Raw genomic sequence first — 144,179 nt, 5'->3', positions numbered from 1 at the left:
TGAATGCTGCCAAATTATATTTGTGGCTTGGCTTATGTTTTAGGCATTTCTGTGTCACAAGAAGTGGAAGATATTTTATAAAATAAAGACCAGGGAAATTCAGCAGCTCAACTTGTAATTGAGGCTAAGCATATACCACAATTCAAAACTAATTTCTCTGTGAGTTTGTAAGGGTGTTACTTTAAGATCACGCAGATCTCTATTTGAGATTCGGATGAGATATCACATGGAAGCCAATTCCTACAGCTGTTTGCTGTAGAATTGCTTCACCTGCTTTTAAGGCACAAAAGACAGCACACAGGAATGTAAATCTATATTTACATTTATATATCTGCGCTCTCCTATATTATTATGATCCTTGGAAACTCATTAATGGTTTCCATAAATGCATTGGATTATCATGTTGTAAACTAGTATTCAAACACACACATGCTAAACTACAAATACTGTCATCTTCTGTTCTTGGTTGCTGGGAATCACAAGTCATATATAAAGAATATATACCAAAGAAACTCATTGCAGCTCCTGCTCCTCCTGAAACACCATGTGACTTTAGGGAACTCATTTAGTCCATCCCAGCTATCGTGGCCTTTTGTGAGACTCAACAGAACATCCCACCCAGATGCCTGGAGACTACACTCACTCACATGCTGTGTATATTATGAGTATAATCAAGAAACGGGGAATGGATAGATTTCAGTATAACAACTTGTCAAAATTTCAACATGGCACTTAGCCATTGCAGACACACTCCTGAGGTCTGCTGATCATAAACAGGCAGGTAGAAAACAGGCAGATAGAACAAGTGTACCTGAACAGGCAGATAAACACATACACTTGTAAGAGCCACAAACACCTTAAAACAACAACCCTTTCAAAAAACTTTGAAAACTATCACAAACATCTTTGTTGAAAAAGGCCAAACTCCCTGCACTCCGTGTCACCATGTCCCCCATCACCACCTCATGGAAGATGAAATTACATATCAGCCTAGCACTTGATGTGTCTCAAACATGGTGAACTCTGCAGCTGCTCAGCCAGAAGTCACAGCAGGCAGAGGAGGAGACTGAAAATGTGAAACAGGATGAAAATACAACATGAGCAAAAATTGTGCCAAGAGCTCTGCCTCTGAAAAGTTCCTTGTCCCTGCATCTGAGCTAACAATGGTGAATTTCAAAGGGAAAAGCATGGCTACTATGAAATGACATCAGAGTAAACCCCAGAGAAAAGAAATATTAGACAAATGCTGATACATCCTAGATATATCTATTTTATTTCTCTGATGGAAGGCTGTATTCCCCGCATCTATGAAGTATTTTCTAACTCTCTTGCAGACAACTGATTTGAATTATACAGGGGTCTCAGGGGTATATATATTGTTTCTCTTCTGTATTTTTGATGCATATCATCTGTGATATAGGAACTATTGCTCCAAGAAGGCAGATTTGCCACTAAGTCTCTACATATTTACTAGCCATATCCTAAGAAACTAGCATATATTCTCCCAGTTGCATATTTAAGAGAGATTGAGTATGCATTGTTATTCACTGGTCCATTTTAGCTTTTTTCTTTTGCCTATTTTTATGACATTTCATTGTTAAAAGAAAAAAAACTACCACCAGTAAATCATCTGTTACCATTTACATATACATAGCATAGCTTCAGATAAGCCTTACTTTTCCTTCTGGATTTCAGATTTTATCTTCTTATAATATCTGTACATCCTGAATTCAAAATATAACATGACCTTTATTTTCTTAATCTGCTGTAACTTCTGGGATAAAACCAATAGCCTTTTTTTTTTCATAGAAGCCAATTCAGATGTTAATTGAGCTGGATACAGCAATTGGCTGATTCATATGAGTGAAGTGAACATACAAAGCTCTCAGTCAGACTCGTTTTATGAGTTTACAATAGAAAAAAATACTGAAAAAAATTATACACATTTATTACTGAAACCAGAACTGCACTCGTGAAAATGAGTACAATTAACAGATTGGATTCTAGGTTTAAGAAGAGTCCAGATCTAGATCCACCAGACATGACAATCAGTCTGGAAGCTCTCACCACTGCCCCACAAAAAAATCTGACAGATGCTTGTCAGAATCATGACAAAATTTTCTGGCTAATTTCTAACAATTTCAAAAGAGACTTTAACTCAAGCTGAATTCAACAACTGAGGACATAATAAAACTGGATCAGGTGGTTATTAAAAAGTATAAATCATAAACTGGTGTGTCAAAGTGCTGTTTTCCCAGTGATAAGAGAGTAGGAAAACATAATAGTGGATAAATGGTCTGTGAGGAAAGAAGATGCAATACATTGTAGCCAGCTTCCTACTGATGTTAAAAATGAAGGGCATTGAATTTAGAGGCATGAGAAAATACATCTTACAGGATTTAAATGGCACAGTCCAGAGACCGTTTCATTAGTGGTTTTGAATAATATGGCACTCATTTTGCCAAAGTTTATGACTAAAAAAAAAATCAAAATAATTTATGAAACCATTATTAAAACATTTCAGCTTCTGAAAACTTCTTTTACAGGGTATCTTTTTTTCTTTTATTAGACCATAAATACACCAATGCAATTTCATTAAAGCTGTAATGAAAGACATTACTAGCAATGGTTGGAAATGGGTTCATTTGACAATTTGCAAAACAAGAACTGTCAGTATTCCTCTTGCTTTTCCTAATGACACTTCAGGCTTTTGGACTACTTTCCCATGGAGAAAAGCAGAAAAAACAAATAAATGTCTTCCTCCTAGTAATGTGAGAGTGTGTTGAACATCTTTCTGACTGTGTGCTTTCTAGGAACAGGTGTTTGGCACAGTGGAAGGCAACAACCTCTTCTGAAATAAAACAGGCCAAAAAAAGGGGCTTAATACCTTCCTCCTCCCCATGTGGCTCCTCTTCAAGGGGGAAGCACAGCAGCTCCTTTCCGACGGCACAAGGAGTTCCTGGGAAGAGGAGCTCCACATGGCCAGAGGAAAGAGGGGTTGGTGCATGACAGAGGATCCAAAAGGCCAGCACACACCACCAGATCAGCTCCCCAGGGAGGAGAGGTGTTCCCCACCACAGAGGCAGAGCACCAGGAGCTGGCCAAACAGCGCTGGGTGCTGTCAAGGCTCCCTAGGGATTTACCCAGTTTCTCTTGCTCTCTCCCTGAGGTCCCACTGACAGCCATCAGCAGGGACAGGCTATTTGGCACTCCTCATTTCTCACAAGGCTGTGGCTTGGTAAGGCAAACTGTAATTTTTCCATCTCTGAATCCAGAAACCATAGGGCATGGCTAAAACAGCACAGAATTGTTAGAAAACAGTTTTTTAATAATCTCTATTGAATCCAGTGCATTTTAGGGGTCTTGTTTTGACCAAAATGCCCTTAAAATCTTGTCAAACTATCTCCTTTTCTAAATATACTTCTTCCCACTTCCCCTACATCCCAAGGGGGAACCAATCTACGATATTAAATGACAGGGACTGAAGCTACATAATGGATATAATTTTTTTCCTCTAATTTCTTTCAGCTGGTAGGAAGAGAGGAATATATATTAATTCACAATTCTCTTAGGAGAAATAGCTCCAGCCTCAGCCTCCCCCATATATACAATTACTCCAAGGGTTGCCTTCATTACAGAATATTCCAAGTGTAAACAAGTAAGTCTGTATTTCCTCAATATTGAAAAAACACATCTTAGCTCTGACTTATCTGAATTCTTCCTTTTCTAACCTAGGGAAAATCAAGCAAGAAAGCAAACAAACACATCATACTTCTACCTTTACACTGTGCATTTTAATCTTACAATCACTAAATACTTGAAACCTGTCACATCATGAAAAAAGCCAAGCAGAATGAAAATACCGTGTCACTGGAGATACACAGCTCAGACACATAAAGGAAAATATTTGTATAGCTTTTCCTGAAAAATTACACATAATTGGATAGCCCCTGTGGTGGAGCTGCCTCTTTCTCTGCTGGGTCTGAACAAACCACTTGCTGCAAGGAATGACTTAGTGTCTGGCAATGGGATTATCAATACTCTCTGTGTGTCATGACTGAGATTGGACACAGCCTTCGTGTTAACACATCTTGTGTTTGAGCTCCTGCAGACCACGTGCAGGCAGTTTTTGTGATGGAATTCATTCACAGGAAAGCACAGTTTGGAATGGTTTAAGGGTTTTTTGCTTTATGGAAGTTCTCTATTACCACTTACTATGAAATACATAGAAATTGCCTCAGTGCCAGTCAGATAGTTTAAGAATTGACTGTTCTTTTTTCATGAATTTAAAAGTAGAACCATTTTTGGAAGCTTTTCTGGTCACATTCAAGCAAGATATTAAATGAAATTGGAGAATACTCCAAAGTGCCAGCAAGGAGGTAACGTGAACACTTAGATTGTAGGAAATCTTCAGAATTGTTTGTACACACTGTCAAAATACATATTAGTCAAAAAATACCACCTTCTGCAGCCCAAAATGTGCCAGACAATGCACTTCAAGTTTTTGCTTAATCCAAGACAGTCCTCTGAGATCAATCATCCTGACTACTGGCACACCTGCCCCAGAATGGAGATGCTGGAACCTGTGCAGTCCCTCAGCTGGAGTCAGTCTGCTGGTGGATTCCCCCAGAGTCCCTTTTGGTGGCAGATGCCAGCAGCTGCTCAGGGAAATTGGCATTGCTGCCCATTTGTGCTGGAGGTGGCAGTAAAAGTGACAAGAGCTTCAGTCTCAGTGAGCTGAAATGCCCTGTCCTGGGAGCTTGTCATTTGGCACAAGTTTCAAAATCAGAAAATTGCTTCTACCCCAAATAACAGCCAGATTAAACCCAGAAAGGGGGGGAAGGGGAGGTTATTTCATTTTATGGAAGCTTCTCTTTTAGGTTAGCACTTCTCAGGGGTCACAAATATCTCCACAGTACCTGTAGTTTGCAAACACGCCCTTTGCTTGGCTCCAAAACTGCCATGCCAAATTTCAGTGCCACCCTGCTTCCCTCCTCCAATGAACTAATAGCTTTCCAACTTATCTGAATTAATTTGGACATGATGAATTTCAATCAAACAGAGCTTCCAAAAATGTATTTTTAACATCTCTGATTGAACAAAGCAATGAGTAGAAATGGTCGGGAGGACTGACAGAGACCTACTTGGGGAATTTCTCCTGCAAAGGAAATAAATAGAAGGTTGTTAGGTACTTTTGCACTGCATAATCAGTTTGCACTGCTAGCTTCCCCAGACATTGATATGTGCACAGAGGGTGCTGCAGTTGGGATCATTACTCCTCACTGGCAAAAGCTGCAGCAGCATCTTTCTGACACCAGTTTCCTGCAAGAGACCCAGAGGACGGAACAGCAGTAGATTATAAAATTGCTGTGAGCATAAAGTTATTGTCCTCTCTCCAGAGTCTGACCTCCACAAACAAAAGTTCCTGAAGGTGTAGTTAATAAACTCATATCTCTATCCTGCCAATGAGAATGCTGTCCTGGAAGTGGAGAGTTGGATCCTACTCCAACTCCAAGAGCCATCCTCAGATTTTATATGAAATAGTCATTGGGTAAAACATGGAAATAGCCAAGAAGCAGAATGACAATGTGCTGCCATTCAGGAATCCCAGAAGTCCTGTCTCTTCCCTGTGCATCTCCCTCCTGCCCTGCAGAGTCCCCACTGTTCTCTCCTTATTTTAGTACCAGATTGTAGCCTCCTCCACTCTAGAAAGGTCTCTCCTGCTATTGCAGCCCGTTGTGCTGGGCTCCTGCAGAAGCAGAATGAGGTACTCACTGTCAACATCCTGAGTCCATAGGAAAAGAATTCTTTTGCTGCAGCACAGCCTGAGATTTCAAAACAGAACCTCTTTCTGCAGCAGAGTCAAACCAAAGCTTTGGAGGCTTTTTGTGGTGCAAGTTCCTCTATTAAGTGGAAAGTGCAGAATGGGTAGGAGCTGGGTCAAAGATTCACCAACATGCAGGAAAACAAAATCTCCACAAAAATATCCCTGATCTATGATGTCATTCTCCTACACTTGCAAGCTGATCCCACTTTTGTAATATTTGAAACACATCTGTCTTCAAAATAGAGACTTCCAATCTTCCACATCAATGCATTTAATTGTATCATGTTCTGGTGTCAGCAAGGACATTGTTTAGAACTGTTACAAAACACGTCAGTAAAACATATGCCCATTACATAAATTTCTATGAATGCAGTGGAACTAAAACTGTGCCATCATGCTAATACTACTTAAAGCCTCTACCTATATGAATAGATATATGTGTGTGAGTAGCTATATTGATACAGTAAGTGTACGTGTGAAATCCAGCCTAGTGCTTCCAGTAGCAAAATTCCCTACGGATCCAAATTACATGGAGCTTCATCTTACTTATATAAATACATTTACAGGTATCCTAGCTGAGATTTTGAGGACCACTAAGAGGAACTGGCATCCAAATTCCATAAGGAACTTCAAGTCTTTGCTTCGCTTTAAAAATTTGTGTCTGTGTAGTCTATTGCACTAATAGGTTGTTATATTCAACTCCGGGTTGCAATCAAATTATTGTTCAGTAGTTAGAAAGAATTTCATGTGCACATTTTTAGGAACTTTACTTATGAACATGTTTTCCCAAGAAGCACAGCAGTGAGTGCAAATGTGCACATCCTGTCCTGACAATTCAGTCCTTATCTTGGACCTGCAATTTAGCTCCTAAAAAAAATCCCATAGCAAACAAACAAAAAAGAATTAAAAAGCCTTTCCTCAGAGTTCCCCTGAAGCAATATCTAAAATATATTTCTGGGTTTATCCCTGATGAAATTTCTAAACAAAACAAGAAAATCCCTTAGATTAACTCCCTGGGCCAGAGCAGATTTAGTTTAATTTGCCACAGTCCTTTGTGGAGCTGCTGTTCCCAGGAAAGCAGCAGGTCTTGATCTTGGCCTCTAACAGATGGCCCCAGCAATATGACAGTAATAGCATCTGACATGTGTTGTTCCAATGATCTCCCTAACTCTTGGAGAAGTATGCAAGCGTTACATACTGTGTGCTGCTTCAGATTGCTATTTTTGGCATGCTTCTGCTGGCATATGTTATGATGAACCATTCACAACATCTTACATTTCCATCATAAAATAAAGGGGAAATAAGAGACTAGGTCCATAAGGCTATCATTTAACCTTGTTCCCAAGGTAACCTTTCCTTCGCATGAGAATCAGCTCCACAGAAAGCAAAACCCAAACTACATTTTGAGGGATTAGCTGTATTGCAAGACGTGAAATCCTGGGGGTGGGAGACACAGGTTGATGGAAATATTTATGGCCCAGCTCTTTAGGCATTTCACAGTGAAATATAATCAGAGTTTTCTACAACACGTATTACATAGTGGCAATCTACAATCTGCATGGCACCTAGTGATTAAGGAGCTGTGAGGAGGGCAACTAGAGGGGACTGAGTGCCCTGTCAAGATAAAGTTTTCTTGCTAATTATAAGGGTAATGAACACAGACCCCTTTTCAAACCCAGAGGATTTTCTTAAAGAACTTGTGATTTTACTCATTGCCAGGTTTAACAAAACAGGATTTAAGACAGGGAAATGCTTTCAACTCTGAACAGCAAAACCTAGCTAAAGGAGAAACATCAAGGATTTTCACTGAGTGTAAGTCACTGAAATGTCTTAGCATCATAAACTACTCTTGGCTGCTTTTTTTCACAAATGAGCTGCTGCCAAATAGAGGACAGACGGCAACAGGGAAACCTATCTCATCTGCTTTCCTCCTCAATTTGCAGTTACACCCCCTACCATTTTTTCCCTTAAAAGCTTATCTAGCTCCTCATAAAATTATTTATTGTTATTGCCATGTGGGTTATTTATTGAACCAATGAAGGACAGGCTCTGACAGCCCTCCCTCCCCTATTCTTCCAGGCCCTTACCTCTCCTTGACTTCAGCTGGTGCTGCCTTTTCCTCTGCCTTGACTCAGCCTTGCTCAGCTCCATAGCCCTGTCTCCTCCTCATAGTCCTGTGCCTTTTTAACCACCTCTTATCCAAAGTAGGGACTGCTTTTAGCGCCTCTGAAGGAGTTCTTCAGTGGAGAGGTGTGAAAGAGCTACAGCACACAGACAGAGAGGAGGAAAAAATCATGAGGTTTGGTTGTTAGCCTTAAAAGAAGAAAGACAAGCATTTTGCAGCATAGCCTTGAGTGTTTCTCTGTCATGCATCCAGAACAAAGGTACCAAAGCTGGAGCACACAAAGTTACAATATTCACACCTGAAACATTAGAGAAGTGATGTTGAAGGAGTCCTAGCGCCTATAAGTGGCGACTTTTATAATTCTGAGTATAGACCAAGTGAACAGCTTAGAAAAAAAGTAGAAATGAAAAGCAAAGAGTCCCATTCAAGTGACATAGAGAAGACTGTCTGACTGCATTGAAAACCCTCAGGAAATAGGTGAAGGAAAACCCAGAGAGGAGTGGGAAAGTGGAGGTTTTCTGTAGAAGAACCTGGGCAGGGAAGGAGCCACTGCAGTGGAGACATGGGCAAACATTAAGTGCTCTTTAGATACAGGGAAAACAGAAGATTTGACCCTCTGGGAGCTACCAACACCAACAACTCTGGTGAGCAGCACTCAGGGTATTCACAATATTCACCCACACAGGTCTCCATAATGATTTGAATTACAGCAGCAGAAAGAGTGGAACTAGGCAGAAAGAAAGAGGCAACCAGCCCAGACTGCAGGAAGGACAGTCTCAGCTGGTGCTGGGGAAAGATTTCAACCTTTAACAGAAGTTGAATATGTGAAGGGACTGCTTCCAGGGGAGGTTGTGATGGATGAGCTGGTCAGAGCTCCAGCCCCTGTTTGTTCTGCTGTCACCAGAGGGGCTTAATCCATCAATCACATGCAGAGGATGGCTGCATGGGTGGCCTTCTTCCTTTCCGAGGCATTGCTCTTCTTTCCTGTGCTTTCCTACCCTGCATGCCCCTTCAGACCTTCAGATAAAACACCCAGCAATACAAGTGGCACTGACATTGAGTGAAACCAGTTGAGTGAAAGGTTGGTACTTCACTGAGATGGGTGGTCAGGAAAGGTTCACCCTTTTCTGATAAGGCTGTCTGCTGACTCAAACAGACATTATGTTAGTTAGAGTGTGGGAAGATTATCTTGGCAAACGAAATGGTTATAAATTCACTTGTTTTAACAGAAGCCTAGGTTTGGTGCTCTGTGACGTAGTCATGTCAGTCTTGTTAATGCATCAAATGGCTGATGGACACATTGCAGTCAGAACATCTAGAAGTTATTTTCTCTTTTTTTTTAATCAGGGGAAGATAGTGTCCATGCTAATTCATATTCCCACTGTACCTCTGGGAGGAATATTCACTCTAAACAGTGATAGTTAAAGTAAAGGAGAAGTGAAATTCGAGTAACTGTCTCCTAACAACAGACTCCACCTTGCTCCTTCCAGTTCTGAATCCACAGAGCCCAGGTTCCAGGCAGAGATGGACTATGTATTGATGACTGGGATCTCCAGCTCAGATATGCAGAGCTAGGTTCTCTTCCTTTAGGCAGAGAACCTCTTATTATTGCTAGTTCTTGTTATTTCTACTTCCAGACTTCTACTGTATTTGGGAGAAGGAGGGAGATTTTTCATGCCTGAGTTTTAAAAAGGAAGGCTCACACATTCCTAATTTTGTGTAATTAGTACTCCTGGTTCCAATCAAGTTGTTGTAAATAGGAAAGGAGGTGGCATTTTCCATGCATTTTGACTAAGGTGTCTACCTAAACTACATTTTTACACCCTGTTTTGACATTGATACCTAAATTCAGGAAAAGTCCTGTTGAAGAAACAGCTGTTCTCCTACCAATGGGCTGCCACTTTAAATCCTACATGAACAGAGAACTGACAGCCTGATGTCAATGCTGTTGATATCAAGGTTGACAGTATGTGCTTCTCTGTTCCATAATGAGATTTGAACTTCACTGCCTCATGAAAGCAATGAGCAGGTAAGATTAGGCTGGTGGAAGATGAAAATTTATTAGTAGAAGCATTCAGGAAACATTATTCACAATCTTTGAGTAGAAGGAACATTATTTTGGTTTGCAACTGAAAGGCCTGGTTAGCTGCTCAGTCTGCACCTGACAATCATGTAGCTGCATTAGCTAGCATGGCATCCAGCTGGTCAGGAGCTTGCAAAACTACTGTCCATTGCACTTATTATCTCCTGATTATTATATTTACAAGATGCTCTCTCCAGGGGCCTCCTGGACAAGCTGCTGCAGAACCACTGAATGCAGCAGTTGTACTGGGAAGGCTGCTACTGTAAGAACATGCCTTGGGCACTCAAGAATCTGCACTGGCAAGCTGTTAGTTTTCACCTATAATTACTAAAATGGCTTGGGATCTGCCTGTCTGTAAGACACTACCCTCCCCAGGTGATCAGACTGTCACAGTGGCACTCAGAGGACGAGCTCAAGATGTTGCCTTACCAATTTAAGAAAGGGCAGGACCTGCCTGCAATGATTTTCCTGAAAGGGGCTGCAAGCTTTGATATATTTTACCTTAGCTTGAACAGAAAGGTAAAATTCTCTGGAATCTCTTGACTTTCACAAATATCCCATAAAATCTTACAAAGCGGTAAAGAGGAGGCATGCAAAGAGTATCTGTAAATTGGGCAGATTATTGTTTATCTACATTTCTCTAGTCAATACCTAGTCTGTAAATATAAAGTATCCCACCAAATTATGCACCCACACTGAATCTTTCTGTAGAGTTTGAAGGGGAATAGGTAAGGAAGGAAAAACAGTGCATTGACAGAAATAAATCTAATTAATGATAAGACTTGCTCTGGCAAAGAGATTTTACATTTAAGAGTGAGACACGAGAGCCCTCCACATTTTCATTAACAAAAGGACTCATCACCTACTATTTCCAAACAATCTGCCCACAGCATACAGATCAAACACTCAAACTATCAACACAATGAAAAAAAAAATTATCTTGAGCTTAATTTGTTTCAATTTTTTCCTTTGTAAATCACCGCACATCTTAGCCTGATATTCATTTTGCCTACAGCCCTCTACCTAATTTATATTCACATGCCAATATACCTGCTATCAAATTTGCTCACACCATTTCCTTGTAGATCCCAAGAGCTGAGCACAGAAAGTTAATGTTGGCAGTTTAATACCTTGAGAAAGGGAATTAAAAGCTGTTCTCCTGGCATCAAATTAACCCCAGGTTGTTTGAATATAAAGTATATAGCAAGGGGTGTGTCCCTTGATCCTTATCAGATGGGTGAAATATGCCCACATGTATAGAGATTGAGATTAGCATGAATTTACATAAAGCAGTATGGCCCTGTGTGGAAGCGTGGGCTGTATGAGGGAATATGAGCACACACACTCACTGCCCACGGGCAATTGCTATTCAGTAGGAACAGTCACATTCCTGCCGTGTGATCCATGAACAGCAGAGGAACTGGCTGTGTTTTGGAACAGACTGACTTTGGAACAGACTTTTGAAATCAGCTGAAGTCTAGATAACGGGGTCAAAGAGATTGAAGATATGGATTTACTGACTTCAAATAATATTTTTTTCATCAATAAAGCCATATCTTGCTCTATGTCCTGCTTCACCACCTCCAGAAGTTCAGTAGAATAGGTTCCATCTGTGGCTTTCTGGAAGTTCTGCTAATCCAAGAGATTTGAACAGTCTCAGAGCAGGACAAAGTGACCTGGCCTTTGGACTTAGGGCTTTGACACACAAAGCACTAAGAAAATTCTTCTGAACTTTTTCCACAGTGGGAGAATCTTCACAGGATTTCCTTGCTGAGCTGAAGGGGCTGTTAGACACTTAACTCAAAGCTGCAGCTCACTCTCGGGAATAAACCAGCATCAGCCCTATAAACTTAATGAGCTGTAACTTGCTATTTTCTTCTGAAAAATTTTATTGCTCCACACAAAACTTTGTTTCAAAAAAAAAAATGTACGTTTTCCTGCATCCTCCTGAGAAGGAGGAGAGAAGAGTGATGTCCTGGTGCCACCTTGAGCTATGGCCTCTCCTCCCGACTCCTGCCCGAGCCGACAAGACAGGGAGCAGGAAGTAAAAGGCCACCCACCCTTTGTGCAGGTATGGCTGTATTTGATGGTTTCACAGTAACAAAATACAGCCTCCTCACACCTCCACACATGCATCAGCCCTGTTCAGTCAAATATTTTCTTCTGAAGATTCCCATGGGGAGAGCTCCCTGCACACAACCCAAGGACAGGAACCACTCCCTTTCATCAGTGGTTCCCTCAGGTTAATTACCTCCTTTAACATAGCAGCTCTAAGATTTTCAGGATTATATAAACAATGCCTCTCTCTTTATCTACTCAAGTAGACCTAGCCTGTCATCACCAAGATGAGTCCTACTTTCTGGGCTGTAATTGTAACACTATTAATGGTTATCACTCCTCTGTGAAGTAAAGTAATCTTGACTGCACAGTTAATCAATATTTGGACCAATGAACTGAGCCTTTTCTCTGGCCTAGGATAGCAATTGTAATTATGACGTGATCAGCTGGCAAAGTATGGGTATTACCAACACTTGCATCTGACAGAGAAGTGTCGTTTTCAGTATCAGTCTGAAGACTGGTTTCACAGAGACAGTACTTCTTTAAGTCTAGTTAACCACTTGTCAGAAAGTATTATCTTTAGCTGATCAGTTACCATCCTTCTGAGGAATGACAAGTGAGAGTCTAGTGGGCTGGCTTTTGAGATTCCTTGTTGGCACCACCGTCCATCTGTCCAAAAGCACTGAACAGAAGGCATTGCATTTGCAGTGAGGTCACAGGGCATCAAAGGGAAAAGCATCAGAAGGCAGAGTGGAGACAGACCAAAGAAAACAGTCGTTTACTACAAGTCCTGAACACTTTGAGGCATCTGGTAGTCAATATGGGTTAGTTACATTATGTTTGCTCTGTTTTCTGCATGAGAACCACACGTGCAACTTCTTAGAACCCTGCACAGCAATTCAGACATAGACCAGAAAAATCTTCACAGAAAATAATCTGGCTTCTTTTTATTTTACACATACATACATACATACATACATACATACATACATATACTGAAAAAATATATTGCCTAGCTAAGATTAATTAGGGCAAATGGCAATCTAAACACTGAAGGGAAAGAGGACAGTGAAATATCAGCTTGCTTGTTTGCTTTGATCTTCTAAAAAAGACCAAAATAGATTAGTTTTTGTTTAGGGTTTTGCATGTCCCAGAACTGTAAAATGTCCAACAATGAAGCACTTAGCCAAATGTGTGAAAGTAGATGTATTGATATCTTACCAAACAACATTTTCACAAATCTGTAAGAAGGAACAGCCCTTTCTGCAGTACCAGAGATGAAGCCATCTTTTGAAAAGGAAGCAGAAGTCACCTTGCACCATGCTCCAGGCAGCTGAAAATAAGGTTGCTACAGGCAATCACAGGAAACAAGTGCTGTCTACACCAGCTTCTGAGGTGAGAGTGCCAGGGAGGCTGGAAGTGGAGCAGTCACTCTCTTGAACTTGCTGATGCTGAAAAGGGAAGTTTTCTGTTTGCACCAGTTGCTTACCAAGAGAGGGGAAACATCTTTTTCCCAGTTTTGTGATTTCTGTCCTTCATACCAGGCCCAGTAGAAAGCCAAAACTCAGGAATTAAGGGAATCAGAAATCTGCTGTAGCTCTTAAGTCAGGGGAATGGTTTTGTACAAATTCTGCCCAGACAGCTTCAGAGCCACCATAATATATGCTTCTTAGCTCAAAGAGTTACTGCCAAGAACTACCACAGATTTCTTCGGGCAGATTTCTCCTGCTCCTCCAGATACGTGATTTATTTCAGAGCTAACAAAACAGCGGATTTCACTTAAATTCAGACAACTGCCAAGGTTTGCTTGGAACTTGATAAAGTCGGAAAGATACAAAGTGAGAGCCAACTAGCTGAATGGAGGCACAAAATAATTTCAAATTTGCAGGAACAGGACTAACTTTACAGAGAAAAGCACTCACAGGTTACATTCCTTTTCACCCTGTAGTAAACGCCTAAATTAAATTTGTCCCTGTTGCCCCATATTCACTCCTATAATTCAAGGAGAGTGCTGCATTTCTTTGTTTTACAGGGAGCAGATTAATTGTACCATTGCAAATCTCATCCATGAAGCCAGCACTGCTGGCTTGCCCAGCAAACCCAAGTCCAGAACAGTGCTTCCAGAAAGAGTAGCAGAGAACTCACACTGAGACTCAGTAGACATTTAACCCGTCACCTCTCTCCCCTCTCCCCCAGGGTCACTGAGGGAGCCCTGGAACAGAGGATACTGGTCTTGTGCATAGATGCTGGCACCAACAGCTTAGGACTTGCAAGGAATTTTTAAGGATTTATAAGTAATTTTTAAATAGGGATTTCTTTTTCCTTAAATAGGCTAGGGTTAGGGAACCCTTTTGTTATCCATAATCTTAAATTCCTCTCCCCCACCAAAGTAATACAGGACTGTCTGTCCCTTTTCTGTTGTACCCAAAAAGCAGATATTTTCTCCCTGCTATGCAGAGTTCCCTCCTGAGTCTCCAGGTATGACATTCCTGCTCTTTAGGGCCTCTGAAGCCACTGGTGGAAGCCATTCCCAACAAAGGCAGCTGCCCATTGCTACCCACCCTGCCTCCTCAGCCAGATCCCAGACTTCAGCACCCACGTTGACTGCTGCTGCTGTCATCAATTTAAGGGGTTCGCAGACTAGCAGCATTTTTACCAACAACTTGTGGCTCATATTTTATGCTAAGCAAAAGCCACAGACTCAGGTTCTTCCGTGAAGTGACCATCTCATCATCATCAGGCAGAAGGAGATGCAACAGCTAGTTGCTGCTACTGACTTCTGATTTTTTTCTATTTTACCTATGCGATTTGAAATAAGACTCCTAAATCCACAAATGTTCATCTTGTAATCCATATTAATAGCTTTCATATCCATTTTAATAGCCATTATCTTTTTTCACCAACCCATTGACACTCACTGGATTTTAAAAGCTCTACTGAATTTGTACTTTGGGACTTCTAAAATATATTTCTCCATAAATTCCTTCCCAAGGGCCTTAATAAACACTGATATATCAGAAATAATCAAACTTAACAAGTAACTAATTATGCTCTTCTGGGAGGCTGTTCCATTCAAACACATTGATCCCATAAGCAAGAGATGTGTGCAATCAGGGCTGGTTCACAAACATTTTGAGATTGAAAACTGAAACTCCTCACAGTCCAAGTGATTTCTATTCTCAATAAAACTGGGGTTAAAGGCAGAAAAATGTCATCCTGTCTTGTAAAGCAGCTTAGCACATTTACCAAATGCCTCTGGGAGAAGCATCCCTTTTTCACCAGAGTTTTATGTGACCAATTCAGCTGTAACAGTTCTGGCTACTTTACTATCAACAATTTGACAATTGGACTCAAACGAGAAATGTTTTGTGATTTCCTTTCACAAACTTAGATGGGGGAAACATTAAATATAAATTGAAAACCAAGTTCCATTGGCATTTTTCTTTTTGGACCTATTTTCTCTGGGAATTTAACTTTATTTTTAGAGGAATGTTCCAATAGACCGCAGGAAAGATAACATTTGCTTCATTTCCCTTCCCTCCAGCCTTAAACATTCAGGATTTATACAGTTATTTTTATTCTTTTCAGATCCTGCAGCCTTGCCTGCTTATAAAATATAAGAGGTAGACAGATAATTGTACTATTTCACTAGTAAACACAGGGAACTGAACATGAAACTGAGCTCAGAATTGGAAGCCCTGTCAAAGTGTTGGTGAATCATTGTATGAAATAAATTGTTCACTTTCTGTTCAGTCCATTAGCTGCAAGGATGGAAAGAATTGCTCTCACAACGCATAATGCTGCAATTTCCTATATTCACTTAGCACTTCCTCTTTCCCTTCTGCAAATCAGAGGCATTACATTTGAGGTTTAATTCACTGCCTCTAACCATGTTTTCATTCCTGACTTTGACAGACCAAGCTATCGCTCAGTGAAAATGCACCAGCTTTTACATAGCACTCATGAGTACAGTGCTCTTCCCACCCCCTCACCACACCCTCCCCCCCCCCCCCCCCCCCCACTGGAAATAAGGTAATGGCAAGAAAAGAGAAAATTAAATAGAGACCCCTATGTCTGTCCGGCTGCAAACAGACCATCTTTTGTTTCTCCTGAACTTCTTGAGAGGTGGTGCAGCAAAACTGAACCCACATGAACCCTACATCATCTCCATGCCAGATTTTGTGCTGCCATTGTTATGAGAAAATCAATATTGCCTATAGGTGCCACACAGTTGCCTATGGCCTTTCCTTATAAGTCTGTGGGCACCACTGACTTTTTAACAGACCCAAGTGTTAGGCTTCCTAAGCAATTCCTTATTTAAAGCAATTCTGCCTCTGAAATGGGGCAAAGAAGATTGTAATGGCACCACTGACCACCCTGAAAGTCCTGGAGGGCTTCACTCCCGTGGTGGACCTGGGCTTACCATCTCAGACCTGTGCACTTCCACACTGCACTCACCTGAAGAGCTGCACGAGGCTGCCCACCTCTGTACAGCAATATGCCACCATCCCAGGTGGCACAGCAGGGACAGATCCACTGTGAGCTACTACTGGCATGGAGAGGAGAGGAGAGGAGAGGAGAGGAGAGGAGAGGAGAGGAGAGGAGAGGAGAGGAGAGGAGAGGAGAGGAGAGGAGAGGAGAGGAGAGGAGAGGAGAGGAGAGGAGAGGAGAGGAGAGGAGAGGAGAGGAGAGGAGAGGAGAGGAGAGGAGAGGAGAGGAGAGGAGAGGAGAGGAGAGGAGAGGAGAGGAGAGGAGAGGAGAGGAGAGGAGAGGAGAGGAGAGGATGATGCCCTGCATAACACCTGCCAGAGGACTGCAGTGGGAGGGAGGCATGGATGGATGGTGCTGATGGGCCTCTATTTTGCTTTTTTTTTTTTTTTCTTTAAGCACCAGACAGGTATGAGATGATTTGAAAATGAGAGCTATGGAATAAAATTCTTGGCACTTCCCAACGTCTCTCTACTACCTTCCCTGTACATATGACAGCATGTGTTAAGTGATTCTGCTACAGAAACACCCACAGACAAAGCCTGCGGAATTACTCTGTATAGACAAGTCACAGGAGACAAACAGTGGCCTTCTGAGGCCTCAGAAGCAGCTCGGAGCAGGAACTCTTCTATACGATTCAGACAGCTTCACAACTTCTGCCCCTCTCAATTATCACAGGCCAAGTCTCCCCCTGGATGCATGAACTGTGCTGACCAGCACTGCAAAGGAGCAGTGAACGAGATCTCAGAAAACAGCAGACCATGCTGCTTCGTCACCTTCTGCATACTGCATTTTTATTCTGGAGATGACATGTTCTTTTTTAAAACATCTGCAAATGAAGTAAGGAACAGGCTTTGAATGCTTGTCTAACTACTCTAGCTCCTGCTCCAGCAGACATGAATCTGTCTCTGAAAATAGTGGCTGGATTGAGACCTGCAGGTAAAATGGAGCCCTTCAGTCCAGCAACTACAAAATCTATTTTGAGCTAATTCCAATTGAACTGACTGGCACTGGCACTAAAACATCTTTTGGAACATGCACTGGCTTTGCAGCAGTTGAGATTTTGGCTCCCTGGTTCCCATCTGATGAGAGACCCTTGCTTTTTCTTAACTCCACCTTCAAGTGATCTAGCAGGAGTAATCATTAAAAGGGAACTCAACCAAATAGATCTTCCTGAGAAATTCTGCTAGAGTAGCAAATCCACTGTGCATAACATAACTTTAAATTAATTTACCATTAACTGACCTTATTCACATCTCTGAGGTTTGCAATTCACTGCAAGGAGGGTGGGTGAGGGAGGGTAGCACTAGACGAATCCATCAATTGTAAAGCCCTGGTAAATTGCAGCATCACATCTTTAGCATTACTCTAATGTATAGTAGCTAGGGACTGACTGGGTAGGGAGTTTGGTGACAACTAGAAAAGCTCAAGGCAGAAAATACTAAGAGCATCAACCATTGCATAATTAACATATCTCTTTATAATTCTTATCAAAAATAAAATATTGCCATATTATTAAAGGTTTTATAGGAAATAAAAGTGATTTTATTTGTGTATGCTGGTCTCAAATCACCCACATTTTCTCCTGTGGGAAAACAGGGCTGTTTGGCTCTAGAGTGCTTTATTGCTGCTCTGTTATCAGGACTGTATTCACACAAGAGCTCACACAGAAGCCAGTGATGTGGGCATATTTGGATTGTGTTTCAGGTCATATGCCAGTTTAACATGGACTGAAATCTACCTCCTTAACAAACTCAACTCTTTACCTCCAAAAATGGAGTAGGGCAACAGCAGCTTCTTCTCCATTATTTGTTCTGGACATTTGATATTTCTGACTACATTAAAAAAAATGTCCACCAGAATATCCGTCACCCACTTGTATGTTAAAGTATGGGACTGTATAACCCATTTCACACATATTTCACCTGAATATTCCCCTCTGGGCCAAATTCCAAGTAGATGCCAGCACTTATTTTCAGTCTTACCTTAACATCTCAGCTGTTGGCAAAGAAGTATGAATTCTTACTCTAAGGTCTTGGAGGGCCTTTTTAAACTAAATATAGTTGTTTTGAATAGACATTACTAAATGCTGATTATTTTGTGTCTAGTTACCTTTTCTCAAGGACCACATACAAAATATAACACCAAAGGTTTCAAAGAGCATTTCAACTGAGGAGAACATTGTTTAGCTTCAAGATAATTTAAATGACAGGAAATTACTAATAAGAGTGCCAATCTCTACAGCCTTTGGTATGACAACTGGAGGTACTCATTCCCAATAACTTACTTCCTGAGACATACATTTTTAATAGCTAATAATTTCTAGTACAACCAGAACTTTTCTCTTAGAGTCCTGTCTCAAATACACTTTGCAGCTCATAAGAGGACCTGTCATTGTTGTCCAACTCTTCACTGAGAAAGCAAGAATTTGTCTGTGAAACACCTCCAGAGCTATAGCAACTGATACCACTAGTATCCATAGATATCCATACGTAGATACCACATCTATGGCTAGATCATAGCCATTACATAAATATAGCAGAATTATTCCCTTCACAAATTATTTAGTAATATGATCATTGGTCCTACTGAGATAAAAGGGAAGCTGTTGTATTTCTAGAAAGACTGTTCCAATAAAACAAGAAGAAAAGATTTCACATTGGGAAAGTTGATTTCCTGAGTAGAACAACAATGCACTGATCCTTACCTAGCTCTTGATGTGACACTAGGCTGGACAACAAGTGCAGTCCCCAAGTTCCCTGGGAAGCTACAGCAGGGGCCTAAACCAAAGTTCCCTTCTGTACTACACTAGTTTGTTTCTTTCCCTTGGAAATCAGGGCATTTCCAGGGAGAACAGGATGCTCTCGCTCAGATTTCACCAAGACACAAAGCGGGTGTCTGGCTGTAGCACTCAAATTCAGCAGCTTGGAAGAGTTCCAAGTACTCTAGAGTGTTCAGGGGAACAAGTCTTCCTGACAACTAAAATGCAGGCACAAACAGAATAAAATATAAATTTCTATTTTGCTTATGAAGTTGAGCAGCTTTAAACCTTGTTTGTAAAAACTACACATGCTGGCTGCTCACTCTTGGTTTTCTGCCTCTGGTCACCTGTAACTATCAGGTCACACACAGAGCTCTCCCAAACAGCTGATGAAGTTGAAATAGAGCACCACAGTCAGCACATAGGGCTACACTCTTACCATGGATCCTATTCATTCCCTAAAGAAAGACAGAGAGATGAAGAACCACTCTTTAGGGTTGGTCAAAGGCTGAAGGAGGAGGCAGAAGTGTGGGTGACATGTAAGTGCTCCACAATGGTGGCTGTTGACCATTACTGCTCTTACGAGCTGTCTGAAGCCTTTTGTAGGCTGGGACTTCAAGATGTTGTATGGTCTCTCCTCTGGTCTCAAGATGGGACTGACTGTGCCAGTCTCTCTCCTGAGAGACAGCAACCTAAACTCTTCTCTTGAAAAATTATGGAGTCTGCAGTCTCCCCAGGCAATCTGTCCCCCACGTATCACTGTTACATAACTTAATGCTCCTCCTCTCCTGCAATTTAAGTCCATTAGTTCTTGAAGCTGGAGAACAGCTTGTCCCTTCCATTTTCCAGCTATTTCTGTGTGTTTGAAAAAGGTTATCACGTCTCCCCTCAGTCTCCTTTACTCCAAACCATGCAATCACAGCCTCCCAGTTCATCACACAGAAGCCAAGCTGCTGCTGACTGGTGATAGCTTTCAGTAACTGCTGACTGGACTGGATTTGTACCAGCAGCCTGTAGGTGAAAGCCTTCAGCATGTTAGCTCTCTGAGCCAGGCTGTCCTTTCAAGGACATGAAACTTTTTTCCTTAATCCATTACAGCACATCAGTAAATACATATTACAGTACAGTACATTTCTAGAATTTTCTTCATCACATTAGGATAGCCTCACAAGAGGAAAGCAAAAGACACCTTAATTCATGAAAGTGCATTTTAAGACCAAACTTAAAACAGGATTCCCAACAGGTCTTGAAGTGTGGAGAGGGAAAATGCAATATATTATGTTTACACTTTCCTCATTCCACCCCCTCTACCAAGCAAATTAAATGAAATGCATGAACCATATCTTGGTTTGCAAATGAAACTTGGTATTTGTATTTGCTGCCATGTCTCAGAGTGTTGTTTTTCATTTTAGGCTTTGCATGGTAGTAAACACTGCAATGCTTTACATTCATTAAGCTCGGGCCCATTTACTCTGTGCAGGCAAAGCAAGTGCATATATCACAGACCCATAAAGCATCAGTTCAGAATTACACAGGAAATAAATGAGACTAGGCCAGAAGTCCAATTTCCAGAGTCCAGCTCACCAAAGCTAAACAAGTACCATATATAAATATGGCCTATTCCAAATAAAATGTTAGTGTAATTTGATAACTGTCAATAATTCCCTCATTATGCCTAAATGAGCTTGTCATCCAAGGAGATTGCTGAATGGCTGATCTTAATTTGCTAGTAAAAACCACAGAGAAAAATTTAAGCTAAGATGAAACTATGTGATTCATAAAAGTGTAACAGTGCACTTTTTAAAGCATTCCTTCCCAGTCCTGGCTCCTGACTGGCTGAAGCCCAAAACCAGTTTGCACTGTGTCCTGTAAGACAGCAGTTTTGCTATGTAAGAACATTGAGTGATTGTCTCTCTAAATCACTATTATTCCTTAGCCCATTACAGTTAATTTATTTTTAATCATGTTGTATAATAGAAATCAAATCATTGGATTAAGCATATATCTAGCAGCAGGAGCCCATTATCCTTTGACAATGTTCTGTGTCATTGACATTATATCTCCACTGTAGACAGTTTCCTTGCCATCATTAGTCCTAGAATGAATATTGGATTTCAAGGGTTTCTCCCTAATCCATAATGAGATTTACTTGCTAAACAAGTACAAACAAAACAAAGATATGCTTCTATTGTTTTACTGCTATGGAATTCTTATTTTAAGTTACTAAGAAAAGTCAAGCATAAATCCAGATGTTATAATTATTTAAAGTCTTCCTGCATAATCCTGATTCAAGGGAAAGCCTTGGTAACTTAGTAAGCTTTGATTCTTTGTTGCTTATTGTGGCTTTATTAAGCAAGCAACAATGCCTTGCCAATTCTTGAACCAAGTAATATCTACTATTTCTTGCACAATGATTTTTTCAGACTGGTTAAAGAAAATCTCAGTACAGTCCATTTTCTCCAGAAAGGGCAACAAGGGGTTCATCAGATTCCATGGAAAGAAAGAGGGAGAAACTTTCCTGCTAAGGTTGCCAGTGATTCCTCTGTGGTAAGTGCTAGCTAACAGTCAGCATTAAAGTTGGGAGGTTAAAAATTCCTCTGGCATGCTGATCCCCATGGGATAACTCAAGAGCTCTTCATTTGTACCAATGGCAGTCACAGTTAAATCTAAAACAAGATTTTTGCACACCTTATTAACAGCAGCATTAAAATGCAGCAGGGATTATCTACAGAAAAGAAGCCTTTTCTGTTATCTCACAGTTATCTCTGAAGAGGTGGCAGATATCCCTGTGAAAATTATCCTTATAGACTGCCTCTTATTTAAGGATACGCTGGTACTATCAAGTGGTGCCTTTTTTATGCTGAAATTGCCAGCAATAATTAAGAGTCTCTGCACGACTCTCTCAGCTGGGAGAACAGCTTCAATAGATACCTATTTTCCATATATGTAGACAAGCTGTGACACTTTCACCCTATTGACATGATCTGCATAAGCCATGTGGTTTCCATTAAGAAGGGTCTGCACAATATAGTCAACTCTCCATTATCTTGGTTAATAGGAGAATAGAATAAGCCAGATAAAGCAAAGACATGCATAATTATTACTTCCAGATAAGAGCCAGCTCAAATATTTCTGCAGTGTGCTCCCCAGACAGAGCTTCTACTTCTGTCAGAGCTTGCCATCTTAGAGTTTAAGTCAGGTATTACCTGCATTCATCTGATACAAGCAAGGCAGATTGGGTGTTTCTATGATTTAATCACTCCACAAATATTCTAGCAACTGAAAATCATCTCAGCTATAATTAAGTAACAACTTCCATATTCATGCTTTTACATGTTCTTATACTGGCACAGTGTAGACCCAGTCAAGCATGGCCAAGTCAAGGTTGAATGTGGAATAATAAGGAAAGGCAAACTATGCCTGAAACGCAAGAGGAGTAAGTTCGAGACACAGGGGAATGCAGAAGACATAAAAGGATGTTGAAAGACTTTGGATTGACATGCAACAATGAAATTAAAACAAGTGCTTCCTCTCTTATTTCTGGATAGCACTCTCAGAGGAAGCACTCTCAGAACTGTCGCAGGTAACACATGTGACAGTTTCCACATACCTTTCTACATGAACTGTCAGAGGTTTCTTTTTTTTACTGCATCGCAATTGCTCAGCTACACTGGACATTTGTCAGCTGTGGGTTCTCATAATACATAATCTTCACAGACCTTTTAGTACCAATACATATCCTTCCTGACCTCTGATACCTACTGATATATAAATTGTATTGTTCAGTCACAAGAGACACTAAGTTCTGAAACAAATACATGGACAAAAACTGTCGTTACCACTAGAGAAAGAAATGTTTTCTTAGAAAGAAAATGCTAGTGTTGCAAACATTTTTTTTTCTGTATTCTAGTGGAAGGGAAGGGATAATGAAGAAATAAACTCAGACCTAATGAAATCAGCAACATAATTTCTTAAACATTGAAGTGAATCATTTTATGGAAACCAAACTGTTGACAGCAAAGTTTTTAATGGCATACTTGTACATGACATTGTGCTGAAGAATTGATGGTTATATTCTGCCACATTCCATGTTTCATTTACAAATTAACATTGCCTTGGTTTGTCTGCACATTACAGTTAGACAGAGCTACACAATGATGCAAGCCACAGGCCAAGCTGTAAAGGGGAAAGTGATGGCTCTGATAAATTAGCCATCTCGTGTGATATAACTGGCTACAGAAAAAGCAACTGACAGAAAATCACAGAGCCAAACATATCAAATCCCTAAATATCTGTTCATTTTACTTAAAGCATCACATACAGTGTTTAGGTCGCTGCGGAGGTCCTGGACAACATTTTCTATACTCCTGGTATCCTTCAGAATCTCAATGCTTTGTGTGTATGGATTGAAATACACAGAGAAGGGACGATTGATTGATTTGGCAAAGTCCCTGAAAGGAAAAAAAGAAAATTAACTTCCTTTTATTTTTTTCCTAGCCATTAAAGAAGAGAAAATTAGATCTTTGAGTCAGGGAAAATAATTTACCTCATCTTTTCTTTGGCTTCTTCAAAACTCTCTGAAACAAAGTAAACTTCCTGGAAAGTAGTGATAAGGCATTCTTGCAAACAGGTTGTCTTTGGATCAAATGTTTTCACATTGGCCTTATCAGAGAGAGCATGCTGCAAAATACACCACATGATCTGTTAAACTGGATTTTGATATTGCTGTGCACCTACATCATATATACAGCTTTTACATCACTGTCCTGCATTTTTCTCACTAATTGGTAGCCCATCTTGTTTTACAAAGTGTTTTTACAGTTAGAACAGTGAATAGAATTTGTTATTTAAAAAGCTCTTACTTTGGGAAATGTTTTTTCCCCATAATAAAAAAATAATAAGAGGATTTTAGAAATGCACCTGACGTGAACACCTGCAGATTTAAAGGTTCAGATGGAAAAAAGAAAATCATCAAATAACCATTCTTGAAAAATTATATATACAATTACAAATATGTAGGTCCCCAAAATCTCATTTAGCTAGCAGAATTCATCTTCGTCTTTGTGGGTAAATTGGGTCTGACTAAACCATTCATGTAATCTGTACTTTACATTTTCAGGTCAAAATCATATACTATTTTCATGACAGTTAAAGTGAAACTACATATCTGAAAACCCATTAAATAATGGCAATGTATTGCAAGACAATGAAATGCATTACTCTTCTGCCACACAACCTGAGCAATAATTCTTCACATAGCACAGCAAAGAAAAAATAACTAAACAGATATAGATAAGTACAGACGAGATATTGGGCAGATAAGGCAAATGCTGCTACGCAGAGTAGAGATTTCTGATTAGCCTTTCTCTTTATATTATTTGCACGAGTCACGAGAAAAGAGAGGTTCAGAACTGAAAATCAGGTACTGAGACATTCTCCAGGACAATGTTTTCTAGCTCCCCTTTCAACTTGAATACTTGTGTTGGCTTTTGGATCCACCTTAGCTTCTAGAGCACACATATTCATTCTCAGTGCTCTATTACAGAAGTATAAGGTAAGGAAGGAGAGCATATTTAGGTCATATTTCAACCTTCTTTAGTCCCCTGATACCTATATAGAGTGAAGATGTGAATGAAAAGCATAAAGAAATGACTGGGAGGAAGCAGATCCCTGAGGTCCGAAGGTGTCTCTGATTTCTTTACTTTCTATATGCGTGGACATTCCTCATAGTGCAGTAAAGTATTAGCCTTAACGTATTCACCACAACTTTTATCCTTGCTCTTGCTTATGCTTATTCCTAAATCCCTGTGAAAGGCTCTGAAAATATCATACTGGCTCTCAACCTGAAGTCTCCAAATAGTAGGATGGAAAACTGGAGCAAGAGCCTCTTCCTCCCACCTCCTCTCTCTCCAAAAATAAATACATGAAAAATTAATGCATGGAGTCTTAAAATGTCAGGGAATCAACTTTCTTTAGTACATGTATCTTTTTCTTCTCAGAAGATTTCCTGTTCCTAGTCAGCTATCAGTTAAACAGGTTTGAAAATAAATATAAAAAATGATCTTTCAACCATCACCCTCTTCTAAATGGACTGCAGGAACAGGCTCACCCTGCCTATATCCCTGTTGTCACTTTCTCTTTGCAGAACCACAGTGTGCTTGAATACTTATAAATTAAGGCGTTTACCTCCTTCTATCAAAATGAATTTGCCTTTTTTCACTTTATTACAATAGATTCCCTGTGAGGGTAACTATAGATAAAAAGCTGCTCTTAAGGTGTCTTTGTACTTCCAGGTGAGACTTGATACCTCAAATGTTTAAAGCACCAAGTTTCAAAACTCTAAGTATACTGAGTGAGGCTGATTCCTTGCAGGGAATCAAGATTATGATACAGGCCATGATTTTGTAGGAACTGGCTACTTCTGACTCATGGATTCTTTCCTGTACTGTGAAAGGTTCAACAGAAAGGCGGATGCTATTAACTTCTCTACTTACTAATGGCCTTTGGTGGGCCAGGCCTGATCCTTGAGACTGAAGTTATCAGTGTTGAGAAGGGATCCAGCCTGTGGCTCCTACATCATGAACAACTGCTCTATTCCCTGAGCCCTAATTTTATAAAAGGAGAGAGTTTAAAGAGAAGGAAAGGCTGACTCTGTCACAGGGGATGTCCTCTGAGAAAGCCTTTCTAGTTATTCTCCTCAGATTATCATATGAAATAACTTGTTCTTTCTGGATCCCAGTTTAGTTACACATGAACAGAGCTGCTGATTCACAAAGCAATTCTACAGAGAGTGGAACATGAAGACAGCAGCACACATGCACCCTACAAACCAAGGGTAAAGTATTCAGGCATGCCTTCAAAATTAGATGACAACAGATCAGTTTTTCTTAGTATTGCAGTTGGGAAACAAAAGGTGTATATTCTAGTGAATTCTCACCTGAGGTACCTGTCTCCCCTCCAGTGTAGGTTCTTCTGGCTCTTAGATCAAGTAGAAATTGTCATGGCTACCAAAGCAATGTTTTCATCATTGCAAATCTGGGTGGTGTTTTCAAATTCCACAGCCTGGCATCTGTAACATCTGCTATTGAGTTGATACGCTGACACCAGCAATGCCAGAGATCAGCAACGAAACTGAGCCTACAGACAAACCTTCAGAGAGACCATAAACTATCTAGAGTGAACTAGAATGATCAAGACACTGATTCAACGCTGACCAGAGCATTTATCAGAAAGTTTACAGTACTGTAAAATGCTGGTCCTTGGCACTCTCAACATCATGAAATACATCATCTCAACCAAAAACAGTGGTCTGGTGAGTCCAAAAGCTTTCAGCTTCAGGCCTTTATTTTTTTAAATACATGTAAATAATATATTTAATATTACTTATTAATTGGTTTTGTTGGACATTCAGTTCTTTAGTGAACTCAAATGAGTAAGTACCCAATGCATATTTCTCCATGAGGAATCTCTATTTTATTCACCTCCAATGAGATGTTAGGGCTAACACTCATATATGAAAATATAGGAAAAATATCTTTTGGTAAAACAGGGCATCTCACCATCTTGTGGATGTGTGATAACTGTCTCTAATGGCCCATTCATACCGACTGCATTGGTAATGCTAATAAAACTATCAGTGAGCCTTCAATTCAAGAAATAAGAATTTGGAGTGAAACTTCGATATGAATCATCACTGATTCTCAGGAAAAGCAGCAGTATCAGATTGCTTAAGAATTAAGACAATCATTTGTACTGAAAATAAGTATAATAAAGAAATGTCTCTACTTCCTGCCAGATGAAAGGTAAAAGGAGTGATTGAGGTACCTAACCACAGGTCTCTAAGGCTTAAGCTGTCTGATGCATAGTACAGAGAATGGAAGATACAGCACAGGATCTAAAGAAGACTTTTACACATTTCTGCAGTGGCAGCTGGTCAGAAATACTAGTGCATGTCAGATGGCACCAGGCATTTACACTGCACGACTGTGAATCACTTCCTAAGTGACCACTATCACTGACACATGAAAAAAGAGCTTGGTCTTGTAATTCCTCCTTTGAGTATAAAAATGGATTGCAATAATACAACTCAGAGCTTTTCAGTTTTCAGAAAGAAAATAAGCGAAACAAAACCCAAAAAGTAAAATCTTCAGCTAGCAAAGGGGAAAGCTGAGATGAGTTATAAATACTGCACTGAGAAGTACAGGAGGGCAGAACAAGAACTCAGGTGAGAAGTTGTGTGTGTGTCAGTACTGATTTTATTGCCTAGTTTTCGCAGGGGGAGTACATAGAGTGTTGAAAAACCTGTTCTTAAATGTTTTCCTGCTTATCTACACATTAAGTTGTGAATCTGACAGTGTCCAGATATTACCAGAAAGTTTTGTTCAACAGCGTAATTTTATATGTTGTCTAGAAAAATAAAGAAAATCTCTCTATTTAAAGTTTCTTAAAATGAGCATCTGGGATCCAGGAGCTGTTTTTTTCATCCTCTTCAGAAAACAGAATGAAAATTTGCATGTGAATCGTTTTGGTTATAAAGTCTAATGCTGGCACTTCTTAAATTATCATTAAAACAAAATCATACAATTGGATACTCTGTTTGACATTAAAAATTTATAGAGAGAGATTTTAAGTCTATCTCTCTGTTCAATATAGAAGCATACAACAGGGATGTATAACTTGATCTACAGCCAACTGAAGTTAATAGGAGACTCCTTAATGAAAGAGTTCAAGAGAGCATCATACAGATTAAATGGATTAAAGTGTCCAAAGACATTTGAACTGCTTTTAGAAACAGTTTTAATAAATGAAATGTACATTATTTCCACCTTATCTCTAAGTCCCAAATACATACTGTGTAATAATGTTAGCTAGAGTTAACCAGAGTATATTAGGCAGAACACTTTATAAATACTTACTGTATTATTCGATTGCCCCCAGGCTTCATTTATAATCTTTTCTTTCTCCTTATTTTGTTGTGCTTTTAAATTTTTTTCACTTGATGCTTTCATAGCATGTACATAAGGAGATGCATTTTTAATTATCTGAAAATTTAGGTCTAAATACTGAGTGGGGAAAAAGATTTCAAAGAAATCCTATATTGATAGGCTCATGCACACATTTCTCTAGCTTTTGCCGTTATTTGTTACTAGAGCTGTTGACCAGATTTGTGGAACAGTGTAATACAGAAACAGGAATGACTGAAAAAGCCATTCATTCTTCCAAACACCCCAAATATTGCTTGCCATTTTTACCCTGCAAATAGACTCATGCATTTCTAGAAATTTATACAAATTATACATAAAATTTGCCACCATTTTATTTCCTGTGCATTCCACTGCTTTGAAAAGAGGGCTGATAGGGACAGAAGCTGGAGAAAGGCTTTTCTTCTCACTCACAAAAGCTTATTAATAAAAAATGCCTGTGCAGTCTCAAGGGCACCCTCAGTAAATTTGCAGAGAACACCAATTTGGGCAGGAACATTGTTCTGATGGAGAACAGGAAGGCTCTGCAGAGGGATCTGGACAGGACGGATCAGTGGGCTGAGGCCAGCTGAGGTTGAACGAGGCCAAGTGGCAGGCACTTGGGTGCCATCAACCCCAAGCAGCACTACAGACTAGGGGAAGAGTGGCTGGAGGATGGCACATCAGAAAAGGACCTGAGGGGACTGGTCAACAGCAGCTGACCATGAGCCAGCAGTGTGCCCAAGTGGCCAAGAAGGACAATGGCATCCTGGTCTGTATCAGCAATAGTGTGGCCAGCAGGATCAGGACAGTGACTGTCCCTCAGCACTGGTGAGGCCATACCTCAAGTCCTTGTCCAGTTTTGGGCCTCTCACTAAAAGAAAGATATTGAGGCTCTGAAGAGTATCCAGAGGAGGGCAGTGGAGCTGGGGAAGGGTCACACATGCACACGCACAACAATGAGGAGCAGCTGAGGGAACTGGGTTTGTTTAACCTGGAGAAAAGGGAACTCAGGGGAGACCTTTTAACTCTTTACAGTCACCTACAAGCAGATTGCAGCCAGGTTGCAGTTGCTCTCATCTCCCAAGAGACAGGTGACAGGAGAAGTGGAATTGGCTTCAAGTTGTACCAGGGGAGGTTTAGATTGGATATTAGGAAAAAATTCTTCACTGAAATGGTTGCCAAACATTGGAGTAGGCTGCCCAGGAAAGTGGTTAAGTTGCCACTCCCGGAGGTATTTAAATTATGTGTGGATATGGCACTTGAGGACGTGGCCTAATGGCATATTTAACAGTGCTGGGTTAACAATTGGACTTGACCATCTTAGAGAACTTTTACAACCTAAACTATTCTATGACTCTAAAGTGAAGGTAGCAAAACTTAACATTTCAAGATCTGCCTTCCTAGTGGCAGGGATACATAAGTATTTTAATTTCCATGGGCCACAACCATCTCTGTGCAAAGTATGGCAGGAGTTATTTCTGAAAGGATGTTTTCACTCTGACACGTATGAGAAGTACAAGTGCTGCACACCTGGGTGCAACATGTCATGGCCTTGCAATCTGAGTCTCCTATTCATCCCCACTCACCACTGAAATAGCCAGCATTGTTCTCATGATTTTCCGAGCAATTGCTGCCATCAATAAGGATTTCAGTTACCATCAGGATCTCAACAACAGTCCATTAGCATGACCTTCCTTCAGGTCAAGGAAGAAATTTGCCCACCCAGTGGATGCTAGGAGGGAGATGGCTTTCCCAAGAAGCCGTAGAGAGTGACAATGGCTTGATGCAAGGCTGTGCACCAAAGTCATGGGTGCGCAGACATTCTCCTTCCTACGAACCTCCCTGATAATATCTTGCTGACAAGAAGCATGGTCATGCCAGGATTGTGGTCTGGAAATGGCTTCTCCCATGGTAATTTTATTAGAAAACTTGGTCATTTTTTGCATTTTTTCCTTAACATTTACCTTCTTTTCTACTCTGGAGCACACTTCCAAAGATGTTTTGAATATTTTTCACCTTATCAGTCCCTTCATGGAGACTATGTCTACTTATGGTATGGTGCTGTTCTGTTCTCACAGCACACAAGTGCTTAGTTTCTCAGTAACTGAAATTTCTAACTTAAGTTCAGTATATGCAAGATCTGGTGAAATTTAGTATCTTATGATACACAAGAGATCAAATCAGATGATCTAGTAGTCCCTTCAGGCATCATATCTACAAAACATACATGTAATGCAATAGAAAAGTATATAATATTATTGACTTATGGCAAAATTATTATGATATATATCTTGCCATAATGCTGTAGAAGATTAATATAGTCATTAATGTGCAGATTATTTAGCTTTTAGTGCTGCTTTTCAAAAGGATTATTCTTTGTGTTTATACTTGGAGTTTTACTGCTGAGCAAGAGCACAGATCTGGGGTGAAAAATGTGTGGTACCAAATATGCAGACTTGACAAGAATAATGCATTTGTTTATGACATTGATGGTAGAAGATTTATTATGTTCTTGACTATTCATTTCCACTTTTTTATGCCCTTAGATTTTGTAAATTATGTGGTAACTATTTTCAGGGCCATCACCTAACGACCTTAACTGTTAGTTTCAATAAAAGACCGGATTCATTATAGAATCCTGCAGAGTTTGGGGCTTACCACTGAATGTTGCTGGACCAAAGGAAAACAAGAGATATCTTCATCTCTATTCATTCAGCCATCTTTGCACTGTGAGCATAAAATATTGCCAGACAGATACAGAATGCTTCTGCAACTGAGGTATGCACAGAACTGAGAGCAACTCTAATACAATCAAAATTAAAACCCTGGAGAAGGCAATTTTCTTCAATGTTTTTTACTACTGGAAGTATAGCAGTTTTACTAATGATCTTCACCACAAGTATTCACAGTTAGTGGTGAAACAAACAGCAAAAAGGGACTGAGATACTTCTATTAAACTGCCAGGTAGCTCACTGAAAGCCAGCCCAGGAGTGTGGGAAGATGTTTAAACTCAAATAACAACAAAACAAACTTCCGTATATGCTCTCTAAATCCAAACGTTTACCAGCAAAGCCACCAAGAGTTCATTTGGGTCTCTGAAGATAGTACTCCTCCCTCTCTTTACCCTTCACTTCCCTCTTGCTAACAGAGGGGTGTATTATGTCCCAAAATACTACAGCTGTGACAAAATACCTTTTGCCTGTTCTAGCCATTAAAAGAGGCAATAAATTATCCACTTCAACTACTCACACCGTGCAAAGTTGAACACTTTCACCCTTAAAAGGATAGGGCTCTATATATTGGCACACAGGCAAGTTCAATGTGAGTTTATATGCATTCCTTAATTTTAATTATGATTAATCTATTGAATCAGGACGTTAATGAATGTTGTTCTTTTCATATCAATAATGAATCTACTCAAGTACACTGGGTTACTTAGAGCAGAATCATGTCTGTTTTCTAACACTTTTTTGTGGGTATTAAAAATATGTGCTCCTCATCCAAACAAAGCTTTTAGAGCCCAAAGCACTCTTACCTGTTAGAACCCTTGAGCCTCCTTTGACAAGGAATGAAAATTCAAACAGAAATCAGTTTTTTAGTTTATAGTTGCTTTGGTACTTTGGGCCTTACAAGTCCATTTCATGCTTCAAGTGCCAGCTGATATTGCAAACAAAGCTTTTAGGTCAATACCGTATTTTAAATACAAGCTTTTTATCTTGAGAACTTTAACTGTTATTTGAAAGTCAATATATTTATATCCAACTATATTTTTGCTAAGATTAAAAGTTTACTATGCTTTAAAGGTACATACCTTTAATTCTCCAATAGAAGACAGAAGTCCTGCCCCATAAGCACGCAGCTGTCCTTCTTGCTTGCAAAGGCCAAATTCAATTGTAAAGAAATAACACTGTAAAATAGACAGATATTCAGATACAAATAGCATAGTTGCAAACAGGCACTTCAGCAATAACAATCACTACCATATACACTTGCCTGTCTCACTTCTTTAGAATTACCTACTTTGAATATAATCTCGGATAAAGATTATTGCTGCTAAGTAATTTAAATGTCATGTTCAGCAGTAAGGAAGCTTTACACAAAAATTTGTGATTTTGTTCCTTGTCTGGGTACCCAAGCAATTCACAGGAATGGCCAGTTAGGAACAGACAGGCAAGATCATTTTTAGGTATCAAAGGTGCTGATAGTAACCTAGAGAGATTTTTGAAACCTTCAGAAATAAATGAGATGCCTTAAAATAAAATCCTGCAAGGTAGTTAGTCTGGCTGTCTAGGAATATCTGAAGATATCTAAGATGTAATTCAGAGCACTCAGTTTTAAGATCAAGCTGATATCACTTTTAAGTCTGCGGCATACTTAAGAGCTGTCTTGATTTACAATGAATTTACTTATATGTATGTGTTCAAGAGCCTTCTTGAGTTGAGGCCTTAGTCTTCACTAGATTTTACTCTGTCATAAATAAAGAACAAATATGGCATTTGGCTTCTTATATTACAGAAAAAATATTATATTCAGTCAAATGAATTCACTTGACCAGTGAATTCACTTGAACAATAACAATTGTTATTTAGGTCTACATTTGATCAGATAACATATCTGACCTGTAAAACTGATTACAAGCTGTGAAAAGAGACATGTTTAAATCAACATAACAGTATTGTGTCTAACTTTGCTGTACCCACCTAACATAGTTACATGTTAGGAAGATTATAAGCACTGACAGCCCACTGTCCACTAAATGCAGAAGACCCCAGTTACTTCTGCTCCTATGGTACTGACTTTTACTTTGGTTTTGTTATGACACACCACATACTTTTTGATATTAGATCAAACAGTTGAGATTAATATATTAATATGAAGGTTTTAGGAAGTTGAGTTCTAAGTTATACAAAAATATTGCACACATATATACACATATCCCTACACGTTTGTATCTATTACATTACCTGATATTTTCAGGTTTTGTGCAAAGAGGCATAACTCCACTGAACCTAGAAGATTTGTATGTCTTTGCAAGAGATATGAATTTAGGATAAGAAATTACCCAATATTTTGTATTACATTTTAATTTTTTTTAAGTAACTTCAGAACACATCTTAATATAATTTGGGGTTTTTTCCATTCACTTCCTCCTTAACTCCCAACTCTTCCAGACTGGGTATCGTATTAAATGTGGAAGACCAGAAATTAACAGCTCTTTTAAGTTCAACAAATTTTTAGAAATTCAGAAATTATTAATTGCTTAGCCTCATAAAAGTTTCTGTAGAGCTAGTGATTCATACAGCATAGCACTATGAAGAAGGGTATAATAAAAGAATAATAAAAACGTGAGCCCTGTGTCTGATCCAAACCTGCTCAGTCAGCTGAGAAGGAACAGTGGCAGAGACTTTAAATGTCTCAAGTTTGATTCCATCATAGCAGTCAAATGCACAGACATCCATAAAGTGAGGTGAAAGTACAACATCATCAAACAAAACAAAACAAAGAAACAAACCCCCAAAAAAATCAAATTTCCAAATTGCTTTGCAATTGACTCAGGTAAATCAAGCTGACATAAAATTTTTCAGTACAACCAGTGAGCTGATGTCACCACTTAGGAGGCAGGCAAGACAACTGGTTTCCAAAAATGTTGTCTCAGGGACAAACAGCCAGGTACACAAAATGACAAAGGCATCACAGAAGTAATGAGTGAAGCTGAGAGACCTATCACAAAGAGTACAAACTTCACTTCCCTGCCTAAATATTTGCCAGAAGAGCTATCAGTAGGCCACAGACCCAATTGTACACATGCTGACACTGTCAGAAACTACTCAGCTTTACACTTAAATCCTACTAACATCTTTGAATTTGTCCCCCTCTTCCTCAAGGTTCCTCAAAGGAATCTATGAGGTAGTAGCTATTATGCTGTGAACATTAACATTCTGACAGACATACAGCAGTATTTGACTCCTGATAAAGCACAGTGATCATGCTGATTTTCATTCTTAAAACCAACAGCAGCTAAAAAGGAGTCTGGTGTTTATATGGTTTAGATCTGTAAGAACAGCACTTTGTCCCTATATGTGGGACACCTGTACTGTCGACCTTTCTTAGGCTGAAGAAGACCAAACCAATGTCATACTGCTGCCAGGAGAAAGTCAGATACCCACTTAGCAACCTACAGGGCCAGCAGAGGGAAGGAGGAGAAACGTCCTCCACTCCTCTGAGGATGTGCACTCCAAGGGTTGGAAAGTGCAGAAAGCAGAGAGCTAACACAGGCACTGGAGAGAGCAATCCCTGCTGTCCTGGGTGAGCAGTACCCTGTCCATGAGACAAGTAGGACTTGATTCCACTTCCTCCTTGATGGATAAAGAGTACATAAAGAGGGAGCTTCTTTTACATGAGTTCAAAAATTATTATAATTGTTACTGTTATAAAAGGGAGTCATATTCATGAGCTAATGCTTGCTGGTGAGAACCAATCTTTAGTATTTGTAAGACTTACACTCTCAGCATAACTATCTAAAATAAAACATATAAATGGCAATATGTCTGCTTACTACTAACTTGTGATATCAAACTACAGCATTAAGAAAAGCCTTTCAAATTAAAAGCTGATTTATAAATTTGCCATATGCAACAACTACAATTTTGTATTTAAGAGAGCCCTGCTTAGCCAAGAAAGTGCAAAGCTCACCCAATGCTGCCATCTTCAGATCCTCAGTCAGCAATACACAATTCCCCCCACCCATCTGCTCCGACACACAAAGGTGGCTAAGTGCACTAGAGTTTGCAGGATTTGGTAAATTGTGTTCTCAAGCCTACAAGGCATACTGATAAGGAATTTAAATATTAACTATATAGCAACATTTTTTATAGACCAGACACAGAGATACCCCAGTAAATGCATCTCTTTGTATGGTAAACTACAGTTGTGATGCTCTATATTACACACAGGATGAGTACACTGGAGTGAGAATGACCAAACAAAGCAGTGGCTGTTGAGATGAATAAATTTTTTGAAGCCTCATCTGAAGACAAAGTTGATTATTATACTGCTTTTACATTTAGGCTGGTGAATGCAGGCACAAACAGGGGCATCCAGGCTCTCCTGCTCTGATTTGAAATCTTGGACAGGTCTCTGGCATACTCCCTAGACTCTGGCCCCAGATATTTGGTTCCTCTACAAACTACAGTAATATCTGGTTATCTGCCTTTACTTTCAGTTCCACCTCATCTTTGGGGTGAAGTGTGCATTTGCTACAACCTATAGATAGGGTCTTGAAGTAGGAAAGGTGGCTTTCCATGTCATATAAATTCTGAAGCTCTCAAAGAGACTTGCAGTAAAACACTGCTCTGTTAGTCAAATCAGCAAAATGAGATGAAGGATCAAAATGCCAAATGAGAGATTAGAAATAGTTTTTATACCAAGTGGCATCAATCAAGATTGTGCCAGAAGCACAAGTCTGTCCTCAGTAACATTTTATTCTATTTCTCTTATTTATTCAAAAATATATGAAATATGTTTTACAGTCATGCTCATGAAACATTATCTAATGGGTTCAAAAATTACTCAACAGATGCATGGAAGAAAATCCAATAAAGGACTATAAAATAGTAATATAGCAGATTTCTTCCTTCAGAGCCCTTGAATCAAAAGTCATTGGCAAGTAAAGCAGTACATCAGGAAAATACCACCGTATGGCTCTCAACATAGACTGTCCTGCAGATGTCTGAAATTGCCTGTATCAGAGACTAGACACTGGCATAGCTTGTCTGGCCAAGTGTATATGTGATTTTCGGAGTCAGATCAGTTGTCCTGCTATTGATAGGAAAGATATAGAGAACATCAAGCCCTGGCAAACTCCAAACCTGGTCTCCAGGGTAAATACAGTGTCTCTTTGTATTCAGATATTGCCCTGCATTATAAACTGGACTACCATAAGAAAAAGAAAAAAGCAGTGACAGCTGTGACAGCTAACAGGAAAAATCGTTATTCGAGGGTGCTGAGATATTTTCAAAGGCAGAAAAAAAAGGTCTGATAGGCTCAATTCTCCTCACCTGTCTAGTTTCTTAAGCCTTTGAAAATCCCTTCTCACACATCATTTTGCATTTGAGAATCTCCCTCCTGGGACCTGTGCAAAGAGCTTGTGCATGGTGTTGAGTCCTAGTGTCATACAATCAGTAGTAAAAAATCTGACTTGTTCATAAAAAGGCCTTTCAAGCCATTCCACTTTGTTTAATTTTCTTGTAGTATAGCTTGAATATATTGGTACAGAGACCAATACTTGTGTTCACTTGGCAATACAACATGAGATTCTATGTGTTCTCTGAAAGTACCTTATGAAATCATTGTCAGGATGAATCCTGAGAACACCAAGCATGCCAAGAGCTGATTCACTTGTGCTCCCTGTCACAAGAGGGGAAGAATGAGAGACACTGTAATTGCATGACTGCAATCCTTGTGCATGGGCAGAAGGCTCACCACTACATGAACTGGCAATGTCATGGGCCTACAAACCCAAGCTGATGTGTAATAGCATAAACAATCACTTCATATGTATATAAAATTAGTTGCCATGAAGAAAATACAACTATTAATATATGTAAGTATTTGAAAGACCAGTGCCAAAAATATCCTTAAGAAAATATATTTACCTTGTTTCTAATGGATTTCAGATTTCAAAGGATATCTGAGTGGAGCATTTAATTCAAAAACACGTGATATGTTCACAATATGCAAAGATTGATTCCTTTTTCTTTAGGAGTCCTTTGGTATTTTAGCTCTAAAAATATCCACCTAGAGATTAAATCTCTCATATAGTTGTAATTATCTCATAAATAAATAAATAATTATATACCACTGAAAGACTTTTAAAAATCCCATTGTTAGAAATTAACCATAGGAATTAATGAAATAAAAGTGTTTCCATTGCCCCTGAAACAGGTGCTCAAATTGCAAGTAACTCTCAACTCAGAAATATATGTGACTCTCATTTGTGCTTTCTTTCTTCATTCAGAGCTGGTGCAAATAAATTTTTGAATAGTTGCTTATTTTTCAATCTCAAAAACATCAACAGTCACAAAAAAAACCATCAAAACCCAGCTGGCATTTCACATTTGATTGAATTATTCAAAATTCACAGTCTGTTGAGTAGTATCAGGAATGCTCTACTACAAGAAACAGATAGATGTAACAAAGGTAACCCAGGCAACTAGCCAATACAGCCCAGTGTTGGAGTCCAGATCTCAAGCAATACCAGCTATATTACAACTATTCATGCAGGAACATTTTTGAGTAGAAATGCAGGGAGATTTTTGAACAACAAATAAATCCCATGATGAGCTTGTGAATAAAAAAGCAGAGAAGTGCAATTCAATAGCCAAGTCACATTACAGATGGTTGACCTACCTCCAACAAAGGCAGTGACCCTACTCACAACCAATAGCACTTCTAAATAAAAAAAACCAACAAAGTTTAATTCTTCAGATTTACCTTCTTGAAGAATTTTATTTAGTCTGCCACTTTGAAAAGCATTTAGGCTCAGTGAAATGAGGTTTCATACAGGAATTTCAAAATGAATATATTTAACAATAGCCTCCTTTTTTGCCTCATCTCACTTGTTTGCATTCAGACCTTTCACTAAGGGTGAATGTTTTCAACAATCTCTCTATAAACAATAGTTCGAGTAGATGTGATGCTGCTCATTAGAGCACTCTGGGATAGACACACACCAGCCTTCACATTTCTGCTGACAGTCACAGCACACAGTCCCGCTACATACAAATTCCTCTAATGCAAGGTTTGACATGCTCAGAGAAAGCATGGCCTATAGTGAGCTCAGGGGGGCTTAATCCCTCATGAATATTTTGAAATTATGCTTGTTTTTTCAGGAGTTTCTGCAGAAAAACTCATAATGGTAACTAAAATAAAATTATCATTGTGAATTTGTTAGGGAGCAGAAAATGTATCTCAGGCAGCCCAAGTAAGGAGGCAACATTATACTTCCAATATTGGGGAGCCCAGCCAAGACAAAACAATTTGTGTGGCAGCTGCCAACCTTGTAGGTTCAACATGACTTCCAGAGTAAGACCTGGAGAACACTCCTACTAACAATTTTGTGTCTCTTGTGAGAATATTTCTGTCATCCATTCTCACATGAAGGAGGCCCTCTTGCTGCTCTAAAGAGGAAGCAGAGAGAGCAGAGGATGAAAAATTTCAGGGATTTTTCTGCTGCTGCAAAAGAAGTTAGTTCCCACATAGCTGAAGTCACGTAATACCCCACTCCATGTTTGAATTACTTCAAAGTAATCTGAACTTAGGTTTGCTCTGTGCAAAGATGATGTCTGTTCAGCCCACTCACTTTATCTCAGTTGAAAACCCTGAAGTGCTTTGGAGATGAAGAATCAGGAACCTCAACACTTATGCAGAAAGTCTGGTGTTCCCTGGCAAGGCAGCAATTCCCTTCCGTCAAAGCTAGTGGTCACAGAGATGGAGTAAAAAATCAATGCCCCAAAAAGCATACTTGCTGAACACTGCCAGAAAAAGAACTCCTATCTTTTTCAACATAATTAGCTAACAGTGCTAAAGCTTAATATGCAGCTAAGAAGATGAGATCACTGAAACTAGAAACTGCTGTTTAGATATTGTTAAACCTAAGTCATTGAAGCCCTAATGCTTTGCCCTTCCTATTTCCCCTTCCCTGTCATTTGACTCTTATCTAGAACAACTTCTAAAACCTGGGGGTTTAAGCTTTATTAATTTCATGTGGAGTTATTAAGGAAAAATGATGTGCCATAATGAGCCATTTCCTTTCCACTTTATTTTACAACATATAACACGAATTCATGTTCAATGCTCCCTATTTTAGCTGAAGTGAGTATTCACTCATTTCTTTTTCAAGCTGTTGGTTCAAATTTCAGTCATCCAGAGATTTCACATAGGTAACACAACAGGGACAGTGACGTTTGTTTGACATGTTAGCTGGGGATACAGAGACAGTGTCCACCAAAAGTCAAATTTTAAAGAAAAATGGTGAGCAAGCATATCACCACTGTCCAACCACACTCTTCAGTCTATGCTGCCTCATATGACACACTTAGTTCAGTAAGATTCTTCAAAATTCACAGACTACAAGCAGTCTTTATGGCTTTTCCATTCCTATTTTATGCCTCTTTGTCCTGCTACTCTTACATATGTGGACTTGGCATTAACACAATCTGTCAAAGTAAGAACAGTCCTGATTTGCTAAGCTACAAGGTCAAGGGCTAGTACCCCACAGTTCTTCTCAGCATTGTGGCTTATGCTACAACTTAGAGAGTATGATTTCTCCAGCGAAGAGCCAGGGACTTGAACAATGACAGGAGGCATCACACAAGTGAGAGAAAATTTGAAACAAATACACATACAAAGAGACCATTTATCTGTCCTTTGCCTGACAGCATACTCATTTTATGGGCCATTGACCCTAGGACTGTTACCCCAAACTGTGAACTGCCTTAATTAGAAGAATATCTAGAGAATAGACAAGAACCATCTTAGACACTTTTCTTCCCCCAGCATCCAGAGCCAGAATCTCTCCAGAAGCCTAACTCAGTCCTCAGGACACATTTTCCACAGTTACCTGTAGACCTCAGCACCAGCCCAACATTTTTTGTCCTTCTCTAAAAAGGCTATCTTCCACTCCACGGCAAGAATTCTAAGCAGGCGACTCAGAAGAGAAAGCATAAACTTGCAGCACTCCATGAAACACTCTGCAGGCTGGGGAGACAGAATTCATCCTTTTGAAAAAGCTGCAATGCTCCAAGGAAACTGTAAAAGGAGAAAACTGGCACAGGACTCTCTTCCACTTATCCGGGGAGAAACTTTTGACAGACTGGCTGACTAAATCCACAGATTATCAAGTCACAAAGGTGAACTACTCACAGTGCACAACTCACAAAGGTGAACAACTAATCACAGTGCAGGCAACCCTCACTTTTATAAGCAGGGAGTTTACTGAACCACTGCCCTGTGCCAGTCCACTGTCAGAATTAATTACTGTGAGCTGTGAGGCTTCTTTAGAAACTATCCTCAGCCAGCCCAGAAACAGACCCCTGGTGTCCTCCCTAACAGGCTTTCCCCTGGGGAGGGCACCAGGCCCATGTGGTGCTCATGTGGTGCTTCTCGTGATGCCATTCCCCGAAGCAGGCTGTGTCCCCACCAACAGCCAGTTACTGCCTATGACAGTTGTACTGCAGGGAGTGATGCAGGAGAGCCTCTGAGCCTCCCATGTCATTTTAGCCAAGGATGGGTATGAGCTCCTTGCGTACACGATCAGCTACAAAACTCCTAACGTATCTCCTAGTGACTGGAGGCTACACCTTCAGAAAGGGGAGCAGCCTCCTGGGGCTGAAAGGATATCAAAACTTTTTCAAGTTCCGTAACTGTGGGGGCAAAAACACATTGAGAGAAGAAACAGGGACAACTGGCCAGTGAAGTTTCAAGAGTCTAATTTCAAGGAAAAAATGCACTATTTCTTAATAGTCATGTTCATTTCAAATTTATTTCTGAACAAATTCTTCGTTCCAAAATTACCAACATCCACACTTTCTTTCTGAACATTTTAAAAAGAAAATTTAGATATATCTATTTACTGAAAACTGATTTAATAGCTACTACTTGTTTTCAAACATCACTGTTTCTAACAACAACACTGCATTTAAACTCAATGTTCTTTTAATCACATAAATGCCAAGGGACTCCCAAAAGCCATTGTGACTCTTAATGCATTAACTCAACCTGCTTTGCAAAAAAGAAGCAAAAAAGATAGTAGGCATAAGCACAAAAGTGTAAGTTCTATTCATGTCAAGCTGACAGACAGATCAAAGAAGAAAAGTAGCTCGGGGAATTTTAAATATCTATTAATTTTGCTACTAAAAATATATCCAAATTGAAGATGTCTTTCACAGCCCCAAACAAAATCTTTTTCAAGTATAGTTGAGCACCTTCTTTCAGCACCCTGATTTTCAGCAGTGAGGGTATCTAAAATTAATCTATCATAACCACAGAGTGGTCAGCTGAGTCACCACTGACTTACTTGCCAGCAGTGTGTAAGCACAAAGCAAATCACATGAACATGTATTCAGCAAGGTGGAAAAAATATACTGGGTAAATACCTGTGAGCAGAGAGATCATGGCTATTCACTGTACCAAGGTCAAAGGAATTTACAGTGCCTGTGGTCTGGGGAGGTGACTTACCAAATGTGAAGATAACTCCAAAATTGTCACTAGTGATCAGATTCCCATGGATATGCAGGAATTCTGCACCTGTACAGGTCCTAAATTCATTGCAGATATATAGCATAGATCTGTAGGTAAGCTAATATGCTTATTCAAAGATGAAAAAAATATTCCTATAAAGGTGTTTACATTTGAGAGATGTAAAATGTTTTGTTAAACTATAATTTTAGCTACTTTTATGTAGTCAAACTATATAATTATTACAATTACATCCTACTGATTCAAGGTAGGGAACAAAAATCTGTAGGGAAAAAGAAAGAATAAAGTGCTTTACAGGGAAAAAAATATTAATTGGTGAGTACCCACTCTTTCCAGCATGTCTTGAAATAGCTCTGAGCTCAAACTGCTTTATCTAGCATTATTAGTAGACACCATCTTCATGAACGTCCATAGAAAGTTCTCTATAAGGTACAAAATATATAAAACAGCTGACAATTGAAACAAGATTCTTCAGTCTAAACTAATGCAGTGTTTGATGCAAAAGCAAACTAACAGAATAAGAGAGTGGAGGAGTTTTTCAAAGTGTGCCTGAAAGGACACCACCAATTTGAAGTCCTGTTGACCTTGCCCTGCAACTATTTCAGCCACAGCTGGAATCAAACCAAAACAGCCAAAATTAACAGCCACAAGGCCCTTCGCTGTAACCTTGTCTTTGATTTCAACAATGCTTTCAGGTTTAGAGTACTTGTTTTAACTTTCCAAAATCATCAACAAATAAAACAAAAACCTTTATGCAATAACTTCAGAAGTCCTGCTAGCTCTACCAAGTAGCTAACAGAATTTGTTGCATGTTGTACCACACAAGTTTGGACAAAGAAAGAGACACAACTGTAAAATCAAGTCCTCCAGAATCAATTCAATCCCTGCAGAAACCCTTATTTCTAAATAAGATGTTTTGGAAAGTAAACGATAAAGATTAATTTTACAGCAACAAATTATACTTTCATTTGTATGTGTACAACTCTACATCTTTTAGGAGACAGTACACATGGAAATGAGGTTAGTATCTAGCCCACAGACCTAGCTTATTGAAAACAATGGCAAACTACCCCTTGGCCCTCTGTAGCATCAGCATTGAACTTATAAATATATAATTAAGCTATAATTGTAAAATTATTATGGTAGATCACCCAAAAATATCACAATTAAAATTTATGGGACCATATTCCATCCAGCACTTTGATGCCATTTGACAGAAAGGTGACTACAGGCCACGGGAAGAACCACTTCCAAAGTTGCAGCACTAAGGAATTAAGCCCTCAGCATAGTTATGGATGCCAGAAGTATTTTGTCTTACTTCCACACTTTAATTCGTGCATACAAAGAAAGCACTCAAACATGCTGGGTAAGATGATTAAACTGAACTCATGAGGTATGTCCAGCCCTATGATTGTGAACTTTAAATTGGGATCTGTTCAGCTCCGTAAAGGTATGTATTTTAAGACTCTTTCCATACCATACTCTTTGGGTTATGCACCATAGCTACATTGACAACCTTTTGGAAGCAAAATTATTTACTGAACTACCCCAGACAAGAAAAAGAATAATGAAGAGTTTGAGGACATCAATGAGACTGCATCTGGAGTGCTGTGCTCAGTTTTGGGCTCCCCAGTATAAGAGAGAGATGGAGTTCCTGGAGCAAGTTCAGCAAAAGGCTATGAAGATGACTCAGGGACTCAAGAGCACCTCTCTTTTGAGGAGAGACTGAGGGAGCTGGGCCTGCTCAGCCTTGAAAGAGATGGCTGAGAGGGGACCTCTCAGTATCAATGGCTATCAGTATCTGAAGGGGGAGGGTGACAAGAGAAGGTTTCCAGGCTCTTCTCAGCAGTGCCCAGCAACAGGACAAGAGGCAAGGGGCAGAAACTGATGCACAGCAGTTCCACTTCAGTATGGGGAAGAACTTTACTGTGGGGGTAACCATGCACTGAAACACACTGCCCAGAGAGGTCATGGAGTCTCCATCAGTGGAGACATTCAAAAACTATCTGGAACACAATTCTGCGCAATGTGATCCAGGATGACCCTTCTTGAGCAGGGAGGTTGGACCAGATGATCCATTGTGGTCCCTCCCAAATTTATCTGTGATACTTTGACTCTGTGATTACACGTAACTGTTTTGGTTTCTGCCTGAGTGCAGAATCTCCTGGCTTCCTTCTCCTGATGGGGTCACGAACCTCTGAAATGAGAGTTGGGTATGCAGGGCAGCAGGCAACAATGCAGCAGGATGCACAAATCCCTGAGGAAAGGGAGACTGGAGCTGGGCCATCTCCACACCACTGTGGGTCCCAGCCAGGTAACCAGGCAGCTGCATTCAGGGAGCTGCTCCAAAGACAACCTCCCTGCAGTGACCAAAGCTATTTTTGCACTGTACTCCTCAGCTCTGGCTCCATGGAAAGCATGGGTAAAGCCAACTCCTCCACCTGTGCACTCACAGCACAGACATTCCCTCAGTCCTAAGCAAGACCTAGACATGACTGAAATGAGCTGCCACACGCTAAACCCCTTCACTTCCCCGCATACCTGTGTGCTGCTGCTGGAGGAAGTCCATGTCTTGTACAAAACACTTAAATAATGTGTTACAGTGTCAACAATACCTACACAGAGCCCAGGATTCTTGCTTTCCTTCTACATACTGTTGAAAGCATAGGGGTAGTCAGGAACAGCAGAAGCAATATATTCCTAACCTTTCCTTTATTGCTGTTTCACCCCCAATATTTAAACCTTTATTCCTGTAATTTATGAGTGATTTGTTAGTAGCTCCTACCCAAAATGTTTGTCTTATTGTTGCTCAGTGGAAGTTTATGATGCTGGGTACTTTCTTTTTTCGTGGTTACATATGTTCTATAAAAGACACTTTATGCCTTTTTGTTAATACATTAGCAACTCTAGGTCAAAAGAGAGAAAAAAAATATGCGAAAAATCCTATCAAAATTCACAGACTCCTTTCACCCATTCCTCAACCTTTGTCAACTGGATGCAACACTGAACTGGAAGATGCTTCCAATTGCCACTTGCATGCACTCCTAAGTTACACAATTTTTTTCTAAGCTATTTTTCAGGCTCACTTCTATTACTACTGTAGCAGAGCAAATGTTCAGGGTGTGAGCTATTGAACTACTGGCAAAGATTACTATTGCAGAATCTGCAATTTCTTAATGAAAATGAAGTTGCTTCTGAAAATAAACAAACGTAATTAGCAAGCCAGTGCTGTGTGAAATTTGCACCATTCTCTTGTTAACCTCTATGTCAAAACGTATTACTTGTGTGCATGAAAATTTGCATTTGCAGTTCAGTAACCTCAGAGATTATGATCTAACCACTTTTGGAAACAAAATGCTACAAGAAATAAAAGCAAACCCAGTCTCTGGCTGCAATTTGTTATTTTAATAGAATCTTTTTCTTTAGCATTTCTAACTGCTTAGGGCTTGATCTTCATAAATCACATCCTGTCTAAAACAAACTATATTATTTCTACAGAAAAGTTTCTAATTTCTTCCCTGTTCCTAATGAAGTCAAATTAGCTCTATCTTGCATCTAGCTTACTCATTACAGGGCTGGGCCCAAGGATGCGTATTTATAAGTACTTTATAGAACAACACTGTTTCTAGTTACTTGTGAGTGCAAATTTTTGTCTGAAATGGTAGCATGGGACCCTTTCAGGAAGCAGGTTACTGACTTGAACAACTGGGCACCCTCATGGCAACAGGTGAGCCCTCTTTCACCTTCTTAGCTTTGAGGGACCCAGTATAAAGTACAAGATGTTTCTTTTTGAGATTAACACATTCTATGTTGACCTACCCTTTTCTGATCACAAACTGGAGGGACTCACATCCGTGTATGGCGATGCAAGATGGATCCACTGAATCCTACTTTCTTTCTGCATCCAGCCTATTTCTTTCATCCCTAAGCAACAACTTGTGTCAGCTCTACAACACCAGGTCCAGTCTTCCTATCATACAAAAGGTTCCCACTTCTATAGCAAGTACATCCAAAACTGACTTGACTCCACAGTGCTAAACTTAATCAAAAACTCAGGTTAGCTTTCAAGCTGTTCATTTACTGCATTCCACAGCCTGGTGACTGATAAATCCTCTCTCTTTTCCAGTTCTAGCTGGAAAGGATTCAGGGGAGAAGTAACATCCTCAGTAGCATGATGAGAGACTAAACAAACTATTGGTTTCCTACCCAGGAAAAGAGAAAACTAAGCAAGAAAATGTGTTCTGTAGTCATGGTGGCATACAGAAAGCCTCCAGGGATTATTTGATCATTCTCTCTTCATATACAAAAATACTAGTTGAAATCAGGTTAAAAGCAACAAAATGAGACAGTTTACCAGACAGTGGATAGTTGAGCCATAGAGCTCATTGACAAAGTTACTGCAGGTACTAAAAATTTATGTGTCTTCGAACATAAACAGCTGTCTCTGGACAGAAATCCTTTCAAGATAATTAGATACATAGAAACCACATTTGTGAGAACAAGAGCTCCCCAAATTCCCGATTGGTGAGAAGCTTGGAAAACCTTTGAAAATAATCATTTATGTTCATCTTGTTCTTTCATCTCCCCTAAGCAGCTGTTTATGATGGGCGCAAGTCACCAACCATGACCCTGACTAGCAGAGCTGTTCTTACAGATCCAAACCTCGAAACAGGCTCTCCCTACCCAGAAAAAATGCCTTAGCAGACTGCCACAAATCCTGCAGAAAATATTGAGCATTAGCTCCCAATTCCAGTAATGGAACTCTTCAATCTGGAGTGCTAGTTTAAAGCTAGTTAAACATCTCTGCTGATATTTTTCTTCTTGGGCCACAAATGTCTGACAGAATGACTGCAAATAATGCACTTCAGGAGACCACTGCAGTATTCTAAAATATTAAATATTGATCCCTGGAATCTACAGTTGATTTTTCTCCCCTTAGTCCTGTTTTGTGACATATGTACTATCTTTTCTGCCCACCTTTTTGATTATGCATAATGTAGGAAGGACTTCACATCAGTGCTTCAGCTAGGTTATTGAAAAATATTGCTGAAACAAACATTTAAAAATGGACACCATAACTTTTTATTAATTCCTTTAGAACAGTTTTCAGAGCAAGCTCATAAATTATGGAATGGTTTTAGAGCAGTGGTCAGTGAGCCCAGCTACACCTTAACAAACAAAGTAATCCATTGCTAAGTTATCCTTTACTCCTGATTCAAACACACCTGTGTGACTTTGTAATGGTCAAGAAGTCCACAAAATTTCATCTGCTTCTGCTCCTTGCTAAAGTTTCAGGTTTCACACTTGGGCAATTTCCAAATGCATCTTCATATAGGTGGTTTTGCCTGGTTAAAGTCAGGAACAGAAACATTGCCCAGGCCATCTACTGATGAACAGTACAGGTCACAGTATTACAGGACAATGTCTGTCTATAGTGATCCATCATACCTGATTTCAGCTTTATTGTCCTAGCTTTTACCCTGGGAATTGATTTGTCTCCCTTAGGAGACATACAGCCCAAATCAGAGTAATTTCATATGTCTCCTGTAAGCACGTCAAAATTTACTCAAGCAGTTTTAAGTCATACTCAATCCCAGCCATGCTTCTGCTCCTTTATTCACTAACTACTAGTGTAGCTGGAAGTAACACTTTTGCAGAAAACTCCATTATGTCACCACTGGATTTAAGGTGCTCACTGTGCTCATTCTTGGCATCTGTCACACATACATGGCATGCAACTGGGATACAGAAAAAAGACTAAGATATTTGAATGTCAAATTTCAATATGTTTAGTGTCTACCATAGCTCTTGGGCTATTATACCGGGTTTCAGTTGGCCAATACATAATTATTTTTATATGTCAGAATAGCTTCAGCAGGGGAACTGGTCACAGACTTATAGTGATGGTTAGTTCTCTATGAATCCTTTCACAACTATAAACGAGAAACACACAGGTCTTTATTTTTTAGATGTACAGTAGGATTGTTCAAAATCTCAAATTTTCTTCTCAGCTTCATTTGCTCATCCATGGAGGAAGACAGTAAGCCAGTTCACAAACCATACTTACAGCCTAGAAGTACTAGATAGCCCCAATGGGAAATCCAATCTGTTATTTGTGAAAATGAGAGGCTATTCTATCTAGTGAGACCAGGAATGCTGAGTCTTCCCTAAGTTACCAAATGCTACTTAGTCTTTACCTGAAACATCCCATTTCTTCCATTCTGGTTATCTCCTCAGCAAGCATAATGGAGAATTGTTCTAAATTATGTGACAGATCTTCAGTGTGGGAAAATGACTAGAATGATGTCAATAAGACCAGAAAATTCTGAGGGAAGACAGGCAGGTAAAGTCACAAGAGCTACCACAACCCAGACAGGTGGTTCTGAATGTTGTTTTTAAGCCAGTATATAATTTTAAAACATTTTGTTTGTGATACATACATTGATAAATTAAAGCTAGTTTTAGAAATGAACTGTTGGCCTCAGTCACCCTCCAGACTAGGTAAAACTTTAAGATTCATAACAAGCCTGAAATACATTTACAAGATCTCATCACACAAAATTCCTTCAAATTTAGAAGCAATTTTTGTGATTTACAATGTAAAGGACAGCCAGAACCAAAGAAATTTATTTCTACTGTCCCATGCTGTTAAAACACAATAACAAATATTATCAAGAAAGATGAAAGTTTTACAGCTCTAAAGAACTGAATTTTTAAACGTAACTTCCAGTGAGAAATTAATGGGAAAAAACTTAGTGCAACTAATTAGGCCCTAATGACCAAATTCTTGGGTGGAAAGATTTGGAGATGAACTGCATGAAAAAGACACTCTGCTAACCTCTTTTCTGAACTGCCACACACTGAATTTCACCTACACAAATACATCCTATACATACTGCATCTTGAATGGCAACCTGAGCTGCACTGGAACAACTTAGCAGGAGCCAGGAGTCATTTCTGCCATTAGCAAGATAGGCAGCTTCCTGCTTTGCAACTTGCAGCTTTACAAAGACAGCTCCCAAGTCCACAAATTACAAGTTAACACTGAAATGTAAATCAAGATGCATTTTTTGGTACAATTTTCCTGACAAAACCTTACGCTATGTGCTGTTAAACATTGTAAATGATATACTATATAAATTAGTTGAAACACCTCATGTCAAGTCCTCTTTACAGTTTATGGTTTGATAGGTAAGCAGAAAAGACAGCCTTTTTTATTTCTGTACTATGTGAAAATAGAAAGACCAGACATGCTGAAAAATCAGCTCAAAAGCAGTTTTAGAAAATCAGTCAGAACAGGACAAGACCTGAGTAATGATGATGATAACAATTACAGCCCAGACATGCATGTCCAATATTGTATTTCCTCAACCACTAACTGCATTATACTGCACTCCACATAAAGGAGTGTACTGTGCAAATATTTTGCTCTGTTTCAGTAACATAATCTCTGTCACCTTTTCCTGTGTATCTTCCCTCTTTCTTACTCTCCTAAAAGATTGTAAATGAAAATGGAATCTCTCAACAAACCACTACAAAGACAGAATTTTGGTTCTTTCAGTATTCCTCTCTCACAACAAAGCAGAAGCAATTCCTTTCTTCTTTCCCCCACCTGACTACAAGACCCCAAGAGGATGAAGGGAACTTGCATACTGTCTTTTCAGCTCTCTTTCCCTGCCGCCATTCTTCTCCCTCCAGCTGGCCAGCACCAGGGCCCCTGCAATGCTCTCCCATTTAATTCCTGCCCTGATGGGGTTGCACAGACATGACTAATTGCAATTTACAAAACACTTCTAGTCTGCCCAGGCACCAGGCTCCAGCTTGTTCTACATCCAGTGTGTCAGCCCTGCAGGGACAAAAACATCAGACGTTTCCTTTGCAGCTCAGGCTAGGGCACAAAGAGCAGATCTATCAAAGCTGATACACACACTGTGTCTTTTTGAGAGCAGAACAGAGAAAAAGATTATGAAATCACCTGCAATAACTCTTCTCTTTCTGGTCTGAATTCCTAAGAGGTGTTTTCCTCTCTTCCTAATGCCATTGTCCTCCCTGTAATGCCTCAGCACTTAATGTCACTATCTTTTGAAACAGGTCAGGCTAATGGCGAGCTTGCTTTGGGCATATTGATTCAAGCTCATTAATATGCATACTCTCTCTCTCTCGGTTCGTTTCTCTATTTACTTTGAAGTTGCCTCGCTGGAACCTGCAATGCTTTTCTGTGTTAAGACTCTTGGCTGGCATTCTCAGCTTGCTGTGTCTGTTTTTTATCTAGGATGGAAATGGGATTGAACACTGGAAAAGTTAGTCAATGGTACCTCAGGTGACATTTGGTGCCCAGCTGAATGAATTTCCTGGCCTCCTCACCCTCACCACTGAGAGGTATTCTTTCTACTTGCTCTCAAGTTGGCTGTTTACATTGCACATTTTAGGGCGAGTAACATCTCTGTATTTGTCAAGCATCTGCCCCAGGGGAGCACAGCCCCTCATTGTGCTCCTACAAAAAATAACACTGCCAGACTCTTCCTAAGTGTGTCTTCCACCTGAAAGAGCTATTTCCAGCACGGGAGGACAAATCAACTTTGACTCAGATATCAGATTCTCAGTGTGATAAGGAAAAGTGATTCAGCTGTCTTCTTCTATTTTTTGCTTTATGATTCAGAAGCAGCTCATTGTTCAGATGACACAGTCAGTCATAAATGGGAATTTTTGTGAGGGGGAGGAGTACAAGCATTTATATAACATCCAGAGGTCATTTTATATTAATATCTCTACCCAAACAACCCAGTACCAACTTTGTCCTCTGCACCAGGCACGTGTCATCCAAGGTTATTTGGGAGTGAAATATTTGAGCATGCCATTTTCCTCAAACTACTTACAGGGACAGCCAGTTAGCTAGTTTCTCCTAAGACTGCATGTTATGGTAAGGTAGGTCTGTTTCCTACTAAATCACTCCCAAGCAAATGTGGAAATGCCTACTCAAGTTTCATGATTCCTCCATACAAACAACAGTTTCTTCTCCAGACACATCCAATTGAAAAACAAGGAACACACCTGGAATCATGTAAGAGGAGTTGGCCTTGATCAAGACATCAAGCCTGTCTAACTGAGGAGTGAAGATTAAATTCAGTGGCTTCTTCTGGAAAGAGCCAGAAGATTCAAATCAAACAGGATTCAAATCAAACAAAGGACTACAAATACCTTTTATAGCAGACGGGACTCTGAGCCTCTGCTAAGCCAGCACATCAAAACTTCTACAGTTTAATTGAACCTAATTTGACTCTACATCCAACAATTATTTCCAAGCCTTTAAATCCCCACTGCACTTCTTGTATAGAAGAGCAGCAGTATGCTGCAAAAGTTTTAAAGTAATAAATTCCCCTGCTCAATCCCACAGAATTTTTCAGAAGACAAGATGTTTAAATGTAGAGCTTTATAAATATGGAGGTTTTTAATTCAATATAGTTATTTTAATTATTTGCCATATTTGTTTTAGCAGGATCCACCAAAGGAGATATACAGTAAGTTAAAACAACTGGACAAAGCAAGTGGTAAAGACCAGTGGTCACTAATTTATGTCATGATGCAAGGGGTTGCATCCCAATCACTGGAATATGACAATAGAGCAAGGCTGATAAGTGGTCAGGAGTGGAGTCATGACCCCTTGACAGGGTCCCTCACATGAAGGCCGTGAAGGCTCCATCTCAGCAGCATCTAACAGCTTTAAAACACACACAGCTCACACTGTCTCCTGGCTTGTGACTCAGTTGATGCAACATAGAATCCATCTCCTAGATGTTGGCTGAGGCACTTGGTCTAGATCTAAATCAAAGCTGCACATCCTTGGCTTAGTAACTACATATTCTCCACAGGGAGCAGCAGGCAAGGATGCAATGTCATCTTAAAATCCATCACACACTGGAATACAATTAAGAGCTGAAAAACTGAACAGTGAGTACAGAAATACCTGTGCTAAGAGCCAAAGTGGCCACCTGTGGAGGAGCTAACAGTCTAGAGATCAGAGCACACTTCAAAATGTTTTATGTGTTTTTTTTTTTTTTCCAAGTTTACCCTTCTTACTTTTTTCTAGCACCTTAAGGCAGACAAAATTCATCTTAGCTAGCCCTGAAAATGGGTGATTATGTAAAATGAAAATTGAAACTGATTACTTAGTGTGATCAGCTTTGGTCTTCTTAAAAACAATGGAAAAATACCTAAAACTCTTATGATTGTCACATCATAGTCACCTAGAGCCTGAAAATGTAGTCAGCTGTAATAAGACAATGCACATCAGTTCATCAGCAACAAAGGAGGAGAGATGAGAGAGCATGCCACAAAAAGATTTTGACTCACAGTGGCTAATTTCTGAACATCTTCATCAGATGCTCCCAGTGAAGCAAGTCCTATCTCTTGTGAAAATTGTGCAAATTTGGGATCAGCAAGTAGAGGCACATGTCCCAAAAGTTCATGGCATGTATCCCTAAGGGAATGGAAATGAAAAGAGAGTCACTGCAGAAATTAATACCATAATACTTCCATAATCAATTTAACATAAGCCATTTTACACAGGTCTGACCCCTACCTTAGAAGTCTTACAATGAAACATGGTTTTTGCAGTGCAGTAGTGTCTTCCCTGTGTATGTGGTTTCTACGTGCAGGTAGTAACACACACATTTGCTTCTGTTAAATAGGTTATATATTATTTAACCCAGCAGTTCTGTGATTTGCTCATCATTGCCAGATTGAGTGGAAGAGCCTGATCATTACAATTTTTCAGACTTGGTGACATGAAGACTGAACTGCTCAGAGGAAAGACAGATGTCCCACAAGTACAGTTTTCAGCTTTTCTCTCCACATAAATCAAAATCCAATACATTCCCTCTTCCTCTTGTCCATTCCTCTTTCTGTACCTGGGGAGCACTCCACATCAAATTTTTTGCCACTCACCCCCAGAAATATGGGACAATATTTACAGCAGTTTCTTTGTGCCTAATTTCTCCTTTAGTCATGAGATCCTACTGCAATTACTCGGTACTTTTGTTATGCAGTCTACTTTTCAGCAAACGGATTTCAGAAAAAGCAGAGAATCCAAATAATTTCAAAAAGAACAGTTGTTCACATCTGTAAGTGCATTGTTAGTCATGACAAAGTGCAGACATAAGTGTACAAAAAACTGCTAACTGAAGTGTACATGCATCATCTACAAAAGCTTTCAAACAATTCTGAAAGTTTTGCTGCATTTGTTCACAGGAAATAATGGACTTGGTAGTAAAGTTCACTTTAAAAATCCAATCTGACATTTCCTTTGCTTTTGTCTCTTCAAAGACATTTCTCTCCTTTTTTTTTTTTTATAATCTTAAGCGGTAAACAAATGTTTTAAAGGCAGGGAGAAAACATCAAATTTTCTGCCTTCTACCCAAAATCATCCAATTTGTCTTTTACAAATTATTTTTGTTTGAAAAGTCACAGAACATGACTTTTCAGATAAACCATGAACAGAAAAACAACCTTCTACATAATTTAAAGTCTTCTTACTCAGTATCCTCACCAAGAAGTCTAAACCAATAATGTAATAGGTAGATAGCAGCAAATAGAAGTTGCTGAATATACAAACTAAGATTAAAGTTTTTGGTGTTCCTAGTTTGCCTCACCAAAAGTGTATCAAATACAGTTCCAATACTGGAGGGACACGTATAAGTCTTCCTTCTCAGTCCACATGGTCTCACTGACAGATGCAGAGCAACTTTTGCGCATGTTAGAGTCACATTTTTTGGTGAGACAAGTAGCACTCTGAGGCTGTGTGCAACAAGTGTGAGCCAATTTCATATGTGAACAATTCATTCAATGAGACCCATAGTCTAGATAGTAATCCCTTTCTCACTGGAACTCAGACTGGAAAAATTTGTTAGCCCTGCATGCCTCCATTTCTTTGTTCAGGAGGTGGTTTGCATCACTTGACTGGATAATCATCAAAGCTAAAGGCCCTTCTTTAATTAATTCAGTTCCAATCACAGCAATTTCTTCTGTCATATCCTGCAAGACTTAGCTCACTAACAAGGCAAAGGACAGCTGGGAAATGTAATTTGCAGTCTGACAGACACACCATTTCCCAGCACGAAGCAATTCACTGGAGGAACCTGATTTTTCCAACCATCAACTTCCAACATAAAAATGAGCCACAAAGCCCATTCTCTGGAAGTCCAGCACACCAATTTTTACCTCCACCAGGCAAACTACGACTAATTGCTGAGCATCTGTGCTACACTCCATCAGTCCAGACATATTTAGCTTTGTATTAATAATTCAAGCAGAAGCCAACAGTGAAACTGGCTCCAAGTTCCTGGCTCCAGGTAAGCACACTCGTCTGCAGGCAGGCTTCTACAGCAGCATCACTACTACTGATACCCGACTGAGTGCCTACATCTCTGATTTCCTGTGCTAAAGCCACAACCCCTAGAAACAACGACGATTTATCCAAATTCTGCACTGGGACACATGGCCTTTGTTATGTCCTCTCTTGCAGACAAAATGAGAACAGACAAAGCCTAATCCCATTAACTTGTCTCTTTTGGCAAAGGGAAAAGAATGAGGTTCTCTCATGCCTTTAGCTTGTATATTCTTCCATTAAAGCTATGCAAAGTAGTATTTTGAATGTGCAGTTACAAAGAGGGGAGCTTAAAGCAAAAAGCATATGAACAAAAAAAATCCCAAACCCACAAAATGTTTCAGGCAGAAACATGAACCGGCATTTGGGATTGTCATTGGAGTCTTTTAGACTTCCCTGCCAGTCTGGCCCTTTATAGATAGTCTAAACATTGTAATTCTTTGCTTAACTACCAAAGCTGGATTCTTTTGTTTTGTCTTATTCTGAAAAATAATTAAGTTCCTTTAATTTATTCACGCACATTGCTCAGAGAAAATAAGATTTTTGTAATGCACTTTTCACAGCAAAAGATTTTTCTTGGAGTAAATTGGTTATTAATGCAGATGAAATCTACACAGCTCTGTGAATGTAGTAGAAACATAATTAAGATCAGGAAGAAATATGTTTTAAAATACGTATGGTAGTGATACAGATCAAACCAAATGAACTCTTTAATTTGTATCTAGCTCTGTAGCCCGGGTGTTCTGACAGAAAGCCCGCTGAAGTCAAAGGGAGCTTTTTTACCAGGTTTATATCATTGAAATGAAGCATTCACCAGCCAGAGACCTGCAGCAAACCTCATTATGGCCCCAGGAGATCTCAGGGCATTGAAGCTACTGCAGAAGATGAAGAGCTGTCCTCACTCAAGTCAATTTCGTTTTGCCACTGATTTTAAAAAGCACCAGGCTTTCACTCTGCACCTCTGGCAACAATTACTGTGTGTTCTATGTTATAGAATAAAACCTAAACACATTTTTAAGGGGATTTTCAAAATTTTCCTATGGAGTTCCCAGAAGTGAGCACACATTACTTAACTAATGTGAATCAGTAGGTCTGCAAGAAGTGGGTATAACATCATTGGAAAATGACAACTTAAATCCTCTGATAGTCATCTAAACGTGACTCTATTAGTCACTCATATTTAGAGGTGTTAAGACCATAACCTGTATTTTTAAATTCAGCCCAAGTAAGGGGAAAAAACCTTCATTCTAACTCAACTGTTATTATGACTCAGCAGCTTTCCAGACAGCATGACCAGAAAGGTAACCAAAAAATCAGTTGCCATTACTGCTAAAGATCAGCTATGATCCACTGTATAATTCTGAATGTAATCAGCATCCTGAAAACTGCAGGGCTCTCAAATACCCAAATCAATGAACCAGAGAATATCAGGAAAATCACAAACACACTTAATTGCTTCCTGGAAGATACTATTGCCTTTATCCTGTTGGAATTATGTACTTAAATCTCTTATCAGTAGATGTAAATGTTCTTTTAGTTTGTACTAAGTTAATAAACATCATCATTCTTTTGCTGAGCACTGGTACATGGTGCAGCCTGAATTACAGGCTTTGCACAGGACAGGAAATCATTGATGCAAACCCTGTCACTTCCCTTGTATCATTTATTTTTTTTTAAATATCTACAGATACTTTTAAATAGACCAGAAGAGGTTCAGTCCTTCCTTCCATCCAAGCCCTTCTTTCAAGATTTCCCATTCTATCCATTTGCCTACAAATCTAAGTTTTAAATTCTAATTACAGAGGTTATAGAAGTGACTGAATTCCTTCAGGGATCACCACTTCCTTTCCAAAAGAAACGCGCACACAAAGCTAGCCTCAGAGCATTTCAGCAAGTACTTCGCCCAGTTCAGATGCTGAGGAAAAAGGTAGCTAAGTGTCTAACAGCACCACCTGGTGACTCCTGCCAGAACAAAGCTACCGCATACAGCTTACTAGGACGTGCCATTAAACCTTTTATATTCAAAAATACTACTCTATGGTTTTGGCAGTCAGTTAATGAAATCAAACTTAGGCATGAGTCCAAATGTTTACAGGACTGGAACTGAATATATGTGTATGAATCCTTTGTGCAAATTTGGAAAAGTCAAACACACTCAAATAGTTCAAGCTGATTAAACAGCTACAATTTCATGCTAACTGCCTGATGACTGATTCACTGAGAAAATGTCATTTCGGTGGTTACAAGATCAACAGATACCTTTGCTAGAACTACCTCCATATTATCTAAATGGCATGTACTGTTCTATTGCATTGTGTATCTACTGCACTATTACTGCACAGAATACTACATATATAACTCGAGATAAGAACTACAATCTCCTTGATCTTCATTTTCCCCACTTTTTATCAAAAGACCATATGCCAAAATACTTCATACTAGCTCGCAATATTCTGTTTTGGAAAAGCTTCAATGCTGTCCCATAAAAGTCATAATTAAAGTGTTTATTATTTCTGTCATAATTTCCCTGTAACAGGCTTTATATCTAATATTCTCTGTTGGTAAGAGAATAGTGCCCCATGTCTGGCTTGTGTTGTCTTATAGGAGTGAAATGAAGTTCAGGTGTGCAACCTGATCCAAAAGAAAAAACGGGAACACAGAAGACCAAATTAAAAATCTGGAAGTGGGTTTTTTTTCAAGATATTCAGGGGGCTTCTTTCCCACAAAAAAAAAGTGGGTTTTTTCCCACTACCTCCTAATTGTCCAGCACAAATTAAAAATATAGATTCTTTTTCAAAAATTTTAGGTGAAAACTCCATTTGCCACTGAAATACAACTGAAATAGTACTTCTGACCCACTATAAAAATAACGAAGTTATTTAAGACCCTTGTAAAAAGTCAACGAAGAAGTCTTTGAATTAAAGTGTGGCTCACCAGTGTGAAGGATTTTCTCATCAACAGCATAAGAAGACATTCACATTTTGTAGGAAGGTTCCTCTTTTCAATCTTGGCAAATTCAATTGGTTCTTTTAAGAAAGTGGTGACCATATGTATTCAGTACAAAAGCAAAGGCAGCAACTCACGGTTCTGGTGTGTAGAGGGGGTCTGAGCCGTGCCGTATGTACTGAGTGCAGTGAAAGACTCTGTATGCCAAGCCAGCTAAAAAGTCACGGGGAGACAGGTATCCAGCAACTGGTCTCACTGTGAAGCCAGACCTTTCTGAAATGAAAGAGATAATAAAAGACCACATTACGTAGATCACTGTATCACTTTCTGGTGATAGAGCTGTTATTAATTATTCTACCAGAAGCATGACACAAAGAATCTTGATGATCACCACACATTATTTTCAATTATTACATTCAAGAAGTATTTTGCATTGCTAGCATATGTATAATGAGGTATTTCAAAGCTGGTCTGAATATCTTTGTCTTGAAAAAATTTCTAAGATACTGTAGGTGATGTTCATAAAATTTTTATGTCTGATACCAAATGGGAGAGAAGTTTCCATATTGGAGAATATGCAAAATATGTTTAAAAACTAAGAGAACAGAGCAGGATTAAAACAAATCCGTCCTTACTTTTACAGATAGAATATTGTTTGTGTCAACAAAATACTGTTTTTTATAATTGAGGTCCTCATTAAAATATTTAACAATGTTCTTTTTTCAGATTAGTCCCAGAGTGAAACAGTTTCAGACTCAGTGACTTCAAAAAGTATGTTTCTCTCAAAAATGAATTCTTTATTCCTTCAAAGTTTTTACAGGACAATGTTGCAAGTTTTTCTGCAGGGGTATTACTCCCTGCTCTATGTAGTCTTAAAATATATTTCTGAAAGAAGTGTGAGATTTTGGACTTCTAGCTAGGTACAAAAAATCTAGCTAGGGAGAAAAAATCTGTACCATTTGGAATCATTTCTTAGAGGCTGTAACACAGTACATGAGAGACCCAGAAGGACACAGTCAAACTAAAAGAATGATGAGTCATTAGTAAATGCAGGTTTTCACAAACAAGAATTATGGATGAAGCACAGACTGAGGAAAGTAAGCTTGTCATTACAAATTATGTATTAACTTTAACTTGACTATATATATATATATTTGCTAATTATTCTCTTTATTCTCTTACCAGCACATAAGTTAGGTTTTTTCAAACACCCAACTCCATAACATTTTAGTCCCTGAGTAAGAAGTTTAAGAAACAAATATGTATCTCTGAAGGTATACCTTTGAGGATAAATTAAACTCTTAAATTAACTCTTGAGTGGCTTTTCCTTTAGAGCTGAAAACCACAGCTCCATGTCTGCTACCTTGTCCATATGGGATACATTTCCATTACAAATGAAAAATAAGAATTTATTTTCAAACTTAAATATGTAATACACTGATCTTTAAAAAAATAAAATTAAAGAGAAGCACCACCTCACCTACAGTGTCCAACACACTTTTTTCAACATACAAATATAAAGACTAGGTCATGAGGTCTCGAGCAATCAGGAAAGCCTCAATTCATCAGGCTACACAACAGTGTGTCAAATCTGCTTTCCTCTTTAGATTTCGTTATCTTGGCATTTGACTCCCTCTTTTTCCTGCCTGGATATCTGGGAGATTCTCAGTGCAGTTATCAGAAGTTCCCACCTGCAGCAGTGAGAGAGCAGCACTAACTCAGCTTTTCCTTTTCACTGTACCAAAGGATTTTCTCCCTGTACATGACAATATTGTGCTGTACATGTTCAGCTGATTCATTTCTCTCCATTTCATATTTGCAAATATCTACATAAAACTCTCTTGGCTCAAAAAACTCTCTGCCACAGAAAACACCAAAACCAGGATGATACTTCAGGCTAAACCAAAGGCCACTGACAGTGCTGTGAGTCTTTTCTCTCAATGTGCTTTGTACTCCATACAACCAAAAAGAGTATTTTCATGAAACCATATCTATTGATACACCAAATATGAATCTTACCTTTAAGAAAAATAGAAACATCTTCCAACTGAGGCACATTATCTTCTCTGTATCCACAGTACTTGCTCAGCAGAGGGAAGTTTTTTAAATATTCACGACAAGCATGGGTGGGATAGAGTTTACTGAGTTCCCTAAATACCACCCCCCAAGTTTTAACTTCTTCAGCTGTGTACTCCACTCTGGGAATGGGTTGACCACTATTGGAAAAAAACACAAAACACGACTGACTACAGTCCGACTGTAGACAGATTGTAGATAGCAATATTTCCACAAAAAGTAATATTTAAATAAAGGCAAATGAAACTATTAAAACTATTTGAACTATTTTTAATTGATAGTTTGATGCTTTTTCCTTAGAATTATTTCTTGATACTATAAGGTACATATTATATTATTTCCTTAAGAACTGTGTTTCTTACTAAGCAATCTCATTACTTCTTATTCTTTTCACATATCATAGTGGAAAGATGGATTTCTTATATACCATGCTCCTACACCAGACTGATATTTCTCCACTTACTGCCACTGGTACCTTTGCAAGTGGATGGCTGAAGATCCTGATTCAGTCTAACATATAGATTGAGTCAGACCTTCAGCAGACTGCATTCTCTATCATTCTTTAAAATACATAGTATTCACACAGCATCAAATACTAGGTGAAGATTAGGCAATTACATAGATGCTTAGAAATGTATGGATCCAATTTAAAAATGTGCATTTATTGCTTAGACAGTTGCTTGCATGTGCAGATATGTTTGGAACCCTGAACTTGTGAAGGAATACATTATGAGAAGGCTCATCGCAGAGCCAGACCCCAGCTGAGAGGAAACTAAGCCTTTAAATACATCTCCTCTTTAGTTTTAATTCTGCCCTGTTCCTCTTCCCCCTCCCACTTGCACAGACATACAGACATTGGAGAACAGGAGTCTTCCAGAATATCTGCAAATCTGTTTCTGACATCCAAGATTTGCCTTGAGTAGTTACAGTTAATTCAAAACTGACTGACAGTGTGAACATTACGAAGTTCTCCTTCCAACTTGCATTGCCTTATATTTAGCTGTAAGGAATTTCCCATGGCATGGTCACAGGCCATTATCTCATCTCATTAAGTCCCTCTAGAAATGTTATAATGTTCCTCTGGATATAATATTCACAATCTAGACTATGTAATCTCTGCAATCTGCCTTCTCCTCAGTCATCTTTTTCTGCCACACTGTAACAATGTGCAGATCATCAAAGGGATTCACAGCATCCTCCTCCTCTCCATCAGTCCTTATCCCTCACTCTCCTGCCACAGGGCTGACAACGTGGGCACTCCCAGCCCAGTGCTGCAGCTTTCCCAGTACCACAGACACAGCTGAATAGGCATGTCAGGCATGGGCAACTCTGCTGCAGTGGGAGAACCACTGGCTAAAGTGCTGGGCTTTTGCTCAATTCATAATCCTGCCTCCACTCTACAAGGTAACAAGGAATAAGCCCTCATGTCACATTTGATTGCTGCTATGCAGTCCCTACATGAACAAGAGAGGATCATCTGCCCTACATTCATTGTGGTTGTCCCCTCATCTTTATTGAAAACTTACCATTTAATCCCCTTGCCTTTCATGATCTCAAAGGATTTTGATCCATGGCAGTTATCTGTCAGTCAAAGGGAACTTTGTATGAGGTGCTCATACCTGATAGGGACTGCTGAATATCCAATACGTGCACTAGTTCCCTGACAGCCACTTTTGCAGACATGACAAGAATTACAACACATTTAGTGAAGTATTTCTCATCTGCAGAAGCTCCACTGGGTCTGTGCCCATCCTGCAGTGGGACACAGTCCTTCAGGCTAGTATCTGTCTTCCCCCTTAACACCTCATCAGCCTTAAGCTGCCTGCCAGCTCATGGAAAGTACAGTGTAGCTATTCTGAACTGTGCTGTACACACCAGATACAAGCAGGATGCTACTCCATGCACTCGTATTTGCCAGAACACCCAACCTCATCCCTTCTCCTCAGGCCTGACCTCTACCATGGATACAACCAGTATGGGCCAGCACTGACACGTCAAGGAGGAAGACATGTTTTACCAGTGGAAAAGTTCGTGTTTCTATTTAGCCTGACACTAGAAAAGCATAAACACAATCAAGGATCTGAAGCCGGTTCACTGCTCACTAAAAAGTTTACAACTTAGTTATTGTTTCAATTAATTCATTAGTACTGAAGAAGGCTCACTGAACATTAATTCCTTAATAGGCTTTATGCCTAGGAGAGCTGATCTTATTTCCAACTGATCATAATACTGCTTTCTTTATAGACAGAATCAAGGCAGACAGACTTGTGGGATGATCTATGCCTTTTTCCCTCAGCTCTACAAACTTCTTATTTTTTACCTTCTTGTTTCAACATGCATGACCCACCTTGCACTCAAACATTTCAATAAATCATGGAAATGGCCAATCTTCATAGCCAGTTTCCCTGTGGTTAAGATGACTCTACAAGCTAACCTAATCTGAATTTTTATTTCTCCTTATTAAAATAGGGTCTTTCCATTTTGCCATGGTCATGAGCTATCAACTCATGTTATTAATTCCCTCTTAAAAATATCATGTTACCTACAGATTTAATTTTCTCAACACTTTTCCAAACCCTAATCAGTCTCAAAGGACTAATTAGTAAGATTAATGCATTTTCACTATCTTTAGGATAGAAGCTAAGTGAAGGAGGGAGGAATATGGTTTTTTATGGCTTTTTTGGTCCATTTACTTCATACAGCTGATCCTCACTGCTGTGCTCTATTAACAAGTCTTTTCAGCCAGCCACCTCCAGCAAATATCTGCTCTTCCAAGTTCACTTGGTAATGTTTTTTTCTCTCTCTCTTCATTACAGACACCACTTTATGTTCAAGCAAAGAAAAGCATCTACCACTATAGAACAGTAGCAATTCAAAAAGGAAATGCTGATCTGGGATTTTCAACTCAACTTTTTATGGAGCCAGTTCCTTGCAGCCAAATCTCTGGGGTTTTTTAAGGAAAAAAATGTGTGTTGTTGGTTGTTTTACAATGGAAAATTAAAAACAGAAGCACATCAAGCCTCAGTAAGTGATTAGGAAGGTCACTTGCCTGGAAGACACTGAGAGATGTTTATCCCAAAGGAGAGTAGCCCTTGTAAAAGAGCTGTTCCTTTTGTAGCAATAAGTAAATAGTCATTAGAGAACAGAAGAGAGTGTGATGAGACCGTGATGTAGTGTCACAACACTATAGTAACTCTCAGCTCCACAGCATGAGTAGCAGAAACAGCCCAGCTGTAGCAGCACAGCTTTCCCTGAACTGATTTTCCTTTCCTCAGCATGGCTTGGGCTGTGCTGCAGCAGGCTCCTGGGGCTGTCTCCTGCTGCAGCAGGCTCCTGGGTTGTCTCTCCCTGGATACCCAGAGGCAGACTGACTGTACAGACCAATAGATATAGCATGTCCCTGGGGGTAAGGATAACCAGTGCAGGAGACCTGAAGTATGAATGAGATTTTTGACATGTTAGGTAACTGTCCTAAGCACCGGTCTCCCAGTTTTTCTGGTTCCTGGGTAAGAGTACTTGAAACCTCTTCTTTTCTTTTCTTTCTGCTTACAATAATAGGACAAGTTTGAAATCTTCTAAAGGTTTGAAAAGATGAGTGGAATGAAGTAGTAGCAATCTGAGCAGTTTTGCTGAAGTACAAGATCTGGTCCTCAAATGTCTTCTGGTTTGGATTGCGTAGTTTTGGTAATGCGCCTGCAAAAATGTTCTTAAGCCTTCAAAATCTAAAGAAGGAAAAGGTTTTCCTTTCCTTTATTTATTTTATTTTGTGGAAATATGCAGAATTACTTTATGTTATTTTGTAAAAAGGTTTCTCTTTAGGTTTCAGGGTGGAAAAAAAGAATGCACTTTGAAGCAGGAGACCAACTACTTCTTAGCAAGCCAGCTGCATCACCTTTCCAGCACTTAGGCAGCTGAGTGGGAGAAGAAAGAACTTACCAGCAAGTTAGCGACTGTGAAATGCATGGCACTACTGCTACCATCATGGATAAATAGAGAACTATCCCACTTACTCAAAGGTCCTAAGCACTCACAGCCTGCCCTCATCCACAGGTATCCACTTGACATTTAACACTGCAGTAAATGCTAGACAAGAAGCCCTAACTTCACTGCAAGCATTAGACTAAAATAAAGATAAGAAATCAATCAGCTTTAAACAAACATTCTAAAAAAAAAAAAGCTATCTCGATTTACATTTGAAAGCTGGCTAAACTCAAGGCTTACCTGAGCAGCCTAGAGAGCTTCTCTACCAATAAACACCTGCCCCAGCAGGCAGCAGTTCAGTGTACTGGATGGATGTCAGCTAAACAAATACCACTGTGGGCAGAAAGAAAGGGGAAAGAACACTAGCACCTACACTCTGTAAGACTGGTAATAGCTTAATGACTGGCATGGGACAAAAGTAAAGGAGAAAGATATACAGAATTATAGGGTCACAAAGCAGAGTTAATCCTTCTGTCCCCCCCGCCTTCTGCAAGCTGTATAATAGCCTTATACTGAAAAACCTTCAAAAATTCAGTTTTGACTTGATTCCTGACAGGGTGTGCCTCCCATAAGTGGAAAAAAAGTTTGCATGTTTCATGTTCTTAAACCATGTAGGCAGAAATCTCAAAGAAGAAAAAATTAAAAACCTGAAGACGTGTAGAGAAGAAAATGGAAAAGAACATGAAATTAATATGTTCTTTCCGTTGAGAATGAGGGCTTAAAACCTGTTGCAAATAAAACCTAGAGTAGGATTAGAACTAGCTGAGTGCTTCTGTGACAAGAAAATTGCAACACAATAGGTGTTTGTAGGTAGAACAGCAAGTTTCCTAACTTCCAGGAACTGTAGCAAATTTAAAATAGTGATTTGAAATGGGGAAAAAGATCAGAATGAGAAAATACTTGCAGTGTACTTGTGCACAGCCACCAGCTTCTTTAACTACATAGAAATACACCAACTAAATTCTAAGAAATTTGGAGCTGTATTGGCAAAACTGATAAATGGCATTTTGCAGCATCCAGTAGAATCATAGAATCATACAATTATGAAGGCTGGAAAAGATCTCTAAGATTACCAAGTCCAACTGTTAGCCCAGCAGTGCTATGTTTATCACTAAACTTTGTCCCAAAGTGCCACAACCAAACACCTTTTGAACACTTCCAGGAGTGGTGATCCCACCACTTTCTACTACTCCAACACCTGAACACCCTTTCAATAAAAAAAAGTTTCCTAATATAAACCTTTGCGCAGCTTGATGCCATTTCATTTCATCCTGTCATTTGTTATCCAGGAGAAGAGGCCAACCTCGACCTCTCACAGCTTCCTTGCAGGCAGCTGTAAAGGGTGATAAGGTCTTCCCTGAGCCTCCTTCTCTCCAGGATAAACAACCCCTGCTCCCTCAGCCACTCCTCATCAGACTTGAGCTCCAGCCCCTTCACCATCTCTATTGCCCTTCTCTGGACACACTCCAGCACCTCAATGTCCTTTTTACAGTGAGGTGCTCAAAACTGGACACAGGACTTGAGATGTGGACTCACCAGTGCTGAGTACATGGGAGAATCCCTGCTCTGGTCCTGCTGGCCACACCATTTCATTTACAGGCCAGGATGCCATTGGCCTTCTTGGCCACCTGGGTACACTGCTGGCTCATGGTCAGATGCTGCCAACCAGCACCTCCAGATCCTTTCCCACTGAACAGCTTTCCAGCTAATTTTCTCCCAGCCTGCAGCACTGGAGTTTGTTGAGACCCAAATGCAGGACCTGGCACCTGGTTTGTTGAACCTCATGCAATTGGCCTCAGCCCGTTATAGTACAAGCATCAAAAGAAAATAATTTTGGGGTTTAATGAGCTCTTCCAACTACGTAGAGACACTAGACATGTGTGATTCAGCAGTGCATCAGTTTGTCAGTAAGACATGCAAATATCTGTAAAATATTTCCGAAAGTTTAAGCAGCTGTGAATAAAATGCTAAAAGAGAGAGCACTTGCCTTTCAAATGCTTTACTTGCCTGGAGCTATATCAAAAATGTAACAAGATTCCAACCATCCCATTTGTAACTTACAGCCTACACTAAACTAGTCCAAGTTTAAAGGATGACTTTGTATACAGTTAAACTTCATCCTACAGAATTAAGTAGAGCATGAATTCTAACTAGTCAGCAGCACAGGGAAGAATTATGCCAGTACTTACTATTTATAGCTCATGGCAACATCCACAAAGTATTTTCTTCTCTGTCGATAGACATTGTCTTTAAATCCCTTAAGCAAGGAAGAAGAGAGTAATTTACAGTAAGGACATAAACTGAGCTGTAAGAATTATAAAATAAATCATTAAAGTGTTTATTTAGTACTTAGTGGCATTGTATTTTGATTAACACTCTCTACTGCAAGAGAAAGTAAGGATTTTTTTCTGATTTTTCTTAACCAGAGCGCCACAGGAGCTCTTTCAAGAGGGTTCTGTGCATAGGTACAGGTATTCATCCAAGATGCTGAAAAGGGAAACTTTTTTCCTGTCATTTTATCTCACTCATATTTTCCTTGATATGAACTGAGATCTACACACAGATACATAGCACAATAATCTACCTATTCTTAATGTATCTTTATTCACTAGAATCAAGCATCTAAAGATCTTGTGCAACTCATTTTGAGGATTCTTATTTCAGCAGTTGACATCTTAGCCAACCCATTAGGAACTGAACCAACAGCCTCCAGCACCTGTTTGAGTTACAAAGGCAGGGCTCTACCTTGTGGGCTGCAGTAGGCTCACACCTTTTCCATATTAATAGTAAAAGAGTTGTATAACACATACATGTTGCCCAGTTACAGCTCTTTAAGCTATTCAAAATTAGAACAAGATCTCTATATCTATAAAATATAATGGCACTTCAAGTTTGGACTACAAGAAGAGTAAACTGTTTTCAAAGTGGAACTGCCAACCTCTTGAAGATAAAAAAGGGTAAAGAGTTATCTAAGTTACCTAGTTAGTAGGCCAGAAAGTGCATTTAAATTTCCCCCAATCAAAGCTGAAAAATAAAATGTTTCTTTTCCTTACTGCTCACATAAACAAATGCAAAACGCTGAAACAAATTAAAATATAACATTGCTTGACTTTAAATACTTGTTTGACTTTCCATAAAACTCAGAAGACATTTTACTGCCCCATAACCAAAGCTGTGCTGCTGGGGCAGAGTATTGGGAGCATTTCACAGGACTACAGAAAGCCTTCAAACCTCTGCTCCTATACAGAAAAGCTTCTTTGACTGGCAAAAATTTGCTGTAATCTGGGGGAGCCTCCTTGTCTCCTTAATACCTTTTGAGGTAAATGTTGATTTACTCAGCTGAAGACCATTCAAGAGACCTAGAAAATGATGGAAGACCGTACAGGGGATTTAAAAGCCTGTTAAGTGTAATGAAACTGAGACTGAGATTATTAGCCATTATGGAGTGGGTTAAGGCTAAGCTGCTGAAGTGGTGCTATCCTTACAGTTTCTGTAATAGGATAATTCTCTTTGGTCCTCTGGCACATACATGTCACTGCTAAGGAACAGGGCAGGCACCTGGAGTGGTCTTTCAAAGGCCACTCACAGATTGAAGGGTTCTTACCCCATTTCTAACATCTAGCACGCTGCACAGGCTAACAAATGGTGTGTAAACTGTGTTTGTAAGAGTCCTCCCAAGTGTAAAATATATATTCATATAATGCAAATATCTTTTTTTGTTTTCTGTGAAATTGAAGGCGAATTTTCAGCAGAGCGCTCAAGTATTTAATGAAGGTACCAGCTCAGAACATAAAACAGCATCTAATGGCCTGTCACAGCCATAAACTCAAAGCTGGAATGAGTTGTCTCTACAACCTGTGGTTGAACCAAATTGTGGTTAATGGTTGAAGATAATCAACAGGCTTTTCCTTTCAGAGAAAATGTGAATTAAATCCTAGTTTGTCATCAAGAAGTACATGGCAGAAACCAGGATTCAGGAATGTGCTCCCTGACTATGTACCCTCAAGTATGGCAAGGACTCCCACATGATAGAGGAGGCTGAGAACCAAGCAAGGTGAAGATGATGATGATTGTGGCTGGTATGTGGGCAGGTGACACCAGAGACAGTGGGGCTGCCATGGAGCTTTGTGATGGTGTCCATTTGGCTTTTGTGCACAAGGCTGAGAATCCGTGCCTGAGCACCCACCACAGCACAAAATATGTGCAACAAAAAACAAAGGAAACTACCATCTACAGATAGAGTTTAATCTGATTCTGTTACAAGACAGTCTTATGGTCAGATATCTTAATTCACTACCTACTTCCTTTCAACTGGAAATTTCTGACAATACCAGTTTAATCCAGCCTATTTTAGGAATTAATATAACTATCTACCACCAGTATCTTTCAGTCAAGTAATTCAGAGGTAGAAACCTGAATTTATGGAAAGGGAAAATATTTTAACATAAATGCTTGTAATTATTTGCCATCTAAAGACTCAGAGGTCAAGCATTTATAGCCATTAGCCAAAAGAAATAAAACAATAAGTCCCTTTCTCTGTCTTTTGCATTGAGCATTTGACCCTGCTGCAGATACAGCTTGTGCATGCAGGCTTGTCTCCTGCCACCAAAGTCAGGAAACAATGAGAGACACCTTCCTGTCTACTGCATTCATCAAAAACAGGAACATGTTTCTCTGTTTTATCTTGTAATTACCTCCTGAGTGCCAAATAATTCCTTCATAATTCTTTCTTCTCTGACACCTATTGACAATAGCAATTCTTACCCAAGAGCTACTTCTGCCAAAATTGGAGGTCATATTGACCTAAATGCTAAAGTTTGAAAGCTTTCTATCAACCAATTAAATTGTTTTTAAAGGCAAGCAGTACAAAAGGGGATATACTTGCTAAACAATGAATAAGTTTTGTGGAGGGCCTGTATTTTTGTGTATCTTTCTACAGAAAAGGACAATGAACTCACTGAAGCTACCAAAGAGAAGCCAGTCCTCATCTTCTGAAAACAATCAGCAGTCAACAGGCTTTTTATTTGACTGGCAAATAACCCAACAAACCACCTACAGGACAATTTTGCGTTACACTCACAGGGTGATCAGCATCCAGCTCAGACCCATACATCAAAACTCGCTGAGAGCATTTGTCTAACTCAGAGATCTTCCTGGGGAACCAAGGGACACAATCGAGATCTGTAGGAGACAGAATTCAAATTCAATGTACTGGTACATGCAAGATCATGGAGATACCTGTGCAAAACATCTGTCAGTGTCTAAACCAAGTGATACAAAAAACAGCCTTGCCTTCTTCATCAGTCCAGATGTTTTCTGGTGGATTGAGAGATACTATATTAGTTTGAAACTTGAGCAACTGGATTAGTTCATTAAATTCTTTCTTACTGCAGTCACAGTCCACGAAAATTTCCACCTCTGAATTCCTTCTCTTTGATTTTCGTGATTCAATATGAACCATACTCACATGTTTTTCCTGTGGAAAGATGAAATAACAGATGAAATACAGACATACCTAGAAGAGTAATGCTAGAAGAGTAGTATTGGTGGCACATTCCTCAGGAAAGTTTTCCAGTTCTTAAAAGGCCTTTTTATTGAAAATACTCCCTTTTTCTATTTACAAGATTAATTAGTGACACATACTAAATACTGAGGATAAAAGAAAATATTACATGGGAAGTAAAAGTAAAATTACTATTTTTAATGAAGAAAGCCAAGTAATGATTTCATTTATCTACCAAAACAATTACTTACAGAGGACAGTATAACACCATTTTATTTTTTATATAATGAAATTGTATATTTATCTTTGCCATAACTATTAAATTCTAATGCAATTTTAGTTGGCAATTTGCATAATAATAATGTTAATTTAAATATAATTGAGTGTGCTTTTTTAAACAGATGTTAGTAGACACACTATTTTACGTACCTTAGTACATGAGAAAGAAAATATTTTTATGAGAATAAATGTGTATCAATCCTCATTGTCTACTGTGCAATTATCAATAACATGAAGTGTTAACAGCAATACAACTTAAATCAAACTCAATTTATTCTCCATTGCAATGTCCTCATCAAATATAAACCATGCAAGAAACATCACAGTGTAAATACTTCTAGAATGAAAATTTTCCTATGGGGTCTCTCTCCCACCACAGCTACTGGTCTGCCAAGGGTATCATACAAAGACAGATAACTATGAAGTGCTATGGCTGACCTGATCTAGTATCACTGCCTTACTTCAAGACAGGAGGTTGGATTAGATGGCTGTTCTCAACACGACTGACATCCTATGGACTCCAATTTTTCCTTTTTCTTGCTAGACAGAAACTATCTGTTACTTTTCACAACTAATCTTGCACTTACTCAATGAAGCCAATAAAATATTTGTTGACTTCCAAATGGGAAGAAATTCATGTCTGTATTTCCACTTGTCCCCTGTATTTTACATAAACATCCATTTCAGGTGGTAGAGCCAACCAGCAGTGTCCGTTTTTAGCACCTCTGGATATGCAGACAGAGTTCTTTCACTGGCATGCTCCATAACTGCATATGCAGTGTAGCAACCCAAGCACATAACAAATTCAGTTTTGTCTTCCCTAGGTCAAGTTGAGAACAAAACCCTTCACTCTCCCCTCCAGTACTCAAATCGTTGTGACTACGTGGACGGGGCTGGATATCCCTGCCACATCTTCCAGACACATTTTAAGAGACCAGAGTGAGTTCTATGCCTTTTCCCAAGAAGGGGTAGCAGATGTTTACATCCAGAATTTCAGGTATGAACCTATTTCAGCATTTCAGCCAGGGCTGCAGTTAGACACTTAACCCTTGGAGAATAGCTACATTGAAAACACAGCTCCTACTGCAACTTCTGTGCACTCACTTAGATTTCCCCTCTTTTTGTCAAACACCTTGCTTCATGACAGACTCACTCCTGTGGGTCTAACTCACCTCTTTTTCTTGGCTGGAGAATCTACATGTCTAATCGATACCAGCCTTAGGAATCTGTTCCCAGAGCCAGCTACTAGGAGTGAGGACTGGTAATACCCAGTGATCCCACACTTACATCCCTCTGATGGTTTGACCTGAGAAGCAGGCTCCAAGCCACCTCCTAACTTTCTCTTCACTGCACAGACTGAACAACCTAAGACTTTTATCATGCTGCTTTTAATGATCCTCAGACATGCCTCCAAGCATTGTCTGACCAACAAGCACTGATTGCATGGGGATCTATGTGGGAACCAGTACCTCACAATTTACATTTCAGTTAGACACATGAAACACTGACCCTGCAAACACTTAAAGGTGGTTCTAATTTCAAGACCAAGCAAGGCTGCCACCAGCATCACCTGACTGTATGTAACTTAGATTCCAAACTGCTCTCTGGAAGTGCCACCTTTCATTGTGGCCTGCACAGACAACTTTAAATCTAATTTACGTTTAGAAACCTGAAGTGAATCATGTGAACATCAGCATCACTGTCAAACTTTATTCCAGAAAACCCTTTACAAGCCCCAAATGCTTTGTTCAATAGTCCATAAAATTTTAAGTTACTTTTATTCAGTTCTGCAGAGCGAGTGTAGCTGCACTCTATTCCTCCTGCCACGGTCCATTAGATTGATACAACAAAGAGCCTGACCTCAGTAGCCATCCTCAGTCCAGCCAGCATAAATGATTTGTAAGCGTTACCTGGAAGAGTCTGAGAGCTTTCACCAATCCACCAACTTCATTCTTCAAGGAAAACACCACAGCTGTCTTTCCACCTTCAGAAGTAGATTCACTTTTCCCATTTCCCTTATTCCCTTTCTTCTCCTCATTTTTCCCAGAACTTGATCTGTTTAGCTACAAATGGATAAAAGGCATGATCATCTCAGATGAAATCGGGCATTTCCTGCAAGAGAAATTCTTTCTTGAAAATAGCTGAACAGAACCCATCCTGGCTTAATTTAAAAGAAAAGGTTGTGTGTTTACTTGAAATCAAGATCACAGGTTAAAGGCAGCTGCTAGAGATGGTTGTGTAAGAGGCCAGTCCAAACCAAAAACAACAACAACAACAACAAAAAGCCTAAAGAAGAGCATAAATGGAATACAAATATGATGGCATTATTTGGGCAATGTTATGATTAGAAGTAAATGCGAAGCAGCAACTGGAGACAGTCTAAATTACTGGTAAAGCCTGCAGATCTGTTATTGCAATCTGAATACTGCTGCAAAATCACAGGGATGTTATTCTAACCTCTACCAGTCATTCAGTCAATTTATGAAGATGTGCACTGGTCTGTATTTTTGTATTAACTATTTGTAACATTTATAACCCAAAACTTTATGTTCTCTGCTGTAGTACAATTAATGTTATCATGTAATGCAATTCTTCCTGTGAAAACAAAAAACCTCTGTTGATTATACAAACAGGAACAGAAATACTTAGACTACAACACAGAACATCAAGTTGGAAGGGACCTCAAGGATCATCTGGTCCAACTTCTCTTGGCAAAACATGGTCTAGCCTTAAAATTGTCCAGAGTTGGGGAATTCACCACTTCTCTCAGGAGATTATTCCAATGGCTGATTTTTCTCATTCTGAATAACTTTACATCCCACAGAAGAGGAGTTAGCTGAGGAACTAAAAAAATACAGAAAATGACACCATCCTTGGCCACTCTTACATTCTTCTCACAATTTGTGAGTCCAAGACTGCTTTAAATGAAATTTCAGTCAGAATTTTCTAAAAAAGTCATTTTATCAGCTTAAATCTTGTTGAGATGCCAACAGTACAGCCTTTATAGACAAATGTTATAGCATTGACCATGATTTTCAAAAAGCAGTCTGCATTTTCTGATACCTAGGCTGTTACTCCTGGAGAAATTATGTCTCCAGTGAGACGCTAACTGCTTTGTTAATAATCCGCATATATATAATCCACAAAAAAATTAAGATAGACATTAAAAACATATACTATTTCAATGTTTCAAATAGATTAAATTGTCCTTGAGTAATTTCTAAAGCAGCCTATACAAAATAACCTGAAAATTCAGCTTTTTAAACAGATCTTCTAAACTCTTTAAAAGGCTCAGGTGGAACCAGCCACATTTAAACTAGGTATGGGACATGCAAAGAAATCTCTGTGGTCTTTTCTCATCATTTATTAGAATATAAGGAAACAATGTGAAAAACCAATTTGTTTGCAGAATGATATATGAATGCTTTCACACATGTTTATTTTTTAGCAACTGATCTTATATGATTCAGCTCCTACCTGATATGGTAGGAGGTTTGCCCAGGGAAGGTCACTTTTGTTTTAACTTCAGTAATATCTGGGATTTGGCAAAGTCCTTTTCACATGCATCAAGCACACAACATCCACATGAAGTGACAAAGGTGCTGCTTTTACAGCATCTGTGAAAATTCCTATGTGCTGCTTTCTAGAAGCTTTGTACCCATGATCATGGAGTCAACCGAGCATGTGAGGATCTCAAAACTGTCAGTCCCTCTGGAAAACAAGGGCACTCGGCGCTTTCCAAGCCTGCCACAGGTTCCCTAACACTCTGAAGAGAGCATTACCCAGAGTAATTACTAGCCACGTTCATTAGTACACTTCACAATTAAACAACGACTAACAGACATACTTTCATAATGCAAATTAATTATCTGGAGCAAGTGGAAGTCCTCAGGAAAAGTAGTCATTTACAGCAGAACTCCGTGAAGAAAGTAACTCATATATAAAGACAGTAAAACAAATTTATTCAATGCTTTCAATAGAAGCTGAGCATGTAGAAACAGGGATATGTTACCATAGAGTAGGCAATTCAAAACTGATACAAACCTGTACATTGTGCTGGTTTTACCCAGAGATAAAAGTCTTCATCTGCTCCAAAATTTTACAGTAGTCGGTCTTCATAATCCTAAATATTTCACATATTCAGAGCAGGTTGACTTATTTAGTCACATATACACTTACCTGTTGGCATACAGAAGCTTACCCCACTCTTGAAACCACCCAAGCACCTGTCGCACCCGTATCACCTTACAGAAAACCATTTCTATCTCCCGACAGTTTTACAGCAGTGCCCTGGCACGGTGTTCCCACGCATCCTTGCACTCCTGCCCGTCGGCAGAAGCCGGGAACGCAGCAGCAAATCCAGCGGCACCGACGCGGAGTGGGTGCGCGGCACTTGCGTCCTGCCAAAAAACGCTTTACAGATCGTGCTGCGAGGCTTACGAGTGCCCTGGAAAGGGAGCCTGTGCTGATGTATACAGCCCGCTGGACTAACCAAGGACTTCCAAAATCCAAGCATTTTAAACCATCTGAGCCGGACCCGATGCTTTTCTATTATCTCAGTAGCAATAGGGTTCATTTCTGCAGTAAGGCTTGTATTGCTAATGAAACTTTTTCTGTTATTTATGACACTTTTAAGGCAGCGTTCTGAACGGGGAGCGATTCGACACCAAAGTTAGTTTCAGCGGCCCCTGCAGCTGCTGAGACGCTGCTGTCGGGACCACGAAGCGAGGAGCAGGGGGAGGAACGCGCGGCCGGCCGGCACCGGGCCCCAGCGGAGCCCGACCCCCGGCGGCCCGCCCTGGGCCCGACCCCCCGGGCCCGGCCCCGGCACTTACGGTGAGGCTGCCGGCGGCAGGGCGCTCCTCCGGCAGGGCCGAGTCCAGCGAGAAGCCCCGGCGAGCCCAGTACTTGCTGGAGAACATCATCATGGCGGGCTGCATGGGGCCGGCCGCGGGCAGCGCCGCGCTCTGCCCGCCTCGCCTCGCCCGCTCCCTTTATACGCCCCAGCCGGGGCTGATGGAAACACGATTAGAGGACGCCGTCTCCGGGTGACGAGAGCCGCCGGCAGGCGGACGCTCACGGTCTCCGCTCCCTCAGCAGCCGGGGCGGGACGGGACAGAGCAGCTCGGGGAGCGATCCCTCCGCCTCACGCCGGCAGCAGCCCCGGGTAGCGGGACCGACAGTGGGACCGACAGCGGGACCGGGCAGTGGGACCGACAGTGGGACCGACAGCGGGACAGGGCAGTGGGACCGACAGTGGGACCGGGCAGTGGGACCGACAGCGGGACCGGGCAGTGGGACCGACAGCGGGACCGACAGCGGGACCGACAGCGGGACCGACAGTGGGACCGACAGCGGGACCGGGCAGTGGGACCGACAGTGGGACCGACAGCGGGACCGGGCAGTGGGACCGACAGTGGGACCGACAGCGGGACAGGGCAGTGGGACCGACAGTGGGACCGGGCAGTGGGACCGACAGCGGGACCGGGCAGTGGGACCGACAGCGGGACCGACAGCGGGACCGACAGTGGGACCGACAGCGGGACCGGGCAGTGGGACCGACAGTGGGACCGACAGCGGGACCGGGCAGCGGGACCGACAGTGGGACCGACAGCGGGACCGGGCAGTGGGACCGACAGTGGGACCGACAGCGGGACCGGGCAGCGGGACCGACAGTGGGACCGGGCAGCGGGACCGACAGTGGGACCGACAGTGGGACCGACAGCGGGACCGGGCAGTGGGACCGACAGTGGGACCGGGCAGGTCCCGCTGTACAGTGGCTGTCCCCACCCGCCCTGGGGCTGCTCCTTCACGCTCTCTTCACCCCTGCGCCTGCCGAAGCCGCTCCGCTCCGGAGCCGGCCCGAGCTGCACGGCACGGTTCAGGGCACAGGGCACGGGTCAGGACACGGGGCACGGTTCAGGGCATGGGGCACGGGTCAGGACACGGGGCACGGCCCTGGGAGCAGCAGGCTCGAGAGTGTGGGGACAGCCTGGCAGAGAACTGCAGGAGCTGAGCTTCAGCACCAGGGCGCTGTGCAGAGATTGCGAGAAATGCTTTGGTGTAGAAATTCATCTCTCTCCGTTTAAGTGAGCAGAAGGCAACTGCTGAAACTGTAACTTGGCTGCAGGGTTAAAGGAACTCCGTCTCCCAAATTCACTTGTGAAATTTAGGATTTCAAACTTCTCTTTCATTGTAACATTCATTTTGTGACCTGCCACCGTCACTTGCCATCCCACCTCCTCCTCACGTCTTTCTTCCAAAACTTCTCCATGACATCCTTTGAATACATAGGTTACCTTAAAGCATGTAGCACTGAACAGCACATCTGAATTGGGAGCACTGTGTCATTTTCCTTCAAATACATACTCAGTTTTCTCTGTTCCAACACACTAGGCAGGGGAAACCTAATACATCCCTGTGAAAAGCAGCATCGGTGACTTGTCCTGAGCCTCTCAAAAGAGGGGCAAACTAGCTGAATGCAACAGCTGGCTGCACATGGCCTTAGCTTGGTATACACACAGATCACAAGGATGGAGAAAAAATGTTGAAATCAGATTGACTGAAAGTCGGACATTGAGCAAGGAGCTGCACAAGGCAAGTAGCAAAAAGTATCGCTGACAGTACTAAGCTCATGTCACATCTAACTCAGCTGCAGACTGCCTCTCCTTCACAGCCGCAAAGCCTTCACCCCTGAAAGACTCCACACCTTGTAACTATCAGATACATATCAGCAGCACCAGGGAAATAATCTTGCTCTTCCACAATAACAACACAGAAGCACAACAGAAGATTTGAGACTTTTTCTCACACAGAATATAATGGAATTATATTTTATCACATTGAAGAAAAACCAGCAAAAGCTTCCAGTCTAAACTGGCTGCTGTCAGTCAGATGCTCCTCTTCTTAAAAGGGATAATCATGTTCAATGTTCTGGACCAGACAGGTTCACAGCTGCCTCAGAACTCATGAAAGGCCAGAGGTAAACTCTTTTAGATTCACTTGTCCAGAGTTTCCCAGGAGTAACATGTAATAAAGATCCTTTCTTCTTGTTGGCAGTAAGTTTGTAATAATTAGTTCCTCTACTTGCTCCTTTAATGCAAATCAACTGTTGTTGTTATGATAGCCCACAAAGTTTTACTCCATTTTCCAAGTCAGAGAAAAGCATGTCTACACATATTAGCTTAGTCTCATATCCTAAGTTATCAAGAGATGTTCCCTGTCCTGTTTTCTCATTACTTTTGATGATAAGAAAGAAACTTGGCATCTTTAGACTTTGATATTCCTATCTGCTGTGCATGAGATACATAGACATGGTTCCTGCAGTTAAACAATTTATGAGTGAGGTTGTTTAGCACTTTCTGAATGCTCCAGCGACAAAACTGAGCACAACTGTGCTGCCTTTCCACCTACAGGTGTGACAGAGCATGATTTTATCTGCTGTTAGATCCTGGCTCTGCAGCTGGGACATCACACAGATCAATGACCTAGCTGCTCTGGAGCCTTGTTATTGTTGCACCTCTGTGCAGAAACCAGAGCACAGCAAAGATTTTGTCTCTCATAACCTCTTCTGCATGACTCCTGAACGCAAAACAACAGAAGGTGCATTGTGTCAGCAGGTGTTAATAACAGCTAGGAGGACTCAAGTGCTTCATCTGTTTTAATCATGATGTCTAACCATGTGTCCCACAGATAGTTTGCTTCTCCCTAGAAAGGAAGTTCTTCTGCAACTTGTATTTTGTAGGTGGACTTTGCCGTATCAGCACCAGATCAAAAGACATTTATGGACTGAAAATGTTTATTTCTTCTTTGTTCTAGCTGCTGTACAACAGAGCGGGTATATGGCTCTGGGAATATTGCTAAACTACAAATTTTGTTGAGAGCTCAACTTGTTTTTCTGTTGTTCACAGTGTTGCATATTTAGACCAAGTAAATTCTTAAAATCACTCACCAAACTTTAGAAGTTCCTGATCTAGAGCATGTCAGGGTGTCACTCAGCAATGCCACTTCATCTTGGGAAACAGAGTTAGTGTTAACAGTAAGAAATTGACAAGCTTACTCTCATTACTAAAAGGTACTTCACTGCCTATAATCAGAATTCAGAAACTGCAAGGTCCTCTTTACACACACTTTTTTATTTCTCTCACAAGACAGCAGAGTCACTGTTGCCTGAAATCCTCAGCTATGCACGTTTTAAGCTTAAAAATTTGCAGAATTCTCAAGTGAAAATTGAAATCTAAAGCAAATCTGTGAGATGTTTTCAATATTTGAGTCATTTTACCCCCATTACAGATATCAACTGCCAGTTTCAGCATATTTTCCTTAAAAATATTTGTAACATTTACTGTAGCTTGATTTAACTGGAGGATGAAATTCTCAGGGCAGAGCAGCTAGTATTGACCAAGAAACTGTCTGAATTTATCCCTGGCCCTCCCAGATCACTGAGTCTCTGGCATGCTACAGCAGGAAGGAGAACTCTCAAGTCATCATGTGTCAGTGGCAGAACAGAGAAAGAAACAAAGCTATGAAAAGGTATCAAAAAAGCATAAAGAAAGATGGCCTCCACAAGGATCTAAAAGGTAAACACCACCATTATTCAATGTCAGGTCAAAAACACAGGGCAGAGGAACAGATGTGCTAATTATTCATATAAGAGATGTTGACACAAGCAGAAAATAGAAGTCTCGATACCTTTTCAAATCACAATTTTGTTGATAAAACAATGACTTTGTTAAACAATTGACAAGTGAACTAACCAAAGGAGCATTTTCAACAAGGAAAGAAAGATGTACAATCTATTCCTGCTTACCATAGGTATACACACAAACTCCTAAGTTCAATTCTTGGAGCAATGTAGGTCTGATGAAAAATCTATGATGACAATTTACACTTAATTTTCAAGTCATGAAAATACGGGAAGCAAGGGTTTTCAAGCAAACAGCAAAACATTCCAAGCTCTAATAATACTATTGAGATTTGAACCAACTAACAACCATTGGGCAAGGGTATCTACAAAAAGACAGAGTGTCTAGGAAGATCTGGGAACACAGATGATATCATGAACATAAAGTGAATTCACAATCTTCAGCAAAAGAAAGGTTCTGAGAAAAAAAGCAGAAACTGACAATTTCAGAAAAAAAAATTCAATAAATTCAATTAAGACAAGAGCCAAGAAGAGGGAACCTAGAGGAGAAAGACAGATCTTTCCTCACTCCAGGGAAAACACAGTTTAATCAGGAAACTATTTCATTACAGAAGAAGTGCAGTCTTCTACCACACTTTTACTAGAAGTCGCATAAGTCATTAGTTCATCTTTACCTTCAATTCAAAAGAGGAGCTTATAAGAGGTGCAAACTAGGACCAAGCTACCAAATACAGGCAGAATAGCCTGTAGATGAAAGATGTGATGTAGGTGTAGATCAACAGATGAAAGTTGTGGTGCAAAATTCAAAGTCATTAATATAGGACATCAAAAACAACTTTCTAAAAAATTACTACAGCAGCAGCTACAAGTAGTGAACTGTCAGACCACTGAACACAAGGAAAAGAAAACAAAATCAAAACCCTTAAAATTGGTTAGGTATTTAATGCACTTTTTAACATCAGTATTTGTTAAAGAATCAACTGTGACCAGAAGTCTATCATAACTTATAGCAAGGGCAGAGAGATAAGATCTTTGCTTTTAAACAATGCTGGAGAATACTCATGATGAGTCTGATCATAGCAAATGAGAGCACAGAAACCACTTACAGAGGAGGCTCATTAAACCTCTGCAATCAATAACTGGTTTAAGAACTATGGGAAAGGACAAATAACAAAAGACTGGGAAAAGGCCAAAATTATGTCAGTCTACAATAAGATAACAGGGAGGAAGAAGGGCTGAAGAATTACAGACCAGTCTGATTTCATTTGTTTGAGAAACCAGAAGTACCAAAATTATTTGTAAAGATCCAGAAGATACTAGATGATTAAACAGTCAAGACAGATTTGCTGAGAACAAATTGAGTCAAGCAAATTTCATTTCCTCTTATGACAGTCCTCTGGACCAAGGCAAAACAATGCACGTCATTCATCTTGATGGTAGTGTAGCATTTGGTGTAGTCTCTCATAACATTCTCACAAGGGAGATAAGGAAAACAACTACAGACCAAAGTAATAGATCATACAAAGGGTGGGTTCAGTTAAATGGAAGGGTGCAGAGAACAGGAGAGCCTCAAGTACCTGCCCTCACACCTCTTCTATGTAGAAGCCTTACATAAACCCCTAGAGCCCAGCTGTAAATTCCCAGACTGTACCTACCCCAGAAATGCTGTAATAGCTACAAAACTTAAAAATATACTTGGGCTGACAGGGCTGCTTACAGATAACCAGCTGTACAATCATCAGGGAAGGCCGACCTCATGTGAGGGAAATCAGAAGTCACAGAAAATCTCCAGCTGCATGCAATCATTCCACCTGCCCTGGAAATCCACAAACACCTGAAACTTGCTTGCATAATACAGTGCAGGATCTCCAAACGTATCCTGCAAATGGATTAGACAGGCATCTAGCACAAGACATACCTTCCAACAGGAGATACTGTAGCTAATCCATTACTGTCAAGTTTTTAAAAGTGCCTTCAAATATTGGAAATCTGGAATTTTAACAAACTTGTTGCATGCATATATACAGGTATTCACCACATGATGAAAAAACATGTAGTATGACTGATCTGACTAAGACAATTTAGGTCTGAGATTTATCAGCTCCTTTATATTGTTCACCATATGCTGCACAAATTAATCATAATGGCACAAAACTTGTAGCAGACCAGGGCAGAGTACAAAGAACTGGGATTGCCACTTTTGGTAACAGTAGTTCTACTGTTTGCTGCTTGAGGATTTATCAAGTCCCTGAACCAAAATGTTTGTACTTTGAATACTTCCTTGTTCTCCTGCATCACTTACTGGAGCAGTAAAACCAGAGGAGTGTGTGGAAGCTCTCCAAGACCAATGCCCAAAGGTGGCATGTACTGATGGAACGTATGGACCAATTCATACACCAAGACTGCGTTGGAAAAAATTCTGGTGTTGCATCTCATTGAGTTTTGGCATGCAAAACAGAACATTTGCACACCAGTTGTGTAATGCAACTACTTTTTGCACTAGATCTAGATGTGTGCATCAAAAGTGTCCTCTTCAATATAGCAAGGATTTTTTGCTAACATGATCTCATTCATCATCAAGAATCATCACAACAAAGGGGTCAGGCTGGGACGGAGTTCACTTTCCTCACAACAGCCTTTATGGTGATGTGTTTGGGTTTGTGCCTGGGTTAGGGTCAATAACACAGCAGGGTTTCAGCTGCTGCTGAGCACTGAACAGCAATGAGGTCCTCTGGCTGCTTCCCAGGGGTTGGCATGAGCCTGAGAGCAGTTGCAGCCAGAACAGCTGACCCAAACTGACCAAAGGCACATTCCACACCACATGCCATTGTACTCTGTAATACAAGTTCAGGTAAAGAAGGAAGCAGGTCATGGCATTTCATGATCATGGCATATTATCTTTCCGAGGAACCTGTGGTGAGGTCTGACCAAATACTCAGAAAAAAACACACAACAGATTTGAAAAATATATTTTAAGGTAAAACTTCTACCAGTCACTCTTCTGCAGCCCACAGACCAACCTTCGACTAAACTTGAGTCTGAGGACCAGTTATCACATGAGCAAATTATTAATCCTGTGCTTAGCCCACTTGCATTTTTCCAATCCTATTTGTAACATGAATCAACTCACATATGCACTTTTAAAATGTTGCTAACCTCTTCAGTGTTGTCCTCTATGTTGTCCAACAGGGAATGGTTTGAGGAAAACATAGCTTCCATCCACAGAAATTCAACCCCGTACTTGGTAAGGCTCCGTTTGCATCACAGTAGTATGCACAAATCATGCTAGTGATACCAAAACTAGTTCATATTCCAAATTTTGAATCCTAAATTATTTAAAATAAAATCTTGTTTTCAAGTTAGGCAACTGTCTTGTAACAGAAAATTATTTGGACAAGTGAGGAAAAAGTGCCTCATATATTTTGAACTAAAATACTCTCTCAAAAAAGTTAAAGCTAGAAGAACACTTCTTACAAGTTTCTGAAAAGGTTCATCAATAGAGCTTTAATTTGGTGCTCAAGAATATATTTGAAAGTAATGAAGAAACCAGTTCCTCACTGTTTGGCTGACTAGGGACAAGGAATTTTGTCAAGTAATGTGTGAGGAAAAACTGAAGAGAATAATTAATGAGGCACCATCAGCATTTTAAAACTGTCCACTAGAAAAATTTAAAGGTTTTAAGAAAAATCTTGTTAGCAACAAAATTGGGCTCTGTTGAACATTAACACCTAAATTTGAATTAAACCACAGATCAAAACAAAAATATTGCTAATACAATGTTTTGTACTAGCAATGTTTTTGTTTTGATCTGTAGTTCAACTATCACACTATTTCTACATTAGATTCTCAAAGCAATCAGAACCTGTTGTAACATATATAGCCTTAAATTCCTTACAAAGATTACCTGCAAGAACCAAAACAAAACCTCCAAACCCAACAGAGGTTTGAAGGCCACTGGCTACAACATGCACTGGGTGCAAATACAGTCACTGTAGCTGAACAGGACAGGCACGACTCAATGTAACTGAAGCTTTAAGTGATGACTGTGGATGACTTAGTATCATCTTTTTATAGCTTTTAACTTCCCAGTATCAAAACCATTTCATAAACATTCACAGTAGTCCAAATTTCAAAGAAACTTCCACCTCCATTTTGTAAACTATTTCCATTTCTCTGTTTTGTAACCTATCAGCTTGCCCACAAACAGAAGAAAATAACTTCAGATAGTAATTTCAAAACAAGTAAAATTGTCCTAACAGGAAAAATGAGAGAAAATATCTTTGCAAGAACTACATCAATGCAATCTTTACCTTGTAACAGATAACACTGGAAAACTGCTATGACTGAAAAATAAGTTTTAAACCTCATCCACAGAAGATAACTATCTTCAAGTGTCAAACATTAAAAAACAAAACAGGTGTGCAGGAATTAAACCAGTATTGCTTCTTTTATGCCATGACAACTGTGATATGTTTTAGTTCTGGTTTAGTTCACATTTATTAATTCTAAGCAATATAAGTCATTCAAATGCAAAAGAAATTTAAATACCCTGAACTGTCAACCCAAAGTACTTCATGACATTTTAGCCACCATCATTCTGATTAAGGCTTCTTACAGTGTTTTTGCAGTCTTCACTGAGACTAAATCCATCTCTAACAATCAGGAAGAGTTTGGTGGAGGATGTTCTTCCTCCAAGTCTTTGCAAGGCTGCCTGTCAGCAGAAAGAAAACTACAGATAATGAATACTGCAAGGGGTCTGTCATCTTATTGTTGGGAAGCTGAGCAAGCCTACCTAGCCCAAGCCCTCCACAGCAGCTGCTCACTGTTAGCTCACAAGCAACCTTCTCATCCTTGACATCCAAGTGCTAAATAAAAAGGGGAAAGATGAACAATTATACCCAAAAAAGAAAGGCAAACTTTAAAGGCTGGTAATTTTTTTTGCAGCCATAGCTGTAATTCTAAGAAATTATAGAATTTCACTTAACTATGCCTTTCCCAAACATTTTAATATTAATGTTCAGTCAGTTACGGTGGTGTTTGAGATCTTAGTATCTTGAATACGAGGTTTTTTTGTGGCTGCACATCCTGAATAACTAAGAACCATGCAGAGTTAAGTGACAGTTTGCCCACTGCATTTCTGTTGTAAACATTCCCCTCCTCCTTCCACAGTTTCATTGAACATCACTTTTGATGAAAAACATTTTGCAAGTACACTTCAAAGCAAACTAGGTGCTCCAAAAAATACTGAAATTAACTTGCTTAATATCTTTGAACCAAAGTGTTGAATATCTAAGTTCTAATGCCTTTCTGAATTCTATGTCACATTAAATTAACTGTAAGAAGTACAATGCTCATCAGGGAACAAAGGCATGATGCTTCACAGTAATTTCCTGGGCAGGAAATGAAAGGCTACAGATAACACTGAGCTATGAATCCTTGACTTTCACAGCACAGGACTCAAGTTCTTATTAACTGATGAGAGATAGCACATTGACGATATTAAAACCAAAATCTCTACTGATTCAGCTGTCCAGTGTCTGCTCACAACTGGTGAGAGAAGTTGAGTCGACTCCCAAATTATTTTAACAACTTGATTTATCTATTAAAGCCTTTTGTATTACTTATTTTTACTTAAGATGGCACAAGTAACATTTGTAAAAGTAAAGTACTCCACAAGAAAACTGCCATATCCCACACTTCAACTACCTGGAGAAGAAAGGCATGTTCCACTCTGTAGTAACAAACAGAAATTCCCACTGCCCTTCATGACTCGGAAAATGTGTCATATCCATGGACTAACCACTAGCTCTCCCCTCTGTCTCATGTTCTTACATTAACAACCAGACAACTAGGTTTTTTTCTCTAAATAGGATTTAATTAAAAACACTAAATCAACTTTGACTTTTATTTTATATATGTACAATAGTTACCAAATAATGAATACACTTAGTTATGTTAAATTTCACGTCATAAATAACGTCAAAGGACATCAGCATGACATGGAATAAACTCACTGCCTTTTGCAGATAGAAAAAATGCATCAATATTAATTGTGATTACTATTTTGGTGTGTGGTTTGTTGGTTGGCTTTTTTATAACCTGCTTATTAATTCTCCAGATAATGTTGCCATAAAAACAGTGTAAGTAGTTAACTGATCAGTTAATATATTAGCAAATATGAACATTAGTAAAGTTTGCAAGATACCAATTGCAAAATTACATCAAATGTAGGACTGAATGTATTCACATGGAAGTTACCTTCAGTTAGAAAAGTTCTGAAAAAGAGCTCAGGTTGGAGCTGTGCATTAATGTGGTCAAACTGATTCATATGAATGACAAGTTTATTCAGATATTGAAAATACAACTATCCTTTTTAGTATTCACAAAAATTTGTGTATATAGTGTGTGCATGTGTGTAAATATATATATGTATATATAAAGTGAAGATATGTTAATGTAAAAATATACTGTTCATCCACTCCCAATTACACAAAATTCAGTATTTGGACATTAAACTGTGCAAGTATGAATGTCCATTTCAAATCTACATTCAACCAGCAACAAATACTTAGAAGTATTTTTGTAAACATTTGAGATAGGGAAAATCCATTTACAAAAGAATCCTCCTTTAGCACATCAGCATCACTTCAGCTTCAAAATTTTGTACAGCAGCTTCAGCTGGCATAATGTGAATCTGCTCAAATCAAAGAGCTCACACCATCTTAGATCAATATGTGTGAAAGCTCAGCAAATGCAGAAGTTTCTTTCATTCTTAATCACCATCCATTTCCAGTTTACCAGCAAAAATAAAATGCACTTGGCTACAAAAATATTAAGGAATGTTATTGAAAACAAAAGGCTATTTTGGTAGAAGAAACTACAAAAATAGTTGAGTCATGTTGTAAAGCTTTAATGCAAAAGCATTACAGTACAGATTTTCTTTACACCCTTAAAGCTTAATCAACACCAAATTTAAATATCCATCTCTCAAGTGCTTGAACAAAATGTGCTCAGTGAAAGTCTTTCTCCAACGTGACCAAGTGTAATTACACAGGTGCCAGGCTCTGCGTCTCAGCCGTCTGTTGAGCGCCATCCCTTGTCCCATTGGCAGCAATTACAGGGGTTGAGATACTCTGATACAGTGACACTGGACAACTCAACTCAGCTCCACTTTCATCCTCTCCAGTATCTGAATCCGGTGTTACTGAACTGTTCTCTATCCCCAGGATCTCACTGACTGTTTGAGGCAATTCCTAGAAAGGAAGCAGCAGGGGTTAAAAATCACTGTGACTAAATGAAAACGTTAACAAAGTCCCCTCAGTCCATCCTGTGTTCCCAGTACTCACTCATCTGAGAAATCACTCATCTGAATTTAGCTGTGCTGAAAGCATGTCTCAGCAATACTTACATTACAGCTACCATTTTCTGTAGCTGCTTTTCAAAAACACAGCAAAAGGAACACACTCAGGAATCAATTCCTGATTAAAACCACAATCTTCATAACAAAAGTAAAAGTCTAATCAACTATTACAATTATACTTCATGTTATTGGAATTAGTTTTATTGAGTGACCCACTATTTTTTGCCTAGTAAGTCTGGCATGCTTTCAATGCAATGCACCTTTCAACTAGTTTTTCTCATGCACACTAAACATTCTTCGAGTGAGGCTACCTAGTGAGAGTTAAGAAAGTACAACCAAAAAGCACAATTCAGCTTTTCCCCAGTGAACAGCATTACTCTGTAAAATCAATCACTCTTGCTTACAGACTTCTCAAATATAGGCACTACATAGCTACACAGCATGCTTTACTGTACCCAGGCATTCAGTTATTTCACAAGTCATACATGAACACTTACAGCTAACTACATACTTTTGCTGTCTATAAACACTCATAGTAGATAGATGTCTTTACCTTGCAATTCATCATCTGCATAGAAATTGCTTCTGCTTTGCAGAGTATATACTCCACATCAATCTTCATAGACAGTTCATTGATATGCTAAAAACATATTTACAAGGAAGGCATAGTGAGATAAATGACAACTATGTTTTACACAAAATACACTGATACTGTACTGCACTGCTAATAATTATCACCTTATTAGGTGCCTGCCTGCCCCTTAAGCTATGAAATGCCACACAGTCTATATGAGAAATGGCTACTCAAAGATACACTATGGAACAGCTGCCTTTCACCAGCACCCAAGGTCTGCAGGAGGAATCCGCAGCACCTTTAAACGTGACAAACTATCTGGCCCTCCTACGTACTTCTACCAGCAGCTCACATTTTCAGAGATGATAAATTAGATCACAGAAGATAAAACACAAGTTAGTATTAAATACAATAAGCAGTCATCTGAGGGGAGAACCTTTTAAGATTAATAGATCAAATCATTAAACACAGCCATCCAATAAACCATTTTAAAAGCCTGCAGGGTAGACATTTAACCCTTCAAAAGATAGGTTAAACCACCTTCAGCACCTCCCCCATAACATAAACCATAATCATATTGCATTAACTCCAAAAAGTTAACTAATATTTTAATTTAATACTGAAAAGACAGCCCTGTACTAGCCACTAGGAAGACAACCCTACTGCAGTGAAAACCAGCACAATAATGCATAAGAATTTTATACCTTTAGTATTTCATTAAAGCCATAGTGCTTGTCCATTATTTGCTGTTTTTCAGATTCTAGGATAGCACAACAAAGGAGAAGATGAAAATTCTGACAAGGCAATTCCGTCCACATGACCTGTTAAAACATAAAAACCCCATATTTGAAATGCTTATACTTTTCCTCTGAAAAGAAAAGACTTAGAAAATAAGTCCTCCAGCCAAATCAATTAGCTAACAAGAAGCTGCTTTTGAAAGCAACTAAGTATCTCTAAAATTATTTGGAATTTTACTTTTGGGCCTTCAGAGACAATTGCAAGTCTGAGTCACAAAATGCCTATCTGGTTCTTAAGCCATTGTCCACTATAATGCTAATAAACTGCTTGAGCTTGTGGTCTTGTGAATGTGGGCTCTGCCTCAGCTCACATGAAACAGAAGTAACTGAAGCTAACAAATTATTTGTGTGGTTTAGAGTAGCTGCATTAAATATGAATTGGCAGAAGCATGTCAAACCCAGCAATAGTTAAAAATTCTCTAATGTTTATAAACAAGGTGCAAAAAATTGTTCTCAATCCCACCTCCATGAGAACCCAAAGACATGCACACACAGGTTCTGGGGGTGGGTGGGTATTGCTTTCTGACTGAAGACACATTGGCTTTTGGCCCTGTGGGGGACACAATAAATCACTCTAGGGTTCACTGGGACTGAAAAGTGCAACCTCAGTACTAATACCCGTTTTAGTACATTCAGAAAAACCTTTAAAAAAAGTATTTGAAAAGAACATGTGTGGTGGGCAGAAAGCAGGAGAACAATTTTGCCAACAAAACCAGAAAGAAGCAAAAGTCTGCTTGCACAAGCAGATTTTTTTTTATTTGCCCTGACAAATAAAGGGATTTAAGACAATGAATTTACTCTCAAAAAATGCAGGCAAGAAGTCAGACCGGTGATAATTTGTTACTTTGTTAGCAAAAAACTTTTTTCATCATTACTGACGGAATAGAGTCTTATAGCAGGGCAAGAGCTTATACTTGAACTTTCACCACTAGCATATGTAACCTGCAAACAGAATTGCACAAATCCCGAAGATATCCAAACCAAGTTCACCCAAAATAAGGTGCAATTAATCTTGAATGTTTCAACTGACATCCAGTTCAGAAATGAAATTTTGCATCTTTCTCAGACAACCAATATTCTATAAAAGCATTCTATCACTCCAGGAGAAAGACTGCAATGCAAGTAGGCTGATAAAAAATAACAATTGAATGAAAATTCCAATCATCTACCAAACACAGTCTGCCTACACACCATTGTGTTCTTCTACTCCTACTTCATAAGAAGGACATATTGACAGTTGTGCATTGATTTGGTTCAACATCAACTTGCAGCAAAAAAAAATCCATACATTTTGCTACCATTTTTGATACACCTTTCGAAGTCTGGAGCTGAGCATGCACTTAAGATTATGTATGCAAATGCTTAACAGCATCACAACATGCTGGAAGGATAGAAGAAAAAACGGCATTTAAATTATAAGTATGAAAGTAAAAATATAAAAACAAGGAGCAATAACTATTTTTTTCTTTTTTCTTTGTGATACACAAAAAAGTAAGGACTCCTTTGTTCTTGCACTACCTCAGTAGCCATGAACATTGTAACCAATGTATGCAAAATAACTTATTCCCAAGTCATTTTGGCTTTATGTCAGGCATGTGGGTACTAGAATAACAGGGGAGCTGGGTGTGAGTTAATTGTAATTTGTTACAGAATTTTTCTTCTCAGTTTCTTCTAAGCCACCCACAGTGCACACAAAAGATTAAGAACTGGCTGGTATTACCAGGTGATATTGCCTGTCTCTCCAATGCCAGGAGGGACTGAACTACTCTCAGTTTTGGGACAGCTAATAGGTGGGTCAGTATGCTATCTGGGCTGTGTTTGAGAGGCACTGCTAAAATGTGCTATGAGTACCATTTAGTACATACAAAGCCATTCACAGCCAGAGAAGTTTAACCCACACACAAAAGGCATTGTATGTTGACATCACAAATAACTGCACACACATCATGTGTCTGAACTTATCCACACAAGGTGGAATACCACCTCTCTATCACATGCAACTCTGTCACAGAGCAATGAAACAACCACTTACATTTTCTACCACCATCTGATTATGGCTCTTGCAAGTGCAAAGGCTAGGAGTTAGCCTCTACGTCAGATGATGAGAACTGCTATCTCCCATTTCCAAGGTGAATGGAGGTGGGAGAAACCAGACTAGTGAAGAATCACATTACTTTTTCTGTGATAAAACAGTGGAAGTCATGAAGCCAGAGGGAAAAGGGAAAAAGTGTCTGATGCTAACTCAGCGGTTCATATGAGCCAGAGAATAGAAACAGAGATCCAAACAGATTAGACAGAATAAGCCCCAGAAGTCCTGGAACCTGGGACTGGAATCTCAGATGGTACCTCTGCTTCTACACTTCTACATCCCATTCTACACTCTGCAAGTGAGTAGGTCATAGTGTTAATATTACCTTCAAATTGATTACCTCAATTCATGTGCTATTACAAAACTGCACATGAAGTTTGCTCAGCCAAATACCAAAAAAAGCAGTTAATTTCTCTATAAAGGGAAAAGGCCTCCTGTGCCAATAGCTTGCCTTTATAAATCCCACTCTACTTCATTGATATCAGTCGAGCTGCATATCTATACACGGGAGAAAAAACAACCCACTGTAAGGTGGACTGATCAAGGTGACACTGGCCTTCACATAAAAACGTCAACTTAATGTCTTAATTATTTTTTAAAAAAGAAAACAAGATATTCCCTTTCCCATTCCATATCTTCTAGCAAAGAAAGTGAATACTCCTGGTAAAGATAGGTTTCTTATAGCATGTCATAATCTAAGACTATCATATATATCAACAGGTTTCCATTGTCTTCCTAAAAGATGAAAAAATACTTAAGAGAGAAATACAGTGCGTTTCTTTTCTGTATGTACACATATATATGCATTAAAGCAGAGGTGATAAAAACATGATAGCCTGGGACTATAAACTATAAATAAAAATACTGTTGTCATCAACTTAAAAAGAAAAATTACTCTTTAAAAACTACAGAGAAGACAACATAATACTGGGGGGAAGAGATGAGTGCTTCTCCCCTCCCAAATCATTATCATTTATACGTTGGAATAAGAATTCTTCCTGGTTTTGTACATACTGGTTTTCTTATTTATGAAAGTTATCCATAAACTTTTTTGTTCTCTGCTTGAAATACCACCTCAATACTCTATGATAGTAAATTCCACCAACTGATGATAAAAAAGCTAAAGAAGATTTACTTTAGACAGTTTTAAACACTGGTCCTCCTCTTTATGTGACTCCTTTTTCATTAGTGGAAAAAGTGAATAAAAGTATCAACATTATTTTTCATTGCACCAGAAACAACATTACTTTTCATTATAGTACAAACTTCATGCATCTCGGCCCTGTTCTTTTCATTACCCTTCTGTTCCCATTATAACAACGTTATGTCCTAGAAAATACTCCCTCCATTAATCTGAACATATATTCTCTTCTTCTGAGTTTTCAGTAAATACTGTGCCCCTGTTGAATGCATCTTAGACAATAAACCTGTACCGTTGACACACTTCTCAATTTCTTTGGAACAAAAAATTAAACACAATAATATTAGTTAATCATTACATCTGATCCCAATATCACCTAAATCAAAAAAATACCTCATTAACCCAGAATTATAAGAAATTCAACATTTTGACATTTTACATAATGTTATTTGGCATCACAAGGCTTTGTCATCAAGATTAACTATCTTCTGATATCATCCCCCTCATGGTTTGGCAAACACAAACCGCCCTGCCAGTGCTTCATTCAACCTAATCTATAAAGAATCACCAATACCAAGGAATTAATCAAATGCTCTTTCTTTTATCATAAGCCATTTTCCATTAACAGTTAACTGATACTCTCCACTTCCTATTTTCACTCAAGAGACTCAGTTGAAGTCTCCTGTCCAAATCTTTTGGCAAATGCCAATTTATCCAAACCAGCTCTAGTATTTTTTCATTTACTTCACAAATTGTTCTTTAGGCTAAGATCCTTTTTTTTATTTATCTGAGTTTTAAACACTTTGCAAAATGATCCATGCTTTTTGTTCTAAAATCCAAAAACTGCTGGAGTTGGTGTGATGAAATATTTCTTACCTCCCAGAGTCGAAGAATATCTTGAAAACTAAATTCCCTTTTAAATCTGATAAGAAGCCACCGGAAGCAAAAATAAAGGTAACCTGAGTCTTGAGATTCTAGGAATAAGAGTGCAACATTTCAGAAACATCAAATTTGGTTCAGACAACAGGTGAAAAAAACAATAAACCACACTTTACTGGTAGATGCTCACACTACTAATTTTTAAGATGGCAGACCCTTTTTAGAATAAAAGATATTTGCCAGAGTATTTTAAAATTGGTTACAGGATGACCCTGTTTTTTCAATAAGCATGGAGCAATTATAGAAATATTTTGGACATTATAAAATTACAAGTCCTGTATTCATACAATATTGGAATTATATTTAGACTGGTCAGGTACAGAATGCACAAAGCTGTTTCAGTTACTGTGCATGAATAATACACCTACCTAAATAACTGCAAAATCCACTGTCTAGTAAACGAAGCAAATGACTCAGCTGAATCAGTTGTGTCTTCATACCCTGCATCTGTTCTTCAAAATTTTGATGCTGTATGGAATAAAACATTTGCACTGTCATTTTTTTAACTCAATTTTGAGATTTTCAGCTACTTTAAAAGTAGTTCTGTTATTGCAACAGTGGTTCTTCCCCTTTAGGTATTTAACATACAGATACAGATTTAACTGTACTTCTATCTAATGAAATGTCTGCCTTTTACTGAGAAGTTTAACTAAAGCACTGAACTGTATTTCTTTGCTAATATTTTTGTATGTTCTAAGTGATAGTTTAAATCTGCCTAAGCTCTGTACTTTCAAGCAGCATGATTGCTACCAAACAAAAAGCCCAAATTTTCTTTTACTTTCTTATCATTCTCACACTTTTTTGCCACATGCACAAGTCATAAAAGCTTCAGTTTGTGGGAAGTCTAAACCACATTTAACAAAAGCCAAAAGGGAGGTATACAATGAAACCATTATCCTGAGCAAAAATCCTGCTTGAGGACTCCTGATAAATACAAATTTGTCTGTGACAGTTACTTTGGAATTCTTAAGGAGCCAAATGTGCCTGTATTGTACAGCAATGCTATTGCAAATCCACCACAACCTCAATCAACAAAAGTGTATTGACTCCAAACATAAAATGACTGCTTTAAAAATTCAAAAAACCCCATGAAATGTATAAAGTAAAATTAACCACAAATACTATCTGTAGGTTATCTGTTTATGTGGGCTAAAAAAGCCTCATTTTACCATTTGATCCATGTATGATACAAAGCACCAAAAGGCATCTACTTCATTCTCCATAACATACAAGACAGGTGACAGCAAGTCGCTCATCCCCTGCACATAACCTTGATGGAGAAAAAACAGAGGGGGGGGGAGGGAGCAAAAAGGAATTTAAGCTTAGCAGTTTAACAGTAATTTTTCAAGTGTGATGAATGACCAAGTGAAACAAATGTTAGCACTTACAGATACTATAATTCTCCAACTACCAGTAAATGCAAATTTGTATTAATAGGTACCAACATCTAGCAGACCTGGTAAGATTTATCAGCCATTTCTGCCAATCAAAAGAGAACACAAAGCAAACACATTGTTCTAGTAGCTGGTAGAATATGTACAAACTGAGTTTGTACACAACAGACTTTGAGTAAAAATGCTGCTATTTAGAACTCAGGAGCATATATTGATATTTTTAAGATGAAGTCTATACCCCACACCATCACAAACACAAACTTGTATATAGTCTCCTTTCTATTTGTACTTGGTTACTTTCTTCTAGATTTTTAAAAATTTTCAATGTCTTCGCACTCCCCCACCCACCCCCAAATGAAGATTTTATTCTCAAATTCATTTAAAAAGATGTTAAGTTGCAATTCCAGAAAAACACAGTGCAACAGTCCTTATGAAGAAAACTTGGCATTTTATACTTCTTTTTTTTCTGTCACTAAATATACTTTAAAGATGCCTTCATTTAAGGATATTTGTGACTGTTCTGCTTGGACAGTTCTTTAAATACACCCAAGCCTAAGACCATCTGTGTAACCAAGCAGAAAACAACAAAGAATTTAACCTATCAAAGTGAGAAAGGGAATTAATGGCAAAATATCACTTGCAAGAAGCACAAAAGCATCACATATCTAGATCTGATTCAAGAACATGCTTTTACGCTTTGTGCCTAGAACCAGTGAATAAAGTTCATACCACCTAGAAAGTAGCTACAAGCTTTCAAGAAAAGCTTTCATTTAACTGGAGAAGAAAATACCCACTAAAGCACATCACTTTTACAAACAGCTATAAAATTTTAGCTGTATAAAAAATGATTTTCAAATTTTTAGTTTTTAAATGCTTCTTCCAGCTTTCTTGTTTGCAATTAACATTTAAATAGATCACAATGATTTTTACAGGTTATTTTTTACAGGTAATCCTCTTCTTCCCAACTCTTCCAATTACCACCGATGCTAGTGTCCACTTACCTATTGCCCTGACCTCTCTAAATAAGGGAACACAATGTGTGTACCTATCATCAGTGATTGGTTCAACCCAACATTTCTCAGTTGGCTGACTTTATTTCTTAATGATGCAAATGTAACTGTGTAACTGAAAAGAGGATTAGAGTCAATAATTGAAAATATGGCACAGCTGTGAGAAGAAAAATAAAGTAACAGCAAACAGGTAAATAATTAAAAGGTCAAAGGAAAAAAAAGTTTTGTTCCCCACATATTTAATACTACAGCTAACTAAAATAAATGCAGAGAAAATTCTGTCCAAGACAGTTTAAAAGACTATTTAATAATAAAATCAATTTGATTAATGCAGACTTAAATTAATTCAGAAAAATATTCTATTATACAGTTGTTCTGTCCCCTTCCCTATCCAGCAGTTTGTGGATTTATTCAGACCCCTCTAAAGCTGCTGTCAGAAAGACTAAGAGCAGCACTGCAACAATGTGTAGAAGCATTGGACAGTTACTATGTCAAACTTACAGTATTTCCATTATTCCTGCTCATTTATAAAACAAAAGACTTATCCAGTGTGCACATTTAACCCATCTCAACAGTGTTTTTAACAGAGTGGGTGGTGAATCTGCTTTACTTTCACCTGTAATGTCACTGTGCCATAATGAATGCTGAAATGTGGAAAGAGGTGAAACAGAGCTACATGTTTAAACCACCGGTTCTAGTTTTCCCTTTTTTGAAGCCAAAGATCAAGACTCTCTTTCAGAGAGAATGAAAGCTTACAAGAACAACAGCTCTGCAGCATGTTTACTAGCAGTTAAAGATTTAATCGTACTTCTTGTTTTCAAAATCTGGCACAAAGTGGGCTTATAGAATCCCAAAACTTTGCTGATACAGAATACCCAAAAATCCTCAAAAGTATAACACAGCCAAATGTCATGCAGTGGTGGAGGGGGAAACAACTACAAGTATCTTTTCCCTCCCTCCCTCCCAAGACAATTAACAATAAGTCAAGACTTAGCCATCACACTAACACTGTGATTAAAGCAAGATGTTATATGCTCTTTCCTCTGCAGCAGATGCATGCATTAAAATGTAATTTTTGACAGACTGCTAAGTGAACTTCTCAAGAACCAGCTTTTAAAATACTCATAAGAACACCATGTTTACAAACAGCTAGTTCAGCATGCTGAGCTTTAATTACAGCAGTGGCAGCTGGCTTATCATTTTAATTGATATTACCAGTCTTAAAAATACATATAACACTCAAGCTCCAAAAACCCAAACCCATTTAGTCTGAAAAGCAAGCTTGTTTCAATTCTATAAAAAAATTAACACAAAAAAAACCCTAAACCACAAAAACTTAAAAACCCACACAAAACCCCCAAAACAACAAAAGAACCCCACAACAGCAGGTGTGTGGTGAAGACAAACTACCACTTAATTCTCAATCCCATCACAACTGATGAGTTCAGATGCCTAAGACAGGCATCACATTGAAGAGAAGAAGAAAAACTGAACAAACTTATCTACATTATTAAATGCTAAAAAATATTAAGACTTTCAAAAAACATTTACAAGAAACATTGCAATCAATATAAGTTCAATTCTATTAACAGAACTTAGCATAAGCAAAGCTGCATACCAGAAGCCAAGAAGGCTTTTACATTCAGAGGGACACAACTTACCCAAGTCAAAGTCATACATGCAATAGGTCATCAAAATATCGTGAAGTAAAATCAGTCCTGGATTATCTTCGCCTTCATAGAATTTATTTGTTCGATCTGTCCTGTTAACATCTTTTTCTAAGAAAACAGTCCAGATTTAAAAACACTTCCAAAACCAGTCCTACAAAGCCAGTATCAAATTAATTCAGAATGTCTGAGATAATGATTTTTTCATCAAACACTGCAGCAAAGCTTTGAAGTGTTTAAGACAACCACATAACTGAATGTCATTTCAAAATAAAGAATGTTTTAAAATAAAGAAAATCCTTCCTATCTGCAATGAAAGGATTTGCTTACAAACATATTTTAAAGATTTCTGCCTTTTCTTTGATAATACATTTTATGGAAAAAATCCCAATTATAATTCAGCAAAAATGTTTTACACTTAAGAGGATTAAAAACAATTTTATGCAAGTTAACTCTACAATGGTTTTTATGAATACTGATGCAACACAGCATAAGCCATAGTTGGAAAATTCCCACATGATCAGCTCAAAGACACTGTTAGAGTTCATAACTGCATTTTATAAATACTGTGTAATAAGCTCCAGTAACTCATAGCAGATTAAAATGCCTCTTTCATCAGGCAGTTTTGATGCCTGAAACATACCAAGCACACAGCATACTCTTTAATAAGGTGAAATTCAAGGCCAACATATTTTGAAATTTTCCAAAATTTTGAATGTAGTCTGATAGGAGTATTTTGTAGATTTAGATCTATTTTACTTAATATTTAACCTTAATAGGGCCACATACATTTCAAATGCTTAAAAATTAAAATAACTGTCTCAACAGAAACAAATACTTGGCCTTTTTCCAACTCAGAATATTTTTTTTCTGTTATCATTCTCTAAAAATGTATTTTATTAATCTACCAAGACTAGACTACGTCGATCCTTTCAGACTGCCTGTTTAATAACTGCCTGAAGTAAGTTTAGTCTCTCTCTCAGAATAACACAGAAATCTTGGCTTGTGTCTCCTGAAAAAATAGTAATTCTAAACATTGGTGCCCAAAAAGAGAATTGAGGATACAAACTGCTAATACTCAGCATAATTTGATGAAATTTTTAGAACTAGTTGTAAAACCCTAGAAGTCAGAATGCACATACACAAATCCCTACAAGAAATTATAAAATATGAAGAGACACATTTTTACATTCTTATTGTATGTCATTATTTTAACAATATTTCCAGTCAAAATACATTATGACATAACACAAACAGAAGAGAAAAAGTGCAACATTTCATTTTTAGTGCCACTTCATGCAGGCTCTTCAAAAGGGTATTTTTTTCAATTTCATATTAACTTTGAAAAGTGTGCGTGCAGTTAGGTATGCAGTTAGCTTCTTAAACATGAATTTACCTATAAGACTCCGGTAATCTCTTAACCTTGAATTTCGCTTTTCCTGTTCCTCACTGACAGATTTCCACTGCAGTTTCATCCTGAAATATTCATCCCTGAAGAAGAAAGACAATTTTGAAACCAAACATTCACATTTCCCTTTTTTAATTCAAGCACTCATTCATTCAATTTATTCTTTGAGATAAATGGAATAACAACATCCTTTTTATGTAACATTTTTAGTGTAACAGTTTTCAAGAAAATGCCACAGGATCTTTATTTCAACAGTTTTAGCAGCTGTCTTTCAGAAGGTTTTCTACATTTATTATGTCTTAAAAAATATGCGGCTTTCAAATTTATTTTGTAAGACAAAAGTCACTGTACTCACGTTTTCCTTTTTTGCAGATTTGCTCTCTCTTCTTTAGTGCTATTCCAAGGAAAATATCCCAAAAGAAATTTCCATGCCTCTTTTCTTAAGGTATGGCAGAGACCCTAGGGAAAAATGGATATGAAGCATCAACAGAAGTATTACCATACTGTGATGAAACATTCCTGGATTGATACAACACTTCCCAAAGTAACAACTTCAAGTCAATTTCTTTTTACACATTGTAGCCAAGTCTCCATGTGCTAACTAGGCATCACACTGGAAGGAAACAGGAGGAAAGAGTATGATTAAAGAGAAAACTGTGGAAGCAATGGATCCACACTTAGGTAAAAAAATAAACCTTAAAAAATAATTTTCTTCCTATATTTTTGCTTCACTGCTAAAAATAATAATAATAATAATAATAATGATAAAAAAAAACTTACAAGCATCAGAGACTTTAAGAAGTAAAAAAAAAAAAAAGTACCTTTCAAAACTGATAAAAAGATAAGGCTGCCTCTGGTTACAGTTGCCAAACTTCTGCTCTTCTGGTCTTGCCATAAAGTGACCTTGAGGACTAGTCTTCTATTTATTTGTTTTTTTTAAACAAATATTTTCACTTCACAAGCATGGCCAACCTTCAGTGAATCTTTCAGTCAAAAATACTAGCATCCACTCAAGAAGTCTGCTTGTCAGAAATCTTTCCAAGTAATGCTCAACATTTTTAGATGACAAAAATGTATGGAGCTGAATCATATCCTGCTGTCATCAAGAGAGCTTGCAACTCCTGCAGTACAGTCATAAGAATAAGGAATTTTTCCTATCCCCACTTTGGAGATCCTGAGTTACAAATAAAAGAGAGCACTCACTCTCCTGGCAATGGGCAGATGACAGGAAAGCAGGCTAATGGAAGAAAAGTTTTGTAGTAATTCTCATGATTGTGGAAGGGTCCTTAATTGGGCATATCAGGTATGCAAATATTAAGGAACAGTGTTACTATTCTCTACTTCTGCCTGCAAACATGCACGAGCAGGCACACAATGAATTCATCAAGACAGCTGGATTCCCACCAAAATACAGAACTACTGAAGGTAACATGAGGTAGAAAAGCCACAGGACACAGTAGGTTTCCAGAATTTCTATCACTGAGACTAAATTCACATTCGTAATTGCAAAACCCCTCAGTTCAATTAAAAAATATCAGCACAAGTTTTTAGCACGGCTCTGATGAGGGGGTCAAATCCCAGCAAACTGCTGGGCAGAACCAGAAGCTTTTGCTGGAGAAGGATAAGAAAAAACACTGTAAGAGAAAATAATAAATCAAGTATCTCAACACAGAAATACTGGTCTTTTCCTGAAAGCCACTTTCAGTTGTTTTATCACTTAAGCTTCCGTATTTCCAACTAATTTCCTTTAGCCAGCCACAACAAGATCTCTCTCCTAGTAGATCACTTTATATAGGTGCAAGACTGCTGAGGTATTTGACTGGCATGAAAGCATGCTTTGTGAAATCCCTCAAAAACAACTGTCTGGGTCATGCTTAAAGTTCTGCATGAAACATTACAAGTGTAAGGAAAGCAGCATATCCACCCACAGTTTGGGAAGGAAAATAAAAGCCAGAATCAAGCCATAGGTCTTGCTGAATTTAGAAAACCTAGTTACCCCTTTGAATATCAATCGCTTTATGTAGTCAACATCTAAAATTCTTCCTTCAGAGTCCATATTCTTAGTCCACTCTTCAGCTGACACAGGCTCTCTTCTACTAACTTCAGGCTGTTTCCCTAGGTCAATCTGAAACACACACAAAGGTATTATATGAATCCCCATGAAGCACTTCAGTAATTGCAAACAACTGCATAAACAGTATTAGGCTTGCCAGTTTCTTCAATTCAGTGCAATTACATTTCCACATGCACATACCTCAGTTAGAAACTCTAAGGATCTAAGGTTGCATTCACATGAGCAAGTAGTGTGGGCCAACACAAGCAGACCTTTAGAGTAAGACACTTGGTGCTAAGGACCTGGCTGTACATGTTAATATTTCAGATTTTGGAGGATGTACGTGTGTTTAAAATAACCTAACTCCACAAATGCCTTTGAGCTAGTTTCCCATAAACTAATGCAACACAGCAAACAAGGACAAACAGGAGCTTCACTTCAAAAATACAATCCTGATACATGAGTGCATCTTACAAGGGAACTGAAAATCAACTTGGGTTAGGAGATGCTATCCCTACACAGACTGCACAATTAGCCTTGAAAGATCAGTTTTGGTACACAGCCTCTTAAAAAACCCAAGTATGTATGTACTTTTAGAATTTATAACACCCATCAAAAGTTTCAGTTTGTGCTTAGTCTCTCAGTTCTCAAATTGCACGTCTAAGTACAGTAGAATTCAGAAGAAAGTAAATTCTTACTTCCTAAAAATATTTTTATAATAGCAACCCCCAAATCAATTTGTGTTTCAACTCTTCAGAAGTCCAAGGCATTTGTCAGATTAAGACATATAAGTCAATGTTATTTTTCATATATAGCATTTGTTACACTTTTTCTTTAATATACTTTTCTCATTGATAAATTAACTAAGTGCTAGGCAGCAGCTTCTTAGAATTACACAGTTCATGCAGCCACTGCGAAGATATTAACACGAGCTTGAACTCAAAACCCCATATGAAAAAGTTTAATATTTTAAAAATATCTAAGCTGCTTAAATAATAATCATAAGTATTTAAAAATAAACCTTTTCCACATATCTGTAAAAGACTAACAGTGATTCATGATCCAATTACATAAGTTTATTCTAGATCTGGTTCAAATGATACATAAATCTGTAATTCATACACTCTAGACATTAATCATCCAATTAAGTATTTTGTTTTAATCTCAAAAGAAACTGAAATGTTAGGAGTAATTAGCCAAGAAAGTTGGTTATTAGCCTGCATTCTCCAATTTTACTTAACATAGCTCTAATTGATCTCAGAGGAAACACTGAACATAAAATCGGTCACCTTTTAAGTTAGTGCCTCTAACATAACTAGTCACCATTTCATTAATTACAAACTTCCTTTCAAAGAAAACTCGCATTTGCATGCATAAAAATGACCAATTCAAAAGTAACTGATGATGATCTCAAATCTTGAGAATAAATTGTAGTACACCACAATGGCATAAACAGTAGAACTCATCATGCTTCAAGTCCTACCATTGTGCATTAAAACAATCAATGCATCTGTATCATTAATTTACAGACTCACTCGTGTAATGACTTCAAATCCTGGTTCTTCCTGCTGATTTATCTTCAGCCCTGGAATGGTATCATTGAGAAAATCTGCCATTTCTGATGGTGGTCGCCTCTGATTTGATGTATCACTTGAGCGTAAACTACCAACAATATAGTTTGTGACTTTGGAGAATTTTCCCATTGTTACTATATATGGATCTTTCTTCCATTTCTGTTACAACATGGAAAACAAGCAAAACACAAACATTTGTGATTATATTTGTAATATATATATATTTCTATCTGTAATTCCTGTATTCAAAGTAAAACATCAGGAAAAGTACTGTAGATCTCAAAATTATTTAAGTTTCAAGTATTGGTAGTATTACAGAACAATCATCACATGATTAAAAACATAGCTTAAGTATGAAGATAATAGTGCTAATTGATGTGAAAGGTTGGATAGCAGTGTTCTCAGTAAGCCTGACCTATGCATAGAAGTGTACCAGATTCACTGTTTGCTACCAGTGATTCATGGCACAAAACAGATACCTTACACTCAGCTTCCCTATCTTCATGGAGAAAACAGACTGAACCTTCACATACTCTGCTAGGAATTTCACACAGGTCTTGATGTGACAACTAAATACAGAAACTAATGTATTTAATTCATTAATATTTTCTTAAATTAAACACATAAGTGGGTCTACCCTCTGGCCTCATTTAAGTCACTCAAGTTTTGCCTCTGACTTGCACAAGTCCATAAGCCACACCAAATAACCAGCTGCAGTATTTTAAAAACCCGTATTTTTAGCCAACACTGTTCTCTTTGCTGCTGCATTTCCATTATCCCTTCAAAAGTCTCAGAAAACATCAATGAAAAGACTACTTAGTCAAGGAAAACTTAGAAAATTATAATTACCATGTTTTGGTAACTCTTAAGATTTTCCCATTCCCTCTTAAATTTTCTGTACCCAAATGTATGAATCACAGAGAACATGAACTTGAACAGGTTTGAAATAATACCACAGGAAAGTTAAGTCATTACATCATAGAAAACAACTTACAATTAAGTGTACTTTCTATAGTAAGCATTTGGTTTAGGATATAGCCAATGCTTCTACAATGGCGTTCTTGGCAATAACTAACAACAATGTCATAAATGGCATTATTGCTTCTGCAGTGGCATTAAATCATTACCCAGCAAATATTCCTGTGACATGGTAGGGTACATTTTTTTAATACATGTCTTCAGAATAAATAATTTGAAGATAATACATACTTGTAGTAAGCCATATGATGGTTCATCAAAGAGATTTTCAAAAGACTGAGATAGTGACTTCTGAGTCTTCACAAGAAGAACCCGTTCATCATGTGGAGATCTGCAATAAATTTAAAAAAGGTGTCTGGGTGCAACTGTTTTCTTCTGTACAGTTTCATAATATTTACTGGATTTTTGAAGTCACGCTTCAGGCTTTGTGCAAAAAACAAGAGACTGATGCAAGGTCATTCCTACTCTGGAAGATAATTCCATTTACATATAGGTGACAAAATTATCTTCAAGTACAGTTTTCTGGTTTTGACAATGGACAAAAAAATGTGACACAGGAAATGTAGTGAGACAGTCAGCCTCAACACAATATATGCTGAAATTCCCTTAACATAATAAAGGAAGTGAAAAGAGCTTATGACACCCACACAGTTACGGAATTCTTTCTATCAATTAGCAAATGTCACATTATGGTACCCTGCAAAACATTACGTTAAGGAAGACAAACTGTTTTTCAGTGCATGAAAGCACTTCAATAAATTTCTAACCAACAGTACTACTAGAATAATTCTAAGATTCATACAGATAGGATCTTAAAATACACCAGAGCCATCATACTGTAAAACAGAACCATCTCTGTACAGCCCTGCAAATATATTTCTCTGCAGACTCCAAAAGCTTAACAAACACAAACCCAACTTGGCCTAACTCACTGTATTTGTACATTCCTGCTCAATACATTTGCTACTCAACAGGGTTCTGTAGGCAGATGAAAATAGTGACAACAAAGGCAGTGAAACCATGCTGCTCCTAGTAATTAATCTGTTATTTTGCTCACATACCTACTCCCCCTGCAACATCCCATTCTGTCCCCTTCTTCAGCACAGGCACCCCATTACTTCCTTAAGCAGCTACTGAATCACCAATTTACTGCTCAGCAGGTGACAGAAGAGAGAACAGCTCTGAAAGTGGGCTGACATTCAAGCCTCAGAATTTGTATCCAGGCAGGAAAAGCCAAGCACTTTGCCATCTGACCCTAATCCATTGCACAGACTTACGCTTATAAAATACCTCTCTATTGCTCTCTCACAAAGTTTAAATCCACTATTTCTAGTCTTTGTAAGAAAAACTACTTTTCTTTTTATTAGCACCTGCATCATCATGTTATTAAAGTCAAAGATAAGAACTTTAATAAGCTTTATCTCTTTCCCATTCTAACAGGACAGGACACTGTAAACATTGACGGATATGAAATGCAACAAGAGATCTTCTTTTGAGACAGCCAGACATCACAGTCATAGTTCTGAGGCAGCAACAGTTAATGAAGCTCAACTGGCTTTTTCTAAAGAGCAGCACAGGAGCAAAGGATGAGTCATGTATTATATTTTCTTTAACTAAAAGAATTAAAACTTTGTACCATATCTCCCTTTTAATTACCACACTTTCTGGGACAGTCAGGCAGGCATCAACACCTCCTTCAGTAATGTTCAAAAATTTGTGAGCTATACACTTTCTTAAATTTCCTCATAGCCCTGCAACTTAGAAAGTGTCATCTATGCAGATGGCATTTTCTGAATATTAGACTGCTGCAATCTAACTAGAAGTCACATAATCCTTAGGGCAACAAATTATAACTATTTTGTATGAGTTTAGCTGCTTTATGCTGATTTCAGCAATGACATGATTATCTTAAAAAGAATGGTTAGAGAAGGACAAAATCTTTTGAGGTAATAGGAACATAAGAAAATATCTAGAACAAAAAGATAATACATAGATAAGCTAAAATTTCTGCCTTAATGTCAACGTCCCACGTTTTACAAAACACATATTGGGATAACAAGTAATTACACTGACAAATATTGGCTTGTGGCATCCAGACAGCTGAGCAAACATCTTTTCCTAAATGAGGTTGTGAGCTGAGATAAATTATGCACTAAAGAATGAATAACCATTAGGAAACAACAGAAACATACAGACTGACTCTGTCATTTCCATAACTTGGATGGCCTATTTGTTCTTTTCTCTATCCTTAGAAAAAAATAATCCTCATAATTCATGACTAGACAACAGAAGATAATTTGGTGACAGAAGAGACCTTAACTGAATGAGAAAACTAAAACTGGAAGTTCCTGCTCAGGTTAATGCTTAAGGTCATTCTAATTGAATTTCTGTAGCTGTCATTGCTTTTTGCTTTAAAGTTCCTGAAGTTTTTCCATTCATTAATGCTTACAGCTGTTCAAGGTGGCAATACCAAGCAGCACAGCACATCCTGCAAGCTTGAACATCACCTCAAGTTTTGCTGTCTTATCCTAGAAATTAGTTAGAAAATTTCAAATATGTTGGTACAGTCCACAGGCCAACAGATTACAGAGATCTGATAAAAAGCTTTCTATGACCCACCATAAAACACAGGTTTTTTTTCCAGTATTTGGTACATCAGTTGTTCCCAAAACCTGCCTCAGCCAACCACCACCTAGTTAGAAGATATCCTCAAAAAAGTTAACACAGCAGTATGCTCAAAAAGGAGCAGCTTCCTCGGGGAAAAAGAAAGGGAGGGGATGGAAGGACAACAATGTTTCCCTATGCCTGCAGAGGCTGGGAAATTACAAAACTAAATTAAGAGATGCTCAAAGAAGGGAACCTAGAGAAAAAAAAAAGCTCAGGATTTAAGATGAAGTTGTTATTCAGGATTTTCTAATCTACAGTTGTACAGAGAATATTCCTATTTACAAGTTCATCTTGTCCACCTGTTAGCCTCTCCTTTGGTCTTCCTGACTTTTCCCCTTACAAAGCTCACATACAATGCTACAGCCAGTACCATTCCACCAATTGGACACACAGACCTTGCTGCCTTCTCCAAGCAGCTGACAGCTTCTGATTATCACAAATCCCAACACCATGTCTTGAAACTGTCAAAGCCTTTCACAAATCAGTTCAATAAATATACAACACTCACGTGTTACTAACTCACTCTCCAGCAAAATTTTCCTCAGTATTATTATAGGGCTGTATTAGCCTGCCCTGTTTGCTGAAGGCATCTCTGTCCTCAGTGATCTACCAGTGTGAGAAGAGCCGTCCCTTTTGTAAAGATTCCCACAGCCATTTCACTATCCACCTTCAAATCTGTCATCAGACTATTATATTGCAAGTGACAATAGCAAAACATTTTTGAAAACAGATTACATGTTACACTGATATTACAGCTACTAAAGGTATACAAGTCACATCGCATTTATTTCTTCATATTCTATCTAACCTCATTTACCTGTTGGCTTCTTAGTTATACTTACTCCTACATGGTGAGAGCAGAACATTTTATTTTATTCTGCACTTACACCATGCTAATCAAAAGGCTTTTATCCTAGCAAAAATCTTGGCGGTAACACAATATAACTACACAACAACCCCAAAGTATTTAACAGAATTATAATGTCTTAACTACATTCACACTCAGAAAGTTGATTTGTGCAGTAAATGTCAAGAGTGTAACATTGTCCAGGCAATAAATTACAGCAGAACAGAATTGTGGAGGAAAACATTTATATACCAATTGATTTAGCTGACAGTATTGCAAATTACCTTGTGCAAAATATGCATGAGTATTTACATGAGTGTGCAATCTCAAACTGTAACACAAATTATCCCATTTTATAGAAGTAGCTCATGAAGGATTTAACTTTCACACTGCATGCTCATAAGAAGCTTCTTCATCCACTAGAGGGAGCAACTGAGGCATTTGGAGCTAATAAGACTTCAAATTCCGAAACACTTTACACATCAACCCAACAATTTTTAAACTTCAGCTTACATTCCAAATGCATATGTAAAACCACAGTTTCAGTCACCTTGAAAACTATTTCTACTAATAAAACAAAGAAGGCAATAACAATCAGGAAATATTAATCTGAAATTCATTACATGATTTAAGTTAACCAATAATCTGTATTTTACAGAACTAAGAGTTGTCTGATACTTACTCATTCAGTGCAACGTGCTTTTCAAGACATTTAATCAATGGTTTGCTATCTCCACGATGGAAGTGAAGAGCTGGAAGCTTCACATCGTCCTTCAGACAGAACACCAAATAAGACCATCCCATGCCTTCTTTGTTTTGTTTGATTGATTTCAGATCTGTCAAACTGAACAGGAATGACCACTCGCTTTCTCCATTCGCATGAGTTGTAGCATCTCAAAAACAAAATTAACACAAGATTTCAGCTTTACTTTCAGCGTCAGCAATTATAAATACATTATATATGTCACTGCTCCTAAAAAACAAACTCAAACATGAACACCAGCATTGGTTCTAGTAATAAAATGCGTGTTGTAACTGCTATTTCTGGATTTGTCTTTGAGCCTCCTTGTCTTCTACAGACTTGTAAAACAATCAACAAGTCCATCAGGCTACTCCCCTAAAATTGTATCTACAGTTTATAGAAAAGGTTTTTCCACCCAGAGCGTGGTTGAGTACTGGAACAGGCTCCCAGGGAAGCGGTCCTGGCCTTAAGCTTAACAAGAGTTCAAGAAACATTTGGACAACACCCTCAGGTACATGGTGTGATTCTTGTGTTGTCCTCTGCAGGGCCAAGAATTGGACTTTGATGATTCCAGTAGGTCACCTGTAACTCAAAATACTCTGTGATCCTACAACAGAAGTGCTCTAGCAGTTAAATGTACATGTGCTGTACCAAATTCCAGCAGCAAGCTAAATCCAGCCTGCACCTCCACCAGGTAGTGCTAATTACTCAAACTAAACATGATATGCACTACAATCCTGTAACCTATATATTGCCCACAGTGATTACCCATGTGTTGTGTAAGGCTGCTATCAAAGCAAGAGCAAAGCGATTGGAAATCTCCCCCTCAGCCCCTCCTCCTGAAGTGTGCAAGCTTGTATACATGCTGTGCAAGACTGTATATATTCAAGGAAAAGGGATTGAAGTAAACTTTACCTGAGGACACAAAATTGCCAGCAGCTCTAGAAGGAATTTGGGACACCCTCCCAGGCCTGCTACCATCAAATTACAGCAATTGGAAATAAGCAAGAAATGGTAAAGAGCACAACCCAAGCCTGTAGCGGTCCTTGACACTCACTTTGGATGAAGTGAGCTCTGCTGACTAGAGATGAAAATTTAATACAAACTAGTGATGTGATAAACCATATTTACCCAAGAGAGATGCTCTGTGTGCGTGTGTGTGCGTGCATGTATATAAAAGCAAAGAACTGTGCTTTACTCAAAAACATTCATAATCTGACATCCAAACCCTGTATTAATACATGACAGACATGACATTTAAAACCACTATAAAGATGGTAAAACAAGCATAATAGTCCCCAGTTACAGGCTGTGAAATAATACATGGAAAACAAGTATTATTAAAGAAAAAATACTATGTGAGAATCAGAGAGAAAAAGATCATTTGAGAATCACTGTTCTTTTGCCACAACTCATTTTTCAACATCTCTAGTGAGACACTGTAACAAAAATGGTGTAACTATAGAATTATTTTGCCCAAGTAAAAAAGACCATACAAAAGACCAATGTATGTCATAACTGTATATTCCATCTCCCCCTGCTGCTGCAGTATGGAAATGCATTTGAGTAGTAAACCACTTATTTTTCCATTCTCATTTCTAACATGACACCTAAGTTAGAATTCCATTTGTTTTAAAGAATGCAAGCCCAGTGCAGATAAAACTGGTACTACATCTAACGATGAAGCAAGAAGTTAGATTTAATACCCATTTTCATTACAATTCTCTACCAATTTAAAGAAAAAAATAGAGGTAGATGACAGCTATACCATTTGTGGTTTTTTTTCCACACCCAGAGATTCTCCTCTTACCACAAATGAATCACAGCCTTTCAAGTCCTAATAAATTCCATTTTACTGTATACAAAAACTAATTCTTCAGTTACAAGTTACCATCATGGAAGAAAACCAAAACGCCACACACACAAAAAAGCCCTCCATATTTTTTTTTAAGTACCTCCATTTGAGTGAGGTTTCTTCTTAAAAGAGACTGTGGTGACCATGTCCCATTCTGCTTCATAACTACTTGGACGGTCTGCTCCTCGGAAACATTTTTCTTTTGGAGTTTGAGTCCATTCCACAACAGAACTGGAATCCTGAGAAAAACAACAAAAGTAACTATCAAAAAACACAAGGCATGAAAATTGACCTGGTTTCTCAGATTCAACATGAAGAATCAGTATCTTTGTCATAGATTAAAAGAAAACTTACTGAAATCCTCAGAAACATGATACAGGTTCAACACAGGAAATTTGGACTTATGACTAAGACTGTGTGGTTTTACTTAGTAAATTCCAACATCCTAAAATATCCTTGCCTCTCTTCCAGACTCTACAAACATAACTGACTATTCATTTAAGTGTAAAACTTGAATCTTTTTTATTTAGTCACATCCTCTTAATACTGCTTAAATACCACATATCACTGCCATCTTGGAACCCCCACAGACTTCTATTTTTGTTTTGCATTAGAACAGCACCTCTCACTTCTGTGTCTAACTACGAAGAGTGAATCACCAAACTACAACACAGTAGATGCAGAGGGACTGGTGACTGTGATACATTTACACCAATTTGGTCCTTACTATTCATAGTTAGTCCCCTACTATTTTATTTGTGAACCAAGTAAAAACTAAATACAGTCAACCTACACATGTATTCTAATAACCTGAGCTGGGCTGCAGTCTACAAATAAGGTTCTTACATACAGCTATCAATACCAATAATAAATAAGTTTTGCTTCCAGTTATGAGATACCTATGCATTCATTAACACAAAATTTCCAGAGAAACATAATGAAGAGCAGCAATAACTAACAAACAAACCTTTCCAGCACAGAGGATATTAGAAGTATCCAAAGTCTCATCCAGTGGTCTCCAGTCTACTACCACTTCATTTTCCTACAATACAAATGACAAAAAGTTCAACACTACACAGCCAAGTACTTATTGCCATATATAGTCATGGTGTAATTATGTTAAAACTTACATATACATATAAATGATGATAACATCAAACACAATGTGATGCTTATTCATTTACAAAATCCTACACTTTAAAAAGGCATTTAAGATTTGCCAAACTTACTTTGTGCTTTGCTAACAAGTACACAAAACTTCTATAAATGCATTATGCAAATACCTTTTCTATGACACGCAGTACTCCTGCTATTAAGCTGTCCTGGTCATCATTTTTTCCACAGGACGAGTGAATGAAAACTCCTTCTTGCTCATATACAACCTACAACAAAATGAGTAATGAAATTTTAAAAATCTAGGTTTCAAAATCATTAACACTGTTTATCTCCCTATGGTACTCATCATCATTTTGACTTGTCTACAGACGTTGAAATAAACACCTCTGTCTTGTTAGGGATTCTGTTACAAAGAGACCAAGAATTGAGTCTTTCACTTCCCTAAACCAAGAAACAACAGAAAATGCAACTTCGTCAAACTTACCCTCTAAGCAACATACTGACTACTACTACTACTTTGTCAGAACAGCACAAGAAAATGCATTCAATACCTAGTTCTTTTTAAATCAGCATGCACAGGTTCAGTAGAAGTCCTATACAGCTTTTAAAACACTAAAAGGCTTTCTTATATAGTCTGCTGTTCTGCCACCTGCCATTAAGCATATTGAAATTATAAAACTAATTTAAATTAAAAATTGACCAAATAGGAAATAGATGAACTCCAGAGAAATAAAAAACTACACCCTGAAATTAAATGCCTAATCCGACATTCAGGGCCAGTGGCAAAGATTCCATCTGAAACATAGAATATGTAACAGTTGGGTAAGAAAGGCTTGTAGGAGTACACACAGCCCACAGAACTTTTGCATTTAGGCATTTGCAAAATTCTTCACAGTATTCTGATTATGCTCTTAAAAAAAAAGTAAAATCAGAGAACCCTTCCCTGTCAAAATTTAGCAGACTTTTCAACGCTGCATACACATATTCTTAAAAGCTCTATAAATACTGTAAATGGGTCCTATTTTACACAGCTCTAAGAGTGAAAAGTCCCTTAGATTTTGTGGAAGTTAAATAAATCAAATAGCAACCATATTTGTTTCAGAACCATTTTCATTTTCACACCAAGCTGCAAACACTGCCTTAAGAAACATATTTTTAAAGGCAAAGCCTACAAATTTTTAACTAATCAGAGACAGATACTGTATTTCTTTGATTCTAAAATACCAGGAGCTATTTTTCTCATTTGACAGCTTTTTAAAGTCATTACACCTTCAGTCAGACCTGTAAACTAGAAGGTTAGGTGTGTAAGCTTAACTAGCCAGATGAGAAAACATGGCTTAAAAAGAGCAATAAAATTAACTCATCCTTTCTGTTTTAGTTTTATTTCAATTTCTCTACCTTTTACACAAGCAAGAAATTTCAGGAGTGTCCTCTTTAAACAGAATTATGACTTGGAAGAAAACTCTAAAGGTCACTTAGTATATCTCTCTCTTGAAGGATTATTAACATCATTGCCTTTCAAACATTGGAAGTCTTCCTTCCTGTTCTCTATTACAGTTTTTTTCTCTTTTTTTTAATCCAAAAACACACTCCCTCTATTTCTACCAATTATCTGTTTTCAAATTCAGTCTCTGTTCAAACGAGGCAACCTTACCATTTATTTAAATTTTACCTTCTAACTATTTGGACCTGATCTATCATGAAAACTAGTCAGACATATGAATCAGTTATCAACCACTGGGAAAACTACACCTGAAAAAAAAAAAAAATCTACTTGTATCAGAGTTACACAGGTAGAAGTGCACTTCCACCAAAAAATGCTAATAAGTATCATAAAGCATACCCTCTCAGGCTAGAAGATATGCCATACTGTTTTTAGTATTTTCTGTCCATTAATCTCTCAGAAGGACAAATGTTTCATTTCATGTGAAAAGAAAATGTGCTTTCAATGCCACAGTTGTCATGCAACTGAAAAATCTTACACTGCTCTCTGTAGCAGCTTGAGCTCCCTGTGCCATGCTCCACTAAAACAGGTGATAAGACCAAAGCACATGCTCAGAACTTCAGAGTTTGCAAAACAGAGGACTTGTCACAAAGCACATTATTGCCCTCATACTGTTATTTAAGAGAAAGCATTCTCCAAATTTGAAAGGCCAGAAGACCAAGGTGCTGAGATTTTTCTTTTCCAATCACAAGCATGATCTATTAATTTACTTTTTCCAACTGTTAACTGGAACTGTAACTCATTTGAGGAAAGAGATAACACTGATCATAAAAAAGATTATACAGATGTTTTTCCATAGTTAATCCCTCATTTCCAGTTAATCCGTCAGCAAAACGTTTTGGAAGTTTCCATCTTGAATTCTTCAAAATACTGAGCCACTCTATTCAGCAGTATTTTGTAAGATAACTCCATAAATGCATTTGAACAAACTGAGTTCAGAAATGTACTTCTATCGTGACAGCACCTGAAAATTAGCTACAGTGGGTGGCTATATTTCACGTAATCTTTTTAGCAAGCTGAAAATTCAAAAATGCTATTAGGTACTCTTAGAGTACCTAACAGTAAAACATAGCTTGTTACTGATTTTTGTTCACTGGTACTGCAACACTAGCAAGATATTCAAAGTCAATTCAAAGATGAAAAATAATATTAAATTACACGTACAAGTAATTAGTACTACGGAAAGTATCAAATTGCAAGACAGTATAACAATAGTTAGATTTGAATAAAACCCCTCCATCAGTAGACAACTGCTATCACACTTAGCAGCTCAATCTCACACACCATGTGGGCTACAAAGGTTTTTGCTCAATGCCTCTGCAGCCCAGGACTCAGGGAAATGCATGGTCAGTCAGCACACTTGCACCTCTTAAGCATTCAAGAAAACAGATTTCAAAACTAAGCAATAGCATCACACACTGCCTCTTGCCTAAGCAGCAGACTACTGCAGAACATGCAAAAAGGCAGTAAATGTTGGAGGATGACCTGAAGCATCAGTAAAATACCAAGGACTTGTGTAAGATCGGCATGCAACCTATGTAGTGAGATCCTGCTACATATGGAGACAGTAGAAGGAACTAGATAAAGGCAGGGCAAGATAATGCAATCGATGCCCACTTCATTAGCTGTTGAAGTAACCATAATCCCTCCAAACCCAACCCAAATCTGATTCTGTATTACCTGTCAACACCCTTGGCACAGGAAAACAACCTAACCTCCTTTAAATCTGGATAACCTTTAGCCTTTAGTGAACTAGGTAGGTCTCATTACCCACTGTGTGAAAGAACTGAAGAGTTTTAAAGAATATTATCTGTTCAGTTAGTCCATTATGCTTTTTGTATTACAAGACAGGAAAACACACTACTGGCTCACCTTGGTTTTGTACTGTTCATTATTTTGCATATCTATAATAGCCTCCTTTACAAAGGTGAGCTTGGCTCTACCTACTTCTTAATCTTTCATTTTCTTTTCATGTGATTAAAGCCATTGCTCCTCCCCTAAATCTACACAAAATCAGTAAACCCATCATGAAAAAAAAGACAAATTAATGTTAATAAATGCACACCACAGGTCACTACCTGAATTGACACGTTCCTCGGATTTTAATAAAACCCCAAAACTCCCAGTATCCCTCACCCCAGTATTACAGCCCTTCCACCCTTCCACCTGTGCAGCTAATAAGAGTTCTGTGTTCTGCACAGACTACCCACACGTCCCTGAAACAGAACCTCAGGGAAGAAAAGCCGTTTATATTGCTCAGATGCTTGAGGCCAAAACAGCTGTCCAGTAATGATGGGCCTCACTACAGATTTAAACAGCAATTGTTCTGTTTTCTTCTGTACCTGTTTGCAAACATCTAAAATTGCCCACAGAGATGCATATTTAACAGGTTTAGCTGTTATTACCTACATGAAAGCCAGACTGTGCTAGTTCCACAACAAAAACACAAATGAAAAAAGACTGTTTATCAAAAGCACACGCCAACACAACCAAAGATATAATGTGACAGGAGCTGAACAACTTTAAAAATTACTTTATTTCAAATAAACTTCAATTATAGCTTGTGGCTATACATTGAAATCACTGGAAGATTTTCAGACATTTTACTAGCTTAAAGCTAATTCTGTGCAGAACAGATTTATCTATCTGTGGTATCCTTAAGTTCCCAGACGACTTCTAATCACAAGCATTACTTTAAACCAACTTAAGACTTTAAGGCAACTTGTAAGCATTCAGTTGGCAACTTTTTTCTTTAAGAAATTATGGGACAGTAGGAAAAAAGTTTGTAGTTTGATAAAAGTTTGTATTATATTAATCTTAGGTTATTACTTTTTAATAATCCTAAAGTTTCAACTTTGAAGTAAAATATAACCAAGAAGCTTATGCTCGTAAGTCTTTCCTGCTTGTCAAGAAGTTCATGCTGGCAGCCTGCAAGCACAATTCACAGCATTATTTATTTGTCCAGTTCTACTGAATGAAAACTAGACCCACTGCCTGTCTGTTTCAGAATCCCATCAAAAGCTAAAAATTGATGCAAGTTTCCAAATGCTAGTGAGCCACTTTGACCTGTTCCTCTTATTCGATGGGTGCTACAGAGGTCAAAGGCAAATTCACAATTCATTCTGATCAGTCCTTGAAAGCACTGTACCACACAGAGACAACAGCTATTCCAACTCATAGCCTGACTGAGGGTCTGTAAAAACAGAGAACCACAGCAGAAAATTCAGGAAAGCTGCACAAAGCAATAGCTGTCTACACACCTACTTAAAAAAAACAGACAGAAGCAGCAGGATGTAGGCTCAGTTTACATGCCACAGCATATGCTAGTTAAGGTTCTGGAAGACTCTTCAAGTATTTATAGTCTGTGCCCAGTAAAAAATAGGTTTCTGAAGTCCCACCATTGCCCAGTAACATTCTCTGAGAAATAAATTGTATCATTCTTAATACCATAAGGACACAGCATGGACAGTGCCTATCTCCATACTTCTACTGTACTGGCTTCAGTAAGTAGAAAATGTGCAATGTTTGTAGCATTTTTATTGCCAGACATGTATGAGCAGAAGGCCTGTGGGATGCCACACCACCAACAACAATATATGCCAGAACACAAGCAAAGCCTTGTGATTTAATGCTTGCCATTTGATAGCAATTTACAACCCTGTGCTACCAGCTACTGAGAGATGACAACATTGCACCCCAAGACAATGAAGTATAGACAACAAATAAAAAGAGAGCTAAGATCTGGGGCTACCACAGAACAGGCTGAAAAAGTTATAACAAATATTTTAAATCAAATGCGCAATAGAATGGCACAATAATTCTTAGTACAGGAGCCTCTGTGCACTCAAGTTTAACTAGCAGAAAGTAGAGCAAGAGACAGCCTATCCCACTGAATAGATACACACCTAAAATAATTCACTGTATCTATACCAACAAACTACCTGAAGGATGCAAAGCTAATTTTAACATACCATATTTTAAATCTCTTAACTGGATCCTAGCTATAAGGAAAAAAGTTAAAAAACAAATAAACAAAAACTACAAAAAAAAAAAAAAAAACTTCCACTGACAACACAAATCCCCCTCCCAAACAATACAGCACTAACACCACTACTATTTAGTAATAGCTACAGTGCTCCTTGAACAGGTCTAGTTGCTGAACTGGCCAGACATCTGAGCTTAGAGATACAGCTCAAATGTTTGGCCAGCTAATGCTCTGAAACTTTAACTCCAAGAGCAAGAGCACAAGCCAGTGAAAAATAACTCATCTGACAGCCCACGTGTCAATTGGCAATTTGAGAAAGATCTAATAGCCCATGCACTGAAGAGACTCTGAATTCCAAGAACAGTAAAAAAGTATCGTTACTGTCTTTAGATCAGCTGCAATAATCACCTATATACTCACAGGCTGGAATTGAAGTTTGCACTTCTCCCTATAAACAACTTCTTAACTCATTTTCTAACATTGTTTTCTGTTATGAGGGTGAATCCAGAGTAGGTTCTCTGAATACAGTAAACAAACTGGCATTTGCTAAGCAACAAAGAGATAAAATGTACCTGTTTTCATAAAGTATAATGCACATGCAATATATAAATATACCTGTTTGCATAAAGTCAAAAGCTCTGAAAACAAAAGACCTTACTAGCAAGTTACTTCCAGAAAAAACTGGCAACTCTAAGAAAGGGCAAAAAACTGAAGCTCACACTGTTCTAGGGCAGATGGTCATTAATAAAGAATGAGTCATGACTCCAGAAACCAACTGCATCAACTTTTCCTGAACTGAGTTAACCATCCATATAGGGGAAAAAACACTGATAAGAACCTTGTGAGAGGTTCCAGCAACGAAAAAAAAAAAGGACAAAAGTCCAAGTAAAGTAGTACAAGAGACAACCAAATTTACAGTTCATATACCATTAATGTATGGAGCAAAAACCAGACACTACATGAAATAGCTGGTTTCTGAATCTACATTTATGTCTGGGAAATAAAATTTAAATCAAACAAACAAAATTAAAACAAGAAAAACAAATTCCCCCCAAACCCCCAAAAACCTGCATTAGAGAAGAGAAAGGCAAATGGGGTAAAAATGCAATAGAAACCACAATCTTACATTGCTTGCTAAAACAAGAGTATGTGAAAGCTGAAACAATGCAGGTTATCCCAGCTGCTTAATATACTGCCATGTTTTCCATGAGAACCACTTCGTGCAATATTTTGCAGAGAAGAGCACATACGTTAAAATACATTACTTTCATGTGATAATATCTGCCATATGAGACTAAAGCACTCCACAAACAAATGTCTACTGCTCTTTCAGAAAGCTGCCACCTGAAACACCCCATTATAACACTGCAGTTAACTGAGGACATCCACAACTTATAAAGATACTGAAGTGCAAAAGGCCTGACGTGAGAATGCTGGGTCTGTACCAACCTACACTGCATTTATTCCACCTGGAGTGAAATTTAATTAGTTTGTGAGCCTTGCCAAAATCCTGCTGCCACTAAAAGGAATAATTTGTGGTCCAATGTGCTCCCACAAGAAAACAAACCCAGACAATAGTAAGCACACTTGCATGTATTGCTTCAGCTTGCTAGATCTAATCATCAACAGATCAAATGAGTACAGTATCCAAGAAAGCAATACTGCACCACACAGGTGGGGACATACAGAGAAAGACAGAACTGCTCCTCAGAGCAGTGAAACGTCAAACCAGCCCAGCTGCTTCACGAAGTTTAAGAAAACACAACTGTCATTTTTTCCTCTGTATTAAAAGGGACATGTTACTGAATTAGAAGCTGCATTAGTACTGTGGATGTGGCATAATTGAAACAGCTTTGCAACATCTTAGAGATTTAATCTCAGGAAAACAGGCTTCCTTGAAAAGAACAAAGAATATACAACAAATTTACTAACGACTAACCCACAATGGTTTTAGCATCTCATATAAACCATCATAATCCAGCTGCTTTCATGAGAAACATCCTGAAGAGGAGCTTGATAAAAGCCTAAGTAGAAAACAAAAAACAACCTGAAAAATTAAAATATTAACTACTAAAATATTTATCTGAAAATGAAAAAATTTCTCTTCATCCAATAAACTTCTGGATTGATATTAAAGTGGATGAAGTCAGAAGAGGAACTTCTCTGCATACATAAAAACTGGATGTCCATAGCTAGAAACAGCTATGGGAAGACATAAGGGAGTAAGTAGCTGGGAGGACAGTAGGATGTCTTTATATTCACACACCTAACAGCAGTAAAGCACATAAAAATAAAATTGCTTGCTCCAACGGATTTCATAAGGTGGTACAAAGCAAGATCTCTACGTTATTTTTGTGCTATAGCTAAGTGCACTCCTCAGCACACTCGGAGAAGCGCAGACGTGGCTAATTACGTGTGTTCTCTTACGCCGAGATCAGCATAAGCTGAAACAATCATCTTCTGCCGTATGCTGGAAAACTGAAACCAAAGACAATCACACACCGTGGCTACTACACAGGACATGACACTGAGATTTTAAATCCTAAATAAAGGATCCACATCCGAAAATACCTCATTGCAAAGCAATGCTTTCAGAAGGCATAATGAAATAAAAATATTTCTACAATAAAACAATACGGACACAACTCGTATCAGTTGGCGGGGAAGGAGGGAAGCAGTGGGTGTTGCCTGTACCTCCCCCTCCTGCGAGCTCAGTCTCTGTCAAGCAATAACGTTTCGTCCCGGAACGCACTGCAAGAATCCGCGGCATACAAAAATTTTTAAATTACCAAACTATATAAGACTGACAAGGCTTTGTACCCGCGCCGGGGCCAGGTCCCCGTACACCACCAGCGCGCAGGCCGGGGGACAGGCCACTACCGTTCACGAGCACCTCTGGGACATTCGGCCACGTAGACGGGACAAGCCGCGTTCCTTTGCCTCAGGATGAGAGCCAGCGCAGCCGCGGGGCTGCCCGCTCCCGGCGGAGAGCGGCCTCCCGCCGCCCCGGGCCCGGAGCCGAGCTGCCGCGGCGACGCGGGGCGCTGCCCGGGCGGCAGGTGCGGGAAGGGCCCGAGTCCCGCCCGCCGGCCGCGACCGCCTCCGGCGCGGAAGGCCCGCGGCCGCTGCCAGCGCCCGGCCCGGCCGAGGCCAGGACGGCCTGTGCCCGGAGAGGCGGCCCCGTGAGGCGACACCCGCACGGCGGGGGAAAAGGCACCTGCCCGGCCACTAAGCGGCCCGACCCCCTTTCCGCGACTCCCGTCAGCCGTGACGACCCAGCGCCGGACACGGAGCGTCCCGCGGACGGGAGACAGGAGAAGCCGGCCCCGCCGCCGCCCGCCCCCGTTACCTTGCCGCTCGGCGGCGCCGCCATGTTGCGCACGACTGTTTATGGTGACGTCGCACTCCTCACGTGCTTCCCCGCCGCGCCATAACAACGGCGTCACAGCCGCGGACCGCGCACGCGCGCTACGCAGAGCCGGGCCGGGCAGGGCGGAGGGGCGGTGCCCCAGGGGCGGGGCGGGGCCTCAGGGGCGGGGCGGGGCCGGGCCGGGCCTGGGCGGCGGCGGCGGCGGCTGCTGCTGGTGCTGCTGCTGGTGCTGCTGCTGGTGCTGGTGCTGCTGCTGCTGCTGCTGGTGCTGGTGCTGGTGCTGCTGCTGCTGGTGGTGGTGGTGGTGGTGGTGGTGGTGGTGGTGGTGTGCTGGGCGGCCCTGGTCCCGTCGCTCATGTTGAAGCCCTCTGGCACGCACGCAGCCCTCCGGGTGCTTTGCGGGTGTCCAGCCGCGGGCTCCGCGGCGGCCGGAGCAGCAGTGACCGCTGTACGGCAGTGAGGAGGAGATTTTTGTTTCTTGGGTTTTTTTTCCCCCCTCTCACCTTTAAAGCTTTTTCAGAGCTCCCTGAGATTGCAGTTATAATTTGAACAATGTTATGCAGTTGATATAAAACACACATCATACTCTTTAGGCTTACTTTCTTTCTGCTGTTGTCCAGTCATAGAGTCATGGAACAGTTTGGGTTGCAAGGGGTCTTAAAGATGATGTTGTTCCAAGCACCCTGCCATGGCCAGGGACACCTTCCACTGGACCAGGCTGCTCAAAGCCCCATCGAACCTGGCCTTGAACACTGCCAGGGGTGGACATCCAGAACTCGTTTTTGCAAGCCGTCCCAGTGTCTCACCACCCACACAGGAAAGAATTTCTAATACCAGCTCTAAACCTACTCTCTGCCTGTCTGAAGCCAGTCCCCCTTGTCTTATCATTCCATGCCCTTGTAAAAATTCTCTCTCCAGTTATCTTGTAGACCCCCTGTATGTACTGGAAGGTGCTATAAGATCTCAGTATCACAGTAACCACAGGCACTACTAAGCTTCCCCAATACTCATACCAGATCTTTAATGTTAGTGAAAAATACACCGCTTTCAAATGGTAGTTTTCAGCACATAATACATTCAACACATCAAGGGACAAAGGTAAATCTTAATTACAGTCTCATCCATCTTAGCAAATATTCAGCTTTCATATGTTCACAGATTTATAAAGTCTGAAAGAATTCTGCAAAAGTCAATTAATTTTGATTGGTCTTCTTTATCTGGAAAAATATATAATGTGGGGTATTACTTTTTTAAAAATTGGTTTCACCTAATGTCTGAAACAGAAAAAAAAGATGGTTTTAAAGACATTGGTTATATTCCAACAATACTATAAAATATTTTGAGCAAACAGTATATCCCCAAATACTGTTTATTTGAAACAGACAAATGAGATGCTTGCAGGGAAGTGATTTGCTTCTCTGAAGGAGCAAAGGTAATTTGTTGGGTTTTGGGATGGATTGGTTGGAAGTTTTTATTTCTGTCATAAAGTGGCATTATAATTCCCTTATGACTTTTCAAATTAAAAACCCATTTAGTTAGATTAACACCCATAGTGTACTTACCATGGAAAACCAGATTTGCAATTTTCAAGATAAATACTGATCTGCTTCAAAGTGGGAAAATCCTGTTGTGACTCGCTATATAAACATGCATAAAAGTGAAAAAATTAAATAAAAACACAGATCACAAGTTCTTGTACTAATATCTAGGTCGGGAAAGCTGTGTCAGCGTAGCAAAAATGTACACCTTAACTTTGGCGATCCTTTATTTAAGACCACAACTTAGTGTCATGGTGGATACAAGGGAGAAGGCTACACATTAAAAATGCATCACCATAAATTATTTGCTTTGAGGGATGCAATTGTTTTAGCCATCTTCCTCATCCATGAGATGAGGTTTCATCTCATTTGGTCTTCCATGCGTTCATTCTTTCCTTTTCCTACCCTTTTCCTTTGTTTCTTAGTCTTTGCAATATAACCATGTATTAGTTACAAACCTTTCTGTAATCCTGTTCCCTGTGCATTTCCCTTTAATCTCTAACCACCCTGAAATTTGCAATGATCACTGAAGACTTCCTTTGATTAGTTCCACTGCATCCCCTCATTCTGGCCCTTCAATGAAACTGCTTTGTCAAGGTTTCTTTCCTAGGAGAAACTCAAAATTGAGATTCACATCTCAATTTTGTTAGCCAAGCCACAATCTACAATGGACTCGAGGTCTGCTCTCTTTACTAGCATAATTGCCAACTTGTAGTTCTCCTGTCTCTTGGACTTGACCATTAGCGTATTGAATCAAAGCCTGTTTCTTTGTAGGAAATTGTGTCAATATATACATATTTATTTCATGACTCATTGCCATATTTCTACTGTAGCCATTAATTCTGATCCAAATTAAAATCTCTTTTTATCATTGCAGGCAGCTAACAGACAAAATGGTTTTACTTTCCTCTAGATTCTCTTGGCACTTATCTCTCACTCTTCAATATCAATAGCTCTATGTCTCCAAGGCCCACAGCTCGGTTGATGCCTTTGTCCTAGAGAACTCTCTGGACTCTGTCTTTCATGTTTTGCCTAACTCCCTTGCTGACATTTTCTAGTACAATAGCACTAAATCATAGCTTTCCCCATCTATCCACACAGCTAAATATTTTTTTCTTGTAACATTCTGTTTGCTGACAGTGACCAATACCATTTTGATATGTCCAGACTTCTGCAGAATGTTTTTGTCATTTATCCAGCCCATATTATTTTAACATCTCATCTAATTCCTCCTGTTCATATACCCACACTCACCCTTCTACAGGGCCCAAGATAAAATGCAGTTACTCACTTTGAGGACCATTACCACCCACTTTCACTCTCTGCCAAAGGTCCTGCTTCTATTAAGTCAGCTCAGTACTAGACTTTGCCTATTATTTGTAAAATTTGCATTTGTGTGAAAGGCTTTTCCCTAAAGCTGACCTTTGTGGAGCTGTCAACTAAGTAAAGAATTAAGATAAATCCCATTTGTGCTGCTCTCAGTGTGCCAGTCAGCACTTACCTCGGTGTCAAGAAGGCCGGTATGTTTCAGAGAACTCTCAGTCCTACAGACCAATTTACTTCATGAGATATATATGACCATCTTCTAGCTACTTACCCAATCTTCTAGACATCCATTTTGGGCCTTCTCCCTTGTTGTTTAGCAAATTATCATTGCATAACAATGTGTATATTGTTACTCAAGATGAGGAGCAAAATTACTCTTTGTTATCAGATTGCTCTATCAAAGGACTGCTGAAAGGTTGAAGTTGGCAGGAATCGTTAGAGTAACTGTTGCCTAATCCAACCCTCGTGCCCAGAGCAGATCACAAATGATTGCTCAGGGCTTAATAAAGTTTGAGAGTCTTCAAGAATATACACACCACAACCTCCTCAGTCAAGCTGTTTCATCAGTGTTTTTCTTGTGTTTTAATGGAATTTCTTGTATTTCAGTTTGTGTCCATTTTGTTATGTTCTTTCACTGAATACCACTAAAGAGACCGGCTCTGCTTTCTTTCATATTTTTAGACATTGAAAAGATCCTCTGAGCCTCCTAGAGACAGAACAGTCTCAAATCTGTCAGTGTCTCTTTGTATGACAGATGGTCCAGTCTCCTAATTGCCTGTGACTGCCCTTCACAGGTCTCCCTCCAGGATGTCAGTGTCTTCATTTTTACCAGGGAATCCAGCACTAGACCCAGCATTCCAGGACTCTCTCATCAGGGCTGAGGAAGCATCATCACCCCTCAGCCTGCTGGCAGTGCTCTTCCTGATGGATCCCAAGATGGCTTTATTTTCTGGCTCATAACTGACTTGTTGTGCACTGTTTTTGACACTCGGATACCTATGTGCAAAGCTGCTTCCCAGCCTACATTATTGGTGCATTACATTATTGCACTTTACAAACCTGAATGATTCACAATAGCAAGTTCCATAGGCTGACACAGTGCTAGCAGATCCCTCTCCCTCTACAGAAGCCCCTTAAGAAAACAATGGGACAGTCTGTAGCTCTATGCCGAGGTTCAACTTTTCACACACTACACAGATGGGAATCTAGGGAGAAGGGTATCGTTAGCCTGGGGGCTCACTCTTCGTTGGATTTTAATTAACCATCTGCTCTAATAAGAAATCCTCTGTCATGTAAAAGGTAGTCACAGCACACCAGCCAACACTGAGTGTGCAGCCAGAGTGTTCCTGGCTTTCCTGCGGCTTCTGTTGCTGTCACAGCTGCAAGCATAGCTATTACTGCTGTGCCAAAAGCTGCAGCAGCTGCTACTGTTGTTGTTCACACAGCTCTTTCAGCAGAGTTCCGAGATACTTTCCTGTAGTCAGAAGTGTCAGCTGCCCACATGCTCAACCACATGAAAACCTGGCCCACACAAGACAAGTGCAGATTCTGTCAAATCCTTCCATCACAGGCTTAATTTGTACAAACAACCCCACAGCAGAGGAACAAAGAAAAAAGGTGCCAAAAATATCTTTCCCTTTGATTTTTATTTCGTCTCATAGGAAATGGATGTATTCCAAGCCTTGCATGGACAGATGCAACCCACAATTTTTCTAGGCTACTCCAGTTTATCACAGACCACAATGAGATAGTAAATGGAGTGCTGTCCTGGACTCTGAGTGCAGCAAGACACCCAGGAGCTAACTGCAGACTAGGCTTTTCAAGTTCCTCATATTTTAAGAGGTACCTGTCCTCAGCACGAATTGTATTATAGACAATAAAGGAAATATCTGAGGATTTAGCTGTGAAAATGCTCTTATTTTCCACATGCAAGAAGAGAAGATTTTTAAAAAGTCCTCCCATCCTATTACACAACTAGGAGAGCAGGAGGGAGGGAGATCAGGCCCTGGCTACATCCATACAGGTCAACTGAGAAAGTCCCTGGGGTACAGCCAGCATTTGCATTTTATCATTTGTTTGCTCTTTTATGTAATTATGGACCATACCATTTAAGGTTTTTCAGATTAATACACAGAGACAGGGTTGGGAACAGCACAGCCACTGCAAGCAGGCAGCATGTAAATATGATTTAAAGGGTAGAAGAAGACTAAAGCACCTGGATTAAAGCTGCACTGCGCCATCTGCTCTCCAAGTCAGAGCTCCTTGCATACTCTGGCCTAATTTATTTGCTAGCAAAAACAGTTTCTGGGATCAGTTAGGATCTTCTCTACTTACCAATTGTTTCTACCTCAAAGCAGAAACTGAGAGATGAAGATATGACAGCTTTTCTAACCTGTTTCTCAAAGAAAACATAAAAAAATCCCCTAACCTGCACAAGCAGAGCATGCAGATAAGATTACTGTTCCATGCCCAGCTGCCTTCTGCCACAAAGACAGACAAAAATGGAGACAAACTAAGAATACACAAACCAAAATTAAAAGGAAGGAAATGCCATACTCCAGCAGCATTTATTTGTATTTACAGTGTGAAGGCATGGAGATGTAGTAAGACATGAAGGTTTGTATGCTGGATGACAAGTTTTCTTGAAGCATTTGCACTGTCACATTTTGTATATCCTTCAGCACAGCTCTAAGTTGATGCTTGTGAACTTGATTTTTTTAATCTACTATTCCAGAGTATGAATCAACCCAAAACATACTGAAGTTGTCACATAAGAAAACATTATGCTGGTTGTCACTGACCATCACTTTACAGTAGCTTTTTTCTCTCAGTGGGGCATAAAATATAAAATAGTGGGGTTTTTAAATACAAAAGAAACAGAGCAGATACTAACATGAATGCTCTGCATTTGTCATGCAAAGAGAAATTCATGATTGCATTAAGCCTCCACAAAGGGTAGCTGGAAGCTATCCCAGAGTGATGACTAAACAGAAACTGATCTGTTGTTTGCCCATTGGCACACCAGTATTGCAGAGCTAGGAATGCAGCCGGGAAGACAAATAGTTGTAACCCTATCACTTCTACATATGCATCATAATAGCAACAAACATCATTTCCTGGAAAGAGCAGAAAAGTAACAGAACAATTGTTTTAGCATAAGGGCAGTCAGTGTTTACCTCTTGATCTTAATTTGCCACCATAATCGCATTCAGAGCTCACTCCATTTCCCAGCTGAAATCCCTAACTCTCTCAAAAAGACTAGGTGTACATGATGCTGAGCACTGCAGTACTCACATAGTGAAAAGATTCCTTGGAGGCAATTGATTTTAAGCCTCAATCCTACTTCCTCAATCCAACTGGATGGGCACCGTTTACAGTTGAGGATTGTTTTGCAATTACTTATGTCACAAAACCGTGGGAGAGTAGATGGACTTCAGGGGTGTATTAGATACTGCCTCTTACTATTTGAAATACTCACCCTGTGACTCCAATTGCTGGGTGTTAACTACAAGCAAGACATTTGCTCTTCACCACTTAATATAGCCCCTTTAGTGAAGTGATAACAGATTTTGGAAAGACTAAATCGGTGAAGGAACTATATTTACTCTAAAAAATTCTGGATTTCAGTTTCTTGAACAACAACAAAAATCTCACTAACTAGAAAAATACACCTTTTTAAAGAGAGGTTGTGGAGTCTCCCTTACTGGAAATATTAAAGAACTGCCTGGACAATTCCATGTAATGTGCTCTAGAATGACCCTGCTTGAGCAGGGAGGCTGGAGCAGATGACCCACTGTGGGGCCTTCCAACCTGACACAGTCAGTGATTTTGACAAGAAGATAGTAGGATAGAGTTGCTGACTTTTTAGAACTGCAAGTGAAAGGGCTAAGTTTTCACTCACAATGTCCACCCAGTTCAAATCCCAGTTCAGCATCAGCTGAGCAGCAGTTTTCACTAGGGAAGCATGAACAAGCACATGGTGAAGACAAGACAGCAGTAGGTTACAGACACAGAGTTAGTGGAAAATTCCTACCTTAGCCTTGGTTCCATGTTCGTTTTGCTGCATTACAGATGCAGCATCCCTGAGGCTACTGTTAAACATAAATGTGGTTCAACAGCAACTGCTCCTTCCTCTGTTCTGAGATACCATAGACCAGTGTTGAGGATCAAAGCTGTATTTTACTGGGGATATGATCATACTGCAGTCTCTGGGATATATGATAGCATAATTTACAGCAACCTCAGTGAGCCTGGCTTGACATCTTAAAGCCATCTTTCAGCACAACATTCTCAGGTGGGGTCAGAAATATTATATGTGTAACATAAAAAAACTGTGGTTTTGTTCAGTGCCCCCAGTTTCCAGTAACTTTCAGGGCCACTTGATTATAGACTGTCATCAAGTTCCAAATTCTGTAACATTCTGTAAATGTAAGAAGTGACAATGTTTTCTTTCTGTATTGATTTTCAGTACACCTTTTTTTCCCCTATTGATCCTTTTCCATGCATTTTCACTTTTAATATCACATATTGATAAACCAGCAGTCACGACAAAGAACCCTTATTTTTATAGTTGATTGATCATTTGGCATTAATTTATTACTGGACCATCTTCCTGTAATTGCACTGCTATATAAAATACATCAAGATGTGTTTAAGAACTCCAGTTGCAGAAAAGCACTGGGAAAGTTAACATTCATGAAGCTTCTGTCAGATATTTTTTAATATGTTTTTACAAAAGTTCCTTCATCCACAAATACCAAACAGAATATTCCTACAACATTTGACAGTGTTAAGTTACCTGACATTAAAAATGCTACATCATTTTCAGCATTGGATTTGCCCTGCTAATGTTCTCTGTGTCAGTGAGACTGATAAACTTAATGAGCTCATCTGATGAGAAAAATCCAGTAAGTCAATTACAATGCCTGTATGATCACATAGAACTGACAGCACTAAAAGATGTAGGTATCAGATGCTTTTTCTCATCTCTTTTTACTAAAACAAGGCTGATTAGGCAGTTTTAACTTTCCTGTTCTGAAAAAGAAACTACCTGTTCTCTTCTACTGCAAGTCCCAAATTTCTTTACTTCTCAGAATGGAGTGATCATTAACTTGAAGGTACTGCAATTTAACAGTTTAAACTGTTCAAAAACATGAGTTTGCATCTGTCACAGAATACCAAACTACTTGTATCTGATGAGGAAGTAGTCCTTGCTCTCTTGAATCCTCTCAAGAGAGGATTTCTTGTAAGTCACTTCCAATATCCAAGAATCAGGAGTCAGATACAGAGCTAGCAAGGACTCACTATTAAACTTTCAATTCTCTCTCTTCACTGTTTTGGAGATGGGATATGGCAAACTGTTAGGCAAGACTTTTGTAAAACTGCTACTCCTTATCCTTCCTTGTCATGCTTTCAAATTAAACATCTTTTGGGTAACCTACAATAAAGAATTAAAAGCCCTTGAAATGATCAGTGAGACTAGATACACTGAAAAAAATTATTTGTCAAGATGTAAGTAAAGCTCTTCTTGAGTAAGAAAATGTTATCAAACAGAGGATCTGGGTATTACTGCTACAGTGCCTACCACTGTCTAGAAGAGCTAGAGAAGCAAGGAGAGAACATGCACTTCCTTTTATGCACAGCACCCAGCACCCAGCACCCTTTTATGCACAGCAGTAATTCAGCAACAAGAAACAGAAAGAGAAGCCCTCTTTTCACAGGGACCCTGCCATTGCATCACATCCATGTTACTTGCCTGAGTGCACAAAGCAGTGGAAATCGACTAGAAAAAATAGTGATTTTAATCTATCTTTCAAAATCCTGGCATTGAATAAATCCAATCTAATATCTAAACTGGCCAGTGGAATACCAACAAGTATACTGTTCCTCCCAGTAATCAAAGTTTAGTTTATGGCTGTATAACATGGCAATCAATTTAAGGCTTTGGCCAAGTTAAGCAAACCTAAGTATTAAAAAAAATATTAAAGACTAGAGAGATTATCTTGAAATAAGTTATCATTTTAGAAGTAGAGCCATTTATCATTTTAATCATATTACAGTAAAAATTTCTCTAAGCCAAACTATTTTTTGTTATCTTGGGTAGAATAATACTTCGTCATAATGTTGACTTTTTCATGGACTCTCACTTTTCAAGTCATCTCAAGACCAGAAATATTCCATAGCTTCCACAGGTCTCAAAATCATCTCCATCTCATTCTGCTCAATACAGGGGCAATGACAGCTCCAAAAATGCAGGAGCAAAGAGTATATATTGTTATTTGATGGAAAAACCCTAAATTTATTAGACAGCTACATCATTGAGATGTACAGAATGAAAATCCTGGTGTTCAGCAGAATCCTCCAGAGTAGCAGGAACAAGTGCCCAGGACTGTTAAGAGCTAATGAGCTAGTTTGGGGACCTCGTTGAACTTGCACAGCAAGTAGTGTTAAGGATCTTGGTCGTCATCTGCAACACCTTGACACAACTGTAATAAAAGTTATCCTCGTATCATGATATACTTCCTGACTGCTCAAGAAAAATATCCTTGGATTTGATGCAGACTAAGGTTAACAAAGTCCATGAAATGTACACAGTTAATAAGTTAGCAAATCTTAATGAAAAGTTTTAAGCAGGTTAGTGTTATGCCTGAAAGCCTGCTCAAAGTTAGTTGCATTCTCTTTAACAAAGCAAAGAGTGTTTCACAAAAGAACAACTCAAGAAGTAATATTAGAATAAGGTATTGCCATTGCTGAGGCTCTCTAGGAACTCAAAGGTTAACTCAGCAGCCTACCACCAACACCCTCAGTTTTTCCAACATTCCTTTTTTTCCTACTTCTTTTCATTCCACTAAAAGCAGAAAAATGGGACATGACTGGCTCCAACTCTTATTCCTATACTTTACTATTCATATCACTTAACTGCTTTCAGTTTATGGAGACTGCTGACCAGCATTTAAACTTTTTTCTGACAGCATCCAACATTTTTAGAGAATTCCATTTGAGATCTAACCACTTACCCTAACTTTGTATCTTTCTGCAAAGCTTTTTTTCATCTAGTTTGTAAGCTAAAGTAGAAATTTAATTACTAAGGTTTTTAATAACTATAGGCAGTATTCAATGTGGAAGGATGCTAAAATACCTGTCCACAATGTGTGAACACTGAAGAAAAGCATGCAATATAATCAAGGTAACACTCAGTTACTTGACTGCTTCAAGAGACCATCCCATACAGTTTGTCTGGACATTGGATACCCCCCTTCTGGAATCATGTGCAAGATCACTGGTAACCAGATGAAGCCATCTCTCCCAGGCTTTTGCAACTAGTCATCTCCAAATCCTACACATGTGAATCTGCATGTCCTTGTCTGAATCAGTCTATCCTATCTTTTATAGCTTCTGAAGTAAAGTTTAAGTGCAGTATACAGTATCCATAAATAACTCCTAGCAGAGAGACATACTGCAGCATTAAAGATGTTGGACTTTGGCTTGTTGGCTTTTATTTCAGCAAGTGATAAAGTTTCATATGTAGCTCATGTATTCACAGTAGCAGCATCAAGGCTGTGAGCAAGCACTTAAAAATTCTTTTAGAAAGGTATGCTACAAAGTCAGACCATTTTATTCTAGTATGTATGTGAGTAATCTCTGTCAAGATAGAACCTGAGGAAGTGTGCTCCATGTTGGTTTAAACATGCTATAGCAGACATCTGGCTGTGTCTGGCTGCCCCACAAGAGAGGTACTTCCTAAAGACAACCTTGTTCTCTTTCACTTCTCAGAAGAATGAAAGATAGGTTACTTGTTTACAACCACAGAAGTCAGCAACAAGAAAACAGTTCTCCTTCAGATATATAAACCAGGCAATCTAGATCAAATGCAAGACTCTTGAAAAGTAAGCCACATACTAGTAACATCAGGTTACTCGATTAAGATCCTGCTCAGATATAGAAAAATCACGCTATTTGTGCTTTTCTGTATATCAAGTGCAAATAACATCACCAATATCTGACAAAGATGCTTTTTCCTGGAACTGTTGTATTTTGTCTGCTAACAATAAGTAGCTGAAGTCTTAAGTTAATCAGTCTAAAAAAAAAAAAATCATGTTTTCACTTGTCTAGTCTTCAATCAGCTTCCCTGACTTCATGAAGCTATACTTTTGTCCAGTTATATAATGATACCTTGCAAACACAGGTTTTACATTTCATAAATACAGTCTAATCAAACCACAGCTTAGACAGGAAGGTTTCCAGTGAGTATTTTTTCTGTTGTAGCTTAAGTAAGAAAAGTAACTTGAGAATTTATTTTTATAAATACACTGATAGCACCCAGAGCCAATTTAGTATTACCAAATAATAGACTTTATCCCCACCTGAGTTTTCTGTAGTAATAGTTTTAGTTCTATAAGAGACTTAAGAGCCAGTATCAACATGCCTTGGTTAGTTTTGTAACTGCTAGAAGTCACATGGGATGCCCTCAGCACACAACTGCACTACAAAGACTTCAGCTGCAGGCAGAAGGATACATTCTAGATACTGCTTCAACTAAGTCTAGTTGAAGTTGGGCTATTTGGGGCTTTATTTGCAGGCATGGGAAATTATATTTTAATCAAAAAACCTGAAACTCCTATTCTGAGGCAATTCCATTCTTCAACATCAAGACTTGACAATTTAACTCTTCATATCTTCTTGTATTGTATTACTTACAAGGTTGATTGTCAGATACCAGTGTTAGATCAAGCCAATCTGGTTTTCAACTTTGTCAGAGCTCACTGTTGTTAGGTAAGTGACAGTTAACTGTGGAGCTACATGTTGACACACAATCTCAGATTTTAGATTGACACCAAAGCTCTGCACAGCCAAGAAACTTATCTTCACTAGCATGAACAAACCACCTTTCTCTTCTCCATCATGCATGCAAACACATCAGAAGAACACAGCAACAGTAGTCTAAGGAAAAGTATCCACACCACAGTTAAAGCAAAAAAGGAGAAAATGCACCAGGATCAGTCTGTATCAAAGCCATCTATTATTTCAGAGAAAATAAAAATCAGATTGAAGACAGCACACTTCTCTTACACAGACTAACTCATTACTACTACTTTTTTTTTTTTGTGTATCAGAACATACCCACACCATTCAGTGCAATCATATGCAATACTCTATCTACCTTTCAGGAAAGGAAGGCCAAGGATATTCTACTTTGTCATAGACATCACCTTTACTGTTTTTCCAAGCATGACAACTTAAGTAAAAAAAGTCAGAGCACAAAACATTTTGAAGTTTCAGCTACCACCATTTGTGTTCTTTTGTGATAGTAGTTTACACATATTTTCTGAAAACCCTCCTCCTGAAACTTAAATGGGCTTTTTCAAAACATATTACAGGAGAAAGAGCAAGCTGGGAATAAGTTCAATTCTGCCTAGAATCCCCAAAGTTACAGCTACATCTGACAAGTTACACATCTTCAATTTAATCACTCCAAATTAGAGGTTCTAGTTAATACCAATTAATTGCTCACTCAGGCCCTGCAGGGGAAAATAAATATACTCATGAATAGTTTATAATGCTGTCTTTGGAAACAAATTTATTAAAGCAGCTAAAGAGTTCCCCATGCATCTGGTTTATGGCCTACCAGACAGACGAGGGCTAAAGCTGCTTTGACTTTCTGGGGATCTTCTGAGAGGACAAAGTAACTGCAGAGGCAAGGTATGTGCATGCACCAACTGTTTTAGCTGCAAGTCAAACACCTCAATGTTAAACAGCAGTTTACAGAAACATTCTCTTCCAGCAAGGGGATGGTCTAAATACCGCTGCTTGCCAGAAATGGATTAAAAAAATTGCTGTAGCTACGGATGTACCCAAAACAAAGCTGTTTTCAGGTAGGGGGATAGAATGAGCCATTTAACAGTGCACATGAAAAGCTTGCATCTTTCACTGACTTATTTACTTCACAATCACTGACAAGACTGATGTACATACTTCTGCACCTGCAACTGTAAAAGCAGATAAAATATTTAATATGTAATTTACAATGTATTTTATCAGCTTGCCATACAGATGAACAGAATATATCAAAGTAGTTGAGTTATAGGCTTGTGGAGGCCCTGCAAAAATATTAATTCAGATATCTGCTAATTTAAAAAAAATTAATTTGCATTTTAGAAGTGATACAATTCCATCTACCACAAAATACAAAGAGCTGCAAAAACATATACCATTCCAACAACAATGTATATAAGTTATTAAATAATGATCTGATTTAAAAGAATATAAATGAAGCCTTTAAGTAGGTCTTTTCTACATGCATATTATTCCTCATTAAAGAAAAATATGTAAAAAGGCCATTGGTAATTGCTTTGTTAACCACTGTAGAAAACGCCAATTCTCTGGTCACAGACGCCACTAGTTTAGCACTTAAGGTCTCTGCAGTGTTACATGTGATTATTTTTAAATACTGTTAATTCTATTACTCCATTGGTAAAGAATGTGTGACTTGGAATATGGCAGTCTTCATATTGAGAGGGCAGTGATGCACAGTTTTATAATTATCCAGAAGAACAGCACCCTCCACTGCTCTGCACTTGCGGCTCATCATCAATGATCTGTACACCTCGCCTTGCTATTCCTGACTGACTGGACCCATTGCCTCTTGCTCTTTCATCCACTTGAGCAGTTTCTATCATTCCTGTAAAGAAAGAAGTGTATTAGATGACATTCCACTGCATTAATTCCACCGCATTTTTACATTAAGACTGTGCTACCTTAATCTATCTGAGCTATATGCACAGAGACAAAAGTTCAGCAAGAGTGCTTCTCCTATTTGTTATGCAGAAATAAGTACTCAGGCATCACATGACATAGCTGCAAGAACATATTAAATCCTTTTTCTAAAGCACCCAACATATAGCAGCTCGTGGTAACTAAGGGACACTGCAGAGATTCTCAGGTGTCCTGGAGTTAGCAACTTCAAAAGCTAGATTTACCCACCCAAATCATTAACATTGTTAAAAAACCCCAACCAAACAAACAAGAAACCCCACCCTCCCAAAAAATCCCCCCCAAAACCCCCAACCAACTACCTCCTCAGAAACACAGGAGACCTTTTCCTGAAATTCTTTTATCACAGAAATACAGCTAATAGGATTATTTGCTTGTGCTGGATTTTCATCCCACATACCATGATCTTTACCATTTGCTAAGATTTCTGTGTAAAGTTAGCATAATTAAAGCTTTGAGTTTATGATTTGTAGCCAACATCAGTTGAGAATATTTTTGAAAGAGGCTGAAACAGAGGGTTTGAAGCAAGTAGGACTGGTGGGACCAGTAACATGAAGTTTAACTTGGGTTAGTACTTATGTGTGGCAAGTGGAACAGCAGTTGGTGCTCCAGCAAACAACTAAGACATTCTTGGAGTACTGTAAGCATCCATACATCAAGCTTCCAGAGCTGTTACAAAACACAACTTGCTTGAAGTAGACTGAAATGAAGTCAGTTCTAAGTACTACTTTGCATTAAAACTTTTCTATATGGTCTGAAAAGCATTTCTGAAGCCTGAAGCACTTTATGAATGAGCTCCTTACCAACAAACTACATAATACTTACTTTTGCAAAGGTCAAGAAACAGTTCTTCAATTCCTTTGTTCTGTTTAGCTGACGTATGATAATGTTTTGCTCCAACAGATTCAGCATACCTGTAGAAATGCAGATATGGAGCCTCATTGTGGTAAAGGACTCAATCTTTCTAAGCCACTCTACATGAAGGAATAAGATGATCACAAGAAATTTTATTCTGACTTCAGAGTTAATCTACACACACTTATTTAGTTTTAAAACTGGAATTGTTTGAAACTGCCAGGACTGATGCAACACTAGATGAAATTTCATATCTAGAATTGGATTTAAACTGTAAATGTTGATTTTAATCACAAACTACTCTCAAGCTACAGTTTGGTCAGCCAGGACACCCTGTGACTCAGATACTAACAGAACACTCAACAACTGGCAGACATAAACCAGCAGTGCCCAGCTGGCTGCTATGTTAACAACATCACGAGTTTATTACTCCAGCATAATTCTGCAATGACTGTTTCTATTAGTAATAGGTGTGACTTACATTTCTGCTTCTTGCACTGAAACATGTCTCTCTTTTTCCAAGTCTATTTTGTTACCTGTTGAAGACAAGTTAATCTTTGAAGTCTTTGTACTCTAAAATTACCCAAAAAGAAAGCAGACATAAGCATGGTACTCCATTTTCTCAAGCCATCTCAGTAAAGACCAGCTCTTACACAGGTCTCATTTTCAACAATAACATGATTTAACAATCTCCTTTCACACAAGTATTTACAGGCAATGAAGTGCTACTTCTCTAGAGAGATCAGGACAGTTAAATGCCTCCATATAATTCACCTTCTTTCATTTTTCTTTGTGATTTATTAGCACCTTCTGTGTGCTGCAGAGATAATTTTTGTAGAATGTCCACTTATCTAGATTCATGAATCAGTTCTTAAAATTAGATAATTTCTGTTGCATTCCATTTGCATCGATATATCCAAGCTTTAAGACTCACTCCAACTTGCAAACACTTAACTATCAAAACAGACAATCTCCTAGTCCATGCCACCAAGAAAAGCCAAGAGTATGAGTACTTGAAAGAAGGATAATATACATTTTTTGTTAAACTACAGTTTGCAGGTATTTGTACCATGCATTTTCTGATAGTATACAATTAAGCAGCTCTTTTTTTCTATCCAACTCTTATTCTCCTCCATGTGATCTATTGAAACTTCTAGCTCCAGTGAGATTTTAAATATCCAACATAAGCTTTACCCCTTCACATGTACAAACTGTCAAAGCAGCATTTGCAAGATGCTAAGAATCAAAACAGATGTTTCCAATTCAGTCACACTGAAAAATACTTACCTACTATACATAAACAGATTTCATTTCCCAACATTTTTCTTAATTCCTTAACCCAGTTTTTTACCTGCAAAAAGAACAGAGATGAGTTTGTTTTCACCTGATATACTAATAACTTAGGCAATGTGGTACCATCCTATTTCCTTCACTAACCATCTACTCTAAACTTAAAGCAAAAGTGTTTAGAGCAACAGATGGAAAAATATTCTTTAGATGCCTATCCATGGCCCTTGTTCAGCAGGTTTTATTTCAAAGGTGAAATTAAGAGCAAATGACTTAGATAAAATAGTTCAATTACTCCAGAAATATAACTCACCATACTCATTATAGCAAATTCACTGCATGGGCTACTTCAGGTCAGACATGACATCTTTTATCAACAGGCACTTACTGAACAGAACACAAATGGTACTTTAAAGGTAAAGGTACCTGAACTGAGTTTTTCAGTTTCGATTATGAGATATTTATTTCACCAGAAAATAGATGGGACAAGCGTATTGAATCAGCTGATGGTAAGCTATCCATTATCAAACCCGTTGTCATGCTTTGAAAGTTGTATGATCACTGCATTGACTAAGGAACTGCTATTTTAAGGGAGTAATTGTGAAGAGAGGCAATCACTTCAAGAATCTAAAAGTAAGGTTAGGCTACATGATACAGTAGTAATTCTCAGTAACTTCTGTAAATCAGCCTTCCCTCTTTCTTTTCTGCACATTTAAATGTTTTGTTATCATAGGGTTTTACCATGTAGGGTTCAACATGAAAAGACACACACTGAAGTAGTACCCACAAGTCATCACCATTCTGCAGGCAGCAGCAAGTGTAAATTTAACTGCTAGCACAAGTGCTTTACTTGCCCTACACCAGACTATTTAAACTAATTAAGCTGTTGTGGATCTGTACCCTTACTCTTTCTACCACTGCTAACCAAAACCTTGCCCATACAACCACACTTTCTTACTTCTTGCTGCACAGAAGTCCAACTGGTTTTGCCATTGCCAAAAGCTAATCAGACACAAACTTGCTTAGAAAAGAGCACCACCAGTTTTCAGCTGAAACATCCTATAGAGTGGGAGCATAGATTGACACAGGGTAGGAAAACTCACCTGATCAATCTAATCAACTAATACAGCCATAAAGTAACTAGCCATCAAATTACCCTTTTTGATGAGGATTTGAAGAACAAATAACTTATCAGAGAAGGTGATGTCTCCATTATCATGTATTGCAATTTAAGAGTTCTCAGATCTGTAAAAGGTCATGTCACTTAGTATCTTTTCGTAATTTGGTTTATACAGTGAAGATCAGCATGGCATACCATGACAACAGTCCAGATTCATGTTTATAGCCTGTCACAGGTGACTCACACAGCTACATCAGAGATTATTCTGGGTTGGAAGGGACCCATCAAGGATCATGAAGTGCAATTCTTAAATGAATGGGCCATACAGGGATCAAACCCACAACTTCGGCCTTATTAGGCCTGTCCTCTAAGAAACTGAGCAATTAAATTCTCTGGTGTTCTTTGAATAACCTGATAGCAGGAAGTCAGTTCTTCAGAAGAATACTAATAAGCTGTATACTTCCATTACATGATCTACATTTGCAAATATAATACATACTGCTGAAAACAGAAGACTTCTGTTTACACACATCACAGATTATCTTTCAACCAGTTTACAGTTTAGATGTAAAAGCTGCCCAGTACCTTTTGAAAAGAGTCTTCATCTGTTATATCATATACTAGAATAGCGCCATTAGAGTCCCTGTAGTAGATGGGCCCCAATGCATGAAATCGTTCTTGACCAGCTGTATCCTGCATTTAAAATACACTTGTTAGCATTTAAGATAGAGCAAACAATACTTCAAGGAACTCCATATACTTAGGAAATTTTACTTTCTTAAGGAGTGCCTAACACTTCAGATATAGTAAGCCTAAGTAACTTTTTTCAGAAAAACGTTCTAATTAGCTAAGGAGGACAAAAATAGTAATGTAAACATACCCATATTGCAAGATTTACTCTTTTCCCACCAATATTTAGTTTCTTCGTAAGAAAAGATGCCTGGAAAGCAAAACAGATTACAGTTAAATTTCACACACCAGACACATAATAAATTAATTCGAAATCAAGTTAATAAAGCATCAGAATCAATGAAACACAAATTTCCAGACCAAAAGACTCTGTAAGCAAGAAGGCTAAGCCAGTACTACACCAGTTAGCCATTCCACTACAGTTTGCCAGCAGTCCAGTCTAAATAAATTTGGGTTACGACAATCATTTACTACATCTTCTTGCTGTTGTTTTGAATGGTTTGGGAAGGATGAGTGGTGTAGAAAGAGTCTGAATTCACAACACTGATAAGTCTAAACTGAACTCAAATCATTTCACAAGAATACATGAAGTTTGGAACCAGCCTAACAGGATTTTTAATCTGCAGGAATTAGGCAAAGTAGTTCACTATTAGTAAATTACTAGAACCATAAACAATTGTTTTAATTTATCACTCAATATCCTGGAACATTAGTATTTCCCAAGTTCACTGGTCTGTAACTTTTCCCTTTTTTTTTCTGAAGTGAGCCCAAAACTCACCCTTACCTGTTTTTTGGTTCTGTGTTTGTTTGTTTGAGCTGAGAAGCCTCAGATAAAGCACACAAGCTGCTTTAGAATTCAATTACTTTAACTTCTGGAAATGTTTTACAGGAACAGAGCACATTGCAAGGTTAATCTAATTTTAGTAACTTGAGTAGGTCTGGTTTCCTCCAAACTTGCATGATTCACATTTTCAGACACCACCTCTGTTACTAAGTCTGTAATTTGATGGCTAAAAAGGGAATATAATTAAATACAATTTTAATGGACCAGAACAGGGTCTCAAGGTGTTGATGCATAGGAACCTGCTCCCCCCACTCTAAAAACTAGCAGTAACCTCTCATATCAAACAATTCAGTTACTAAGGGGTAACTCCTGTCTTCTGCCTTAAATTATAGTCAGTTTTCCTTTCAGTTTTACCTCAGTTTACATTTGGGTTCAAACAAGTACTCTGTGTATTTTATTCAATATTCATCACAGATTATTTTAGGCTGGATTGCAGCAGCTCAAAAACAGCTCTCTGTACAAGCACTGGCCAGCCACAGAACCAAGTCACATGTGGAAAGTGCCATGGGCCAGACAAGCTGCATGAACCAACTTGCTGCTTAACTACACAAGCAACCAGAATGCACACAGAAGACCACAACAGTTCAATGTACACCAGCCTAAACTGCTGTGAAACTGCCTTTCTGGAGTGCTGCCTGTATTACACTTAAATTCATTCAATATTGAGTTGCTACATGAGCTCCTGCTCTTCAGCTAATTCCCTGGCATCTGTATGGCTCAAGATGAGATGACAAAAAAAAAAAAAAAAAAAAACACCAAAAAAAACCACCAAAAAAACCCTTTTCATCTTTAAAGCTGTACCTTCCTCAAATCTTTCCATGAAGTCTGATAAAAAGAACCGACCAGAAGAAAAACAGACACTTTCAAAATCAGATAGCAAAGAACTGATCACTACTACCCTTGTGTTCAACATAACTAAAGCATTAACACTATACTACCCCCTCAGTCTACAGTGAGGGGACTCACTGTAGCATCAAAAGTCTGGAAAAACTTCCAGACAGCATGTCAAATGGACTTGACCCTCTAGCCAACCTGTAACAGCTTAGCAGAAGCAAATCTTGAACATCAGAAACCTTTTCATTCTTTAATTAAAAACTCTAGAGAAAGTAGTTGATGGTTTTCAAACAGCTGTCCCTGAGGATTAACTCATCAGTAGTCATAATTTGTTGTATTACACAGTTTAGAAACAAAAAAGCTTGGAGATAATTTCAGAACTTGTAATTCACCAACACTTGGGCCACAGGGAGAAAAGCTATTGTTAGGCACAATGAATCAAGCTTACTTGACAATATTTTATTGATCTGCTGTACTACAGTACTCAATATTCTACCACAAATCTCAAAGCAAAAGCTCTTCTGAGCAATGTTTGCTTTTGTCATAACACCAACAATCCAAACCTGCTTAGCTGATGCAAATTCCACACAAGTGTTTGAGAATCAATTTTTGAACAGAAAAATCTTTCACACAAAGAGGATTTATATTTAAAAACACAGAGAACTGAGCATCCATAAAGTCGTAGCGTTAGCCAATGACCCAGTTAATAGCACAAGTCTATCTCCTATCTGACAGAGCAAAAACTAAAGTAGATTTATCTACATAGGTAAGTTCTGCTTCAGTATAACCTGTCCTTCAGATACTACAGCTTTTGATAGGAATAGTGTCAATTATCACTCAGATATAGATTTCTATTTTTTATATACCCTAGCACTAAGAGACTCCTACATGCAAATAAGGTTTTTTAGTATCGCAAAATCATCCATAATCACAGGAGACTGTGGCAAGGGTATTTAGCACTGGGCTATCATACTTGCTCTCTAAATTAAAACTTGATGAATTTGTAATGAGGAGGTTCTAGTCTGTCTAAAGTCTTAGGCCCATAATCAAAAAAGGAGAAACAGTATCCTCTACCAGACACCCTGATTACAAGCAGGTCTGTCTGATAAGATTGGCACTTGGTGTTTGAAGCACTCATGATTAGTAATGAGCAGAAAGCTTTGTGAACATGCTGGAGGAAAACATCAATACTATACTACAGATTTAATACTTCATTCTTCATTTTGTTCATATACTTGAAGAATAGAGTTAGCAGACTCTGCTCATGAATTAGAACATATGGGTAAGTTTGGTGCATTTACCATCAATAAAACAGATTTTACATCCACAGTGGCAAACACACCAAACACAAATCAACTAATATCTTTTAACCTTTCAACATATGCATACCCCTCCACAACCATTCTGAGATTAGCGAGGGAGAAAGACAAACAAGGGAATAGCATGACTATGCAGTTTTTAGAAATTTGGGAAAACCCAACACATAAGAAAGACTCTAAACTTCTCTTTTGACACAGTTTAGAGAAAGTCAGTTGCCGAGATTTTAAAGTTTGTCAAGTTTCAAAGTCAAAGCCTTTGATTACCTACAGGGTGTTACATAACTACACACAGAAAAAGCTTCAACATTTTCTCTAATCTCTCAAAAAAATCATTGTATTGAGTACTACAAGTCTGAGTTGTGACTCCATTTACAATCAGTAGCTCTTTTCCATATTACTTTAATTACTAGGACAGTTCATTTTTGCTAGGACTTTAAAAAACTCACAGGGCCACGGTTAATTCAAAGATAAGTAATTTCAAACAACTCTTTGAAGCTTCTAATTTTCATATTTTGACATTGTCTTATGACTGGTTTGAAGAATACTTACGCACTTAGAAAATAATAATGCATTTATAAGACCTAAAATTCCAATTTTTTGATGTGGCTGTAGGAAATATTTTCTTCCTTTAAATTCTTCTGTGAGTTCAGTTTTGTATGCCCCCCAGGCCCTGCTAGGAGCTGATAAAGGGGCTTGAGGGGAACACAAGGAAGACACAGCTGGAACAGAGCCTCCTGAAAGTCACTGAACAAAAGCAGGTGTGTGGCACCTGCCCTGGAGTGCTTCATGTTCAACAGAAGCAGGTCAGGCATAAAAAAAACCACTGCATACAGCACTGAGCTTCCTTATGATGTCTTCCAGTCACCCCGGCTATCTTGATAACCGGGACATCCTTTCCAGGTTATGCCAAGTCCATCAAAGCAATCAGGAACTCTACAATTACAACCACATCAGCAGCTTTCTTGGGTTGGATATTCTGCAATATCCCATACATTTAGGAGAACAGTATTCAAAAGTTGTATTTATCCTTAGTAATTAAATAAGAAAAAGTATTTACCCGAATGAAAAACCCAATAGTTTGACAGTAGGGTTATTACTGGAGTGATTCCAGCAGAGTTCACTTGATATCAATCTATATCTTATAATTATTGTATCAATAGGAGGGCACTTCAATATTTGAAACAATGGGAACCAATTCTAACTGCCGCACCAGGTCTGCCAACAGGTTATTAATTATATTAATTGCGTGCAAAAACCCCTATTTTTCCTGCATCAGCTTTTCCACAATGCTCTAACTAGATGTTTTCTTCTGTGAAGCAGTAGCTACCTTAACTTCAACATGCAGGTCATCAATATCTTAAGCAAATTACTTGATACTAACACAACTACAGCAACACATCCCAGCAGCCTCCTAAATCAGAGGTTCCAGTGCACTCTAGTTAGCACTGAGAGAAGGGGAGTGGGGAGGAAGGAGAAACTGCTCCCTTTTAATCAAAGTCTTCTGTTACTAGCACCAAAGAAACTTACCTATTTATATACAAAGAATAACATCACTAGATAAAGTTTCCAGAAGGTTACAGTCTCACCACCCTTTTTGTTGCAAACATCCTGGAATAAAGCACTATGTAATACTTTCTTTTTTTAAAGTGAGAGAATATTGTGGATGGAGAGTGTTCTGTCTCAATATCTAGTGATCTTTTCACATGATTCATCACTGTCACTCCTTGGCTGGACCAGGAGCAAAGTATTTATGTAATTTAGGCTCTGTTAGAACAAAAGGAATTTGGTGCAATACTTTGAACTGTTGCCATGAAACAAAGCAACCTTATCAGATTAAACCTTTTATCTTAAAAAAAACCCCAAAGGATGCTTTGCAAACATGTCACTTCATTACTTAATAAGATACACTGGTTTCTCTTAATCTTATTTTTAAACTATCTTTTGATTTAATAGAGGAAGAACTGACTTCAGTTTTTTTTTCTAGAACTGTAAGATGTAGGGAAATAAAAATAATGAAGTTAATACTTTACATGTGTACATGATGCACAGTAAGACTCAACAGCAACTGACATTGCATTTTACAATTAGTAAGATGCATACGTGGCCAAGGCGGCCAAACAAAGGAAAGCAAACAGCTTGATAAACAATGTGCAGTCAGTTAAAACACACAGGTAGCAACCACAAACCTGTTTACGGTGGAGAAACAAAACCTCCCTAGGAGCTGCGAGCACGTGCTTCTACTCCTCAACACACCCCTCTCCAGACAGTAAAAACCAAAAGCTCTGGAGCCACACTATCTACAGACATTTTCCTATCAGCATTTTGGAGCAATTTAGAAGTGTGTTCTATGATATTTATGAGCCAAGTCTGTATTCAAATATGCTTTTTGCCTATAATTTTATGCTTTCCACTACAGACTTAAAGAACAAAAAAAACCCCAAACAACAAACATAAGCTTCATCGCACAACAATCTACTTGGACCTACTCTTAAAAAATGGGATATGAAAATTCAGCTATTCATGATGATTTTGATGCACTTTAACTGACTGCTTGCTCAATGCCACACTTCTGCTGCACCTCTGACACCTACAAGGTACCAGGCATCTCTATGGCATATCAAGTACCAATTACCTCTGTGGCATGACAGCTACAGCTAGCTTCCTATAAATACCCTGCCTAGTAAACCTACCAACAGATTAATGCAAAATCCTGAGTATGAACACAGGATAACAAAGTCTAAAACATTATTTTCATCTCTTCAGAGCAAAAAGTGAAGCTACATTACCTGCATTCCATTCCCTGTATTGCTTCTAGTGCATCTATAATTCTGCTTTGGTTTTAAGGCAAAGTTTCACTATTAATTACTTCTGAGATACACAACCCAAGAAGCTTCTCCCTAAATGCATGGGAATAGCACCTTAAAACTCTTTTCTTCTGAACATCACCTACTGTTTCTTCTGTACTTCAAGAAACTCAGAATTAGTTCAAAACCCACTACTGGTTCATCAAATGACAGGGTTTGTCTCTTCATTTAAAAGAAAAAAAGTTAGAAGTTGAATTGAATCCACATTGAATCCACACCTCCAAGCTGACATCCTGAAAGACTTAACACACCACTCACAACACAAATTTCAAAACATGTTTTCTGAGACCAAGTACAGTACAAGCAGTTTATTCTGTACCATGGCATACATGCCATCCATCACTAACTAGTAGGCCATGAAAAAACCCATTACTTGCAAGCAGGCACCCTGTCACGTTTCATTAGCGGAGCATCACTTTGTAGCTCTTTACAACAACAGACAGTACTACTGAGAACGCAGCCAAAATTCAGGGAGCTGTCGCGACAAGCAGCTGGGCTTTAAGAATCTTTCCCGTTATTAAATCACAAACCTTAATCTCATAAACCATTTTGTGAAAGCTGTTCTCCTTAGAAACGTGTGGATAGTACTAGTGTTAGGATTCGAGAGCACGAGGAAGACTACGATTAACAGAAACGCTGCACGTATGAAACACTTAGTCATCAGTCCACTAACAATGATTACAGTAACAACATTACTTTTGCATCATACTTTCCAAGATTCAAATGAAGACATTCATATACGTAACCGGAAAAAACGGAGCAGTTCGTACAAGAATAGAAACGAGGGCCTAACCATAGAACTGCGGCGTGAAAAGAACGAGAAAATTGGCTTCCAGCAAACTCGGCAGGGGACAGCCACCATTAGCGAGCGGCGACGGTGGCTTCGGCTGCCACTAAGCCGCAAACAAGGCACTGCCAGCAGTGCGAGGGGGTGCGCAAGGTGAGGGGAGAACAGCGGGACCCCCACTCCACCACCAGCCCGCCCCGGCCCGCACCTGCAGGGTGGTGATGTGCTTATCGTTGAACTTGTTCTCGCAGTAGCGCAGCACCAGCGAGGTTTTCCCCACGCAGCCCTCCCCGAGCAGCACCACCTTGAAGGAGAAGCTGCGGCCCCCGGCCGCCGCGCCGGCCCCCGCCGCCATCCGCACCCCGCCGCCGAGCCGCGCCTCACATCAACGGGCCGCACCGCGGCGCCGCCGCCGCCCACCGGGACGGGGACCCGCCGGGGAGAGGGGCTGGAAAAGCACCGGCGAGGCCGCGGAAACAGAGGCGGGGGAGGGACACGAGCACCGAACCTGCCCCGCGGCCACGGCCCCACTGCCCCTAATGGCGGCTTCTTCCTCCTACGTCACTCACCGCCCGGTCACGCGCAGCCCCCGCCGCCAATGGGAGGGGGGGACGCGGCGGCGGCGGGAGGCCCCGCCCATGAGTGGCTGCTGGGCGGGGCCAGGGCAGGGATCCCGCGCCAGCCCTGCCGTCCGTAAGGATTTGTTCCCAAATCCCACCCTGAGACCTCCTCCTGCAGCGCACGCACCTGCCGGGCGTTTCCCCGGGAAAATCGTAAGCCCCTGATAAACACTGGCACGGATTTTTGTGTGATTTTCGTTCCTGTGAACTAAGCTGTACTGGTCTCTAAATGTTTGCAAAATAAAAGTCCGTAATGAAATAGTTTAAAACGGATGTGTGGGAGCAGGTGAGGAGAAGGGCACAAGAAAAACGTCTCCCGTCGAGTTCTTTGATTGCAGGGGTCCAGTAGAGTTTCATACACAGGAACTGGATAACTGCCTTGTAAAACTGAGTATTATTCCTTAATTAAAAGCAATCCTCACAAACCAATCCAAACGACTGCAGTGCAACCTCTCTCTAGCGATCATTTGGTGCTAAGAAAAATAATGCCTATGAAAAGGCTTCATAGTGCAATTTCCTTTTTCTCTGTCATAGTATTAATGTTCTGTTGTATGAGAAAGAAAAGGGGAAAGAACAGAGAATACATGCAGGAGAATAAGGATTGGATTTCCCAAAGTAAGAAGCCTTGTCACTGAACAGTATTCCATTCACACAACAGAATGGATTGTTTTTATTTCCTCCGGAGATAACTAAAGTAAACCTGTTTAGTAAATAAAGGATATGGGACAAGGGGAAAAAAAATCAATGCAGACACAATCTTTAGGCTTATCTTTTCTTTAAATAAATTTCTAGTTTTATTAGCACATAAGTGCTGTCAGCAAGTTGCTATAAAAATACTGTCATGCTGGAAAGTGATGCTGGCTTCTGTCAGTCATGCTTTCTGTGGACAGGCAATAAAACTGACTGGCATATTAGTTTTTCTTTCAGGCTGAATAGAAGAAGGAGGCAGAATGGAATTCTGATTAAGGTTGCCAGAAACAATGGAAATAAGTGCTCATGAACACAACCTACAGGGCCCAGCAGGTTGAGGCCTTCCTGGGTAACTGCTGGCAAATACATCTGCTGAGACACATGGCTATGTGGAGGATTGTTTTCGAAAACCTTCCTGTTCTTAACAGCTTTTTACTGTTTTTCAACAAAACACAGGTTCCATGTACATTCTTTATAAATACACAGGATTGTACTGAAGAATGTGCCTGATTTTTACTTTTCAGTTCTTCTTTGAATGGAAATGATCCATATTGTGATACATCTGATTTGTTAAAAAGGTACTTTCTGCATAGGTGATTTTTCATCAATCCTAAATGTATTACTACAATAAACACTGCAGTGGAAATGACTTTCTCATTTTTCCAGTGAGAAAAAACGGAAGCTTTGGAAAGGTCTGCATGAGAGACATCTGGTATGAAGTCCATGTGCTGAATGCACCTGGCAGAACAACTGTGAGCACTGTTTTTCTAACAGAGGGCACACCAAAACAAGACACTGACTGAAGCTTAGTTCTGGTTGGCTATTTCTCAAAGAGTCCTCTGCCATGGTGCAGAGTCAAATGATGCATTTCCCACTGACAGTAGACTGCTGCAAGTAACTACAGTATTCCATAACTTCTGTTCTCCTCTATGTGATTACTAATTTTGGTGTATGAGAAGCCCTGTACCAAAACTTCAGTCACCTATATTAAATAAAGTTTAAAAGGCTGACCTGGGTGAGAACAGCTACCTGAGCTATCACATTTCACATCTCATACATGACTTTGTAAAATCTGTAGGTTTAACTAACTGTGACTGTTACCAAGTTATTTTAATGGTGGTAGTTTCATTTGGGAAGTGTTTATTTCATTTCAGAGAATTTGAGAAGAGAATGGCTCTTTGTCCTTCAATATATTTCGCTTCCCCCTTTTACACAGCTTCCTAAAAACACTTGTGCAGACCTTCTGTGTTATCTGTGTTGCTGATTACATATGCATGAGAAATGCCTTTCAAGATACATTTTATATTTCATGAGGACACCACAGTACTCTGTAGGTTATTAAACCAAAAACAAACTGTACTACTGTATCCATTGCCATGATCTTTGTTTGTTTCTGGTAAGACTTTACTCAAGTGTTTTATTTCACAGGTGGTGTAATTTCTAAAAGTGAAAGTAATGTTCTTCTTTCAGCTTGCATTATTAGATCTCCTTATGAAAATACTAAATGTGTTAATTCTACTGTGAACTTCAGTGTATGCAGCAGCTGTCAGTGAAGATACTATAGTTGGTCAAACCTACAACAGCATAAACAGCACCTCCCAAGCTGTGGACAACACACAACTCATTTCTGGGACAATTATACACTGAGTATTATAAGGGTAGCAGTTGATTTGCAGATAATGTCAGTCTTATACTTCCGTTTTTTCCTTTGGAGAATACTTCTGAGAATAATTTGATATACTAGCAGCAAAATGCTCTGATTTTATTCCATTTGCTTGGAAAATAATCATATTACAAAATCTCGGCCAAATAATGTACAGTTGTGTAAGATCAACGTTCGTAAGAGTACAAGATGTCCAAAAAAGCAAGAAAATAAACTGGCAGAAAACCCCAACACAAGAGTAGCAACAAAAAACCCACTTTAAATGAAGTTTACAATATTGTCAAAAAGAAAGATTCAGAAGAATAAAGGTGAAGAGCAAAGCGGAAGGGAAGGGAAGGGAAGGGAAGGGAAGGGAAGGGAAGGGAAGGGAAGGGAAGGGAAGGGAAGGGAAGGGAAGGGAAGGGAAGGGAAGGGAAGGGAAGGGAAGGGAAGGGAAGGGAAGGGAAGGGAAGGGAAGGGACAAATAACTTATAAAGAATCTTGACCTGGATGGACTTTTCTGAATGTGTTTTACCCACTCACCCATGCA

At 39.0% G+C, this 144,179-nt stretch overlaps 3 protein-coding genes across 5 annotated transcripts; all 3 read right to left on the bottom strand.

The window, feature by feature from the left end:
- Nucleotides 1–23,618: 23,618 nt before the first annotated feature.
- TPH2 (tryptophan hydroxylase 2) lies at nucleotides 23,619–73,669 on the bottom strand. The gene is made up of 11 exons (XM_062491201.1): nucleotides 73,565–73,669; nucleotides 70,640–70,792; nucleotides 68,240–68,423; nucleotides 68,028–68,128; nucleotides 65,137–65,204; nucleotides 58,910–59,106; nucleotides 57,028–57,163; nucleotides 51,913–52,039; nucleotides 32,117–32,212; nucleotides 23,889–24,022; nucleotides 23,619–23,793 (listed from the first exon to the last, which is right to left on the bottom strand). The coding sequence occupies exons 1-11, from the start codon at nucleotides 73,667–73,669 to the stop codon at nucleotides 23,619–23,621; spliced, it is 1,476 nt and encodes a 491-aa protein (XP_062347185.1).
- Nucleotides 73,670–83,264: 9,595 nt separating this feature from the next.
- Nucleotides 83,265–116,490, bottom strand: TBC1D15 (TBC1 domain family member 15). Of its 3 annotated transcripts, none has more exons than XM_062492036.1 (17): nucleotides 116,423–116,490; nucleotides 107,752–107,850; nucleotides 107,436–107,510; nucleotides 106,569–106,707; nucleotides 104,554–104,764; nucleotides 100,589–100,688; nucleotides 99,341–99,538; nucleotides 97,749–97,877; nucleotides 96,108–96,211; nucleotides 95,741–95,835; nucleotides 94,339–94,455; nucleotides 91,443–91,543; nucleotides 90,642–90,741; nucleotides 90,211–90,308; nucleotides 86,012–86,128; nucleotides 85,287–85,373; nucleotides 83,265–84,626 (listed from the first exon to the last, which is right to left on the bottom strand). In XM_062492036.1, exons 1-17 carry the CDS (start codon nucleotides 116,444–116,446, stop codon nucleotides 84,420–84,422), a joined length of 2,001 nt encoding a protein of 666 aa, XP_062348020.1. In that variant the 5' UTR covers nucleotides 116,447–116,490; the 3' UTR covers nucleotides 83,265–84,419. The 3 variants fall into 3 exon arrangements, with proteins under 3 accessions (XP_062348020.1, XP_062348022.1, XP_062348023.1); XM_062492038.1 differs by lacking the exon at nucleotides 116,423–116,490 and adding an exon at nucleotides 115,894–115,912; XM_062492039.1 differs by lacking the exon at nucleotides 116,423–116,490 and adding an exon at nucleotides 115,863–115,882.
- An 11,813-nt stretch (nucleotides 116,491–128,303) lies between these two features.
- RAB21 (RAB21, member RAS oncogene family) lies at nucleotides 128,304–141,217 on the bottom strand. The gene is made up of 7 exons (XM_062492035.1): nucleotides 140,886–141,217; nucleotides 134,220–134,279; nucleotides 133,925–134,032; nucleotides 132,220–132,283; nucleotides 131,414–131,468; nucleotides 130,903–130,991; nucleotides 128,304–129,985 (listed from the first exon to the last, which is right to left on the bottom strand). The coding sequence occupies exons 1-7, from the start codon at nucleotides 141,030–141,032 to the stop codon at nucleotides 129,846–129,848; spliced, it is 663 nt and encodes a 220-aa protein (XP_062348019.1). The 5' UTR covers nucleotides 141,033–141,217; the 3' UTR covers nucleotides 128,304–129,845.
- Nucleotides 141,218–144,179: the final 2,962 nt, after the last annotated feature.

The sequence above is a fragment of the Cinclus cinclus genome, chromosome 4 (genome assembly GCF_963662255.1).
Source record: "Cinclus cinclus chromosome 4, bCinCin1.1, whole genome shotgun sequence".
Taxonomy (NCBI): Eukaryota; Metazoa; Chordata; class Aves; order Passeriformes; family Cinclidae; genus Cinclus; species Cinclus cinclus.
This window is presented reverse-complemented; position numbering and strand designations above follow the sequence as displayed.

Excerpts from the sequence above, each read along its gene's own strand:
- TPH2 (XM_062491201.1), bottom strand. The coding sequence starts at position 73,669 with ATGCAGCCCGCCATGATGATGTTCTCCAGCAAGTACTGGGCTCGCCGG. Across the intron at positions 59,107-65,136 it reads GTTGCCATGAGCTATAAATA|TGGTCAACCCATTCCCAGAG; the intron begins GTAAGTACTGGC and ends TTTTTCCAATAG. Across the intron at positions 32,213-51,912 it reads ATGTTCAGAAATTAGCCACT|TGTTATTTCTTTACAATTGA; the intron begins GTGAGTCAAAAT and ends TCTATTTTACAG.
- TBC1D15 (XM_062492036.1), bottom strand. The coding sequence starts at position 116,446 with ATGGCGGCGCCGCCGAGCGGCAAG. Across the intron at positions 107,851-116,422 it reads CGGCGCCGCCGAGCGGCAAG|GTTGTATATGAGCAAGAAGG; the intron begins GTAACGGGGGCG and ends ATTTTGTTGTAG. Across the intron at positions 84,627-85,286 it reads TGCAGATGATGAATTGCAAG|GAATTGCCTCAAACAGTCAG; the intron begins GTAAAGACATCT and ends CTTCCTTTCTAG.
- RAB21 (XM_062492035.1), bottom strand. The coding sequence starts at position 141,032 with ATGGCGGCGGGGGCCGGCGCGGCGGCCGGGGGCCGCAGCTTCTCCTTC. Across the intron at positions 134,033-134,219 it reads GAGTAAATCTTGCAATATGG|GATACAGCTGGTCAAGAACG; the intron begins GTATGTTTACAT and ends TTTTAAATGCAG. Across the intron at positions 132,284-133,924 it reads ATGAAGACTCTTTTCAAAAG|GTAAAAAACTGGGTTAAGGA; the intron begins GTACTGGGCAGC and ends TTCTTTTTGCAG.